Source organism: Phaseolus vulgaris, chromosome 2, assembly GCF_000499845.2.
Source record: "Phaseolus vulgaris cultivar G19833 chromosome 2, P. vulgaris v2.0, whole genome shotgun sequence".
NCBI classification, from domain to species: Eukaryota; Viridiplantae; Streptophyta; class Magnoliopsida; order Fabales; family Fabaceae; genus Phaseolus; species Phaseolus vulgaris.
Genome location: NC_023758.2, coordinates 22,228,602 through 22,333,025, shown reverse-complemented (window position 1 = coordinate 22,333,025; position 104,424 = coordinate 22,228,602). Strand labels below are relative to the sequence as shown.

General features: G+C 37.2%; 9 protein-coding genes across 9 annotated transcripts; 5 read left to right on the top strand and 4 right to left on the bottom strand.

The window, feature by feature from the left end:
• Positions 1–5,269: 5,269 nt before the first annotated feature.
• On the bottom strand, positions 5,270–7,068 carry LOC137809199 (uncharacterized). The gene is made up of 4 exons (XM_068610337.1): positions 6,271–7,068; positions 5,980–6,144; positions 5,548–5,826; positions 5,270–5,416 (listed from the first exon to the last, which is right to left on the bottom strand). The coding sequence occupies exons 1-4, from the start codon at positions 7,066–7,068 to the stop codon at positions 5,270–5,272; spliced, it is 1,389 nt and encodes a 462-aa protein (XP_068466438.1).
• A 21,006-nt stretch (positions 7,069–28,074) lies between these two features.
• On the bottom strand, positions 28,075–31,565 carry LOC137810925 (probable prolyl 4-hydroxylase 10). Its single transcript, XM_068612424.1, has 8 exons — positions 30,936–31,565; positions 30,766–30,850; positions 29,963–30,060; positions 29,750–29,847; positions 29,301–29,430; positions 29,020–29,207; positions 28,826–28,915; positions 28,075–28,368 (listed from the first exon to the last, which is right to left on the bottom strand). The coding sequence occupies exons 1-7, from the start codon at positions 31,133–31,135 to the stop codon at positions 28,842–28,844; spliced, it is 873 nt and encodes a 290-aa protein (XP_068468525.1). The 5' UTR covers positions 31,136–31,565; the 3' UTR covers positions 28,075–28,368; positions 28,826–28,841.
• Positions 31,566–34,077: 2,512 nt separating this feature from the next.
• Positions 34,078–36,461, bottom strand: LOC137810927 (uncharacterized). The gene is made up of 4 exons (XM_068612426.1): positions 36,117–36,461; positions 35,737–36,032; positions 35,453–35,586; positions 34,078–34,499 (listed from the first exon to the last, which is right to left on the bottom strand). The coding sequence occupies exons 2-4, from the start codon at positions 35,977–35,979 to the stop codon at positions 34,355–34,357; spliced, it is 522 nt and encodes a 173-aa protein (XP_068468527.1). The 5' UTR covers positions 35,980–36,032; positions 36,117–36,461; the 3' UTR covers positions 34,078–34,354.
• An 8,036-nt stretch (positions 36,462–44,497) lies between these two features.
• On the top strand, positions 44,498–47,563 carry LOC137810923 (probable L-ascorbate peroxidase 3, peroxisomal). Its single transcript, XM_068612422.1, has 9 exons — positions 44,498–44,719; positions 44,924–45,021; positions 45,110–45,165; positions 45,287–45,352; positions 45,696–45,747; positions 46,422–46,537; positions 46,650–46,747; positions 46,850–46,949; positions 47,242–47,563. Exons 1-9 carry the CDS (start codon positions 44,613–44,615, stop codon positions 47,449–47,451), a joined length of 903 nt encoding a protein of 300 aa, XP_068468523.1. The 5' UTR covers positions 44,498–44,612; the 3' UTR covers positions 47,452–47,563.
• A 1,467-nt stretch (positions 47,564–49,030) lies between these two features.
• On the bottom strand, positions 49,031–49,664 carry LOC137810924 (uncharacterized). Its single transcript, XM_068612423.1, has one exon. It carries the CDS (start codon positions 49,566–49,568, stop codon positions 49,191–49,193), a length of 378 nt encoding a protein of 125 aa, XP_068468524.1. The 5' UTR covers positions 49,569–49,664; the 3' UTR covers positions 49,031–49,190.
• A 2,691-nt stretch (positions 49,665–52,355) lies between these two features.
• LOC137810926 (DNA-directed RNA polymerase II subunit RPB1) lies at positions 52,356–60,774 on the top strand. Its single transcript, XM_068612425.1, has 15 exons — positions 52,356–52,668; positions 52,802–53,065; positions 53,308–53,607; positions 53,703–53,861; positions 54,012–54,173; positions 54,284–54,504; positions 54,590–54,731; positions 54,815–55,150; positions 55,257–55,543; positions 55,919–56,177; positions 56,265–59,326; positions 59,497–59,568; positions 59,719–59,772; positions 59,873–59,976; positions 60,475–60,774. The coding sequence occupies exons 1-14, from the start codon at positions 52,585–52,587 to the stop codon at positions 59,973–59,975; spliced, it is 5,505 nt and encodes a 1,834-aa protein (XP_068468526.1). The 5' UTR covers positions 52,356–52,584; the 3' UTR covers position 59,976; positions 60,475–60,774.
• Positions 60,775–62,026: 1,252 nt separating this feature from the next.
• LOC137809198 (uncharacterized) lies at positions 62,027–62,473 on the top strand. Its single transcript, XM_068610336.1, has one exon. It carries the CDS (start codon positions 62,027–62,029, stop codon positions 62,471–62,473), a length of 447 nt encoding a protein of 148 aa, XP_068466437.1.
• A 3,787-nt stretch (positions 62,474–66,260) lies between these two features.
• Positions 66,261–66,671, top strand: LOC137809197 (uncharacterized). The gene has a single exon (XM_068610334.1). It carries the CDS (start codon positions 66,261–66,263, stop codon positions 66,669–66,671), a length of 411 nt encoding a protein of 136 aa, XP_068466435.1.
• A 23,096-nt stretch (positions 66,672–89,767) lies between these two features.
• LOC137810922 (phospholipase D delta) lies at positions 89,768–97,650 on the top strand. The gene is made up of 10 exons (XM_068612420.1): positions 89,768–91,016; positions 91,116–91,232; positions 91,953–92,147; positions 93,293–93,595; positions 93,699–93,767; positions 93,934–94,081; positions 94,597–94,745; positions 95,554–95,706; positions 96,567–96,767; positions 97,168–97,650. Exons 1-10 carry the CDS (start codon positions 90,069–90,071, stop codon positions 97,462–97,464), a joined length of 2,580 nt encoding a protein of 859 aa, XP_068468521.1. The 5' UTR covers positions 89,768–90,068; the 3' UTR covers positions 97,465–97,650.
• Positions 97,651–104,424: the final 6,774 nt, after the last annotated feature.

Here is a 104,424-nt window from a genome sequence, read left to right as displayed (position 1 = left end):
TGTGGTTGAGTCTTTTTTATTTTTGAATCCATACAAGTTTTGTCAAAGTCATGTTCATCCTACAATGTCATAAATTCCTAGTGGTGCCTTTTATTGTTGATTTGGTTGCTTGATTTTGATTTTGAGTGCAGTTTATATTTCTGTTTTTGAAGCTTTGGTGCCTTTTATATTTTCATATTTGAGTTCATACTTGTGTGTTAGTTCCATACAAGTTCTTTTCCAATAATTTCCATTGTGTTTTTGAAGTTTCCTTGTTTTTTAATTCCAGTTTATGATTTCTCTGTTTTCACTGTTACTGTGCTGGCTGGAATCTTTCCCAGAAATTAATTCTGTGGGTGAAAAATTCTGAAATTTTGGATTTGAATAGTTTTATTCTGAAATTTTGGATTTGAATAGTTTTATGTGTTGAGAAAAAGTGAAAAAAAGAAGTACATCAAAATTCAAAATAAAAAAAAAATGAAAAATTAAATACGAACAGAGTGCAAAAATTCTGACTCTGGAAAAACGGTGATGTGGCAGTGATCTTGAAAAAATATTAAAATTATTTGGCTCACTGTTTTGGTGAAATTCCAACGCCTATTTTGAGCTAAGACATTGAAGTTTCTGTGGTTAAAATTTCAAGCTCAATTTTGAAGTATTCTGTCTAGCATAAATTTGGGAAGTTGTGAAAAATTTACACAAAAATATTTTGTAGTGTTGTTTTGGTTTTATTCATCTATTCTAGTTCCATTCACTAGGATTCCACTTTGTGTGCTACCTTTTCTTGTGTGCCTTAATTTTTTGTTTGTCAATTTTATTGAATACTCTTTCAAGTCATGTTAAATATCAATTCCCTTTGTTGTAGTCCTAATTTTTAAATTAAGTTTTGTTGATTTAAACTTGCTTGACCTCTCTTTGATGGAAGTGACCTAAAAGGTGCTTTGGTGAGTAGTAGAGCTAAAATTTTGTTTTGGTGAAAGCTATATCACTAAAAGGGAGCTAGATTAAAGATTCAAGGTTGAATAACCTAAGGAGACAAAGCAAGGGACAACAGCAACCTCACTTGAAAAATACACAAATATACACAAAGAAGCTACAAGTGAAGGAGTGCAAAGAATACGACTTTAATTTTTGTGAATATAAAAAATTGTTGACCTAATTTTATTGTATTTCTTTGAGTTGTAATTCGCAAGAACTTTGATTAATTAGTGGATTAATACGTTTTAGTCGGTGAGTGTATCTTCAAGGTTCCAAAGTGCCAAGAAGCCTCACCTTAGGATTCGACTAGTTTTAAAGCTTTCTAGATAACAATTTTCTTGTGTGATTTATTGCTTTACATTGTTTTCTTGCATAAAACTTTGTTTTCCTCTTTGATTGTGCTCTAAGTGAATTACTTAGAGAAGGGTTTGTGAAAGTATTGTGGAATAGAATCTGGCTAGGAAAGGCTTGGTACTTAAGTGATCCAAGATACCTCCCTTTCCTGGGAATCTAACTACGATACTCCACCTATCTTTCTTTTGGTAAATTGCTTGTAACACATAACTTTCAAACATGGCTTCTCATTCTTCTAGTCCAAGTGAAAGTGATAGAAAGTCTATAAAATCTCTTTTAAAACAATTAGCCAAAGACTTTCAATCACTATCACAAAGACAATTGCAACATGAGGCCCAAATCATAGAAGATAAAAAAGAAAGGGATGCTCATCTTGCTATTTTAGAAGAGGAGTTGAAAATTGTGAAAGAAAAGGATGAATACATTAGAAACTTAAAAAAATCACATGCATCACATGCATCTAGTTCTAGGTCGAGTGACTCACATGTTGAGGGGAGTCTGAGAGTTAATGATTATTATCAACCTCCACCTAGAAGAACTAGAAGAGAGAGCCACAAAGAGACTATGGTAGACCTATCTCATTTTTATGGAAAGGAAAATGTTGAAACATATCTAGATTGGGAAATGAAAGTAGAACAACTTTTTGCTTGCTACCATGTTAGTGAGGAGAGGAAAGTACCCCTAGCTACCTTAAGTTTCCAAGGGAATGCTATGTATTGGTGGACTGCCCTAAAAAGAGAGAGACATCTCCACAGGGATCCTCCCATTACATATTGGAACGACCTTAAGGGAGCCTTGAGATGTCGCCATATTCCCTCATACTATAATAGGAAGTTTATGGAAAAGCTCCAAAGACTTCATCAAAAAAATCTAAGTGTAGAAGAATATTGGCAAAAGATGGTGTTATATATAAAAAGGGTAGGGATTAAAGAAAAAAATAATACCCTAAAAAGAATGCTATGTATTGGTGGACTGCCCTAAAAAGAGAGAGACATCTCCACAAGGATCCTCCCATTACATATTGGAACGACCTTAAGGGAGCCTTGAGATGTCGCCATATTCCCTCATACTACAATAGGAAGTTTATGGACAAGCTCCAAAGACTTCATCAAAAAAATGTAAGTGTAGAAGAATATTGGCAAAAGATGGTGTTATATATAAAAAGGGTAGGGATTAAAGAAAAAAATAATACCGCAATATCAAGGTTCTTAAGTGGTCTTAATCTTGAGATAAGAAACAAAGTTGAACTTTACCTTATAAAGATTTAAATGACTTGATTCAACTTAGCATTAAAGTTGAAAAACAAATTTTGAGAAAACAATGTCAAAAACAAAGTTCATACTCTGTATCTTATGACAAGGATGAGTTCCAAAAAGGGGAAGATAATATAAAAGAAAAATCTCTAGAACCTTCCCAAGACCTATCCAAATATGAGCATATCTCACACACTCGAGCTAGAGAAATTCAGTGTTTTAAATGTCTTGGTAAGGGTCATTTGGCATCTGAATGCCCCAATGAAAGAACAATGATCTTAAGGGACAAAGATGAATATAGTAGCCATGAAGAAGAAACTAGTGAAAGTGAAGAAAATGAGAAAAAAAGAGAAAGAAATATAAAATCAAGAAAAAGCCCTTAGGGAAAAAGTTGAGGCTTGGGAGACAAGTGTTCCTTCCCACAAGGTCATTCAGAAAGAAGAAAAATTTGAAAATAAAATTGAAAAGATACTTCTATCTAAACAACCTTCAGGCCTCCTTCTTTGTAAAGGAACACTTAAATGCACTGCCACACTTGCTGAAGTTTGTGAACTACATCCTCAAGTCAAAATACTCTTAAAATAATTTGGTGATGTATTCCTTAAGGGAGGACCCATTGGACTTCCATCTTTTAGGGGTATAGAACATCAAATAAATTTAGTTTCGGGAGCTAGTCTACCAAATAGACTGGCTTATACAACTAATCCTGAGGAGACTAAGGAGATAGAATCACAAGTTCAAGAATTGTTGGAGAAGGGTTGGGTTCAAAAGAGTCTAAGTCCTAGTGTTGTACCTATTTTGTTGGTGCCTAAGAAAGATGGCAAGTGGAGAATGTGTTGTGATTTTAGAGCCATCAATAACAACACCATCAAATATAGGCATCCAATTCCACGACTTGATGATATGCTTGATGAATTGCATAAGTCCACTATATTTTTCAAGATTGATCTTAAAAGTGGATATCACCAAATAAGAATCAAAGAGGGTGATGAGTGGAAAACTACTTTTAAGACCAAATTTGGACTACGAGTGGTTAGTGATGCCTTTTGGACTCACTAATGCACCCAACACTTTCATGAGGCTTATGAATCATGTACTTAGGGATTTCATAGGTAAATATGTAGTAGTTTATTTTGATGATATATTAGTCTATAGTCAAAGCCTAGATTCCCACCTAAGTCACCTTAGGGAGGTTCTTTTAGTGCTTAGGAAAAATAGTTTGTTTGTTGATATAGATAAGTGTACTTTTGGTGTTGATATAGATAAGTGTACTTTTGGTGTTGATAATGTGTTTTTAGGATTCATAGTCAACAAAAATGGGGTACATGTTGACCCCGAGAAAATCAAAGTCATCCAAGAGTGGCCAACACCACAAAATGTAGGAGATGTTAGGAGTTTTCATGGTCTAGCAAGTTTTTATAGGAGATTTGTTCCTAACTTCTCAAGTCTAGCTTCACCACTCAATGAGTTAGTGAAGAAAGACACTCCATTTTATTGGACGGGGAAGCATGAGCAAGCCTTTCAAAATTTGAAAGCTCAACTCATCAATGCACCCATTCTAGCTTTACCAAACTTTGCAAAAACTTTTGAGCTAGAGTGTGATGCATCAGGAGTAGGAATAGGTGTTGTGTTGTTGCAAGGCGGGCACCCAATCGCATATTTTAGTGAAAAACTTCATGGTGCCACCCTCAGCTACCCCACCTATGACAAAGAGCTTTATTCACTTGTGAGGGCCCTACAAACTTGGGAAGATTATCTAGTCTCAAAAGATTTTGTCATACATAGTGATCATGGGTCTTTGGAAGATTTGAAGGGTCAACACAAGTTGAAAAAAAGACATGCAAAATGGATGGAATTTCTTGAGCAATTTTCATATGTTATCAAATACATTCTTGTATTTGAAAACATGCAAGAGCTTTATAAAGAAAATCCGGATTTTGCACCCACTTTTGCTAAATGCCAATATAGAGCACAAGAAAGTTTTTATGTTTCTGAGGGGTACTTATTCAAAGAAGGAAAACTTTGCATACCCCAAGGAACACATAGAAAACTCCTTGTAAAAAAATCACATGTTATGGATCTAACCCCTTTTGCAGGTAGTGAAGATGAAGAGGTAGAAGCGTGTGATTTGAGGACAAATCCTTTTCAAGAGGGAGGGGATGATGGAAGAGGCCCAAGCTTAGGCCCTAGTTCAAGCCCAACAACTAGGTCCCTGGCAAAGAGGATTCAAGAAGATTGGGACTCTGCTACTGATGGCAGAGAAACATTTCTTTATATGTTCAAAGAGGACCACAAGAAGTAAAGCCAAAGTCATGAGAGCCAATTTCTTTATTTGTTATTTTAGTAGAATAGGGTTCATTTAGCATAATGGGGGGGGGGGGTGTGCTTATCATTGTAGCTTGAGTAAAGCCTTTTAGGGTAAGAAGTTAACCTAACTTCTAGAAGTTTCCTCCTAGAATTGACTTTAGTCAAAACCCTAGCAGCCGCTCTTTTGTGTATTCCCCTTCCTACCCTTGCTCCTTGTTCTCCAAGGCACTTAAACCTATATAATGGGGTGCTTGGCTCATGTTTTCGTCGCATCATGCATCACAATCAAACACAAAAGAAAGCAACAGTGCATCATAAACAACTTTTTTATTAAGTGACCTCGTTAAAAAGGGAAAAAGAGTGTCACCCTTTAGCATCGCATTGTTCAACAACAAGTATTAACTAAAATAAAACTTGAGGTTAACAGCGTTCCATGTTCGAGGAATAGGTCCTCCCTCCAAGGTTTCTAACCTATACGCACCATTTTCGAGCACTTCAACTACGCGAAACGGTTTTGTCCACTTTAGAGACAACTTATTCTCCAACTGGTAAGGATGAGTTTTCCGCATCACCAAGTTGGCAACCTAGAACTACCTAGCTCCGACCTTGATTTTTTTTTTTTCAACTCGACACTTCTTTTCAGCGCCTCAGACTTAACACGTGTTTGCTCACGTACCTCATCTAATAAGTCCAAATTCACCTTCTTCCCCTCATTAGACTCTTCAGCAACGAAATTCTGAAAACGAGGAGAGTTCTCCTGGATTTCTACGAGAATCATGGCATCTATCCTATACATCAAACTGAACGGTGTTTCTTTGGTGGTGGACTGGAGTGTGGTGTGGTAAGCCCACAAAATTTGGATAACCTCCTCCGCCCATGTTCCCTTGGCTTTCTCTAACCTTCTCTTCAAGCCTCTGAATAAAACCCTGTTGGCTGATTCCACTTGGCCATTTGTCTGGGAATCCACAGAGGCAAAATTATGTTTTATTCCGAATTCTGAACATAACTTGCCTAACTGCTGACTGGCAAATTGTGTTCCGTTATCTGACACCAGATATTTGGGAACCCCGAAGCGGCATACTACGTGCTTCCATATGAAATGTTACACCTTGTGGGCAGTGATCTGTGCAACTGGATCAGCTTCAACCCACTTGGTGAAGTATTCGATGGCTACCACAAGGTACTTCATTTGGCGTATTGCCAAAGGGAAAGGACCTAAATTGTCTATTCCCCAGGTATGGAATGGCCATGGACCGTAGATCAACCGCAGCTCCTATGCAGGTGCGTGATGCCAATCAAAGTGTTTCTGACACTGCTCACATTGCTGAGCATACCTCCCACAGTCTTCTTTCGTCGTCGGCCAATCGTATCCAACTCAGATGACTTTCAACGCGAGTACTCGGCCTCCAATATGACTCTTGTAGATGCCTTCGTGCAATTCGGTCATTACACGGACACAATGGTCCCCACTGATGCAAATAAGGGTAGGATGAGCGTATACATAACGAAACAACTTGCCATCATTCAACGTATACTTTCCCGAATTTATCTTTATTGCTTTCGCCTCTGCGGGCTCACTGGGACGCAATCCATTGGCTAAATAGTGCTGGTAAGGAGTGATCCAGGTATCCACCATGCTACCTTGGGAGATAACCATTACTTCCCCTTCCAGCATCTCGCATGCCACTACTCGGGGAACTTTCAGTGTTTCTTGGGTCAACGATCGGTGACTGCTTCCTCTCTGGGCCTTTACCCCCAAGACCTCCTTAGGCGGGTTCTCTTCCGCTGTTCTAAGGGCCTTCAAGGTTTCCTGAATCACCGACCTTTGCTGGTTTCCCTTTCCCAAACTGGTCAGCTTGGCCAAGAGGTCAGCCCGGGAATTTTGTTCTCTCGGCACTTGAACAAGTTGAAACTCAATGAAAGCTTCTTTCAGCAACATGACGTACTTTAACGAGTCGCTCTTCACCAGCAGGTTTTGAGCTCCTAACTCCTGGGATAGCAACATCCCTGCTATCAATGCTTCATACTCGACTTGATTGTTGCTAGCCTTAAATGCAAACTTCAAAGATTGTTCGATCAACAAGCCACTGGGCCCTTCAAGGATAACTCTGGCTCCGTTGTCCTGCTTATTGGAAGAACCATCTACCGACAATATCCACTGAAAATCCCTGAGATCAGGGTGAGGGCCCCCAGACATCAATTCGACAATGAAATCAACATATACCTATCCTTTAATCGGTCCTCTTAGTTCTTAGTGGATATCAAACTCGGACAACTATACTGACCACTGCACGATGCGCCCTACTATGTCAGGCTTCTATAAAACCTTACGGATAGGCAAATCAGTCACCACTATCACAATGAAGCTATGAAAATAGTGTCATAATCTCTTAGTTGTGAACACTACCGCCAACGCAGCTTTCTCAATCGCTTGGTAACGTTCCTCATGCCACTATAACACCTTGTTGATGAAGTAAATTGGCTTCTGAACCTGGTCCTGGTGCACTATCACTGAGCTAATCGCCCAGTCTGTGATGGAAAAATACAGGCGGAGAGGAACACCCGCCATCGGCTTACCGAGAACGGGAGGGCTAGCTAAATACTCCTTCAACTAGACGAAAGCTTCCTCACACTCGGAAGTCCACACAAAACGATTGTTCTTCTTTAAGCACTGAAAATACGAATAACCCATGTCTCCATGGGCTGATAGGAAACGAGAGAGAGCTGTCATCCGTCCAATCAGTTGTTGGACTTCTCTGACGGTGGCAGGGCTCCTCATTTTGATGACGATGGCACACTTGTCAAGGTTAGCTTTTATGCCTCTCTCGGTTAACAGAAACCCAAGGAACATCCCTGCCACCACCCCGAACACGCATTTTTCGAGGTTTAACTTCAAGTTGTACTTGGCTATGCTCGTGAACAGTTCCTCAAGATCTGTCACATGCTTCTCTTTCTCCTTGGAGATAACGACCATGTCGTCCACGAACGCCTACATATTAAGCCCGAGCAAGGGGGTGAAAATCTTGTCCCTCAGTCGGTGGCAAGTAGGGCCAGCGTTTTTGAGGCCAAAGGGACCTTGTAACAATAGCTAGCAAGCTCCGTCATGAAAGCAGTCTAACTCTCATCATTGGGGTGCATCCAAATCTGATTATACCCCGAGAATGCATCCAAGAAACTCAGCAGTCGGCAACCCGAGGCGCTATCGACGAAGGAATCAATGCTCGATACTGGGTAAGAATCTTAAGAGCATGTTTTGTTCAGGTCCGTGAAGTAAACGCACATCCTCCATTTGCCGTTGGCCTTCTTAACCAGCACCACGTTTGCTAACCATTCAGGGTACTGAATCTCCCTTATATGGTCGGCATTCAACAAATTTTGAGTCTCTATTATGATGATTAGGCGTCTTTCTTCATTGAATTTCCTCCTCCTCTGCACCATTGGTCGAGCCCTGCTATCCATAGTGAGCCTGTGGCATAGGAAATCAGGGTCTATCCCAGGCATGTCAGCGGAGGACCATGTGAACGCATCCAGGTGCCTGGGTATCACCCCAGCTATTTGGTCCTGCAACTCCTGACATAGCGAGGCGCCGAGCTTGAACGTCTTTCCTTCAATTTCTCTCTCCTGGACATCCCCAACTGGTCCCGACCGTTGTTTATGGCCTATCTCGACTTTAAAGACTTCGGCCACCTTTCCCTCATGAGAAATAGTGGCAGAGCTGAAACTCCTTCTATTCCTCAGGCTACTCTCAAAGCACTTACGAGTAGTCTTTTGGTTGGACTTTATCGTAATTACCCTTCCCTCGAGGGATGGTAGCTTCATTTTCATGTGCTTCGTAGAAGCCGCCGCTCCTGACCTGTTCAACGAGGGCCTTCCCAACAGCAGGTTATAAGCAGAGGGAGTGTTAACCACAACATACCTGACAACGATAGTTCTGGCTGCTTCCTCATCTGAAAAAGTCGTCCTCAAGTCAATATAGCCCCTAACCTCCACTTGGTCTCTTGCGAAGCCAACTAAGCACCCATAATGCGACCTCAGCTGATCAGGGGATAACAAACATGGACCAAAACAGCACATCCGCCGAGCTCCCCTGGTCAATGAGAACCTGATGCACCTTTCTCCCCACCATAACAATGGATATCACTACCGGGTCATTGTCGTGAGGGACTACACCCACCAAGTCTGCCTTTGTGAAGTAGAGGTCTAACTCTGGCATATCATCGTGATCTCTTACTTCCAACGAAATCACCGCTCTTGTGTACCTTTTGCGCTTGGTAGTCATGTTGCCTCCCCTAGAAAACCCACCCGAGATCGTATTTATCTCGGCGTGCACAGAGACCTCGTGTGCCTCGTCCCTTTGGACGACTTCCCCCTGGGCTCTCCTTAGCCGGCTTTAAGGTATTCTTTCAAGAAATCGTCTTTCAACAGCTCGGCCAATTGGTATCCTAGAGCCATGCACCGCTCAATGTCATGCCCGAACCCTTTGTGGAACTCACACCAAATATCTTTTCTTCCCCCCAAATTTTTATCAGCCTTTTGGGGGAACCTCATCTTTTCGGCCACTGCAGGTATGCTTATCAGCTCCTTGTATAATATGCGGAACTTGGGACGAAACTCCTCTTCTTTGCCTCCTGCCTTGAACTAGCCCTTCCCGTAAGAGACATGTATAACTTCTATCTTCTTCCCGGCCGAGGTCTCATTAACCCTTAAAGGTCGGGAAGCTTTAATAGCCTCCTTTGGCTTAGCCAGCCCAGAATGTGAACCATTGTTTCTATCCATCACAACTTCTTCAGCATTAATGTGGGCGATCACTCTTCGTCTGATTTCGGAGAAGGTCTCTGCTGGATTTTTGATAAGCTGGAAAGACCCCTTGCTCAAAGGCGGACACCATGACGTTCTCATCATGAGTTCGGAGTCTCCCAGTGAGAGCCCAAAATCAGTTCAAATAATCCTTCAACGTCTCCCCTTCCCTCTGGCGTACATTGAAGAGGTCATATAGGAGTGGGGGTTTGACCCGGTTGGCATAAAACTGCTATCGAAACAGTTTAGCGAACTATGCTAAAATAGATAATATGGTCGTCTGGTAGTCCATTGAACCACTCTATCGCCGTATCCGTGAAAGTGCCCATGAACATCTTGCACCTCACTGCATCTGACCCACCCAAGATGATCATTTGGGCATTAAATGCAGTAAGATGACTTTCAGGGTCTTACCGCCGGTTCACCGAAAACGTCTTCGTGCATCTACGACAATCTCACGCCCAAGAATTTGTGTGTTCACTTGTGTTTTCCTTCCGATTGAACACCTAAAAACACAAAGACAAAGGGCGCCCTAGAGGTTGTTTGCACTCCGACGTTCAAATCAATCTTAGGGCTAAGAAACACCAAAACTGTTAAGCGTAAAAGTTTTGTGTCACTATGTGTTTTAAGAGGCGTAAATGAATAGCGTACTTTACTAAGTTTGTTACTTCCCTTTATATAGCCTAGGGTTTTCACTGTTTCCGTTACCCAAAATAGCCTTCCTGAGGGGGTGAGCCCCAGTGCCTCTGTTACCCACTCTTACGATAACCTAGCGCGTGGGGTTCCCTAACTGGAGTGCAACCTCTGATAGGATGACCACCTGGATGCCTCCTCGTGCACCTGATCTCTGGGGTCACCCGTCTTGGGAGCGCCCTAGCTGTTCACGTGCCATGCATGCAACTCATCGCTGGAACGTGACCCTCACAGGTCGTATCCTTTCCAGTGGCTTTATACTTGTGTTACACCTGAACGCGTCATCCACTCCACACGCATGGACTCTGTGGTATCTAGAGTTTAGGTGTGCTCTTGTTTAATTTTGAGTTGTGTTGCACTTTTAATTCAAGAGCTCTATAATTCTTGTTGTTTACATTTCTGTTTTTAGACTTATTTTGAGTTTTATTGTTGTTTTCTTAATTGTGCCTATCATGTGTTTGTGTTTTTTCCTTTTTGAATCCATACAAGTTTTGTCATAGTCATGTTTTTCCAAGAATGTCATCACTTCTTGTAGTACTTTTATTTAATTTTTTGTTTCTTGCTTTGGTGTAATACAGTTTTCTGAGTTTGATACTTGATCCTTTATGCATTTTCTGTTTTAGTATTGAGTTCATACTTGTATTTTAGACCTATACAAGTTCCTATACATCATTTCCATTATGTCTTTGCTAGTTCTTAATTTTGTTTTTCATTCCTGTTAGGATTCCTCTGTTTTTTTTTTCTGAAAACGTGCTTACTGTTTCGATTTATTGCAATTGATTTAATCATTGAAATTTATGAAATTCTGGATTTGTGTTCTTCAAAGTGTTATAAAACAGTAGAAAAAAGAAGTACTTCAAAATTCAAAGTACAAAAAAAAATGATAAATCAAAAACAAAAAGTGTGCAATTCTGTCGAAAAAAATGCGGTAAACTGGCAGCGATTTTGAAAAATTTATCTCAATTAATTGGCTTACTGTTTTTTAGTAATTCCAGTGCCATTGTTGAGCTAAGATCTTGAACTTTCTGTGGTTAAAATTTCATAATCCAGTTCGCTTTATATCGTTCCAGTTAAATCAGTGAACATCAAGCACAGTTTGCATAAAAAATATTTTCCAGTAGCTCTGTTTTTTGTTTTCTTCATCTACTCTAGTGCTTTTCTTTAGGTATCTTTTGTGTGCCTTCTTTTTCACTGAGTACCTTATTTTGTTGTTTGTCTTTTATTCATTACTCTTTGAGTTTGTCATATATCTTGTATTCCTTTTGTGATAGCCTTTTATTGCTTATACCTTTTCTTGCTTGTCTTTCATTATTCATTGGTTTTGTGGTGAAGTGCTTTGAAGATTGTGTGCTCTTGCTTTAACATATTTCATTTGAGGTTACTCAAGGCCTCAAGATCAGCTTGGTCAAGGGAGTATTCTTTCTTTGAGAGTGATTTTCAGTGCCACTTCACTTCGGCAGTTGGTTCCAAATTCTTTTGACTAACTTTGTTTTCTTAACTTTGTTTGCTGTTTTCTTTTCCAAATGGCTTCATATTACAGTGATGAGTGTTACAACCAGCATTCTCCTAGCAAAGCTTCTGTCCTTGGTGAATTAAAGGAGGCCAAGCAAGCTCTTACACAAAAGGATGAAGCTATTAGACGGTTGGAGGAAAGATTGCAACACCTTGAAATGAAGCAAGCTAGGTCCTCTCTTTTTATTCATGGAGAGCATCATCATCATAGACCTTCATCAAGAGGCTCTTCCAATGATCATGGCCGTGAAGAAGAACATAGAAGAAGGAGGCCTCAACCCAACTTTCATGGATATAGACCACCTCATGCTCATGAAGATAAACATGAAGATGGCTACTACCGTGATGCAAAGGCCAAGCTACCTTCGGTCAAAGTTCCTAGTTTCAATGGGGATAGTGATCCTACTGTGTATCTAGATTGGGAGGCTAAATGTGAACATATTTTTGACCTCCATGAGATCCTAGATGAGCACAAATATAAGCTAGCCACATTAGAATTTAGTGATTATGCCAAAGAATGGTGGCATAAAATTGTAATGGACATTATATATCGCAAGAAACCTCCCGTGGTTTCTTGGAATATTTTGAAAGAGTGTATGTGTGCGAGGTTTGTTCCTCCTTCTAGGAAGGAACACTTGTTGAAGTTCCGAAGGCTTCCTCAAGGACATAGGATGGTAGATGAATACTTTAAAGATTTTGAAACAACTTTGACTAAAATGAATATGCATGCTAATGAAGAGTCAAAGATAAAATGGTTTGTACGTGGTTTGAGAAGAGATATTAGAGAATTTGTAGAATTAAATGAGTACTCTTCTTTAAAGAAAGTGTTTCGCAAAGCCATCAAGGTGGAATCCTATCTTTTGAAAACAACTTTCAAAAATACTCATGATGATGATTTCTACAACTCTTCTAGGAAGGATGCCAACAAAATTTCTACTCAAAATTCTCCTTCCAATTTTTCCAAACAAACCATGTTTCCAAAAAAAGTTTCTACTACAAATCCTTCTACTCCTAAGTCACCTACCAAAACTTCAAATATCAAATGTTTTAAATGTTTAGGTTTTGGGCACATAGCTCTTCATTATCCACAAAAGCAAATCTTAAAGATAAACAAGGTAAAACAAGACTTAATTCACTCACCTACCACAAGTAAAAATGAAAAAGACAAAGAAGGCCAAATTGACATGGGTCTTATCCTTCCACATCCAAGGTGTTTTCCTTCCTTATCTTTTTCATTACCAAAGGTTCTTATTTCAACACCATCTTGGTTAAAGAATGTTAGGGATGATTTCATACCTCCTAATGGTTTTCACCATTTAAGACGTCTTTTTCCAAAACATATTATCATTCCCAAACAAATTTTTCCAACTTGGTCGATTTCTAGAACCTCCTTTTCTGAAATCCCTTTGTTTACAAATGCTAAGTCATGTTTACCTTTTTCTTCCACTTTTAATTATAAAAATAAACTGACTTTGTTATATGCAGGGATTCAGAATTCGTGGACGAATTCTCTCCAACTCGAGGAGTATGATGAGAATCAAATAAAGGAGGCTTTTATTAATGGAGGAAGAGGACATTCACCTTCACATTTGAAGTTCTTCCTTCTAGTCTTCTCAAAATTAAAAGAAGACATAAAATAAAGAGAGGATCAAGCCTAATGCCAAAGAAGTCTACAAGCTTTCAAGAATGGGCTTCAATTAAATATCTCTCTTTATAGTTTCTTTTAATATGTAAATAATATAGAATAGTGTTTAGAAAGGTGCTTAGAGGGAAACATTAGACACCTCTTTTGTAAAAGCATCTTTAGGCTTTAGTTTAGAAAATTCTAGAAGCTTGGGGAGTGAGCTTAGTAAGGGGGGCGTGATCTTAGGAGCATTTTGGGTAGCTTAGGGAATAAGCTATGACCAGCCCTTGCTCCTATAAAAGGAGGGCTTAGGTCCTTCACAATTCAGATTAGAAATTGGTAATAGAGAAACTCTACTCAATTTGAGAGAGAATTGTGAGAACTTGTCTTCTCCTTCACCTTGTCTTATCTTCAGTGCATTTGGTTCTCTCAAGTGGCGGCACTAGCTCACTTATCTTGGAGCCTTCACCATCCAAGTGGCGTGATCATAAAACCAAGTCCTTCATCTCCATAAGTTCTTCTTTCTTTCATCTCCTAGCTCATTTGAATCTAAAACATGTCTTAGTTTACTTTTCTAGCATTTTCATTCGGTATTTTAGTTTGTTTCTGAATTTGCTTCGGTTCATCTTCTCCTTGGCTATTTCCATTTGTTTCTTCTTCATTTCTAGTTGTTTTGTTCGGTTCAATTCTGTTCTTGAGCTTTTTAAACGGTGCTTTTGCTTTTATACACATTTTAATCGGTTCAATTGGCAATAGATGGATCTTCCATATGAGTTTGGTGTTTGGTGCAAGTTTTGGTGAGTTCTTGAAACATAGAACATTGATCCAATTCTATTAAAAGTGCCTAAGCTATCTCCAACTCAAGTTAATTCCATAGAATGTCAAAGAATCATCTCTATTTGGCTAGTGGATTCATATCAACTCTCGTGAACTAGACTTCTCCCTTTCTGATAACTGGTATGTGGTCTGGGATCCACCTCTCGTGGCCCAGCTCTGTTGTTCAGGTCCCTGATGTCCGACCTCTCCACACTGCCAGTGGCACGTCGGTACATCCTGGTGACTGATGTCTGACCACTCTTCGGTTCCTTAGCGCACGTTCCTTGCGAGACACTGACCCACGCTGCTCGTGGGACCCCGCTTACATGGCCCCAACAATACTAGTGATCAACGACGCCCGAGGACTGGTCGGTACACAAACCCCCAATCTCGAGTTGTAACTTGTTCAACGAAGAGACTAAGTTCTCGCCCTTGGTGACCTACGTGGCTCTGTATGACAGGACATGAATAGCACGTCGAAGTGACGCCTCTCTGAGCCTGTTTTAACTGCGCACATGTCTTTTGATCAACGGTCAGGGCTTAACGTCGCTTGCGCTTCTTAGTTTACGTTAAATATTCGAAAACGCGCGCTTCCAATCACTATTCCATCATTCTCTGAAACACCCTTGATTGCTTCGTCTTCTTCCTCGAGCGCTCTCGTGTTTCCCTCTACAAATTCTAGAACTTTCATCCTACTTGATCAAAAGGTACGAACTTTACCCATTGATCGCCCTTATTTATCAATTTCGATGCTTGATAATTGTGCAGGGAGAGTTCTCCTCACGTTGTTCCAACAATCTTATAAGGGCTTCAAAGGGAAGTTTTTCAGAGTGTGTTGCACTGACCATGACCGCACCCTCCTAGATGGCTTCCCACTCTACTGGGTGAGGAAGTTAGGGTTCAAGAAACCTAGGACTCTTGATGATGTGATTCCACTAGCCATGTAGAGAAAGGTTCTTGACCTTCTTAGGAATCACCTTGAGTTGGACATTATAGAGGCACTTTTCTTAGAGTTGGATCATTGTTCTAAGACAAGAACTCACCAAAAACTAGTACCAAATCCCAAACTCATTTGGATGAACCAATTATAGTCAAATTGAACCAAACAAAAGAGGTAGAATTAAGAAGTACCGAACAGAATTGCATAAGAACACATTTCAACCGAACAAAATGAAATTAAAAGGCAAAGAACAAAACATAGGTGCTGGAAAATTAAGAACAGCCGAACCAAAAACAAGACAACAAGCTTAGAACAAAGAATTAACAAAGAAGAAAGGAAGGAGAGAAGAAATGCTCATGAAGATGGAAGGAGGATGGATGATCTCGCCACTAGAAGTGTGGAATGCTCCTAGATGAGAGTGATGCCGCCACTTGAGGACTCCATTGATCCATCAAGATAAGACTAGAGAAGAAGGCTCAAAGCTCTCCAAAGTTCACTCAAAATTTGAGTAGAGTTTTCTTAGATTAATTCCAATTTGAATTTTACAAAGGAAGCACCTCTATTTATAGCCTAAGGTGCTGAAAAATAGGTGGGAAATTTCAAATAAACTCATTTGAAATTCCCACCAAAAACAAGTCACATGGGAGGTGTGACCTTTTTCTACTATGATACCTCCCAAAAACTACACCTACACCACTCTCCTAAGTCACATGGGTAATGTGACTTTATTTTACATTTTCACACTCCTTTATTTAATAACCACACCTCCTAAAACTATACAAGAGTATTTCAAAGCTTGGCCTTGCCCCTCATGGGATGGACTTGGGCTCTTTGGGCTTTGGCCTTCTTGGGCTTGGGCTTGGGCTTTGGGCTTGGGCCTCATCTTTATTTTATGTCTTCTTTTAATTTTGAGAAGACTAGAAGGAAGAACTTCAAATGTGAGGGTGGATGTCCTCTTCCTCCATTAATAAAAGCCTCCTTTATTTGATTCTCATCACTTGAGGAACTAACTCCTCATGATCGCGAATTTTGTCAGGACCTTGCTAGCCTGGGAGTGGTGTTCAACACTGTCCAACTGATCAAGCATGAGTATGATGCTGAGGCCCTCAAGGGCTACATTGGTATCGTCTTCACCCTGTCTTGCTTGGTTGTGTCTGTTATCGTACTATTATGCTTGTACATTCTGCCTCTTTATATTCGTATGTTTACCCCCGTGTTCTGGATTCCTAACATCTTGTATTCTGAAATTTGTACATAGGGATGGTGCTAAATGAGGAGAAATGGGCCAAGCTGCCTGACGCCCGTACTCGCCGTCAAGGGGTGTCTTGGGTTATGGGTACCTCTGCTCCTCATGCCCTTGTCTCTGCCACTGTTGCGCCCTCCCCTATTCCTTTCACTCCTATTGTTGCGGTCCCTCTTGCCGCCGCCCAAGCATCACCTACTCCACCTCCCTGTGAGAGAAGGGTAGTGGAGATCGAATCTGATGAGGACTCCGCTAAGGGGCCGGTCTTCAAGAGGCTTAAGCCTACGACGCCGACGGCCTCCCACTCCTCCACTGCTGGTCACCCGACATCGCTCCGAGACCAAACGCCAAACACTTCCTCGCCCCCTGACCTCTTCGCGCTTGAAGATGGCAGTGAGAGCGCCCCTACAGCCCCATCCGCCCTCGAACTGTCCGCTGTCCTACATGTCCTCAAAGGCTTCTAACTAGCGGTGACGGAGGACTCGGATGAGACCGCGGCGAGGGAAAGGCTAGGTCTCAACTTTGGCGATCTCCTTGCTCAATCCAACGCCTTCATAACTAGGACTGAGGTGAGGGTGGCACTGGTAGAGGCCAAAGCTAAGGAGGAAACGACCCTGCTGGCCCATGCGTTCGCTACCCGCGAGACTGCCCTGAAGCAGGAGTTGACTAGCCTCCACCAAGCTGAAAAGGACCTCTCCATACGACTTCATGACAAGAGCCAAGAGGTTCTCAAGCTGGAGGAAAAAATCCTACCCCTGCGAACCCGGGCCATCGAGTTGGAAGAGGCGGCTAAGCCATCTAAAGCCAAGATGGTGAGGCTTGAAGATAGGTCCACCAATCAAGAAGTGCAACTGGGTCGTGTAAAGGCCGAGCTCCTTCAACAAGTCGAGAGGTTCAAAAAAGCTGAGGCTGAGCTGACCGAGGATGTTGTTGATGCTTATGTCGCGGGGTTCGAGGACGCCCTTGCTTAGGTTGCCTGCACGCACCCCGAGATGGACGCCTCACCCTTCGCAGCGTCAAACTGTGTTGTAGACGGGCAGATCGTTCCAAGGGCTCCACCCTCTTAGCTTGTACTTGGTTACCAAACGAACAGTTTCTATTATTCGCTTGTAACTTACTTGCTCGGATGCTTTGCTGCTTTAACTTCCTTGATCTTGATTTGACTAAAAATTGCTTTTTTATCTTACTCAATTGTTAACTTGTGGTGCCTGGCACCGCGATGCTTCTACTAGCGCCTTTGGTACCCTGCCCTTGCTGTATAAAACTAAAAGGGGGTTTAACTGTGAATTAGGTCGTTCAGCCTTGACGTTCTCACTCAAGGGAGGGAGGTGTTCTCTACAAACCTGCCTTTCCCCTCACGAGACTTCTAACGCAAGGGAAACAATTCCTTAATTTACCTCAACTTCGCTCAAAGGCGAGGAGGATTTATCTGGTGAACTATTTCGTTCAACCTTGGCGTTCTCACTCGAGGGGGGAGGCGTTCTCTACGAACCTACCCTTCCACTCACGAGACCTCTAACGCAAGGGAAACAAGTTCTTAACTGACCTCAGCTTCACTCAAGGGCCAGGAGGATTTATCTAGTGAACTAATTCGTTCAACCTTGGCGTTCTCACTTGAGGGGGGAGGCGTTCTCTACGAACCTACCCTTCCACTCACGAGATCTCTAATGCAAGAGAAACAATTGCTTAACTGACCTCAGCTTCGCTCAAGGGCGAGGAGGATTTATCTGGTGAACTATTTCGTTCAATCTTGGCGTTCTGACTCGATGGGGGAGGCGTTCTCTACGAACCTACCCTTCCACTCACGAGACCTCTAACGCAAGGGAAACAAGTTCTAAACTGACCTCAGTTTCGCTCAAGGACGAGGAGGATTTATCAGGTGAACTATTTCGTTCAAGCTTGGCCTTCTCACTCGAGGGGGGAGGCGTTCTCTACGCACCTACCCTTCCACTCACGAGACCTCTAACGCAAGGGAAACTAGTTCTTAACTGCATTGTACAAAACTCGAGAAAATATTTCAATCAAAATTTATTGGATGAGCATATATTTATTCACACTCACTAGCCTTATTCATAGATTATTGGACTATAATAATAAATAAATCCATTGTTTTAATTAATATTCTTATAATTGGATTTATTTGGGCCTTAACTATTATTATTGTTAATTTTGTGTTTTTAGAGTAAATTATCCGGAGAAAGCATCTACCTTTGTGAACGGGCCAAATATGCAAAAGTCCAAGTTGCTTCTTGAACCAAAACAAGAAACAAATTCTGAGGAGAAGAAAGAGAAAATAAAATCTACAATATCTCAGAAACAGAATTGGAAGCAAATCTTCTGCAAAATATAAGAATTTTGGAAAGATGGAAACTTGGAAACGGTTAACAAAATATAAACTACAATATTTTCCCAAGATCCTTAGAGCAGAAAAGCCTATAAAAGGACACAAGCATCAAGGAAAAATGGGGGAGCTTCATAGGGTTTTCTTAGTTTATTTTCTTCTTTGTAATTCTTTTCTTTTGCCTCTGCATGGAAGGCTAAACCTTTTTGGTTGATTCTTTTGTAATTCCCTATTGAGTTCTGAGGTTTTGTTCAATAAAAGTTTCATTTTTCAATTCTTTATAGTAGTTGTTTTTATTGTCTAATCTCCTGCAAAACTGGTTTTTATGAGAGGTTGTACTTGAACACATGATTGAGAGTCTTCCTTATCTTAAATTTTAGTTTCTTAGTTAGTTCGCATTGTTCTAATTAACTTCTTGGGCGCATGATTCAAGAGAGAGGAGATAAGCATTCACGTAGAGTATACGCATGGAACAAAGTGGGTATTGAATAAACTAGTAAACGCATGTTTTACTGGTGAGTTTCAGTTGAATTAGATCGACGCATGTTCAATCTGGTTTAGCTCTGTTGGAGGATTGAGAAAGGATTAATCTTTAGAGAACCTGTGAAGAATTCAATGGTGGAAGAACTTGGGGATCAACCAGTTTTTATTTTCTATTTCAATCTCTTTTATATTTTCTGCATAACTATCTAAACCCCTTTTTATTATTATTGTTATTGCTAACTTGTATTGCTTGCAGATAGATTCTAAACACTGATCTACTAATTTTACTATTGGATTCGTTGGGAGACGACTTGGGGTCATTTGGCCACAATTATACTATCATCTCTCTAGTGTTAGACAAGTCTACGCTAGATTCATATTAATTTGACAGCAAAACGACAGCTATCAATTGGGTGACCTCATTAAAAAACCCTTATAAGGGAAAAAGAGCGTCCCCTAATACAATGTACAGTGTTATTGCTTAACTGAAATAAAACTTGAAGTTGACCGCATTCCATGTGCGAGGAATCGCGCCTCCTTCCAACGTCTCAAGTCTGTATGCTTTGTCCCCAAGGACCTCTGTCACTCCGAAAGAACCATTCCACATGGGGGAGAGCTGACGTGGGACAACCAGGACCACCCTCTCCAGTACCTGGTATCTTTCCTCAGGCCCTTGTCATACTTTACTCACAAAGCATGTGAGTTTCTGAAACTAGTCTTGTTCTTGAACAAGGACTAAACTGATCACATGGCCGGTCACCACTAAATACAGGCTAAGTGGTGTGCTTGGCTGCAGTTTGCACAGGACTGGAGGGCTGGCTAAGCACTCCTTCAGCCTGATAAACGCCTCTTTACACTCTTGGTAAGGGAGGCCCATGTCTCCTCCGGCTGACACAAATCCAGACGGGAAAGCCATGCGCCTCGTCAGTGCGCACCTTTCTGGGTTCGCTTCCATACCACGCTCGGTGAGCGAGAAACCCAGAAACTTCCATGCTTCTATTTCGAACACACGCTTCCCGGGGTCCAGTTTCAGCCTGTACTTAGCTATCGTGGTAAATAGCTCTTCTAAGTCAGCTAGGTGTCGTTCCTTTGCCCTCTGGTGGACAGGTCGAACCTTGGCACTCCAATCCTGCACCGTTAGGTCGAGGGTGCTGCCAAGCTTGGAGACCTTCCTCCAATCTATCTTTCCCCTGCATCGCCAACCGACTCAGGTCGGCTCTCCCGGGCGATCCTTACGCGGGTGATCTTTGCTTCGGCCCGGACAATTTCGGTGTGATTGATCTCGGGTTGGGCGACCTCCTCTGAGTGTGGTGGGCGCGTAGTGACCATGAATACCCCTCTCTTAGTTTTGAAGTTGTTCTCATAACACCTCTTGGCCTCCTTCTGGTCTGACTTGATGATAATCACTTTTCCCGCAATGTCAGGAAGCTTTATCTTCATGTGCCTCGTCGACGACACCGCCCCCAGCCTATTCAGCGTAGGTCTACCCAGCAGCATGTTATAAGCGGAAGGGGCATTGACAACGAGATATCTGATGTTCTCCGTACGGGACGCGTTACCATCCGTGAAGGTAGTTCTCAGATCTAAGTGCCCACGCACCTCCACCTGGTCTCTCGCGAAACCGTACAGGCAGCCAGTGTAGGGCCTTAGCATGTCAGGAGACAACTGAAGCTTGTTGAAAGTCGTCCAGAACATTACGTCTGCCGAGCTTCCTTGATCCACTAGTACACGGTGCACCTTCCTCCCAGCGGTTACTATTGAGATTACAACCGTGTCGTTGTCATGGGGAACAACGTCTTGGAGGTCGGCCTTGGTGAAGACAAGGACAACATCAAAAGCATTGTCGACCCTCTGTGCTTCTACCGACATCACCGCCTGTGCGTACCTCTTCCGCTGAGAAGCGGTGCAACCTCCTCCTGAAAAACCTTCAAAAATGGTGTGAATCTCACCATGCACGGGGACTTCATGCCCTTGGTCACCCCCTGTCACCGCTACATCCTTGGCGCCCTGCTTTCCCTGCAAGTAATCCTTCGGGAAATTGTTCTTCACCAACTCATCTAGCTGGTGCCCCAACGCCAAACAGTTGCGTATGAGGTGGTTGAACGCTTGGTGGAACTCACACCAAGCGTTCTTGTTGGGTCTGAGCTTCTTGTCCCTCTTGGGGGGGATCTTCAGCCTCTCCGCTATGTCGGGGATAGCAATGTGGTCCTTCAACTCTACCACGAAGTCGTGCCTTGGTGGCACGTTCTCCCTTTCACGCCCCCTGGTTTGAGGCTTTCTTGGTTGATAGGGTTGGTGCTTCGCGAGGGCCTTCTTCTTTGTCGTTTCCTCATGCACCCTTATGGTTTGAGGTTGACCTGATGCACGCAGACGCGTGGGAACCACACACGTGCGCTTCTCGTTAACCCCCCTTCCACCGCAATATGTGCCACCGCGCGGCGCCTTATCTCGATGAAAGTCTTGGGGCGGTTTCTGATGAGCGATTCGCTGAAGGCCCCAGCACAATGCCCTTTCTGAACGCGTGCACCATCATTGTTTCGTCCTTGGTGTTCAACCTCACCACATGTGCTTCGAAACAGTGAAGGAACTCCTTCAGGGACTCTCCCTGATATTGTCTTATGTCAAAGAGATCATAAGAGATGGGTGGGGGGCCCGATTCGCGATGTACTATGCTCTGAACAACTTAGTGATTTGTGGGAACGTGTCACGTGGCCATCAGGGAGGCTGATGAACCAATCCATCGTTGTTCCCACCAGGGTGCTCATGAACAGCTTGCATCTCACCGCATCGGAGCCTCCAACCAGCATCCTGTGTGTATGGAAAGCCTTGAGATGGGCCTCTGGGTCTTCCATACTAGTGAAGGTAACTTTGGACCCTACAAACGTGGCTGGTATCACGGCATCCATGATTTCTTACGAGTACGGCATCGAAAACTCTCTGGGCAGCGTCGTAGGTTCTTGATCTTCCTCCTCACGTTTGCCTGCCTGATTTTGCAGATCCCATCTCAATTCCTCATTCGATCGTCGCAGTTCTTCGTTTGTTGCACGCGATGCAGCTAAATCAGTCTGGATGTGTTCTTGGTTTGCTCTCGACGCAGCCACTTCTTCTTAAAGGGTCTGCATCGTTTCCATAACCTGTTGCAGGGGAGGCTTTCGCCCCCATTTGGTGCAACAAATCTCTGCCTCGTATTTCTCATTTTCTCGATCTTTCTGGTTCTTGTTGGTGGGACAATGTTTTGGATCGTGCCCCACGGTGGGCGCCAAATGTTCCTGCCAGTTGACCAAAAACGTCTTCGTGCGTCTACGACAATCTCACGTCCAAGAATCCCTGCGTTCACTCGTGCTTTCCTTCCGATTGAACACCTGAAAACACAAAGACAAAGGGCACCCTAGAGGTCGTTTGCACTCCAACGCTCAAGTCAATCTTAGAGCGAGGAAACACCAAAATTGTTAAGCGTAAAAGCTTTGTGTCACTGTGTGTGTTAAGCGGCATAAATGAATAGCATACCTTACTAAGTTTGTTACTTCCATTTATATAGCCTAAGGTTTCCACTATTTTCGTTACCCAAAAATAGGCTTCTTGAGGGGGTGGGCCCCAGCGCCTCTGTTACCCACTCTTAGGATAACTTAGCGCGTGGGATTCCCTAACTGAAGTGCAACCTCTGACAGGATGACCACCTGGATGCCTCCTCGTGCACTTGATCTCTGGGTCACCCGTCTTGGGAGCTGGAACGTGACCCTCACAGGTCGTATCCTTTCCAGTGGCTCTATACTTCTGTTACGCCTGAACACGTCATCCACTCCACACGCATGGACTCTCGTGACCTAGGCTTCTCCCTTACTGATAACTGGTATGTGGTATGGGATCCACCTCTCGTGGCCTAGCTCTGTTGTTCGAGTCCCTGGTGTCCAAGCTCTCCACACTGCCCAGTGGCATGTCGGTACATCCTGGTGACCGATGTCTGACCACTCTTTGGTTCCTTGACGCACGTGCCTCGCGAGACACTGACCCACGTTGCTCGTGGGACCCCGCTTACGTGGCCCCAACATTACTAGTGGTCAACGACGCCCGAGGACTGGTCGGTACAGTGCCCATGAACATCTTGCACCTCACTGCATCTGACCCACCCAAGATGATCATTTGGGCATTAAATGCAGTAAGATGACTTTCAGGGTCTTCTACTCCTGTGAAAGTGATCTTAGGTGCCACATAATGCGTGGGTACTGGCTCATCCATGATAGCCCGTGAGAAAGGCTCAGGGCAGTCTCTCATAGGCGGGTTTGAATCTTGCTCTCTCGGGATACGTCGATCTCCCTAATGTTGGTCTCTACGCAAATCCTCATTGGTTTTGCGTAACTCTTCTTGTACTCTTTCTTGCTCGTGTCTGGACTGTTCTTTGGCCTCTTGGAGATTCCTAATGATCTTCATAAGCTGTTGTAGTGTGGGAGCCTCACCTCCTTCTTGTCCCGATGACACTTGCCTCGTATTCCTCATTATCGTCTGTAGACTCAAACCAAAATGTGGATGGGGGATCAAGTTTTAGCGGGCCCCATAGTGGGCGCCAAATGTTCTCGTCGGTTGACTATGTCGCCGGTTGCCCTCGGGTTGAATGCCTCCTCCTGGAAAACCTCTTCTAGAACCAAATCCACGTCTCCTTGTTGCGTTAGAATAAGGTTCCGTTGAGATAGAGGGTGCCCTACTTGTTGATTACACTCCGACGATCAAGTCAGCTAGGACTCACCAAAAGCAACAGTTTAGAAAAGTGCATAAAAAGAAACGTACCTTTACCTGGAGACTTACTCTCCTTTCATCACCGCACATGCAACATGCAACAACTCTCCCTGGAGATAAGCAAATCTTAACTGAAAATAATCATATTAAACTTTTATCTCTAACAGAAAATCACCTGCCACGAGCACCAATGATCTTCAAGTGCTATCCGCATACCCACTTTCTGTTACCAATGCATCTCCCTATCTACTTAGGGTTAATAGCAACTAGCCACGTGCAACAAACATGCAACAAAAAAATATTGTCATGTAATAATAACAAATATACACAATAATAACAAATATTATATTCATCCCTCAAACATGTCTATAAACACGTGTATATAAAATTATTTCACGTAACGTCCCTTCTTTGCGTTTTGGGCCCATTCCTGGAAGAGGACCATTTGCACAAATCTCACTCAAGCCCAACAACCGAGTTATCCCCACTCTACCCAAGAGTCGAGTCATCACAAAATTACTACCGAGAACCGAACTCTGATAAGTACAATGATATTTATTTATTTATTCTTCTAAAATTGAAAATTTGAGAATAAATCACTCTCAACTATAATCAAATTGAATTGACACTTTTTTTTTTAAAAAGTACACGATTACTACATTACCCATTTCTGACCCTAAATCCAAATATTTTTATCTGGAAAAATCCGTACCTAAATTTGGTCTATTCCATGTTTCTCCCAACAAACTTGAGACAGGTCCAAGTTAATCCTGCAAGTGTAGGATTGATTATCATCCCTGTCGTGATTAGATTAAAAGAAAACATGTAAGAAAAATAATTTCTAATTTAAATTGAAGAGAAAATTGAAAGAATAATTGATTTTTTTATTTTACTTTCAAACTAGTTTTTTCTCTTTTTTTCAAGCTCTTAATTTGAGTGTGAGAAATAGGATAATTCTCAAAAGAAAAAGAAAACGAGGAGGGAGGGTAAAATATATCCTGAATTGGTTCTTGAAAGTTTTTCCTTGACTGAATTTAGGCTTCAAGAAAAAAAAATTAAAACACGTCTTAAAATTAGTGGAATCACTTTAAAGAATTTTTTTTTATTAAATAACCTCTTAAAAATAGTGGAATCTCCTCAAGAAAAAAAATATAGCAAGTAACCTCTTCGTATTAATTTAGGGTATTTATGGATGGATTGATTGGATTCTTTAAAATTCAAATCTAATTTAAATTAAAATAAAAATTCATATTCATTTTAACTAGATCAATTTATTTAGATTTTTTCAAATGCATTAAATTTAGATTAAATTTACATGGTAATTAGATTAAATTTACTTTCTAAATTATATTAAATTTATTTTAATTTGAACACAGGTTAATCTGACTCGATCTGGGCCTAAATCGACATGATCTAGACCTGGACTGACACCCAAGCCTACTCAGTTAGACATGGACTCGGGTGGACTCTGCTAGACTTGGACCTAGGCCGAATTGGGTTGATCTATGCTCGACTCGACTCAAAGCAACATGGGCTCGGACCGACTCGACTCGACATCGACCTGAACTCTCTCGTCTCGACATCGGCCTGAACTCTCTCAGCCCTAGACATCGACCCGGGCCAATTCGGCTCATCATCGGCCCGGGTCGACTCAGCTCGACATAGACTCAAGTTGACTCGGTTCGACACAGGCTCAAGTTGACTCGGCTCGGCACGAGCCTGGTCTCGGCTCGACACAAGCCAGGGCTGGTTCGACATCGTCCCGGGCTGACTCGACTCAACACAGGGCCAGGCCGACTCGGCTTGACATAGGTCCGAGATGACTCGACCCGACTTCGGCTCGAACCGACTCGACTCGACCATCGGATCAGGTCGACTTGACTTGACACGAGCCTGAACAGACTCGACTCGACATAGCCATGGACCGACTCGACATTGGCCCGGATCGATTCGCCTCGACATCGGTTCAGACTGACTCGCCTCGACATCGGCCGGATTGACTCGGCTTGAGATCAGCACAGGCCGACTCGTTTCGACTTTTGCCTAGGCTGACTCTGCTCGACTTTTGCCTAGGCTAACTCTGCTCGACTTTTTCCTAGGCCGAATCGGATCGAGTTTGGCCCGAATCGACTCGACTCGACTTTGGCCTGAACCGAATCAGCTTGACTTTGACTCGGGCCGACTCGGCTCAATATAGACTCAAACTGACTTTGCTCGATTTGAATCCAGATTGACTCGACTCAGGATCAAGTCAAAATATAACCCAAAATTCATTTTAAATAATCAAAAATTATATCCAATTTATATCTAATCCATATCCAATTGAATGGATTGGATTTAAAATCCAAAAATATAGATTTGAATTTAAGCTAAATCCATTTAACTTTTAAATGAGTTAAAGGTAACATCAATTTATATAAATATAAATTAAATTTCACAATTAATTTGTATTTTTTTCTAACCCTTAATATAAATAAGAGTTAAAGTATTTCTTTACCGCAAAGTGTTTCGTATAAAACTCGTTTTTAACCGTAATTTAAAAAGAAGTAGATACGGGAATTAGGAGAAGCGCATTCTCTATCTTCTCTCACTCCCTAGTTACTATTACTATAGTAAGTAAGGTTTTATGATAATTAAATCTAGAGAAAATAAAAAAAAAAAGTGACAATGAAGGTTTTTTTTTTAAACTGATATTTTAAAAAATGAGATTAACCATTATTTGTTGACAGTGTAAAATAATGTAACGCTAATACTCAATTACAAATTAGTATTGATATAACTTCTTAAGGACATTTCTATAACAAGTCAACAAATTACTACATAGATTACATGATAATGTAAAAATGTTTTACTGATTCGAATATAGTTTTTTTTTCCTTTGAAAATTCTGCATTTTCTTTTTTCTAAGTCTTAAAATTAAATAATATATGGCTCATCATCTACAGCACTTAATAATTGTTTATTAAGTTCTTTAGGTAAATTTTTAATGAATCTTATATATCAAATCATGCTTAGGAGTTTTTACCTTTTTTCTCTAACACGTCCTGTAATTATTTATTGATAAGAAATTATTGAACAAAGTTGTTTTAATAAGTAATTTTACCAAAATATACAACGTCAACTCACTTATTTTATTACTAAAACCAATTAATCGGTTATTTAACCCTAAGAAAGTGAGATAAGCATTCCAGTTAGTTGCTTCTAGTTAAAAAAAACCTAGATTGAGCTTATAATAGGTATATTTAATTACGATTAAGACTATAATTAAAAGGGTGTGCTTTTTGTACTTGGTAAAAGATTAATTAATAGATAAACAAATATAGAACAATCATTCCATTGATGGAAGTTTTGCATACAAGTTACAGTATACTATTCTGCATAACTTACTAATATAAAATTAATACAGAGATAGGTTACTGAAAAGAAATTAAATTCTAATAATAGTTACAAATGATTAAAAAATTCTTCATAAAAGAAATACTGGACATTTTAACTTAGTAACAACGAAGTTTTCTTTCTACGAGTTTTCTTTTCTTAACGATCAACTTTCCAACCAAAAATAAAAGAAAAACAATCTAGTCAAAGATGCGGTTACATGCAAACACACATCTCTTAGAGAATAGCACTGGGAAATTTACCCATTTTTGTAAAAACGGGAAAAAATTACACCAGATTTTGTAAATTTCCCAATATCATTGCACATACAAATACAAATAATATTTTTATCTTCTAATGGTTTTCCTCAACCAAACTTTGCTATTACTACTAAAACTTTCGGTGATCCAACAAGTTCTTAATTAAAATGGAACATGAGTTTCCTTGCTACATGGATTTTCTTTCCACGTGCGAGTACAAACACCATCCTATTGGGTTACCTACTAATAGCCATTTACTGTCATTGCGTTAATTTATTGAGTATAGCAACACTAATTTTCTTCGGAAAATTTATAGCTGATATTAAAGGAGAGGTATAGGGGTATAAGGATAACAACACGAGCAACGATTACAACAAAGGTAAAGGAGTTCCGAGGAAAAAAAGCTGGTATACTTGCTCCGTCTATTGGTTTCATACATTTTCTTGAACATCCCTATTGTAAATTAAGCAGTACATAATCTTTTTTTATTATATTTTCGAATGTCATAAATGAAAAGGGTAGGGGGAAAAATGAGTTAGCTTACAACTGAACATCCAAAACTACAGAGTGCCACGTCATGCTGTAATATTTCCTTCCAGCTCTGAAGCATTATCACGCAAAGCTTTAGCTGAGATTCTAATTGTACACCATTGGCGTGACAAATTCAGAAAAAACCTGATAACTAAACAGATCAACAGGAAAGATGATTAGCAACGACTAGCATATTAAATTTTATCAAACTAAAAGCAACTTGGAATAATCCCAAGCAAGACACCATCGAGCTGTGAATACAACTCTATAATGAGTGAAAAATGTGAAGCATACATATCTCGGTTTTCCCATTTTAGCAGTCAGTTTGCAGAAGATTGAGTTACCTTCACACAAAAAGATATTTTGGGACTAAATCTATCATCTGACTATCTTAACATCAATTAAATCCAAAAACTTGAGAACAAGATAGTGCAACACAAATCAACACTAACGCTCGCATTTATATAAAGTTGTATTCAGTGCAAGCAATCTATTGGCCAAGTCTCAGACAGTTAACATAAATGTAAAACATGGACAGATAAGCATGGATGTCTTTCCCCAACTGTTAGTGTAAATAATACATTTCGATAGTATGGAGAGAGAACTACCTGTAGTAATGTATATTCAAGCTTTGTATTCGTTGACACGCAACCATTTGGTACTTGACCACTTATTACCCTTAATCACTGGACAACCACCTGAAAAATAATCAAGAAAACAGTTTTGTTAATTTATCTCCTCTAGTCACTACTAAAACTTGTTACGTAGCCGCACCGATATAATAAGAATTAGAGAAACTAACCATGTAAACTTGATGAATCTAAAGTTGCATCTGGCTTCATGCTCCAAAAAAGTAAAGCATCGCCCCTCCTCGGCTTAATTGAAAGTCCTTTTTTTCCACAATCAGAAAGCTCATTCCACCATGGCACAGAACTAAAATTCCCTTTGGCAGCTGGAAACACTGTCTCACCCCCTTCTTCAACATCAGTACTGCATCATCAAAAAAGCAACAGAGTATGAGCACCGTCCTCATATACAAGAACATTTGAAGTTGACAACTAAGAAAACACATGATGCACTTACAGATACATCAGCACTGTTGCTATTCGCTGACCCCCATTCTTAGTGTTAAAATCATCAAGAAAGTAGTCATAGTGAGGCTCATACTTTTGTCCAACTTCATAGTGCAGAACTTGAAGTCCTTCGCCGTGCTCTGTATATTGTGAGACACAGCTTATGTAATGCTTTGTGAAGTATATAATGAAAAATAGTCTACTATCTTAGATCATAGACCAGAAAACAGATGCCAAAGGCGACTTAAAATATTTCATTGAAGGCACATGCACAACATCTACGACTACACAAACCATCTCAATCATAGACAAAATGTTCACCAGATTAAAGCAATTAGATATTACCATCAACTTAAACATGTAGGTGAACCAGAAAAAAATAAGAAGAACCAGCAATAAATCTGTTATGGTAATATTTTAAAGTTACTATAAACAAGATAAAAAGTGCAAAATACTTACCAACAGGAATGAAACTAAAGTCAGCAATTTTTTTCTCAATATTCCTGACAATCTTATCACGACCTCTGGGCAGAAAAGTTCCAGAGCTTGTACGTACTCTACATGTTAAAGGAAAACATACAGGTAAAATTTACGATTTTGGCAGTTTTAATAACGCAAAAGAAATCCTTGTTAATACCAAAGGACTTGAGACAAAATGGGAAATAGTCCAACCTGCTGTCTTTACTCTTTCCTGTTTCACTGTCTACAACCGTTGACTTTTGCATACTTGGCTTTGCTATGTCAATTAGATAATCGCATTCCTCCTTCGTCTACCAGATCATTCAGAATAAGCATTAGTATTTGGAAGGTAGAGACGTTATAAATTATAATGCATCATATTAAATCGTTGATGCTCCAAATGAGCAAGAACCTTAACCAAAACACAATGTCATTCAATCATGCTAAAATCACATCCAAACATTGAAATACATACACCATTCGAACTTTATGCCAAGCATAATTCAGCCAACAAAAACTCCAAAAATTGCAACGATATCATACCCTTCCAATTACAAAGGCAGTGAAACAAAGTGACACTCCTAATCGAGAACTATAAGGAGCTAAAACACCATGAACTTCTGCGTCAAGATGAAATCTTAGCACTAAACCCTATATCCATTCCTCTCCAGCACAATCTTCGTAAATCTAACCCTAATTGCACTGGATCATTAACGTAAGATCCACGATATTAACATTAAACCTATTTTCTCAGAATTTTTTAACAAGCCAACAATATTCCACATGAGCATACGTTTCCTTTTAATTTTCCAACATTTTCACAAGCCACGACCTTTGAAAAGAGAAACCACGACAGAAATTGGGAACGGAAGTCACACAAGCACGCAAAAGCAAGGCAAAATGTGGTGAAAAGGCGAATGACAACAAGAAACAACTTCGATTAAAATCCACTACAAAAGTCAGCGCACAGCGAATTTGCAAGCGCGTGGAAGCAATTGGCATAGCGCGAAACCTACCAGAAAATTGTGGTAAACAAAAGCTCTCGGCTCCCACGACACTACTTCAACCCACTGCTCTCCCCTCTCCTCGTCATCGTCGGAACTGAATCACAAATAAAAAACAGAAAATAATAAATAATAAATAATAGATTAATAGTAGAGACAATGAGGAAGGTGAGGTAACATACGTTTGGATTGTGTTGCGAGCAATGGAAGTGAGATCGTTGGGTTTGGGCAAATCGTTGCGCGAGGAGGATGGAATGGAGAGGATGCCGAGCGCGAGGAGAATGAGGATGAGGAAGGTGAAGACGAGTAAGAGAGTGAGGATGAGCGTTGACGAAGACGATGATTTGCGAGGTTGAAGACGCGAGTACCTGGGTTTCGCCATTGTTAGTTACGCTTGAGCTCTGATCCACGAGATCTGAAACTCGATCAAACTGAACACGTGGATTGGATTTGAACAGAGTGCGCTATTTTGTTGCTGTGTCAATAATCGTGCGTGTGTGTATGTATGTATTGTGTTGTTGTCTTTGGACCAGCGAAGGTGGAAGGAAGAAAAGGGGGGAAGAGGGCTTGTCTCTTTCTCCTCTTCCTATTATTATTACTACACTGCACTCATCATCACACCAGTTTTCTAAACTTCTTAATTCATGCCATTTACTTTTTTTTATTTAATGCAATTTTCAAATTCTTTTTTCAATAGTTTTTTTATTAAATTCGAAAATTTACTCAAACGAAACCCAATTTCAACTGTAACAACATGGTGTATAAAACGTACCTTATTATCCTAATCTAAATTTAATAGCCTCCACTCTTTCTCACGTTCAGAATAATTTAAGAATTTATAAGTTGACGTACTGCAGTCTCTCACTCTTTTTTTTCTTCCAACTAAGCGTAAAATTAGCTGGCAAAGATCGTGAGGTAGAAAAGAAAAGAAAAGAAAAAGTGTGACTAATTATGCATCTGTGTAGAAAATATTGTTAAACTAATGCCTGTTGAATATTTTCATATTAAAAAAATGGTATGCGAATTCCACGAATCAAACAAATTGGCTGCATCCAGCTATACTTTACGACTTCTGCGAAATCAAACAGTTATATGTTACATGAAACCGAATATTTATCTCACTCTGTACAAATCTTTCAAACTATTCGGTGTTTGATAATGTCTTTCAAACTATTACAGGGGAGTTAATTTCGAATGAGTCTTAGTTATTTGAGTTTAACTGTTTTTATTTCCCAACAGTTGTAATTTTGAGTTGGTATGTTCTGGATATGGTGGCCTTTTTCAGTACTTCAACTCATTTCTATGTTCTGGATAGATATGCGCTTTTTGAATAGATAAACTAATTTCTATTTTATTTATGTTAAGATTAAATTTTATAAAGTCAATTTCTCCTTCCAACTCCATACATTTTTCTGTATTTCTATATTAATTCTAAAATGTGAGTTTTAATATTTAAAATAAATTTAAATAACTTAAATAAAGTATAACCTCGTATTTCTAAATAACTTAAGTTGTATTTTTATACTTTTTATTCTAAATTTATTTCTATTTAATGTTTTTGTTTTAGTAAGGATATTGTTGAAATTTTAAAAAAATATATATAAAAATAGAAAAGAAAGTACGAAAATACAGGAGAATTTGCCTTTTATGATTGTCTAACATCATATTCAATTAACTTGTATCAGAAAATATTTTGTATAAATGATTTTAAAATATTGATTTCTTTGATTGATAATCTTGCTGTAGAAATGATAATGGGATATGTGAGATAGACTTTATATCATCTAAGTCTTTTTTTTATCTAACACATTTATTGCTATGCTTTTAAATATTTTATTTGTTTTAAAAAATCATGTTGCAACAATTTTTTAAATAGATTTAGAAATTTATCTTTAAATAAATTTTTTAAAAAAAAGTTATAAAGTATATATTTTTAAAATTATATAATTAAAATTAGGTATATTACTTCTTGCTATGAAAGACAGATTCCAACAAACAAATGATAATACTAATAACTCTACATGAGATTTAATTTATTTAGTCTAAAGAGTATGGTTTTTAATTAAATGGGGAATGAAAATATTTTCAAAAATATTTATAAGTAGATTAAATAAAATTCCATTCTTTATTTATTCTATGATTTTATCTCTCTAAACTAATATATAATTTTTATTTTTTTTCTCAAATTCAATATTAATTGTTTGTTTATCATTTTCACGATTAGATTTTACTTTTAAGGTAAAAACAAGTAGATTAAGATAGACCAATCAAAATCTTAATATAGATAAATGTTTTGTCTTTTATAATGAATTCTATCTTCTTCTTTTTTCTTTTCCTTGAAGTTTTACATTACATATGTTTAAATCAATTGGGAATTAGAAATAAGCTAATGATCTTTGAAAATGTTGTATATGTTGAAATTATGGATAAGTATTAGGTTTTTTGTTTTTTGTTTTTTTTGAAATTATCTCCATGTAAGGAAAAATTAAATTTATGAAATGATTTTAATGTTGATGATATTCATATTTGTATATGAATGAGAATTTGTTCAGGTATAGCTTGGAAAGTTGTATCTTTATTTTGATTAAGTTGGAGAATTGGATATTGTAGTTCTTGATCACCATTTTAAGTTTTGTATCATCAAGTTGAGAATGAATAATTATTTTAATTATGTTACATTTAATATTGAGTTATTATTCAACAGACACTCAACATTTATTATATACATACACATTGTATTATTCAATAGTAAAACATTTCATCGATGAATAAAACCTTTCACCTAGTCTATAACTTGATATTTGAAAAAGAAAAATGTAAAAAAAAAAAAAAAAAAAACCCTTATCTTCTTTGAAATTCTTATTGTTCAAGTGGTGAGTAGATGGAGAGTTTAAGTTTTGTGAAAGAAGTTGAAGTTGGTGTCTTGTTACACCAAGTCATGTCGCTTGGGTGCTGATATAATTAATGTTAATTTTCTATTAGTTCGACACTCAAACATTTATAACATTTATATACTTTAAGTAAAAAACAAATTAATAAGTTTTTTTTTTTAAGTGTTGTTATTGATCAAACGTCTTTTCTCAAACAACACCGAGAATATATAATTTAAATACGAATATTTTGATGTGAAAACATATCGCTCAAAGAAAAGTGTCTCACTCAACATTTATAAATATTAATGTCGTATTTATGGAAATGTACAAAAGATGACATAATAAAAATTTAAAATTATAATTATTAGATATTTTTGCTTACTATTATTTTGACTCGTTGGTTAACATGCAGTTCACGAGGCATTGATTTGTAAACTATAAAGCTGAGTAATAAACATGTAAAAAGAGATTTATACTCGTTCAGTAATCGATCACTGACACATAATTAGCCAGAAAACGGGAAACAGAACAGTGGAATGATACATAGAAATTACAAAACAGTGGCACGTTATGTAGAATGTCCAGCAGTAGATAAAAGGACACGGACACACATTTGAATGACAAAAGAAACACTGAACAAGGTTGCCCACAAAAAAATTGACGAATGAAACAAGGACACCTGGAATTTCAGATTAACAAACTGCATGCAGTGGAATGCATCATGTGGCTTAAAACACACCAATTGCAGAAGGGTACAAAGGCTTGGGCTGGTAAGAGAGAAAATTGGGAACATAGGTAGACCTTCGTTTCTTAGGAAGATCCATGGAATCTATTGCTGGTTGATTCAAATACGCATATTTGCTTTTTGTCCACCTGCACCCCTCACAATAAATTATTTAAATATTCTAAATTTCTGTAATCAAATTATTTATAAATCCAAAATAGGAAGAAAAAAAAAATAGTAATTATCATGAATTTAAACTATGATTTTGTTTAGAGGTAGGAGTAAGCTCTTAATTTTTTTTATTGTGGGATCCTACCAATGGAAATCCAAAGTGTGAAGCAATATTTATAGTCTAGATACATTAAGTATTCGTCCCATCTCTCAATTCCCGATTATGTACATTATTTTGTCCAGTCAGTCATATATATCCTAAAATCAACGTTACTTTCATCCAACTCTAATTGAATTTCAATTATTAGTGCTTCATATTTAAGTTTTGTAAGAAAAATCATTAAGATAATAAAAGTATAAATATTTCGTATTTATAATAATAAGATGCCTAAAATTCAACCAAATTGATAAATTATGACAGTGTTTTAATACTTCTTTTTGTGATCTTAACCCCACAATCCCCCGTCAACCATTGAACAGAAACTGCAACTTGCTGCATCTATCTAGAATAGCAGCAGGGCCAATAACCTTGTAGAATTAAAATCTTCTACAATGGAGTGAACTCAAATCTTTCTTCCATTTTTTCCAACAACTCTTTGTCGAATCATTGATTTTCTATTAATTACTTTTGATAAAAAAAAAAACCTGAAATAATCATAGTGATGATCTATGCAGAATAACTAATCCAAGCACTTTCGTAATAAAGTCTGGTTGATGGTCAAATAAGAGTTTCTCTCTTAATCAAGATTTTCAAATACTTCAATTATAATAATTAAACATATATAAAACTTTAAATAACCTTCATATAAAATAGAGTGAAATATTTATAAAATTTCATTAAAATAGTATCATATTATTAAATTGATCTTTAGTATTAAAAATGTTAAATATACTTAAATAAAGTTTTTTTCTGAAAAGGTAATATACTGACCAATCCTTGATTCCAACACGCACTTCTTGGTCCTTGGAAACTCCCCCTACGTTCAATTTCACAGTCTCTTTCTTGGTTTCATCGCAGTTATTATCGGTCTCCAGGGACAACTCGAACCTCTGATACTCTTGCTCCTGTGAGACATTAATTACAGAACAAAATTATGAACAGTTTTCTTTCTGTGGAACAAACAATTGTTTAGGACATGCTTGATTTCATATTGGATGTAGTTTTCTGCATGCAAATACTGTATTTACGAAACATAACTGATAATTAATAATTACCGTGAGATTGCGTGCACGGAGTCTAGCAGCAGCTTTGATAGCAGCAAGGAGGTGGTCCTCTTCTTGGATCCTCTTTTGCCTCCAAAACTTGGCAATTTCTCGGTTTGTGACACTCTCTTCTGCTTTTGGTTTTGAGAAAAAATTGGGAAGTGGAGGTGGTGGTGGTGGAACTAGTGACCTAGGAACAACCTCTGCCATTGATTCAAAAACATCACCTTCTGATTCTTCCTTTCTCTGCTTCATTCCGAATCACTAAGACACCAATTCAGTTGCGAACCTTTGTTGCAGAGCTTGATCTGTTATATGATCAAAAGAAGGAGTTGAGATGAAAGAAAGTGACAATTTATTTCACGAGCTAGCTAACTCACTATCAAACCTACCTTTCCTCTCCCTTATAGAAGAATTGATGGTTTAATTTCTGAGTCAGCAAGAATATTCAAGATGCAGTGTTCCCACTATATTGTTGCGTGTTGAAAGTGAGAAACGATAAAAGGAGATTGGAATGGTGGTTGCTTCTATCTTATTTTATTCACTCACTTAACCGTCTTCACTCTTAACTCTTAAGAATATATAATAATTACTTACCCTATTCTCTCCTTCATGCTCTCAACAATTTCCCTCATCTTTCTATTCATTTTCAGATTGCCTTCATTTAGTTCAATATAAATAAATCTCTTTCCTCTTTACCCAACATCATTCTACTTTCCCATCTCTATCAAGAATATTCAATATGTAATGGTGGTGGCCTCTTATTTAACATGTTGAGTATTTTATAAATTTATAATTTTCTTTTCTTTTCTACTAAATTATTTAACATAGTCATGTTATTAACTATGCACTAAATTATAATTGAAAAGATAAATATTTTTTTTAAATGGAATAACTTGTAAATTGTATTAATAAGATAACAATTATATATTGGTGTCTTTCAATGTACAAATTAATATTTTTCAATGTACAAAATTATAAAATTATAGTTGTTCAAGTTTAGCTTAAGAGTGAGATTGCATATGTTGTTGAATATAGGGTTATAAACTTGGAAACATGTCTCTCTAGAGTTTTTAAGTTGAAGGAAAAAAAAAGATGGTGACATTTAAAAATTTGCACATTCAAGCAAGTAAAAGTAGAGTTAAAATGATTTAGGTTAAACAGAAAAAAGATATTATCTGTTAGTAATTATGCTGCTTCACTACTACAAGAAAATCATGAAATATAAACTAATTTTAGATAAAAAAAATAATAATTAATTATTATAGTGACTAAATAAGAGATAATTTTATAAACTAAAATAACTTTTAATTTCTAAACTAGTTTCTATTATTGTAAAATGATTTCTAAATTGGTATCTAATTAGCTGCCAAAGTTTTTGCTACCAAAATTAGAATCTAAATAATTGGTAGTTAAAACATTGGTAGCTAATTAGATATCAATTTATAAACTATTTAAAAATAATAGAAACTAATTTAGAAATAAATAAAAAATTTAGTCTCTAAAATAATCTTTAATTTAGTCCCTATAACAACTAATTATTTTTTTTCTCTAAATTTGATTTCTATTTCGTGATTTTCTTGTAGTGGTACATGTCTACTATGAATTTAAAGTTATTATTTTTCAATATATCTTAGCTATTATCATTTGGTTAAAAACATATTGTATTATAATTTAATACAATTTTAGAATATAATTAATATGAAATTTTCCAAAAAAAATGGGGTTAACTTAAAATATCAATTTTTGTTATAAATTAATGAATAAAAATGGCATGAATCTGCTAATCAATATTTAAAATCTTGGATAAAAATAAAAATAAAAATATGTTTTGTATTGATTTTTGGTTAATCAATCTATTTCCTTTTCGCTTTTTTTTTAATGTTTTTTTTATCTGCTTGTTGTTTATTTTACGTTCTGAATTCTGATATGGTGAACTGGCAAATTTGGAAGTAAAATAAATTATTTTTACATGTTAAAAAGATTATTTTTTTTATTAAAACATAAAATAAATAAAAAATATTTGAAAATAAAGCATACTGAGTGATAATGAAATTGACTTGTATCAATGGAATCATCGTCACTTTACCATGGCAAGTCTTTCTTTAATCTACTTCATTTCTTCCTCCAATACTTACATATTTTTTACTATAAGTATTAATTTGTGTACACTAAAAGAAAAATATTAAATAAAATTTAATTTTAAAAATATAAAATAGTTAATTATTTTACTAGATATTATTTTACAGACTAAATTAATTATTGACAACTAAAATGATTTATATTATTAATAAATATTTTTTAAATTATTATTTAATTAGTTATAAAAAAATTATTAATTAATTAGTTATAATATTATTTTTTTAGATAACAAACAAATTTACACTAAATATATATATATTATAATATAGTTGTTGAAAATTTGTTTATTATAGAAGAAAAATATATTTAAGTTTAAAATTATATAGTCTTGTGCACCTAAAAGGGATTTATATTGTTTTTCCAACCAAAAGAAATAATAAAGTTATTTAAATATTGTTTCCTTATTTTTGTTTAGGATAACCTTCGCTGTGTCCGTGGTTAACGGAATATTGAGCCATGACGTACACAGTGTTATTTAAACTTCTAATTCTTTTAATAGGTGATAATGATCCCTTAATAAAAAAAAAAGTACTATAGTCTCAGTTGTTTGTTCCAATCTTATATCCTTTGACAAAACCAAAAAAAAGTTGTTTGTACCAATCTTATTTCCTTTGACAAAACAAAAAAAAAGGTTGTTTGTACCATCCACTGCACCATTTGCTCTTGGCCCTTCCCCCAAATCAAAAGGATGAAAACTAGTATTGTCAAATATTTTAAAGACAATACAAGTTGTTGCAGTTATTACTAATCTAAGAAGATTAGGTATCTTTCATATTTCAAAGAATAAATAAATGTTTGTTTAACAACTGTAATTGTAAATGAATCTTCTTCTCATTTGTTTTTCCTATAAAGAAGATTCTGAATTCGATCATGATGATAATATTATTATTATTATGATTAGAAGAAAATATCTCATTAAAAACTATTTAATGAAAATTAATTATCATACTATTAAATTTAATTGTGTTTATACATGTGAAATAGTTTATCAAGTTTCTCAATAAAAATTATTCACTAAAAAAACAGTATTATCTACGAATTTTTACCTACGAATCTGAGTTCGTAGGTAAATTCAGCATTATCTACGGATATTACCTATGAATAACATTACCTACGAACATTACCCACAGATTCTGAATCTGTAGGTAAATTCAACATTACCTACCAACTATTACCCACGGATCTTATTACCTACCAGTTTTTACCTACGGATCTCTATTACCTATCAACTATTATCCACGTGCTGATAAAAAAAAAATCAACTATTACCCACGAATCTCTATTACCTACGAATTATCACCCACATATCTCTATTACCTACCAACTATTATCATAATAATTATATACATAATATTAAAAATATTAATATAATATGAAGAATTATAAAATCATAATTCATAATATTAATAACATTAATAATATTAATAACATTTAATAATATTAATAACATTTAATAATATTAATAACATTTAATAATATTAATAACATTTAATAATATTAATAATATTTAATAAATTTAATAATATATTAAATACTAATAATATTTAATAATATTAATAATATTTAATAATATTTAATAATATTTAATAATATTTAATAATATTTAATAATATTACTAATATTAATAAAATTTAATAATATTAATAATAATAATAACATTTATAATATTAATAATATTAATAATATTTAATAATATTAATAATATTTAATAATATTAATAATATTTAATAATATTTAATAATATTAATAATATTTAATAATATGAATAATATTTAATAATATTAATGATATTTAATACTATTTAATAATATTAATAATATTTTATAATATTAATAATATTTAATATTTAATAATGTATAATAATAATATTAGTAGTATTTAATAATATTAATAATATTTTATAATATTAATAATATTTAATATTTAATAATATTAATTATAATAATATTTAATAATATTAAGAATTTTAATAATATTAAGAATATTTAATAATATTAAGAATTTTTAATAATATTAAGAATATTTAACAATATTAATAATATTTAACAATATTAATAATAATAATAATAATAATATTAAATATATGAAGAATGTTATTAATTTTTATTTTATTAATTATATTAATATTGATAATTATACTCATAAGTATAATAATAATCATAACATGACAACAAAAATTTGACTGGTGTAATGATTAAAGCTTCTATGGATATTCTTCAAGGAACTTGGTTTCAAGTTCCATCTGATGCAGTTTAGTTCTAACATTAATTATTTCTTTTTCGTGGGTAAATTACCGACGCCCACATTACATACGGATTTTTTTCGTGGGTAATCCGTAGGTAATGTTGATTTACCTACGGATTTTGGCTGTTACCTATGGATTTCTTCCGTAGATAAATTGGATTTTTCTTGTAGTGATTTTGAATAATGAGAAAGTCTGGTTAAGAAGAGAAACCTTAACATATTTTTCACTGTGAGAAAAAAGATTTACTCATTTTTAAAAGATTGATTCTATTTAATTTTTGTTATAACTCCTTTTTATCTTCATTTTTCATGGATACATTACTTTGACCAGAACACATGTCGTAAAGTTGAAGGTTTTTGAGCAACTATCTTAAAATTAATGTTATGTTTGGATTTGGTCATCTTCTATTCACACGAAAAGAAGAACGCGATTTATGGTTGTTTGGATTTGTGGTTATGTAGGCGAGTGTGAGGATGTTATATCGAGGAAGACAAGTTTAAGTTATTTTCTCATGAGCAAAGAAATGAAAGCAAAGGACAACAAAGTCACATATACCCTTTACTCAAATACCCTTTGTTACATAGTGCGTTTTAGTTCAAAATCGATTTACAAGCATTACATACCGAGTTCATAATCAATTGTGTATTTTATTTAAGTTCAAAATTGATTTTCAAACATTAAATACTGAGCTGAAAATCGATTGTGTATGTTGCTTAAATTAATTATTTATAATAAATATTTATGTTCTTGTATATCAGGTAGAGACAATAAGGTAATCGGTTGAACAAATGATTCCTCCTCTTCGGTTGTCTTTTGCTTATTACTTCCTTCACTTCTAACTCTCTTGCTTTGGCTATCAATCATGAGTGTACATGCAAAAGATACTTTGATGCTCAAGTAAGTGCTCGGTATTTGATGTGTAATGAGTGTTATATTAATTGTGTACCTTTTATTTTGTCTGATGTGTTTAATTATACCTGATTTTTTTGCATATTTCTTTTTACCTTAAGGCTTTTATCCTTGGTCGGTCGGGCGACTTTTGATACTAGTTATTACAGGTGGTTCAGTCCTGCCTATTACAATTTAAATTTACATAATAATAATAATATAACAATTTTATTTTATAAATATATTTATTTATTAAATTAATATAATTATTTATTAATAACTTTTTATGTTGCGACAAAATTCTTGTATTTTTTTTCAAAGTTAATCTACACAATACTGAAAATAATGTGTTTAATTACAAATAACTAAAATGCATAAATAAATAAAATATTTTTTTAAGTTAATTTAAATATTTATATATACTTTAGATAATATTATTTTGATGACTCTTTTGACAATGTTAACTAACTCATATTTTTAAAAAAAAAATATTTATTCAACGGTATTCAAAAATAATTTATAAAATTTAATTAACTCAAATCAACATAAAAATATCTTATATTTCATTATTCAAATATTCTTAAAGATAATGATAAATTTGTAATCTTACATTTTACATTTTAAAAAAATCAAAATTTCCTCACAAATATTGCATCACACATAAACTTTAATAAACTTTTTACACACATCTACCCTAAGATACTTCAATCCAAACACATTTACTTTCTTTACACTTTTGTCTCAAATCCTCATACATGCACTTCCTCAAATTTCTACTCATCTTCTCTTCAATTCAAACACAACTTAAATGTCAAACAATGACAACTTCAGGTATATTTTTTTTTATTATTTTTTTTTACATAGTTTCAATTTAAAGTTTATTAATATTAAACACAATTATATTGAACTCATTGAAAAACATATGATTAAATTATTTATATTTATTTTAGTTTAAAGATTAAAATATTTATTGAATGAATTATTGAAAATTACTGTTAGGACATTTACTAGGTGAAGACTATTTTAGTATAAAATCTTGTTAATATTTTTAAATCTTCTCACTTTATAAATTGTCTCATAATTCAATATCATCTTATAATTGAAAATTGTATGGTGATTCAAGATAATCTCTATTGACTAATTCATTTGTTTTTATTAATGCTCCTATCTTTTTCATTAAATCTTAAATTTCTTTTTCTTTTATCATAGAGTTCATCTAAATGACACTTCAAACTCACTAGTGAAAGCACTACACATGTCTTATTCACTAGTTTAGATTTAAAAGTGACTTACAAAAATCAGTTAAAACAATTATATCTATATAATTGTAATATTTGTTTGATTGCAAATTTAATTGTCATGTAGATTGAAGTTATTTAACGTTTAAATTGAACTACATTAATATTTTATATGCTTTTTCTTCCTTTTTTTAAGCTCTTTATTTGTTATGTTTTTTCTTTCTTATTCTAGCTCTTCATAGATGTTCTTTTTTGGAATTTTTGTTTTAACTATTCTTACTATATTTAAGTAAGTTAGTGATAATATAAAATTATTTTTACACAATCAAACATAAAATATTTTATATAAGTCTTGGTCTTTTTTCTTAAAATTCAGAGTTCTTAAATCAAAATATCAATTTAGAATGGTTTATAAATCCTCCTATATTTGGTATGAGATTAAACAGTTTTATGACACTATTCTTGAACATACTTCTTGGACTGTTGGTACAAGTACTTTTATTAATTTTTGGAATGATAAATGGTGTTTCACTCCTTCTTTATCAATCATTGCAGGGGTACCTAATGGTTCTAGAATCTTAGAAATAGTTTCTCAATTCTTGACTAGTAGAGATTGGAGTATTTCCTTGTCATTACATTATATGCCTCATTTTTTTGAACATATATCATGATTAGGCAGGCACAAGATATTCCTAATTGGATTCTGGAAGATTCTGGGCGTTTCACTCTTATGTTGGCTATGACTTTTTTCTTGGATCTGGGAATTCCATGTGGCTAGGGTAAACTCATTTGGTCTTCATATATGCCTCCTTCCAAAACTCTAGTTCTCTAGAAAGTTTTTCATGGGTGACTACCTACAAATCAACACATTCCGCATAGAGGTTTGCATATATGTTCTATGTGTACGCTTTGTGAAAAGCAGGAGGAATCTATTCATTTATTTTTTGAATGTCTTAATGTTATGCATATTTGGAGTTGGGTTCGACAAATTTTCCTTACTTCTCATTTCTCCAATGTGGGTGATCTCCTTTTTTTTTTATTGGGAGTGATGGTACCTTTAATTAATTTGATTAAAATTGCTATGATAACTTTTTCTATTTGGATGACATGATGTATGATGAACTATGCTAGATTTCAGGTTAAAATTGATGTTTCTATGATCATTTTGGTCATTAAAGATTTCACTTGTTTAGTGGATAATTAGTCTAGAAGTCCTATGTGAAATGATATGTTTGATTTCAGTGTGCTTAAGTTTTTTTTTGTATTAATACTCGTAGTGGTAAAGTTCTATCTCATCTTCCTGTTAGATGAGAGTTTCCTTCTCTCATCTTGCTGCTTAAATAAGCATTGATGATGTTGCTAGGGGTCTCCAGATCTTGATGCTTGGGGTGTATTTTCCATGGGAGTATGAGAGAGTTTATTGGTAGTTTCTCTGCTTTTCTTAATGTTCAGACTGCTTTGATTGGTGAGTTTTATGAAGTTATGCATGTTATTGAACAAACTCAAAAGATGAGTCTTATTAGTTTATAGAATGTGATTTTGTCTTGGTTTATGCCACATTTACTATTATGACTAATGTTCCTTATATGTTTGTAATAGGTGGAACACTTGTCTTAATTACGGTAGAAAAATCAAGTTTAGGGTTTTTCAGATTTTTTGTGGAGGGAATGCATGTGCTGATAAGCTTGCTAACTTATGTTTTATTCATATATAGTATTTTCATTGGTATAATATGCTTTTATCTAGTCTTTTCTTAGAGTTCTTTATTAAGAGGTATAGATCACATACATATCATTTTTGATAATATATGGATTTTGGTATAGTCTCCCATATTTTTTTTGTATTTTCTCTTTTTTTTCTTTTAATAATATTTATTTTCATGTGATGGCATATGATTGTTGTTAATTGAGGCGTCAACGTATCTGAGATGTCAAGTTTCATAATAATGGCTAACACGAGAGCTTTTAGAGAAAAAAAAAATCAAACATAAACTATTTATTTTTATTTTTTTAGCTTTGAGAATAAATTTAACAACAAAGTTTTTTTTTCTTCATTTTTAAAACAGTTTTTAAAATAGAATTACTAAAAATAGTTTTAATAAACTTAAAATAAAATAGTTTTAAAACGTGTTACACGTTTGAAGTGAATCTCGTTGGTGCTTGGGTTGGGATGGAAACACACGGCAACAAATTCCTTTCTCCTTTCTTCTCCTTTCTTCTCCTTTCTTCTCCATATAAACAATTCCTTTTCCTCTGGCTTTACCTAAGCGCTGAAATTAATCCTTTACTTGCAATTAGCATCAGCACCATTATCTTCTCTCTCCATCGTTTATATATACGTTGCACTGCATCATCAAACTATAACTTGGATGCAAAATGGGTGAAGTTGACGAGGAGTATCTCAGTGAAATTGAGATGGCTCGACGCCAACTTCGTTCTTTCATCACCAATAACAAATGCGCCCCTCTCATGCTTCAACTAGCGTACGTCACTCACTACTAACTTCACGCTTTAATTTCTTCAATGTAGCTCGATTACCTAAATCTCAACATAAACAAGCACTAACTCATCTCATCTCTGTTCATTTTCATAGTTTTAACGTGTTTGGATGATAGTTAATGTATGAAGGTAGTTTTAAAAATCTAGCTTAAAATGAAACGAGACTGTGATTACTTAATGCTGCACAGGTGGAACGATGCTGCAACCGGAGGCCCCAATGCTTCTATTAGATTCATTACTAAACACGAAGCATTCAAGGATTTGGAAAAAGCAGTTGAATACTGTGGTCAGTTTAACTTGTTCTTATTTCCTTAGTTTCATTCAAATCGACACTTTTTTTCTGCCTGCTCATTTGTAATTTATTCCCCAAACAGAAATAGTGAAGGCCAAACTTAAGCTTAAGAAAGTTTCATACGCAGACCTTTACCAGGTTATTTAGTTTTCAATCCGCAACTAACTATATATATATTATCATAATTATACTACAGTGGATTCAATCAACTACAGTTTTATTGTATTAACTTGTATAATTGGATGAATTTGCATCTCAGCTTGCTGGTGTTGTTGCAATCGAGGTCACTCAGGGTCCAACTATTGACTTTGTTCCCGGCAGAAAGGTATATTCAAATTCATGTATATATATTTCTGGTTCATGAAAAATTAAGATATGTGAAGACACACTATTGAAAAACTAAGCAAGATTATGAATTTCTATATAAAAAGTTTAGTATACTGCTTACCGGGGGTATTTAGTGAAATAGATTGATTCAGCACTTAAAAAGGTGTGAGTAGTTAACAGTGAATGAAAACTTTATAATAAGACAATTGAATATCTTTTTTAATCAAGTATAACGAGGGTGGCATTTTGATCTAAAAATTACTAATTGATAATTCTTAATTCATGACTCCATTTTGATATATTACTAATTTTTTTGTATAATGTATATATTTCTTTGTTAGGATTTAAATGAATCTCCACGAGTTCAAATACGCTTTCTAAATGGTGAAGAAGGTAATAAATCATGTTGGTTGTTAAGTCTCTAATTTTCTACTACCATTTATGAATGTATCTTCCTTTGGGTTTTCTTCCTAGTTAAAACTAAAATTAGAGTTTATTAACAACGATTAAAAAATATTAAATAAACATTACCAAATTAAAAATACACGTATTACTTTTTATATTTTTATATATAATGAAATTTTCTCTACAACTGTTTATTCTTATATTATTAATCAATAACCAGTGGTTAAAAAGTCAATTTAGTTTTCTGGTGCTAACTAGTTATAGTTTGTCGATCATTTCATTACCTTAAACTTTGTTAAAGAATAGTTATGTGTCTACAGCATACAATAAGGTGAACAAACCCAATAGATTGTGAATTATGTGATTGTAGAATTTCCTTAATTTCTACCATAAAGTTTAACGGTCTTTTGTAGAAATTGTTGTTCATGTGTCCTATATGAGATTTGACCTTCATTTCATAACTAATCAACTTTTTCATAGAAATTGTTGCTATGTATATTGCCCATACACTGTCTGCTAAAATTGTTTGATTTTGTCTCTCTGATTATATTAAAACATTTTTAAAAAACGTAGTTTTCTATATAATCATTGCACTTTTACTCTGTTAATGATATCCAAGGTATTTGTAATCTTGACTCGCTATTATTATGAAATTTTTTCAGATGCAAGGAGTTTAAGGAGAAAATTTTCTCGCATGGGACTAAGTGAAGACAAAGACATTGTAGTTCTATGTGGAGGCCACACTTTGACAAGAAGTATGTATCCAAAAGTACCAATGGTAAGAATGGCATATTCATTATCCTTAAAAAAACTGAGTGATATGTCGAGGAGTTGCTACTTATAGTTTTGAGGATGCATCTACTTTTTTTTTATTAACTTCTCTTGACAAGAGAGAGACACCTGAGGGTGAGACGCATAAAGATAGCTCTAAGTTTGACGAAAGGAAATGGACAAAGGACCCTTTGAAGTTTGATAACTCCTATTTTAAGTAAGATATATATTTTACACGATGATAACTATTTGTTCATTTTAAAATTGAAATTCCCAGCAACACTTAACACAACTATTTGTTTTTGAATCGGCCAAACAGGGAACTATTGAGCAAGGGTGCATCTTTTTCGAGGCTTCCCATCGACAATGCTTTAGTAGAGGATCAAATATTTCGTCACTATGTTGAACGGTACGCAAAGGTAATGACCAAAGTTCTTTTTTTTTTCTTTTTATCAAATGCTATCAGATACTTTTTTTCCCTTTAGGACAAATAGAAATTTAACGCAGTTATAAATTTGGGACAATTAGTAAATTACATCTATCGGATAAAATCGAACAGTTCAAATTTCAATCTCACAAGATCAGATTTAAAACTTGAATTCGAATTCTGAGTCTTTGAGTTTTATTCGGTTATTATCATTCCTTAACCGCGTCAACTGTGCGAACCTTTTTACTGTATTGATATATTAATCTTAATTTTTAATTTAATAGGATGAGGATATTTTTTTCAAAGAATATGCAATTTCACATAAGAAACTCTCTGAGCTGGGCTTCGATCCCAAGAAGCTAAATCAGGACAAGGGACTATGTCAGAAGCTAAATCAGCACAAGGGACTTGTAGGAATTGGTATGATATCAGTTGTGCTGACCGCAATATTAGGTTACTTACATAAGAAGAAGAAAAATCAATTGAAAAATTGATCCGAAATTGGAATTTGAGCTTATTTTCTTCGTCTTCTTCTAAAAAATGTTGCTTACAATCTGTGAATTTCAGAACTCAAATACTCCTCGAATATAATGTACTTCTATTTAACTCCTGCCACGTTCTTTCATCCTCAAAGCAGCTGTGGTAACTTAGAGAAGATTGGTTTAATTTTTGTGTTCAATTGTAATAGCCCACAGTTCAATAATCAGAGGAAAAGAATAAGGTAGAAACAACAGGAATTTATTCTCTGTTTTAGTGTGGCACATAGCTGACTGAACGAAAACAAATTTCAATGGGGGCATCAAGATGGCTCGGTTTTATGGAAAGTTTACTGATATGCTCTTATTGTAATACTAATAATTTTTCTACTTTTATGTACATGGAGTACTATAATCCGCCAAGTACTCTTACCACAAAACTGGTGAACGCAAAGCTGGACATCAAAGAGTTCCAAGCCTTCAGTCAGAACACCACAAAGCACTACAGCAAATTGATCCACTCTCCAAAACTAAATAAGATTATTTCGTCTTTAGTTTAAACTTTAGATAATCCGATTTAGTTTAAATTTTAGATCATCTGGTTCTTATGCAAATTATTATAATGAATTATCTTGTATATAAAATGATTGTTAGTCTTTTTTAAAAATTCTTAGTTTTTTCAAGATTTTTTGTTATTTTGATTGCATACACACTATAACTATTTCATGAAATAAAACTTTAAATTAAATCAATTTCACGTACAGAATAACATATTCCAATTATTTTCATATGGTTAACAACCGGATAGTCTAAACTTTGATTTTTCGTATAATAGTATAGAGACTAAAAATATATTTAACCCAGATAAATATAAAATACAACTTTCATAGTCAGTTAATTGTAACACAACACCAATTTGTTAGAGCAAACCATTTTAAAAGTACCATCAAAATGAAAGGGTCTGGCAAGAAATAAAAATAAAATTGTTACAAGAGGACACGGATCAGGAAAGTAATAGATTTTAGTTCACATCTTCCAAACAAAACACTCAGAAAACTTCATCAGGTTTGAAGGAACTGTTTTTTCTCAAGAGCAGAGAATTTTACCTGCAGATCCCTCAACCTAGGAGGAGCAGAACTTCTTTTGTAATTACAATGTTAGCTGAAGAGTATAATTATAATAATTAATAGAAAATTTAATTTTAGTCTCGAAAGATTAGATTCTTAAGCTCTTAAAGTTCTCTCTCTCCCTTGATAAATGAAATGCCATGAAGTCTATATTACACACTGAAGTGGTTTCCCCTATTTTGTAATTATCATATCAGAAATAAATTCATTTTCCAGTTTTCTTCTTTCAAATCTCACTAGTTTCTAGTTAGTATAGTGTATCCAAAATCTATTATTAGGTCCCCCTGCAATGGCACACTTTAATGATTGTTGAAAAGCACCTTTGGTTCATTTTGTGCTAGTTACCAAACCAAAAACTCATCTTACCCACGTTGATCTTATAGCCATTCTTTCTAAAGACCTAAAATACCTACTACATCCAATTCACAATTCAATCTGTAATCGAAGTATAAACAACCAGTGCTCTACTATGATTATAAACACAAAATATCAATTAAAAAGGCAAATTACATATAGTAACAGAAAAACTTCACACACACACACAAACAAATTCAAAGAGAATCGTAAAGTATTACAGAAGCTATAAGCTATGATGATGACAAGCTGTACAATGAAAGAGAAGAGTTGAAATTAAGTAGAAGCGATTGTGAGGGATTTGGTCTTAAACCTATATCTTGGTGCTCGGGGGATGACTTGGCTGGGTCCCATGTGAAACTGACCGGGAGAATCGGTAAGTGGTGGACCGTCGTCGTAGACATGGCCAAGGAGAGAGGCGCAGGTGTTGCATTTGATCTTGGTCCTCTTCCTCTGAATTCCCCAGTAGTTGAGGGTTTCGAAGAAGGGGCGGATCTTGTCCTCCTTCTCGAACTTGAAATTGGCTGCGTCTACGGCGGAGAAGGAGAGGGAGTCCTTGTTTCCGGCCTCAAAGTAGAAGTCCGGGGGGAAGGCGTAGGCGGAGTTGAGATTGAGGTTGGAGCCGCAAACCTTGCAGGTGTACGCAGAGGCCATGATTGGTGTGAATGGTGTGAAGAGAGGGGTTCTGAAGGTGGTGAACTACAACTACAAGATCTTCAGACAAAGTCCTAAACGCGTAGCCGTGGAACATGACTTTTCATTGCTAAGCTCAATTTATTTTTAAATTTTAAATCATTTTTCTGTATTATTTTTATTTCTTATAACTAACTTTAATACCTCCTACACCACGTTAAGCTGTAACAAAATTAAATAAAAAAAATGTTTAACCAATGATAATGGAAAGTAATAAAGAGAATCACTGGAAAAATAATTACACACTGTACTTTAATAAAAATATAGATAAATTAAAATTAATATGAATATTGAGAGTTCTCTTTCCAAAGTGTAAAATATCTCATTAAACTGAATTAATTAATCATGACCATAGAAAACTAAGAATTCAAACATATTTTTTGAAACTAAAATAATATAAAGTGATAAAATTTAAATACAAAAGCAACACTAATGTTTTTTTGGTATAAAAAATAACAACACCCATAATATAAATCTCTTTGAATATAAAAAAAATAAAATGGGTTAACATTTTTTTTATATCTATTTTTTCCTCTGCAATTTCTAGGGTTTATTAAACCCTGAAACCACTATGCAAAAAATAAACAAAAACAACCACACTAGTTCTAATATTCTTAAGTCACGTTAGATCTCTCCTTTCATATAGGACTTTTATGATTAATCACCAAATCATAATTTATATATATTAATTATAAAGATCTAAAAGATTATATATGCCCATCTACCCACATTAAAATTAATATTTTTAATAATAGATCTTAACAAAAATAACTTTCAATTTTTGAATGAAGATAAAAAAACCTTGGTATCTTGCATAAATTTAGCTGAATGTAGAAGCTTCAAAAGGGTCATTGGTACTATTATCATCTTTTGTTGGTAAACTTATATATCTAGCTTAAAGTCTGAATCAGAGAGGATTGGTTGTGTTAGATAATCAAAAGTAACAAAAAGTTGTGTTATCTCTATGACATTGATTAAATCTCTATGACATTGATCCCTCAACCTAAGCAAGATAAGTCATGACTAATTGTATTGTTGTTACCTTAACTGATGAATTGTTAATTTCTGCTCAATGTCTCTTCCAAATCCTGTGTTTCATGCAACTTTGTTTCAGTTATTACATATTTTTATTTGTCTTGCTGCTTAATTTTGGTAATTTATTTTATGTTGATTTTGGATTGCATTTTCTCTGGTTGTTTGTTCAGGATGGTTTAACTCCACTTGACCTTTAATCTGGACAAAGATTCAGAACATAGAGCTAATCAAGTTGTTTAAGCAGCCTCAAAGATGAGCTAAACATGTATCTAAACAACAGATGAAGCCCATAAACAACACAACTTTTGACCAACAAAGAAAATTGGTTGCTGACAAGTTTTGCACCTCTTCCAGCATATGGAAATTTTAGGACAAGTACAATATTGCACTATATTAAAAAAATGTATTTAAATTATAGGAAGATAGGAACATTCTCATGAGACAGAAAAGAAAAATGACACCAAACATATCTAATATCTGGTTTCAATCTTAAGCAACATGTGTGAGATTTATATTGAAATAAAGTTTTTATTTATAAACAACTCCTAGGGATACTATAATCTGTCTTATTTGGAAACTCTAGGCAAGGGTGATTTTTCTCTATGTGCTATGTTCTCAAAGAACCACATCTAATGTGTTTGGCTACAAACATGGATTGCAATAATTAAATTCCATGTTATAAAACTTTGACTAAACACATTGCATATATGTCTGTCTTTATGAAGAAAAAAAAATCTCATAAGAAATTTAAATTTTTAAATGAATACACTAGTAATTAGCTTTTGGTCAAAGGATTACCAACAACTTGGACCTGAGTTGTGGCTAGTGAAGTAATTGGTTAAGCCATATGAAAATAAAAATAAAAATGGCTGTCATGGTTTCTTCAATGTGATTCAAAAAATTTGAGATTTAAATGTAGAAAAGAAAAGACATACCAAATATGTCCAATGAAATTGTGTCTTTTATTGGAACTTTAGGTGTGCTAATTCTCTTTTTGAGTCTAGTATAACTTTCCATGAAACTGCATTTATTGGTTTGGGCTAAAAATGTGTGACATAGATAAAAACTTCCATCATCTAAAAAAATCAAGTGGCATTAGATTATCCTTTTAAGACTGAAAAATAGAGTATAAGGTATATAATATTTTATATTTTATCTTTAATTATATTTTAAAATTAAAAATAATTAAATATAAATACTCATAAGTAAATAGACACACTTTATTAGCACAATACATTGCAAATTAATTATATTTTAATAATATAACAATTAATTTTTATGTAACTACTAACATTATTTTTTTAAAATAGATAAGTTTTCTTTTTTACTAATATTTTTAAAAAAATACATAAAATATTAAACCACATGGTTAATTGGGTATGTGATTGTTTACCTTGTCTTAAGATTAAAATATAAAGCTTAGGACTTGGGCGACCACTAATCAATTCAATAAAGAAATTGTTTACTATACATATTTTCTTACATCTTTTATATTTTAAATATATATTATTGTTTTTTAATCTTCTTAAATACAATTAGTTTTACCATGAGCGATAAATCTTATTTTTATAACTTTTTATAATATTTAGTAATATTTTTTTATCTATCACATTATAGTAATAATATGTATTTTTTGATGGTAAAAGAAGAGTGGACAAGCGCATAGTGACTTGTGTTTCCCTGGTATATAAGAAAACCAATGAACAAATGAACACATTCTCTTACTTTGTTCCAAGTTTTAGGGCTTGCGAGACCCCTAACTACTTCAGAAGACGAACGAAAAAAAAAAAAATTACATAATCCCTTACTTCCTTCTAAGATTGAAAAATAGAGACTAGGGTTTGCAGAAATCCTATCAAATAGCAGAAATCCACTCCTCTAACTCGAGAGCTATTGCGTTAATCTTTGCGGCGAGCAGAAATCCTTTCCTCTAACCCCTGTCATGGATATTCGATTTCCGTTCTCTCCGGCGGAGGTCGCCAAAGTCCGCATGGTTCAGTTTGGAATACTCAGTCCCGATGAGATCGTAATTTTCCCTAAGCTCCTATCTAATGTTTTCACTCTGTGTCGAATTTTCTCGAATAAAAAAGGATTCGAGTGTTTCTTTCCAATTTTTTGGTGCTATGAAGTTGTTGATTGTTTTTGTGCGTGTTTTTCAGAGGCAAATGTCTGTGGTGCAAATTGAGCATGGTGAGACGACGGAGAGAGGGAAGCCCAAGGTTGCAGGATTGAGTGACCCTCGACTTGGAACTATTGACAGAAAACTCAAGTGTGAGACTTGCACGGCGAGTATGGCTGAATGTCCTGGCCATTTTGGTCACTTGGAGCTTGCCAAGCCAATGTTTCACATTGGGTTTTTGAAGACAGTGTTGACTATAATGCGTTGTGTTTGCTTCAACTGCTCTAAAATTCTAGCTGACGAGGTATTTTTGCAAGTGGACTTTGCATAGTGCTGACTTGATTAGCTATTTAGGTCGGGGGGAAATGAGAAAATTGGAGAGTCGGAGTTCCATTGGTTGTGATTTGTGGTCAATTGGAGTTTGTGTCGGTTAAGTAGAAGGAAGGAGAGTGGGATTTGTTGTCTCTATTCTTGTTTAATCTTCTATGTTGTAAGTGTAGGAGAGTGAAATGAAATGTTTTTTTAAGTTGATTGCCTTTTATGCAGAATGATCACAAATTTAAGCAAGCTTTAAGAATCAGGAATCCCAAGAACAGGCTGAAAAAGATTCTGGATGCTTGCAAAAACAAAAGCAAGTGTGAAGGGGGAGATGAGATTGATATTCCTGGACAAGATACTGATGAGCCAGTTAAAAAGAGTCGTGGTGGCTGTGGTGCTCAGCAACCGAAGATTACGATTGAAGGGATGAAAATTATTGCAGAGTACAAAGCTCAAAGAAAGAAAAGTGATGACCAAGAACAGCTTCCTGAACCTGTAGAGAGGAAACAAACTCTTTCTGCAGAAAGGGTAAATGTTCTTAATTCTGGATATTTAGCATGAGCACTTTTACGATCACTGCTACAGGATTTGATGTAGTTGGTGACTTGTTATATCTGTTGAAGGTTCTTGGTGTTCTGAAAAGGATAAGCGACGAGGACTGTCAGTTGCTGGGCTTGAATCCTAAGTATGCCCGCCCTGATTGGATGATTTTACAAGTTCTTCCAATTCCTCCTCCACCTGTGAGACCTTCTGTAATGATGGACACATCCTCCAGGAGTGAGGCAAGTGTTTTATGTGTTCTTGGTTATTACAATTTTTTCAAGCGTATCTTGTTTAATTATAATTTTCTCTGATCAATTGGACTGATATCATTTGGGTAGAACTTTTAATCCTGTTACATGCTGACTTTTTTGGGTCTACCTTATTTGTAGGATGATTTGACTCATCAGCTGGCCATGATCATCAGGCACAATGAGAATCTTAAGAGACAGGAGAGGAACGGGTCTCCTGCACATATTATTTCTGAGTTTGCTCAGCTATTGCAGTTCCACATAGCAACATATTTTGATAATGAGTTGCCTGGACTGCCAAGGGTATTATATGAATTTAGCATTTAATATGGATATATAATTTACTTCATTTAACCTTCATTGATTTTTTATTTTTTTGATAAAGTATTGAGTAATTACTATATATTTTGCAGGCTACTCAAAGATCCGGAAGGCCTATCAAATCAATATGTAGCAGGCTCAAGGCAAAAGAAGGACGGATTAGAGGTAACTTGATGGGTAAAAGAGTCGATTTTTCTGCTCGAACAGTCATTACACCTGATCCAACAATCAACATTGATCAATTGGGAGTACCATGGAGTATTGCGTTGAATCTAACATACCCAGAGACCGTGACTCCATACAACATTGAAAGGTTGTATTTCGATGTGTATTTCCTGTTGAAATTGGTGCATTCTCTTCCATTTTTAACAGAAAACATTTGAAATTAAAAAAATCAGGTTGAAGGAACTTGTTGAGTACGGACCTCATCCTCCACCTGGAAAAACTGGTGCCAAGTACATCATTCGTGATGATGGGCAAAGGCTTGATCTCAGATATTTAAAGAAAAGTAGTGATCACCATTTGGAGCTTGGCTACAAGGTACTGCTTTTGAACAGTGATGATATTATTCTTTTTGGTTTTCTCTTACTGCCTTCTAATAGTTCTTAATGTTGTGGTTTTAGGTTGAGCGTCATTTGAATGATGGAGACTTTGTTCTCTTCAATCGTCAGCCTAGTCTTCATAAAATGTCCATCATGGGGCATAGAATCAAAATCATGCCATATTCTACATTCCGGCTTAACTTGTCTGTAACTTCACCATATAATGCTGATTTTGATGGGGATGAAATGAATATGCATGTTCCTCAGTCTTTTGAAACTAGAGCTGAGGTTTTGGAGCTGATGATGGTGCCTAAATGCATTGTGTCACCACAGTCAAACAGGCCAGTGATGGGAATTGTCCAAGATACACTTTTAGGATGCAGAAAAATCACCAAGAGAGATACTTTTATCTCAAAGGTTATACGAAGTGAATTTTTCTGCTGTTGCAGTTTATTTCAGCCTTATGGTTGTTGTACAGGCTCTATATATAATCTGATCAGAACTTTCTTTTTTCTTTAACTAGGATGTTTTTATGAACACACTGATGTGGTGGGAAGATTTTGATGGGAAAGTTCCTACTCCTACAATATTGAAGCCAGAACCATTGTGGACAGGGAAACAAGTTTTCAATCTCATCATTCCTAAGCCTATAAATCTAATTAGATACTCTAGTTGGCACAGTGAGAGTGAAAGGGGATCCATAACCCCTGGGGATACCATGGTGAGAATTGAAAAAGGTGAACTACTTACTGGAACACTTTGCAAAAAGACACTTGGAACATCTACCGGAAGTCTCATCCACGTCATTTGGTATGCAGCTTAGCATGAGAACTTTATAAATATTATTAAATTTGTTTTCAAATTATGCTTTTTTTTAATATATTTGTCATTTGTTATTAGTGTGCATGTGTATAATTTGTCTACATGATGCCATAGGCTGCCGCGCCAACTGTAAAATTTATATGGCAGATTTTTGGCTCACCACCATAGCCATTTTCCACTGTTGATAACATTGCTTACTAGATAAATTGGGTTATGTAATGATCAATCTACCTTTACAGCTTCAGGAGAGAGGTTCTTTGTATTGATCTAAACTCCAACTCTAAGTGACTTTATTGCTCTGGAAACTGCTTCAATAGGTTCTTTTTTTCTATGTTTACATCACTGAATGTCTACTTGAAACAGGGAAGAGGTTGGCCCTGATGCAGCTCGGAAATTTCTTGGTCATACTCAGTGGCTTGTAAACTACTGGCTTTTGCAAAATGCTTTTAGCATTGGAATTGGTGATACAATTGCTGATGCTTCCACTATGGAAACCATAAATCAGACTATATCAGCAGCTAAGGAGAAAGTGAAACAACTTATCAGGGATGCTCAAGAGAAAAAGTTGGAGGCTGAGCCTGGTCGGACAATGATGGATTCATTTGAAAACAGAGTGAATCAGGTACTTAATTTGGACTGTTTTTTATGTTATAATATTAAAATTTTCTTTTGGGTAAATATGACAAACTTCCATATTTGGTAATTTCAGACTCTAAATAGAGCTCGTGATGATGCTGGAAATAGTGCTCAGAAAAGTTTATCTGAGAGCAACAATCTGAAAGCAATGGTGACGGCTGGATCCAAAGGAAGTTTTATCAACATATCTCAAATGACTGCTTGTGTGGGCCAACAGAACGTTGAGGGTAAACGAATTCCATATGGGTTCATCGACAGGACATTGCCTCACTTCACAAAAGATGATTATGGGCCTGAAAGTCGTGGCTTTGTGGAAAACTCATATCTGCGTGGACTGACACCTCAAGAATTCTTTTTTCATGCCATGGGTGGTAGGGAAGGTCTTATTGATACTGCCGTGAAGACCTCTGAAACTGGGTACATCCAAAGGCGACTGGTGAAGGCTATGGAAGACATCATGGTTAAATATGATGGGACAGTTAGAAATTCTTTGGGAGACGTCATACAGTTTCTTTATGGGGAAGATGGTATGGACGCCGTTTGGATTGAAACACAGAAGCTAGATTCCCTTAAAATGAAAAAGACAGAATTTGATAGGGTGTTTAGGTATGAATTTGATGATGAAAACTGGAAGCCTACCTACATGCTTGAAGAGCCGGTAGAAGACTTAAAAACCATCAGAGAATTTCGAAATGTGTTTGAAGCTGAGGTCCAGAAACTTGAAGCTGATAGATATCAACTTGCAACTGAGATAGCCACTACTGGTGATAGTTCTCTCCCACTACCTGTTAACTTGAAGAGGCTTATATGGAATGCTCAGAAGACATTTAAGGTTGATTTCCGAAGGCCTTCTGATATGCATCCAATGGAAATTGTGGAAGCCATTGATAAGCTGCAGGAGCGGCTTAGGGTTGTTCCTGGTGAAGATCTTTTGAGTCAAGAAGCTCAAAAGAATGCTACTCTCCTGTTTAACATTCTTCTCCGCAGCACTTTCGCTAGTAAAAGGGTCTTGGAGGAATATAGGCTTTCTCGTGAGGCATTTGAGTGGGTAGTGGGAGAAATAGAATCAAGGTTCTTGCAGTCACTTGTAGCCTCTGGAGAAATGATTGGTTGTGTGGCAGCCCAATCAATTGGTGAACCTGCTACTCAGATGACTCTCAATACTTTCCATTATGCTGGTGTCAGTGCAAAGAATGTTACCCTTGGTGTTCCTAGGTTAAGGGAAATCATTAATGTGGCAAAAAGAATTAAAACACCTTCTTTGTCTGTGTACTTAAATCCTGATGTTGGTAAAACTAAAGAGAGAGCCAAGAGTGTGCAGTGTGCTTTAGAATATACCACTCTAAGGAGTGTGACTCAAGCTACAGAGGTGTGGTATGATCCGGAACCGATGAGTACAATAATTGACGAGGATGTTGATTTTGTGAAGTCCTACTATGAAATGCCAGATGAAGAAGTTGCCCTTGAAAAGATCTCACCTTGGTTGCTTCGCATAGAGTTGAATCGCGAAATGATGGTGGATAAGAAGTTGAGTATGGCTGACATTGCAGAGAAGATTAACCTTGAATTTGATGATGATTTGACTTGTATATTTAATGATGATAATGCTGAAAAACTTATACTTCGTATCCGTATTATGAATGATGAAGCACCCAAGGGTGAGATTCAGGACGAATCTGCTGAAGATGATGTTTTCTTAAAGAAAATAGAAAGCAACATGCTGACTGAAATGACCTTACGTGGTATCCCAGACATCAACAAGGTTTTTATAAAGAATACTAAAGTTCAGAAGTTTGATGAGAGTGAAGGTTTTAAGCCTAATGAGGAATGGATGCTTGATACAGAAGGTGTCAACCTTCTAGCTGTGATGTGCCATGAAGATGTTGATGCAACCAGGACCACAAGCAACCACTTAATTGAAGTTATTGAAGTTCTTGGTATTGAGGCAGTTCGGCGAGCTCTTTTGGATGAATTGCGAGTTGTCATTTCTTTTGATGGTTCTTATGTCAATTACAGGCATTTGGCTATTCTTTGTGATACCATGACTTATCGGGGGCATTTGATGGCCATTACACGTCATGGTATCAACCGAAATGATACTGGGCCAATGATGAGATGCTCATTTGAAGAGACAGTTGATATTCTGCTTGATGCTGCAGTATATGCTGAGACTGATCACTTAAGGGGTGTCACTGAAAACATTATGTTAGGTCAGCTTGCCCCCATCGGCACAGGTGAATGCGCATTGTATCTTAATGATGAGATGCTGAAGAATGCCATTGAGCTCCAACTGCCTAGTTATATGGATGGTCTTGATTTTGGCATGACTCCTGCTCGCTCCCCAATATCTGGAACTCCATATCATGAAGGCTTGATGTCTCCTAGTTATTTGTTGAGTCCAAATTTGCGTCTGTCTCCCACATCGGATGCCCAATTTTCACCTTATGTTGGTGGGATGGCATTTTCTCCCACCTCATCTCCTGGGTACAGTCCATCATCCCCAGGCTATAGTCCATCATCGCCTGGGTACAGCCCCACATCACCTGGGTACAGTCCCACATCTCCGGGCTACAGCCCTACATCACCAGGTTACAGTCCGACCTCTCCGACATATAGCCCTAGTTCTCCAGGATATAGTCCTACAAGTCCGGCTTATTCGCCTACCAGTCCATCCTACTCTCCCACATCACCCAGCTATAGCCCCACGTCACCCAGCTACAGCCCCACATCACCCAGTTATAGCCCCACATCTCCCAGCTACAGCCCCACTTCACCTGCATACAGCCCCACTTCACCTGCCTATAGCCCCACTTCACCTGCTTATAGTCCGACTTCACCTTCCTACAGTCCTACATCACCTTCATATAGTCCTACTTCACCTTCCTACAGCCCCACATCACCCTCTTACAGCCCGACCTCCCCATCATATAGCCCTACATCCCCTGCCTACAGCCCCACGTCACCTGGATACAGCCCTACGTCACCCTCATATAGCCCAACATCCCCAACGTATAGTCCTACTTCCCCAAGTTACAATCTACAGTCAGCAAAGTATAGTCCTTCGTTAGCATATTCTCCAAGCAGTCCAAGATTGTCTCCATCAAGTCCATATAGTCCCACATCCCCAAACTACAGGTGAGTAATCCTCTGAACTTCTTAAATATTTATTTTTTATATTGAATACAGAACCTTAAAAGTTCAAACAGAGTCCCCCTGTGTTTTTAGTCAAAAACTTGAGTTTGGCTGCACATTTAGTTTTTGTTAATTTTTTACTCCAAGCATATGTCTAATGTTTCATTTTCCAGCCCCACGTCCCCTTCATATTCTCCGACATCTCCATCTTATTCTCCAACAAGCCCAACATACAGTCCCAGCAGGTAAGTTAAGTTCATTTATTGTCCTGTAAAGCGTTTAAACAGTTTATCACTTGTCCGTGATAGGAACAGTGGCAGCATTCGAGATTTTGTTTATATCATTGGACTTTAGAGGCCTATTTATGTGACTTGCTCATTCTTTCTTTTTTCTAGCCCATATAATTCTGGTGTGAGCCCAGACTATAGCCCAAGTTCACCCCCATTTAGGTATGCATATGTACACAGATAATTCTTTAACTAAATTGTACGTAAGCCATATTCCTGAGCACGGTCTGCTTTTTTTATTTTTCCGTTTGATCATTTGCAGTCCCAGTACGGGTTACTCACCAAGTCAACCTGGTTACTCACCATCGTCAACCAGCCAGTACACTCCGCAAACTAGTGACAAGGATGATAGAGCCACTCGCTGAGGTAAACTAACAGCTTTGCTGAAGCCGAGACATATTGGCTTAAATTTTTTTTATCTTATTGGATGGAGAATCTACAATATAAATAGTCCAGAAATTCTTCAACTAGAGGCGTGAACTGTAAAAATTCTTGTTTTTTCAATTTCCTGTTCTTTTGGTTCAAAATATTGAAAACGGGATTTGGCAAAGAGTCAGGAAGATTTGCAATTGATGTCCGTCAATTGGAAAGGTGAACAAAAGGTTTTTAATAATCATATTTCTAGAAATCCCCTAACTAAAGGAAACAATTGTTGTTAATTTTGGAGTGGGGAAAGATGATTTAGATTTTAGACTATATAGATAACTAGATTTTAGACTATATAGATAACTAGGGATGCTGTAAAGAAGCGATATGTATTTGACATTTTTCATCGAAGTGTTGTGCATATGTGAAAACATATTCTCTTCGAAGTTTGAATCGAAGCCTTGCTGAAAAAATACCTATGTCCGGTAAAATGTTCAGGACAACTTGAGGCTGGACAGAGGAGGACTTGAGTTCTGCAGGGATCAGACATTGAGATGTTCGAGGTCTATTTGTTTGCATTGTGTTAATCCTCTATACCATGAGTCGCTGTTGACAATAACTTTGGAACAGTGCATCGAAGTGTCGAACTATGAATTCAAATTCTGCTTTAATAGTTTTGAACATTCTTTGAGGAATGGGTTGTGAACTGTGATTGTTCATCCTCTATATGCATTTATTCAACACGTGCACGAAAAGTTGAGGATGATATAGAAGCTGTAAAATATTTATTTGTAAAAAGTGTATGGTATATCGGAACGAATGTTGAAACAAAGGATATTCAGATCTACTTTTTTAAAATAATGATACATTTTGGTTTATCTTAAAAAAAATTTAGATATGCCATGCTTCTATTAAGGTTATTTCATTTGTGTTTGGATTCGGGTATGACTGTAGGTTATTTTAAGGTTATAGTATAATTTTATAAATTTTTGTATTGAAAATACGAATATATCTCCGTCTTATCTTATATTTTTAAAATCTTTTTCTTGCTATGAAAATGTTTTCTCATTATGTAAATTGAACATTTTAATAATTTTATAAAAAAAAAACTAGAACTACAATCTACAAGATATTTTTTTAATTGTTTTGTTAAACTTAATATCAAAGGAATTCATCCAATTAATTTTCTTAGTAATCTGGAATAAACCTCATTAAATTTAGTGCATGGTTATAAAAAAAGAGTTGGAAAACATTGATTCTGCATCAGGAAGCTGCTTGCAGAAGAGGTACACGTTTGTCATATTCTCCAGATAACATAATATTCTTATTCAACGATTTGTTGTTTTCATTTATCCTCCTTGAATAATGGAATCTTTGAAACTTGCTTTATATGTTTAATTCGTTGAAACTTAATTTATTCATCATTAAAGAGTCGAAAACCGGCTAAGGAATAGTTAATTGCGGCATAGCGTCAAACCTAACTCTTAACTTTCTCCTTACTCTACTGTTTACTCTTATATTTCATTGTGACGATCTTAAAATATTTGGTCCAATTACATATTTCCATAGATACTAGTCTTGCGCATTCTCTTTAAACGGATTACCTTACATTGTAACATGATGGTGTGTAAAATGCTGTGACTTTCAGATAGAGAGGATTAGTAATTGATATGACTTTCATCAGTAACTAAAATTAGTTCTGAGCTTACTCCAACACATGTATTCTTACATCAGAACCGAACTATACAGACTTCTGAAAAGACAAGAAAGCAAGAACAGAAGCAACAAATAATGATACTCAATCGTCAGTGTCAGAATGACGCACCAATCTAAGAAACCACGACCAAATCCAATCTTCATATAATTTTATAATGTGCCGGCAACTTAAGCATATCGCAACAAAACTTTTCTCCCACACCAAAAGCAACCCAAACCACACCACGCACCATATCAATGTCAACCAAAATACTTTTCTAATCGCCCCTATTATAACCGTAATCCCCCCTTACACACGTCCTCTCTGTATGTGTGTGTGTAGCATATGATCATGATGGAGAAACTGTCTCAAATGAGAAGCAATTTGGTAAAGTTTCTGAGAAAACAACCTGCAACTTTAGTAGTAGCGTTTCAGAACCCAACTCCTAGTCCTTGTCGATCACCTGCAAGAATGGTTTCATTAATTCCCAGGGAAGTCCGCAGGAAGCGCAGAGGCGAGAGCTTTAGCGCCAGAGAGCCCACTTCTCCTAAAGTCTCCTGCATGGGCCAAGTTCAGGGGAAAAAGAAGAGGAAGGCCCGGAAACAGAAGAAGGCCCAGGCCCAGTCCCATGCCCAGAAGGATCCAACAAAAATCATTGACTCTGTTGGTGAGTGGAAGAAAATTGTGCATAAGGTTTTGGAAGAGAAGACGGTGGAAGCTCCGTCGTTGAATGCAATGAAGAAGTTTAGCAGTGGGAGAGGATCCTTCTATGATTTTGATGTTACAATTGCAGAAAGGTGAACTTCTCACTTTCATTTACTCTTCACCATAAATCATAATAAATGTTCAATGTTCTTCTCTTTATCACTCACTTTTCCCTTCATCTTAATCTCTTCATATGTTACTTTACTTTTAGTCTAATGTTTAAATTTTAAAATTGGAACAAAAATAATTTAGTCTATAAATCAAGTTTAGATTCTCTTATGTATGAAGGTCGGAGCATTTCGGTGGAAAAAAAAATCAAATAAAAAGTTTAAAAGATATATATCGTCAATGGGCTTCATACCAAAAACTCTAAAGAACAAAACTAACCTAACGCTGATAAAAATTAAATTTAACCGAAAATTTTAAAACCGAATAGAATCTTTTATAACACTTTATATTCATTAGATTCTAATGAAGAACAAAATGATTTGAAAAATTGTGCTAGCCGTAATCCTTATTTGAAGAAGAAGGATAATTGTTATAACTTACAGGTAGCTTTCATCTTGAATGAAGTATAACTATTTTTTATTTTTTTTCAATTCTCCTTGGGTCATCCTTTAGTTATATCACGACTCATCATAATTTGAAATATTTTTTTTTATCAACTTGGATGAATAATTTTATACAATGATAAAATTAGATATAAAATGTTTTAATTTGGATATAAAATAAAATATACTATAAGGTAATAAATTGTATTGACTTAAACATCTACATTTTATTTATTAAGGGATAACTTATATATATTAAAAAGGTAAATTATTATTATTATTATAACTAGCAAAAACACAGACGCAACCACTGTTCACATTTTCCTTTTTTACTCAACTCTTACGATAATAAAAATTTAACATACATACAGAAACCATTCTGGATAAGTTAAAATTGAAAAACAAAAAATGGAGTGCAAAATGAAGATTATTTTATTTGATATGTGAGATTTGGTGTGGAAATGTGTGAAAGTATGCTCTCACTTTCTTCCGATTGTTGCCTTAAAATAAGGAATTAAGGGAAGAATGAGAATCATATAAAAATTGTACATTAATATTAATTTTAAAAATATGATTTTATTTTTTTAGGTAATTCATATGAAATGATAAAATACTTCACTAATGAGATATATTAAATAAGGATAAAATCGAAAAAAAATTATGTAACAAAAAACGGTTATAATGGAAAATTCCTTTATATATAGGTATAAATTATATATATATATATATATATAACTCTAGAAAGAAGTTATTATTCAAATATTTATTTTATGAAATAAATAATCTAAATATTATACACTTTTTTTAAAAAAAAAAATATTATTATTATTATTACTAGTGGAAACACTGGTGCGGTTGCACCTTTGTATCTACCTTTTTTTCTTTTACTCAATTTTCCCAATGATATAAATGTAACATACATACATAAATAATTTTGGCTTAGTCGAAATTGAAAAACAAAAAAAGAAGTGTAGAGTGATTGAAAGTGAATGTTATTTTATGTTCTATGTGAAATTTGGTGTGAAAATATGCTTTCTCTTTTTTCCTGTTATTGTCTTAAAATAAAGAACTAAGGGAATTGGTCTACTTATTGATCCTGAAAATTTCTACAATAAGATTATGTAGGTCACTCGCATAGTTCCCTATCCAAGGTCGCAACCCCCCTTTTTAATTTATGGAGAAGTCATATAAAAATTGTACATTAATATTAATTTAAAAAATTAAAAATAATTTTATTTTTATGTAATTAATATAAAATGACAAAATACTTCATTGTATTAATAAAATGAGATATATTAAATAAGGGTAGAATCGAAAAACACCCAAAAAATAATTATAATGGGAATCCCCTTTATACATAGGTATAGATTATATAATAACTATTCAAATAAAAATATATTATTAAATTATAAAAATATTTTTACTGAAAGTAATCATAAAATGAATAATTTTTTTTTAATTTTATTGTAGGTATTTCTTTTTATTGTAATTAGTTATTTAAAGAGTAAAAATATAAGAATTTGTGTACACAATAGTTAGTGTATGTGGTTATAGTGTTTTTAGTATTTTTTAACTTATTTATATTTCTGTTTTTATTTCTGTTGGATATGAAAATTTGCATCTCATTTCCTGGTATATATCGTATCCATAGATGCAATGTCTCATATAATATATATATATATATATATATATATATATATATATATATATATTAATATATATTAATTTAATATTTTCTATTAAAACTAAAAGATACCGGAAAATAGTATATTATCAAGATTTTATTGTAAAAGAAGACGTCTCTTATTATTTATTTTCTTTCGTATCAAAACTCAATAAATCAATAAATAAATTATAATTACATAAACATTAAAATAGAGTATATTGGGTATTTAAATAAATTTGGTGTTAAATAAGTTGAACCCAATATCATTGAGAGAATGAAAAATTGTGTAATGAAAACTTTTTTTTAAATAAAAAAATATGAGAAAATAAGTTTTTTTAATTATATAAAAAATTAAAGATTTAATATTTTAAATATAAAAATATAAAAAAAATGTAACACAATTTAATTTAATAAAATTGATATTTATATTTCTTAAAATAAACACAAATAAAAATGTATGATTGAGATTGTATTAAAGGAAAAATATATTGAAGATGAAAGTAAACTTACTAGATATTGAATTAATCAACTAGAGATAATGAAAAGTTGTATAAGAAAAAAAAAATCTTCAAATAAAATGAAATAAATAATGAAAAAATAGTAAAAATAAATTTATTAGGTTAAGTGATAAACTAAAATTATTTTAATAATTAAAACAAAAGTATTATGAAAGTATATATATATATATATATCATTTTTTTATATTTTATTTAAAATTTTAGATATTAAATATATGTCATCGTTATATTTAATTTAAAAAATTAAATATTATTCGTATGAGTAAGACAATCAATTTTTTTATTAAAATATGACAATATATTGGAACGACCGAGTCAACTATAACGAGCCAGTCAGGAACTTCATCATTCAACCATTCAACCACAATAAAAAGGTCACGCGACGACACGTAACCGACCGATTCATGACGACGAGCCATGGGTTGACCTAGTTAGTAAGGTTAATATATAATTAAGGGATGTCTAACACAATCTTAAACAGGAACCAACCTCGTAATCTGGTCCACCAACAAAGCCCATTAAGGTAATATAAATAGCACGAATTCCAAGGACTAGGTACATCATTATCTACAGTACTCTGACATCCTAGTGTCGACACCCTAACTGACTTGAGCGTTGGAGTGCCTTATGTAGGTACCATCCCAGCCTGTGAAACCAGACGACCGAGAGGAGGAAGGTGAAGTAGGAAGTTAGCAGTGGTAGCGACCGACTGAAGGGAGCGGAAGAGCAATCGTTCTCTAGATCCCAACATCCGTTTGAGAACAATTGGCGCCCACCGTGGGGCCGAGAGGATAGCGTGAGTAAGCAACAGTAAATGGTATCAACCTGTAGCATGGCGAGTGAAAGGATGTTAGAGGCGGATCAGGCGACGATGCTCATGACTCTTCAGAAAGAACTGATTGAGATGAGGAAGGCACATGAAGAAACCACCAAGAAGAATGGAGAGGAAATCAAGAACCTCTGAAAGGAGAACCAAGAGATGAAGAAGTTGGTAGAGGGAGGACCCTCCCTAGGTCCAACCAACCAGATCGGGAGGTCCTTCGCCACCGCTACCAGTCCTTAGACCGAGAGAGAGCTGAAGAACAAGAATCTCACCTTGGAGATGGATGGTGAGTCTCACCCCAATAAATCCTTTTACTGACTTCGTCATGGGGGCCCCTTTGCCGGATAAGTGGAAGGGGTTCAACAGGGGTTGCTATGATGAGACGACCGACCCTGATGAACACATGGACGCGTACACAACTCACATGAGTTTGTACTCCACGGATGATGTGGTCCTATGTCGGGTCTTCCTCACCTCTCTAAAGGGAGGCGCTTTGAGCTGGTTCACGAAGCTCCTTCCCAACTCCATTGACAGTGTTGAGACGTTGGTAGCCAAGTTCGACGTCCAGTTCGCTACCAGTCGACCTCATCACCTAACGTCCATTGCCCTGATCAACATCCGCCAAGAGAAAGGGGAGTCGTTGAGGAAGTTCATCGACCGGTTTGGGAAGGTCGCCACGAGCATCAGAAATCTGAGTCCTGATGTGGCGATGCACCACATGCTCACAACCCTCTGACCGGGTCCCTTCACAGATAGCTTATATATGCAGCCCGCTGCAAGCTTGGACGAGTTGAGGCGCTGAGTTGCCAAGTTCATGCAACTGGAGGAGTTGCGTGAGTTCATAAACCAAGCTCGAGCAGAGACAAGCGGTGAGAAGAAGGATGACAAGGAAAGGCAGGGAAAGCCTGGGTCTGGACGAGGAGACACCAAGCGGGATAACTGTGGCCCCCGGTTTTCCTAGTACACACCCCTCAACGTCGATCGAGGGAAAATCTTACAAGAAGCTCTTAGCGCGGAGCTGCTGCCACCTCCAGGAGGGCTCTAAGTCCCGACAATGCCGACCGTAGCAAGAAATGTCAATATCACCAGAACACCAGTCATTTGACTGAGGAATGCCAGACCTTGAAGGACAAGATTGAAGAACTGATACAGGTCGGGCATTTGTGCCGCTTCGTACAGGGTGAACGTGCCACAAGGCGTTCCCTAAGACGCGAAAAGACATTAAAGCAAGACCATACGCCTCCAAGGGCAAGAGAAAACGATTGACGACAAGAACGCCGCACACAGAGGGACGACCCTCCAAAGGATGACCGAAGAAGGGGCCGCGAGGTCATAAACACCATTGCCGGTGGGTTTGCAGGGGGAGGCAGTTCCAATAGCGTCAAGAAGAAACATCTTTGGGCGGTCCACCAGGTCAACTCTATGGCCATCCGCCCGAGGATGCCACTTATCACGTTTACAAATGATGACTTCAAAGGGGTAGACCCCTCCCAAGACGATCTGATGGTGATATTGGTCGACGTAGACAATTTCACCATCATGAAGACCCTAGTGGATCAGGGAAGCTCAGTCGACATCCTTTACTGGAAAACTTTCAAAGCGATGAGGATTTCAATGAGAGATGACGCCCTATGACGACCATGTGGTCGGCTTCTCGGGGGAGTGTGTAGGTACGAAGAGGTACATCAAGTTGTACACCACCTTCGGCCTCGATAAAGCTAGCAAGACTTTGAAGATCAAATATTTGGTCATTGACACCAATACCTCGTATAACATCCTGCTCGGACGGTCGTCTCTCAACAAGCTGGGGGCGATCGTTTCTACCCCACACCTCGCAATGAAATTCCCCTCTCTATCAGGTGATATCTTAACCATCCATGTGGATCAAAAGATAGCACGAGAATGCTACGCAGAGAGCCTGCGAGTGGAGCCCACTCGGCAGAAGGTCGTTGATAGTCACTCGCCTAGGCGAAAGATGACTGGACGAGGTAGATCTCCTCGAAGGCATGTGCGACTGACCGAACACGCAGTCGCCATGATCGACCTCAACCCGCCAGAGATCGATCTATAATGAGACAAGCCACTGAAGTGCCAGGGGTTAACCCTGAGGTCATAACCCATAGACTCTCGGTCTACAATGAGGCGCGCCCAGTCACACAGAAGAAAATGAATCATGGTGAAGAGAAAAGGCTCGCGACCAGGACAAAGGCCGATAAGCTCCTGAAGGCCGGGTTCATTCGGTAGGCCCGGTATACAACTTGGTTGGTCAAAGTGGTAATGGTCACCAAGTCCAACGGCAAATGACGAATGTGCGTGGACTACAAGGACTTAAACAAGGCATGCTCGAAGGATTCCTACCCCCTGCCCAACATTGATCGACTCGTCGATGGGGCGGTCGGGCACAAAATATTAAGCTTCTTGGGTGCTTACTCTGGCTACAACCAGATAAGCATGCATCCCAAGAATAAGGAGAAAACGACCTTCATGACCGACGGGACAAACTACTTCTACGAGGTAATGTCATTCGGCCCGAAGAATGCGGGGGCAACCTACCAGCGGTTGATGGATAAAATCTTCAAGGGGATGATCGGTCGGAGTGTAGAAGTCTACGTGGACGACATTGTGGTCAAATCTGACTCGTGCGGCCAACACATCATAGACCTGCAAGAAGTCTTTGATGCCCTCGAGAAGACCAACATGCGCCTCAACCCCGAGAAGTGTGCGTTCGGGGTTGAGGAGGGCAAATTCCTTGGTTTCATGCTGACCCACAGGGGAATTGAGGCCAACCTCGACAAATACAAAGTCATCACCGAGATGAGAAGCCCAAAAAATATGAAGGAGGTGCAACAACTGCTTAGTCGGTTGACAACATTGTTTAGGTTCATCCCTCGGTTAGCCGAACGAATCAGATCCATGGCACAAATGCTTCGAAAGGCTGCAAAATTCAGCGGAAATGAGACATGTAAAGGCATTTTCAACCAACTCAAAGAATTCATGTTATCATCGGTCGTCATTTAGAAGCTCAGGTAGGACCTACCAATCATAGTATACCTGGCGGTCTCAGAAGAGGCGGTCGATGCCGTCTTGGTACAGGATATCGGCAAAGAAGAACGCCCAGTGTACTTGGTCAGTTGCACGCTCCATGCGGTCAAGACAAGGTACCAGATGATAGAAAAGGTAGCACTGGCCTTAGTACTGACCGCGAGGACGATGCGACCATACTTCCAAAATCACGCCATAACGGTAAAAACCAACTACCCCATATATAAAATATTGTTTAAACCCGATCTTGTAGGGCGGATGATAGGGTGGTCGGTCGAATTGTCAGAATTCGACATCAAGTACGAGTCGAGAGGTGTCATCAAATCCCAATGCTTGGCGAACTTCTCGGTAGAGCTAACACCGCAAGATGATGTCTCGACCGAGTGGATGCTATATGTCAACAAATAATCCAATAAAACCTCCTGCAAAGCAGGAATCGTCTTGGAAGGATCGGGCAACCAGATGATCGAACAGACGCTACAATTCGCCTTTAAGGCAACAAATAATCAGGTCGAATACGAAGCCATCCTGGTCAGCCTCAACCTCATCCATGATGTCGCTACACGCGACGTTGTGTGCAAGAGTGACTCCTAGTTGGTGGTCGGCCATATCAAAGGTGAAGAGCCCTTACTCCAATGATACTATCACACGGTCGCTAACTCAATAGCCAAGTTCGATAAGGTCACTATCGAACACATACCCCAACAAGACAACGAACGGGCAGCCACCCTGTCTCGCCTCGCATCCACCAAAAGCCAAAGGCATCACCGTTCGGTCGTGTAGGTCCATCTAAAGCAACCAAGCGAGGGAGAGGCCGAATGCATGACTATCATTGAAACCGATACCTGGATGAGTCCAATCGTCCAATATGTGGAGCATGGAACCTGCAAGCTGGGCGATGAGAAAGCAATCAGACTGCAATGCGCCCGAGACACCATGATCGACCATGACTTATACTAATGGAAGAAGTACCTTCATGTGTGACGAAACTTGAATGATGGTGGCGGAAGCATATGAAAGAGGTGTGCAAGGATCTCTTAAGAGGTGTGGTGTCCTTGAAGGTGCATGAGATGTATGGTGAGTGATAGGTGAGGCCTAATCACTTGGAGGGTGAAGAATGAAGATCAAACGTCTATCCTATGGGGAGTAGGAGACTAGAGTGTAATTGGCACAAATTTGGCAGCAATTCACTCATATGATTAATCTTGCTATTACATGAGCCAAGCCCTCCTATTTATAGTGTTTAGAGGGCTGGAAATTCAAAAGAAAGTGGAGGGAAATTCAAAGGAATTCCCTCCCAAAAGTAGCGCGTAAATGAGCACATGGGGAGGGGTGTGTCTAGTTTGTATGCTCACCCCCTCTAAGGGCTTTCTAGATCGGCCTTGGTAAATTTAGAGGTTTTTGGAAACTCTAAGTTTACCTAGGTTGGTGTTTTAGGTACCAAAATTAATTCTAAGAAAATTACAAATAAAGTTCATATGCTAATTTTGACAAGAAATTAAAGTCTACTCTACACTAGAGTTTATGGCATCTTAAACATGTATAAGAATGTTTCTTTGCCGCCAGTAGCAACATTCCAGTCTTCTTGGATCTTCTTGGCCATAACCTTAGTGGTTGGCCCAAATATACTCTTTGGTGGGCTTGCATTTGGGCTTGTGCTTGGGTCTTTTCCATCATCCCCTCCCTTTTGAAAAGGATTTGTCCTCAAATCCAATGCTTCTTCTTCATATTCTTCATTAGTACCTACAAAAGGAGTTAAACCAATGACATTAAATGTATCATGTACTCCATACTCCGCAGTAAATCAAGTTTATAAGCATTGTTATTTATTCTCTTGAGGATTTGAATAGGTCCATCACCTCGGGGACTAAGTTTGGACTTTCTCTTAGTTGGAAATCTATATTTTCTAAGATGAAGCCAAACTAGGTCTCCTTTCTAAAAAATGACTTCTCTTTTCCCCTAATTGCTATGTTTCATATATTTTTCTATTTGTTGTTGTATTTGTGCATTAACCCTTTCATGCATTTTCTTAACAAAATTCAGCTTTTGTAGCTCCTTCCTTATGCACAAATGTGTGTGGATTAGGAAGTGGCAACAAATCTAAATGAGTAAGAGGATTAAACCCAAATACAACTTCAAATGGAGAAATATTAGTAGTCTTATGAACTACCCTATTGTAAGCAAACTCAATATGGGGAAGGTACTCATCCCAAGATCTATGGCTACCCTTCATGACCGCCCTAAGCATAGTAGAAGAGATCTATTGACTACCTTCGTTTGACCATCCGTTTGAGGATGACTTATAAACTTTGGATCTCTATCCAAAACTATGCTTCTAGGTAACCCATGAAGTCTTACCACTTCTCTAAAGAAGAGTTTAGAAACATTTTGAGCATCATCCACCTTGTGGCATGGAATAAAATGTGCCATTTTACTAAAACGATCCACTACCACAAAAATGGAATCAAAACCTCTTGTGGTCCTAGGAAGTCCTAGAATAAAATTCATGCTAATGTCTTCCCATGGAACACTTGCAAAAGGTAGAGGAGTATAAAGTCCATGAAGCATTGTTTTAGACTTAGCTTTTAAACATGATATGCATCTAAAACAATTTCTTTGGACGTCTCTTCTCATGTGTGGCCAAAAGAATTTTCCTTTTAAAAGCTCAAGAGCTTTATCAACTCCAAAATGGCCCATGAGACCTCCTTCATGAGATTTTTTTACAAGGAGTTTTCTATGGGTTCCTTGGGGTATACAAAGTTTTCCTTCTTTAAAAAGATACCCCTCAAACACATAAAATCCTCCTTGTGCTTTATGTTCACACTTAGCAAAGATGGATGCAAAATCATGATCTTCTTTGTAAAGTTCAATTATGTTGTCAAATCCAAGAATTTGGGCTCCCAATTTCGAAAAGAGGGCATGTCTCCTTGAGAGAGCATCAACCACAATGTTTGGACTACCCTTCTTGTATTTGATAACATAAGGAAATTGTTCAAGGAATTCCATCCATTTTGCATGGTGTTTGTTCAACTTAAGTTGACCTTTTCAAATATTTTAAAGACTCATGATCACTATGAATGACAAATTCTTTAAAAACTAGATACTACTCCCAAGTCTTTAAGGCCCTCATAAGTGTGTATAGCTCTTTATCATAGGTGGGATAGTTGAGGGTGGCTCAATGAAGTTTTTCACTAAAGTAAGCAATTGGATGTCCACCTTGCAACAATACAACACCTATGCCCACTCCCGATGCATCACACTCTAGCTCAAAAGTTTTTGCAAAATTTGGTAAAGCTAGAATGAGTGGTGAGTTGAGCTTTTAGCCTCTTGAAGGCTTGATCTTGCTTCTCGGTCCAACAAAATGGAGCGTCCTTCTTCACTAACTCATTGAGTGGTGAAGCTAGACTTGAGAAGTTAGGCATAAATCTTCTATAAAAGCTTGCTAGACCATGAAAACTCCTAACATCTCCTACATTTTGTAGTGTTGGCCATTCTTGGATGGCTTTGATTTTTTCGGGGTCAACATGTACCCCATTTTTGTTAACTATAAAACCCAAAAACACTACACTATCAACACAAAAGGTACATTTATCACTATTAGCAAACAAACTATTAACTTTAAGCACTAAGAGAACTTCCCTAAGGTGTCTTAGGTGGTCTTCTAGGCTTTTACTATAGACTAAGATATCATCAAAATAAACTACTACGTATTTACCTATACAATCCCTTAAGACATGATTCATGAGCCTCATGAAAGTGCTAGGTGCATTAGTGAGACCAAAAGGCATCACTAACCATTCATATAGTCCAAATTTCGTTTTAAAAGCGGTTTTCCACTCATCACCCTCTTTAATTCGAATTTGGTGATATCCACTTTTAAGATCAATTTTAGAAAATATGATGGACCCATGCAATTCATCAAGATGTCATCTAGTCTTAGAATTGGATGCCTATACTTGATGGTGATGTTGTTAATGGCTCTACAATCACAACATATTCTCCACTTGCCATCTTTTTTTGGCACCAACAAGACAGGTACAACACATGGGCTTAAGCTCTTTTGAACCCAACCCTTCTCCAACAAATTTTGTACTTGTGATTCTATCTCCTTAGTTTCCTCAGGATTAGTTCTATAAGTTGTTCTATTGGGTAGACTAGCTCCCGGAACTAAATCGATTTTATGTTCTTATCCCGACCAGTCCTCGGTTATTGACTCACAGGCTGACCTCAGACATCGCGCTCCGGTACTTGGCAATAGAAGGGGGCCACGCAAAGTGGGACCCATACGCATATCCGGAAGTTGGTCAGTCTTTGAGATTGATACCCCAAGCCTGATGTCGGAGATCGATATTGGACCTCTCCAACAGAGGGAGAAGATCGGACATTGGCCGTCAGGGTAAAGCCTGAGGCATGGGGAATCCATGCATGTGGAATGTATGACGCATGAAGGCGCAGCATCATGGGTAATCCTATGAGGTATAAGGGCCCAATAGAATTAAGGTTTCCAGAGAAGTTGCATGCATGGCACGTGGATACTTAGGGCACCCGTGAAACGGATGGCGCTGGAGATTAGGTGTACCAAATTGGAACCTAGGCGGCCACTCTGATGATTCGTTACACTCCAGTTAAAGGAAGTTTATGCACCTACTAAGTAATAAAGCTCTCACCAAAGAGGTTATCTCCAAACTTACAAATGCACCTTTTTAGAATTTTTTTACCACCAATCAAAGAGGTCAACAAGACTTAAAGAAATGAAACAAATCAATTTGGAATTGGACAACAACAAAGGGAGTAATTATATGACACAACTTGAAATAATATTGAATGAAATTGACAACCAAACAAATAAGGCACTTAACAAAAGGTGGCACACAAATTGAACTTTAAGAATGACACTAGAATTGATTAATAAAACCAAAACAGTACTACTGGAATTTTGAGGCACAAAAAGCGTAACTTAAAAAATTTATGCTGAGCTGTATATTTTGAATTTGAATTTGAAATTTATATCACAAATAGTTCAAGATCTTAGAAAATTTTTGGCGTTGGAATCACACCAATTAATTGTGATAAAATTTTCAAATCTGTTGCCAAATCACCGTTTCTGTTCGCGCCAGAATGCACACTTTTTGAATTTGATTTATCATTTTTTTATATTTTGAATTTTGATTCTTTTTTTTAACACTTCAAACTATTCAAATCCAGAATTTCATAACTTTTCTCCAACGAATTTTTAATTTCATAAGCTAAAATAGTCAGCACATAATAAAAAACATAATAAAAAACAGAGGAAGCCTAATTTTGGAATTAAAAATTGTTTTAAGAAACTTCATAACATAATGGAAGTGATATATAAGAACTTGTGTGGATCTATCACTCAAGAATGAACTCAAATCTAAAAGAAAAATGCACCAAATGATCAACAATTCAGATTATAAACTGGACTCAAATCAAATCAAGAAACCAAATCAATCAAGAAAAGTACTACTATGATTTGATGAGAATTCTTGGAAACACATGACTTGACAAAACACAATTGGATTCCAAAATTAAAATGACTCAAATCAACACCTTATGAACCAATTAAAATTGCAATAAAGACTCAAACAAAGCAAAAATAGAACAACACCACAATTAGGAACCTAAAAACAGTTTGTAAATGGAAACACAAGAACAATTTGAACCAAATGCACCGATTAAAATTGTTCAAACATCAACATGAACCAAAAACGAAATTAAAACAGCAAGACATGTAAGGAATATGATAAACAACTCGGAATTAAGAAGAACACAAAAATAAAAATCAAGATAAGGCACTTATCTCTTGAAGACCATAGCTCATGATACCAAATGATGGATGAAGTGCCTTCATGTGTGACGAAACTTGAATGATGGTGGCAGAAACATATGAAAGAGGTGTGCAAGGATCTCCTAAGAGGTGTGGTATCCTTGAAGGTGCATGAGATGTATGGTGAGTGATAGGTGAGGCCTAATCACTTGGAGGGTGAAGAATGAAGATCAAACGTCTATCCTAGGGAGAGTAGGAGACAAGAGTGTAATTGGCACAAATTTGGCAGTAATTCACTCATATGATTAATCTTGCTATTACATGAGTCAAACTCTTCTATTTATAGTGTTTAGAGAGTTGGAAATTCAAAAGATAGTGGAGGGAAATTCAAAGGAATTCTCTCCCAAAAGTAGCACCTAAATGAGCACATGGGGAGGGGTGTGTCTAGTTTGTATGCTCACCCCCTCCATGGGCTTTCTAGACCGACCTTGGTAAATTTAGAGGCTTTTTAAAAACTCTAAGTTTACCTAGGTTGGTGTATTAGGTGTCAAAATTAATTCTAAGAAAATTACAAATAAAGTTCATATGCTAATTTTGACAAGAAATTAAAGTCTACTCTACACTAGAGTTTATGGCACCTTGATCATGTATAAATAGGTTTCTCTGCCGCCAGTAGCAACATTCTAGTCTTCTTGGATCTTCTTGGCCATAGCCCTAGTGGTTGGCCGAAATCTACTCTTTGGTGGGCTTGCATTTGGGCTTGTGTTTTGGCTTCTTCCATCATATACCGAAGGGGATACTCCACGCCACTCCTAAAGTGTCTTACCAAGGAACAAGCGCGGTATGTGCTGCAAGAGATCCATGATGGGGCGTGTGGTAATCATTCTGGGGCGAGGACCATGGCGACCAAGTTCATCCGAGCAAGGTACTATAGGCCGACCGTTCAGGGCAATTGTGGAGAATACGTGGAAAAATGTTTGAAATGCCAAGAGTTCGGCTCATTGCACCACTCAAAACTAGAAGAGCTCCACAACATGACATCACCCTAGTTGTTTGCCATATGGGGAATGGACATCATCAACTCTTTCTCACCTAGCAAAGGTCAGACGAAGCACCTGCTGGTTGCAGTGGACTACTTCACAAAGTGGATAGAGGCTGAACCCCTAGCGTCCATATCGACCGTAAATTGTGTAGGTTTGGGCTGCCAAACATGATCGTGTCAGATAATGAACGGCAGTTCATTGACCAAGGGCTCCAGACCTTCTATGAGGACCTTGGCATCAAGTCCATGACTAGCTCGGTCGAACACCCTTAGACAAATGGTCAAGCCGAGGCGGCCAACAAAGTCTTCTTGAACGAGTTAAAGAAGAGACTTGGCGCGGCAAAGGGAAGATGGGCAGAAGAACTACTTGAGGTCCTGTGGGCACATCAGTGCACGCGTTAGTCGACTACACAAAAGACGCCATACAACCTCACCTACGACACCGAGGCCATGATCCTGGTGGAAGTGGGTGAGCCGTCCATCAGACGACAGTTGTTTGACCTATCCCTCAATCACGAAAGCCTGGCGGTCAGACTCGACCTCATTAATGAACTTCGTGATAAGAGCAAGATCCGCGAAGCCGCATGCAAGGTTCGGGCAACAAAGAGATATAACACGAAGTTTCGGCCAAGAAGCTTCCATAAAGGTGACCTCGTCTGGAGGATGCGAAGCGACGCTAGGAAGTCGGACAACAAGTTCTCCTCAAACTGGAAGGACCATTTCGAGTTCGAGAAGTAGGAGAAGGGGGAGCATACCACTTAGAATGGTTATCAGGCAAAATTGTACCAAGGACGTGGAATGCCACGCACCTCAAATTTTATTTCAGTTGAACGATGAATAAAATTCACGCCCTCTTTCCTCGCCTGGTAGCGGTCGGAGAGGTTTTAACGAGGCGTTTTCTTCAAATAACATGCAAGCTATAAAAATCAACCTAAGAAGCATGGCTCGACCAGGATGAAACCCTAACCAGCATATCCTCTCGAGACCCAACGCACCATCCGACCAGGATGAAGCCTTAACCGGCATACCCTTTCGAGACCCAAACGCAAGCGTCAGCCAGGATGAAGCCTTAACCGGCATACCCTTCTGACACTTTGCACACACGGTTCGGCCAAGATGAAGCCTTAATCGGCATACGCTCCCGAGACCCAAACGCAAGTGTCGGTCAGGATGAAGCCTTAACCGGCATACCCTCCCGAGACCCAAACGCGAGCGTTGGCCAGGACGAAGCCTTAAACGAAATACCCTCCCAACACTTCATCCACGGTTCGGCAGGATGTAGCCTTAACCAACATTCCCTCTCGACACCCATTTGAGTGTATCGGTCCATCCCGATATCGCTAATCACGACCGAATGAAACATCAACCTAACGAGTAATTTAACTTGTTCAAATAAATGTTTGTTATCTTGTTATGCTTCTAAAGTTGACTGTCATCCCAATCCAATTCGTTAAATGGTTTACTTTTTAAACAACCAAGGGGATTAACTTACACCAGTTGGGTTAATTAGATCGGTTGTTTTTAACTCACACTCACACCGACCGAAAGTAATAACTTGTACAAATGTTGAAGGAAGAAAAGGCCGATTATATTCATAGCAAGCAAAGGACGAGGCCACACCCCGACCTCAAGGGAACAAAACAAAGCAAGGAAGCATCCTCGCTCGGCACTGGTTGGTCGATGTTTTGCAAAGCTTGAACCTCGTCCGTGGGGACGAGGCAGTCGTTCAACACCTCCATCTCCCGGTCAAATTGACCCAAAGGAGGAGGGCCTCCATAAAGCACCCTAGCCTGCCGGACGGCCAGGTCGAAGCTTTGAGTGATTAAAACCATGGTATCCTCCATGGTCTTCACAACCTCGACCTCCGCGCCTCTTTTCCTTGCTTCAAAGAAGCAACCTCTGCTTTAAGGGATGCCTCCCTACGGCAAGCCTCCTCCATGGCCTTCTTCATCTGCTCATTCTCAGCAGCGGTGTCGACCTGCATCCACTCCAACTCGACTAACCGAGTGGCATCGAGCTCCCGCTCGGCAGCTTGGTCATACAACTTTTTCTCATAAGCTGTGTTGATGGCCATAACCTGTTTTAGGTTGCTCGAAGCCTCGTGAAGCTCGTGCTCCAGCCGAGAGAGCTCCTGCACGCGTCGAGCGCGCTGCCGCTCCATGGCGGGTCAGAATGAGGCCGCAACACATCATCTCGATGTCGCCCTCAAGTAGTGATGTGATTCCAATAACATGATATGGATATAGAATGAATGGGTAACTCTAAAACAGCAAGTAAACCCCAAGAACTACTCAAGAAAAGTTCAGGAATCACAAGAACAATGCCAAGAACAACAAGTTAACGCAACATACAAGGATCTACTGAATGAAATGAGCTAAACAACAAAACCCATGGAAAGGAATTTGAAAACAACAAGATTATCACATGTAATTGGATACCGAAAAGAGACGAACCAAGAACAGCAAGGAAACAACCAAACTGCACTGATTAAAGGAGAAATAAAGTGCAGAAAAATGAAAGGGAAAACAACAAATAACAGATCGCACCGAATGGAATAGGAAACACAATCAAGAAACACAAAAATGGAAGAAAATGGAAGATGGAAAGAGTGACTTATGTGGTTGTAGACCAAGGGAGGATCTTCACGCCACTTGGAGGGTGGTTTGCTCCAAGATGAGTGGTGATGTCGCCACTTGAGACTCCCAAGAGCTTACAAGATGAGACTAAAGAGAGAAGAAGAGTCAAGGCTCACAACTTTCTCTAAAATTCACTAGCATTTCATTAATCTCAATTTTCAACTTGTTTTACAATGAGGTAAGGCTCTCCTTTTATAAGGTGGGAGATGACTGGCCCTCTAGGTAAGGAAGGAAGGAAAGACCCTTCTAGTTCCTTCTATGAACAAAAGGCGTCTAACTAGGCCAAAAGGTGACCTTCCTAGCCATTTCTAAGTAACTAGTGACTAAAAGTGCCTTTACATGCATAGTTTCTTTTGTTTTCCTTTTTAGGCACTTCCCTAAGGCTATCCTATCCTATTTACAATTTAATACAAGAGATATTACAAAGAGAGATTTCATTTGGCAATCTCTTCCCAATGATCTAGCCATGCTCCTAGTGATTCTTTGATTGGAGTGGGCTTGGGCTTGGGCTTCTCCATGATTTTGGTCTTCTTCTTCTTGAATGTTGGCCTCCTTTTCATCTTGATTTGCATCAAGCAGGTCGTCTTCAGGGACCGCTCGGATCAAATCTTCGATGCTGGGGGGCAGATTGAAGTTCACCACCCTAGAAAAACGCAAGTCACCCCCCAACATCGATAGGGGTGACTCTTGGACAGCCGCCACCGACATAGCAACCGCGGTGGGGATAGGCCGGTTGAAATCATTGGTTGCTGGGGAGTCCAGGTTGATGGGCACCCGGCTTGGAGGAGGAACCAGCATCTCCCCGGGTGAGCGGTAGGTTAGGGTGGTGTTACTACCCTTCCTCGCCTCGCCCTCTTCTTTGGGTTTCTGGAGGACGACCCTGCACGAGGCTCGGTTTGGGGGGCATCAGCACCCGCGCCCTCCTTTTTCTCCTTCAAACGATCCTTAAACGCCTTTATCATAACGACCGCTTGTGGTACTTCTCTTTTTGCGATTGTTGCAACAAAAACAATGTGTTAGCCTACAATCCAATATAAAACGACTGAAGGTATAAAGGTGTCAAACATACCCTTAAAGGCTGCCTCACGACCGAACTATGTGTACAAAGACATCAATGACCGAGAGGGGAGTTTTCTAGAGAGGCTATCAAACAAGGAAATAATCTCCCGCTCGACATCGCTTGGGTTGACCGGACGTGGCCAATCCTTTATCTTGGTTGGGTTCCTTGTCCAAAACAAAGGAAACCTCGGTTGGCCGACTGCGTCGAAGAAATGTGACGTGCCCGCTGGCTCTACAAACACTTTAAAGAATCTCTCCTTAAAGTTCTTGTAAGACACCATGAAGGCTTTGAACAAAACGTTGTTTGCCCGACTGACCAAGGAATGCTAGCCAACCAGGTCGGACGAGTGAGAGGTGTAGAAATGAAGGAAATAGGTCGAAAGGGGACGCACCCCGAACGTCCAGCATACCACGTGAAATGCTTGCATGGATGCCCACGTGTTCGGGTGCAACTAACTCGGCACCACGTTGATCGCTTTAAGGACACACACCGTGAACATGACGATAGTAAGGAATCCTCGGCTGAAGCCTTTAGGACAGGGACTTGTTTAAAAAATCTGCAACAGAGGCATTCGTATGAAAGACAGACGTTATCCCAAACACCTTGGGATCCACCCAGTCAGGGCCCTCATGAGGGCGCGATCGCTCGGATGAGCTAGACTTGTCTGATGCGTTGCCCGCATCATCGCCCCTCACTTCCTCTACCTCTGGGCAATGGTTTGAATTGCCCCGACCGAGAGGATCTTGATGGAGGAGGAAGTGGAAGAAGAAGACGAAGTGATGGAGGAGTGCCTTCATCCGTAGCTTTTCTTTGGTGGAATTGGTGGAAGCATTCATGGAAGAGGATAAGCAAGGAACTCACGTAGAGTTGTGGACTCCTTGAAGGTGCATGCTAGGTGTGGAGAGTGAGTGGTGAGGTCATCTCACTTGGCAAAGGTGAAGAATGAAGATTAAAATGTCTATCCTAGAGAGGTAGAAGACAAGGAGCAAAATTGGCACAATTTTGGCAGCAATTTGCTCTAGAATAATCTTGCTAACTCATGACCCAAGCACCTCCTTTTATAGCAATGGAGGGCTGGAATTTGAAAAGCCAAATACAAATGAAATGAAAGCTAAACTAAATGTGTTGCATTTGGCACCTAATTTGAGACTTAGCACATGGAGCATGTGATGGGAAGCTTTTAAGCACATGGAACATGTGCTCTCTTCTCCAAGGCTTAGTCATAACCGGCTTTGGTTAATTTAGGCATTCAAAGAACCCTAATTTAACCAAGGTTGGTTTTTAGGTACCAAATTTCACCTAAAAAGAATTACAAGTAAAATTTCTAATTCTACTTTAACAAAATTAAATCATACTTCTACAATAGAGTTTATGGCATTTTAAACATGTACAAGAAGGTTTCTCTGCCATTAGTAGCAGTATTCCAATCTTCTTGATCCTTCTTGGCCATGGCTCTAGTGGTAGGCCCGGATCTTCTCTTTGTTGGGCTTGCACTTGGACTTGTCCTTGGGCCTCTTCCATCATCCCCTCCCTATTGAAAAGGATTTGTCCTCAAATCCAATGCTTCCTCTTTTTCATTATTAGGGGGATGTATGTGGCTGGATGGTTTCCATCATCCCCTTCCTCTTGAGAGGTTCTGTCCTCAGATCTACAGGGTTGATCTCGAACAATTGCCTTATTCTTGTTTTGACAAGTATGCTCGTCCTCCTGGATCAAATGTCCATCTATAGGAGTCATCAAACAAATCAAATGAGTTAGTTTCAGCAATTGTATAAAAATCAGTTTTATTAAGTTACCATTTCTTTTGTTATCTTTTGTTTTTTGCAACTTTTCACAAGATTTCTTTAGAGAGGAGTACATAATTTTCTTTTCTAAGTTTTTCCTCTCTTGTAAGGTGTTCCCTTACTAGTCAGGAGGCTTATGGGTTGTTCAGAAAGAAGTATCTTTTCAACTTTGTTTTTAAATTTTTCTTCTTTCTGAATGACCTTGTGGGAATGAACACTCTTTTCCCACGCCTATTTTTCCTTAATACCGTTTTCTTGGATTTCTATTTTTATTAATTTTTCTTCCTCTTTTTTTTTCTCATTTGCTCTTGGTCCTTTACCACTTGGGAGGGTGGTAAGGGATAGAGTATAAATTTTTTTTTCTTTATGAGTGAAAGTAATCTCATTGGTAAAGAACCACTATCCACAATGAGAGAACACTCATTTTCAAAAACTTTACACCTTATGTGAAAAATGTTCTCCCTTTGTGTCTCTTGGTTCATACTAGGTTGATTGTTGAGGGTTCTACGGATCATCATTAACTCACCCTCACATGGATAAGCCCCTTCACTATTTTCTTTTTCTTCTTCCCCACTAGCTTCATCACTTTGGCTACTATATACATCCTTGCCCCTTAAGAATATAATTCTCCTATTTGGGCATTGGGCAGCTATATGACCTCTTCCAAAGCATTTAAAACATTTTTTATCTCTGCTACGGGGTTGTGGGGTTATCACTTCTTTATCTATATTTTGAGGAGTTTCTTTTGGTTTTTCCTCTATGGTTTCCTCCCCTTTATACTCTCTCTTGGGATAGGAGTTAGAGTATGAACCTTCCCTACAACTTGAAGTTTTCCTTAAATTTTGTTGTTCAACTTTGATACAGAGTTGAATTAAATCATTCAAGTCTCTATAGGGTAAAAGTTCAACTCTATCTCTAATCTAAAGATTGAGTCCACTCAAAAACCTTGCTATGGTAGTGGTTTCAGACTCCCTAATTGAGGCTCTCATCATGTATAATTCCATTTTCTGCCTATATTCCTCTATGCTCATAGTCTTTTGTTGGAGTCTTTGGAGCTTGTCCATTAACTCCCTATTATAATAGAAGGGAATATGGCAGCATCTTAAGGCTCCCCTAAGATCCTTCCAATACTCTATGGGAGGGTTCTTATGAAGGCGTCTATCTTGCTCAAGGGCAGTCCACCAATACATAGCATTACCTTGAAAGCTTAGGGTGGTTAGGGGTACCTTTCGTTCCTCACTCACTCTATGGCAAACAAACAATTGTTCTACCTTCATTTCCCAATCTAAGTAAGTTTCTACGTTTTCTTTTCCATGGAAATAAGGTAGATCTACCCTAACCTCCTTAGTACTTTCTTGTCTTTCTCTTCTAGCTCTCCTAAGGGGTGGTTGATAATAGCACATGGAGCATGTGATGGAAAACTTTTAAGCACATGGAACATGTGCTCTCTTCTCCAAGGCTTAATCATAACCGACTTTGGTTAATTTAGGTGTTCAAAGAACCCTAATTTAACCAAGGTTGGTTTTTAAGTACCAAATTTCACCTAAAAAGAATTACAAGTAAAAATTCCTATTCTACTTTAACAAAATTAAATCCTACTTCTACACTAGAGTTTATGGCATTTTAAACATGTACAAGAAGGTTTCTCTGCCATCAGTAGCAATATTCCAATCTTCGTGATCCTTCTTGGCCATGGCTCTAGTGGTAGGCCCGATCTTCTCTTTGTTGGGCTTGCACTTGGACTTGTCCTTAGGCCTCTTCCATCACGAAGAAGACGAGGAGGACGAACAAGAAGGGGGTTTGGGAAGACGAGACCGAGCGGGAGAAGAAGAATACGTAGGACGTGAATAAGAAGACATAACTAAACTTAGACGAACGAAGAGCGCATCACGGATCGATCATAGCCGTTCGGGTATCGGAGCTCAATAAGTATCAGAACGCATGAGAAGTCACTGTTCCCAGCCTCTTTCGAAAGCCCGAAGACGTCTCGGAATCCCAAACGTCACAAAATCTCATTTGTTGGATCTGCTTGATCCAACAGTCCACGTCATTTGGCGCCCAAAAACCCTCTCATAAATGCACGTCACATCATCCGCTCAAGTGTCGCCTCCAGTCACTTCACCCATCATCACCCGACCGTCCACTCAGACTCTTCGGCTGCACTCGCTCTCGAGCCTGGGGGAAAGTGTATTGGGACGACCGAGTCAACCACAATGAGCCGGTCAGGAATTTCACCATTCAACCACATTAAGAAGGTCACACGACGACACGTGACCGACCGACCCATGATGACGAGTCATGGGTTGATCAAGTCAGCAGGGTTAATCTCTAATTAAGGGTTGTCTAACACAACCCTAAACAGGAACCAACCTCGTAATCCGATCCACCAACAAAAGCCCATTAAGGTAATATAAATAGCACGAATTTCAAGGACCAGGTATATCATTATCTACAGTACTCTGACACCCGAGTGTCGATATCCTAACTGACTTGAACGTTGGAATGCCTTCTGCAGGTACCATCCGTGAAACCAGACGACCGAGAGGAGGAAGGTGAAGTAGGAGTGAAGTAGGAAGTTAGCAGTGGTAGCAACCGACCAAAGGGAGTGGAAGAGCAATCGTTCTCTAGGCCCGTTCGAGAACAGATAATAATTTTATTACTATCATAATATTATTATTATTATGATTATTATTATTCTGATTAATATTATTATAATGATTATTATTATTATTAAATGTTGATACCTTGGAAATTATTATTTTGTATTATTATGTTAAAAGAATGACTAAAGGGGAAGCTTGAAGGCGAGGAATGTGGTTTTGGTATGTTTTGATAATGGGAAGATGAAAGTTTTGATGTTCCATTCAAATCTCAACCTCATCCCCATCTCAATCTCAAAACAACATTCCATTCAAAATCAAGTGTTCTCATCTAACAAGTCACTTACAATACCTACTCTTAAATAAATAAAATTAATATATGTAATTGTGATACTTGAAATTAATTAAAAAAATTTAAATTTTAAATCTATAACAATTAATAAAGGGAATGTTTTCATGTACACAAATTCTTATCGCTTTATCTTTTGAGTAACTATTTTTTCAAAATTTAAATAATAGTTATAAAAGAAATTACCTACAAAATAAGAAAATAATTATCTAAAAAATTATAAAAATTATCTATATTTATTTTTAATTAAAAAAAATTACTCTTTAATAGATAATTTTTTTTATTTAATAAAATAAATAATTAAATACTTCTCTTTATTTTAATATAATAACTATTTTTTTAAATAACGGCTATATAATTTTTCAATACTGTTTTTAAAAATTTATATATATATATATATATATATTAAATTATATTATTTTTTAAGTAATAAAAAAATAAAAAAATAAAAAAGATAAAATTACATATATTTTATTTTAATGAGGATTAAATAATATTAATTAAAATTCATATATACTTCTCATTATAAACAAACTCGTTAAATTCTAAATAATCTAACTAAAAATTCTTAAGAATGAAAACGAAGTACATTTGTCTAAAATACTTTCTAATTAACTATAACTCAAACCAAGTTACAATTCATGGTGGTGGACACCAACGGGACCCACCATTTGCAATTATATCACTCTTTTTTGTGGCTATAATTGTACAAACCGTTGTCTTGTTTCTTAATTCTCTGTTCTTCACTCTATCAAAACTATTGGATACAACGACAACAAAAAAACTAACAGGATAATTTACCCATTAAACAACTTTAACAAAAACTTAAAATGAATAATTTTTTCTCTTTAATCCCATCCAGAAAAAGAAAAGCACTTTTTTTTTCTTTACTCTAGTAGACTATTCCCATCCAAAAAAATATTATTATTTTTTTTTTACTTTTTAATCTCATAAAAAAAATGCAAAAAGGTTTAAAGTAAGAAATGATTAAGCTTACTATTTGTGGTAGGGACAGGATCTGAATGGAATCGAAACACAAGGTGGGCCCTGGTGAGTAGTTGAATGTGGTCCAGTGACGCGGCACCGTGACCTAATCCAGAGGCCCACAAACAGCGCAGAGAAAAACGATTTGTGATATACTTTGAATCTTTGATGATCCCACCGTCCAGCAGAACATCGTGCAAAGATATGATCGAGGATCAAGAATTTATTACGTTGATTTGATTAATTAAAATATCAACAACGTTGAAAAATATACATAATTAAACAGCGATTCCAAGTTGGGTGTGGTCATGCACTCTCCATCTGCAGCGCGTCCATTGCTGTTACCATTCAGATCATACTTAGTCACGGGATTTGTTACTAGTACCATCTTATAGACAGTATAACTATTAATTATTTATGAATTATTATTAATATATTAATAAATTAATAGATTATTTTAATTTTGGTCAGGTAAATAATTGTTGGATTTTTGTTTAACAAACACGCATGAATTTTTTTTAATATCACGTGTAGAAGCTTGTGCTGTTAAAAAAATTGTAGAAAAATAAGTTCCCTCGAAAACCAAACATTTGTTAGAAAATAAAAATATATTACTCATAAATATTAGTCATAATTGTCTACATAATAAAGTTAAATAAAATTAAAAAAATTGTTTGTTTTAATCAAAGCTTAAATATTGTACTGATTTCGAAATCTATTAAGATAGACATTCATTAATATTATTTTTTGTGATGATGACCTAATGTGTTGAGATAGTTGGTGAATCTGTCTTAAAAATAAGTTGATCGTTGTTCCTAAAGTGGTTGCAAAATTCTTTTCATCCACTTCCAAATTTTACACAACTTTTAGGAAGATCTCGGATAAGAAATTTGGATTTAACTTGTTCGTTTGAACAAATAACATTCTAGAACTTACCTCTTCAAATATAAACCGCCAAGGGAAGAGGCAAATCCTACACAACAATAAAATTAAATATAATGCATGTGTGGCAAAAAAAATAACATTTAAACTAAATATAACTAAAGCACAAGTCTTTTATAAGAAATTACCAAATGATTTGCGGTGTAAATTGAAGTAAAGAGGGTTACTGTAAAATGCACCATGGGATTATAGGTTAGTGGGTTCCGACCTTCAATGTTCCTAAAGAACTCTATCACAGTATCATCGTACAATGAACACTTAAATACTGTTATATGAAAATAGTTATCTCCACATAACGGAATAGGATGTCATGAAATCCTTTCAAGACATATAACTTATGTAGTTCATCCTAATTATCAACAATCTTCGGATAGTGCATGTCCATATTGTAAAATACCTTGAGTAAATTTCCTCTATGGTCATCAAGAGTCCATACATGACCTAGTTCTCCATCAAATATTATTGCAAACCCACAGTCCACAAGATCTTCAAACTTGTACACTGAATGATTAAAAGGTTAAAAGTATTAGGATTCAGTAAAATATTAAAAGTTATGCATAATATAAAGGAAGTGAAAAATAAAACATACATGAATGCGTTCTATGACTGTCTTGAACATACCCACTATATTTTGGCTTACAATGTCAGCTAGGTCTGAGTTCTTCATTTTGTTAGTTTACAACTTAAGGAAGGATTAAAGTAAACTGTCCCGACCAGTACTCGGTCATCAGTTTCAGAGACTGACCTTAGACACCGCACACCGGTGCTTGACAGTGGAAGGGGGCCATGTAAGGGGGGGCCCAGACGCACCTATCAGGAGATTGGTCAGTCTTCGGACATCGATACCATAGACCCCGGTGTTGGAGATCGACATCAGACCTCGTCAATAGGGAGAGAGATCGGACATTGACAGTTTGAACGTTATAGTGGGCCATGTAAGGTGGACCCTAGTATTATACTAAGTTATCAGTTAAAACATCATATAAGGGAAAAGCCTAAGTCACGAGGGATCCATGCACGTGGTGTGTATAGCACATACAGGCGCGACACGTGAGAAGGCTCCTAGGAGGCGCTAAGGACCATTAGGATTAGGGTTTCCAAGGAAAATTGCATGCATGACACGTGAATACTTAGGGCACCCGCAAAAACAAATGACGCCAGAGATTAGGTGCACAAGTTGGTACCCAGGCGGCCACTTTGTTAGTCGTTGCACTCCAGTTAAGGGTTTATGTGCCAGATACACTAAGATTATGTAAATAGCGGCGCAAGAACGTTCCCCAAGGAACCCTAGACAAGGGTAACAACACAAAGGTAAACCCTAGTTTCAACCTATATAAAGGGTGCCAAAACCCTAGCAAGGTACAAAGTTTCTAAGACTGAAACTAATTTATACACTTGGTGTTTCTTTGCCCTTATACTGACTTGAACGTCGAGTGCAAACGGCTGTCAAGACGCCCTTTTGTCTTTGCAGGTGAGAGATTCTTTGATCAAGAAAGTACGATTCTCAAGCGGAGATAGAGAGGTCGAAGGCTGCCGTCAGAGTCAACCGGCAGGAACATAAACAAAGGTTTACAACATTGAACATAACTCACCATAATATAGTCTTCACACCGACTTGTTATCTAAATTGGTGAAGAAAAAAAGTCACCAACAAAAGATTGTGGCATCAAATATAGATTAGGTCAAATGTTTCTTGAAATCACGAGGTGAAACGGGATGACCTTCATACAACATTTCTTAGGAGAGGACACATATATTGAAGATAATAACAAATTAATGAGATAAAAGTGTTTTCGGTATATATATGCTTATCGATCATAACCTGTTTAGAATGAATTGTTATCAATATTTGTTGAAAGGTGTGACAAAGGTTAAGTTCGAGATACTACACCACATTATTTTTGTGTGATCTTTTGTAGTGTGGGAAATAAACATCATATGGTTCTTTCCTCCCAAAAAAGGGACAATGTAAGTTCTTGTTGGTAGGAATTGACTATTCGATTGAGGCATAACCTCTAACTTCTATCTCGGTAATAAAACATCTGGAAATTTATATGGAAGAATATTGTGTGTCAATATGTCATACCTCATTCAATGATCATAGATACAAATGATAGTTTGTTGACTAAGGCCTAATTGATTTTTACGAAGGTCTCAAAATTCATCACATCACCAACTCGGTAGAGCCCACCAATACCAACGGTCAAGTTGAGACTAATAAGAAAGTGATTTTGAACAAGTTGAAAATTTATGAGACATATCAACTTGAGCATCTCTCAAACAAAATATTTTTTAAAACATGGAATGTGACAATATCAAGGTTTATTTCAATTAAGTTCAATGCTTTAAGTGCATTCTTTCCTCACTTGATTTTTTGTCCACAGTGAAAGTTTTGGTTGAAAAGATTTTGAGAAGACACAAAATAAAATTATTTTTCTTGTTTAAATATTCAAGTTTTGTAGTTAGATTCAACCAAAAAAGTTTCATCACGACATATATGTCAACTTATGTTAGGCAAATACTTCCTACACCCAATCATTTTTAACCTGCACCAAACATATTTTTTTAATTTCTAAAAATGCCCTTAATTTTGAAAATAAAAATCCGGAATTGAAAATAATATATTTTGGAAAAATAAATCCAGAAGTGGTTATTGAGTTTCGAAAATAAAAATTTGGAAACAAAAATTAAAATTCTATTTCGGACAAAAAAATCTAGAATTAAAAATAATACATTCTGAAAAAAAAAATCTGAAAAAGAGATTATTGTGTTTCGAAAATAAAAATTCGGAAACAAGAATGAAAAACCCATTCCAGATAAAAAAATCTATAATATAAAATTCCGTTCCGAATAAAAAAATCCGAAACACATATTTTGAAATTTCTTTTAAAGACAGTTTCCTCTTTTCCACTGAAATTTATGATGCAGGAAGCAATTGCCCTTATGTTAAAAAATCGCCCAAGTAAATTTTTGGATTAGTTCCTCTTGATTACCTTATCATAAGTATTAAAGAATTTAGTTAAAGAAGTTTCGCAAATAGTGATCCTTCCAAATATCTTAAGAAATAAAAATAATTTATGTTTCTCAAATGAGTTAATCCTCTTCGCCACCTTAAATTGATTGAAATACACAAAACGAAACTATAAAAAATCATTGACACATTTAATAAAAACAAATACAAAGTTATTCGAATAAAATAAAAATTGGCATTAATGGATCGGTTTCGGTAGTCACTTACAACATAAAGCATTCACTTACAAATGTATAAAAAATTAAAATAAAAAATCTAATATATTATATATAGTTGAGACTCTTAGTATCCAACACCATTGACCTGATCCATATCGTTTGACTAACGGCATCTCGACAAATAATAAAAAAAAACAATAAATGATATCGAAAAACTTTCCCAAACACATGTAAACAATTTAAAACAACAAATAAATAAAAATAATTAAAATCCATTAAAATATGATAATTAATCCGTATTATCATATTAAACAAAAATAATCTTAAAAATAATGTTATTCTAAACCATTAAATAAAATTTACATTTTTTACATATTAAATACTCAAGCAACGTATACTAAAAAAAAGAAGAAGAAAAAGATAGAGAGAGAAAGGGCCATTTCCCATTGAAGAAGAAAAGATGGTGATAAACTAAGAATGACATGGAATAGTGTGATGAGCCAGCACAGAAAGACACACTGTCCCTCGCGCCACGCAACACAAATCCAAAACCAGAAGCTAACAAAAACGCACTCTAATTCAAACCAAACCACCACGTGACTTCACTCCCTTGGTTCCACGCTATTCCAAAATCTTTTCTAGTTTCGGCTTTTACACTAAAAACCCTCGTTCGCTCCCGGGTGTAAATTCAAAACTATACACTCGGCGCACGGGAACATGGCGGACACTGCCGGCGACGACAAAGGCGTTACCTATCTTCACGGCGACCTCGATTTGAAAATCATCGAGGCGCGTCACTTGCCGAACATGGACATCTTCTCGGAGCGTCTTCGCCGCTGTGTAACCGCCTGCGACACTATCAAATTCCACTCCGACGACCCGGCCGACGGTGGAAGCCAGCGGTCGCGGCAGCACCACCACCGGAGGATCATCACGAGCGACCCGTATGTGGCGGTTTCGGTGCCGCAGGCCACCGTGGCGCGCACGCGCGTGCTGAAGAACTCGTCGAACCCTGTGTGGAACGAGCGGTTCCACATCCCGCTCGCGCATCCGGTCGTGGATTTGGAGTTCCGTGTGAAGGACGACGACGTTTTCGGCGCGCAGACCATTGGAACCGTGAAGATTCCGGCGCAGCAGATTGCCACCGGCCAGTTGATTTCCGGCTGGTTCTCTGTAGTCGGACCGTCTGGGAAGCCGGTGAAGGCGAACACGGCGCTGCACGTGGATATGAAATTCACGCCGGTGGAGAAGAATTTGCTTTACCAGCGAGGCATTGCGGCGGATCCGGAGCATCGCGGAGTGAGGAACACGTATTTTCCAGTGAGAAAGGGGAGTTCGGTGAGGTTGTATCAGGATGCGCATTGTCCAGATTCTGGCGGAGGGAAGTTACCGGAGGTGAAGCTTGATAATGGAGAGGTTTATAGGCACGGGAAGTGTTGGGAGGATATTTGTTATGCCATATCTGAGGCTCATCACATGGTGTATTTGGTGGGTTGGTCGATTTACCATAAGATAAAGCTTGTTAGAGAGCCTACAAGGCCATTGCCACGAGGTGGCGATTTGACGCTTGGCGAATTGCTGAAGTATAAGTCTGAAGAAGGGGTGAGAGTGCTGTTGCTGGTTTGGGATGATAAAACTTCGCACGATAAGGTTTTCCTCAAGACGGTTAGTCTTTTTCTCTAATTGGCATTTCACTTCATTTCGTTTTTGTAATCAGCGAGAATGCTTGATTAGTTGCTGATTGCTCTGATTCTTTTTGTTCAGACTGGTGTGATGCAGACTCATGATGAAGAAACCAGGAAGTTTTTTAAACATTCTTCAGTAATGTGTGTTCTGTCGCCTCGGTATGCCAGCAGCAAGATGAGCTTCTTGAAGCAACAGGTAAGTGTTTGGATCATTCAGGGTTTGATCCACTTTTCACTCTAGAACAATTCCACAGTACCCAGGGATCAATTTCTCATATAAAATCTATTAAGTTCTGAAAATTGTTTCCGAAACAAGTGTTTTAAAAACCAAAATCAGGAACAGAGACCGAGACAAACTCTTATAAAACAGAAATGTACACTGTGAAAATGTAGTCAGGGAACTTACTCTTTCAAATGTACTAACTAAGGGAACAATCAAACGTTAGAGAACAAAAAACTCTTTCTAAAAATAGTAAACCGACTAGGCCTCAGTAATGTCATACAAGTTTTGACTTTGGCAACCTGCCAATGATGATTTGATGGTTGCTGTGTTAAATGATAATAATGTAGTCAATTCTTGTTGTCTTATGGATTTTGTATATTGCCTCTTGTCGTTTGTATTTTGTTGTCTCATAGACTTGATACGTCCCTCCTGTATGTTGTCAGGAGATAGGATTCTTTGTGAGCTAGTTTTCAGTGGAGTCAAATTGAAATGCCCTGTGTTTTGTGGCCTAAGCTCTAAACTGTGGGTATGTATTTTGTAGATGCAAATTTTAGCATGGGAAATATACTTTCACATGTTTATTTAACTGTTTGAAGTTACAAGATACCTTTCCGCCTGTAACTTTAGTCATAGTTAAGTTTTCTTGTCTTCTGAGATAGTTTCATGGAGTTGTTTTTATATGCTATTATACAGGTTGTTGGAACGGTCTTCACACACCACCAAAAATGTGTGATCGTGGACACCCAGGCTATGGGGAATAATAGGAAGATAACTGCTTTTATTGGAGGTCTTGATCTATGTGACGGTCGCTATGACACACCCGAGCATCGTCTGTTTCGTAATCTTGACACTGTATTTTCTGGTGATTTCCACAATCCTACATTTCCTGTAAGTTTCAGCCCAATTGGGCATATGAATTTGCTGACTGTTTCACTTGTTCTTTGATTTATTAGGAATAGGACAGTTATGTTTTTCACTATTTTCAGTATAACTTTTTTTGGTTATATTATTCACTGTGTCTTGATTGAACCCATGGAGGGAATAAAAATTGTTGTGTGGACACTCTATTAATCCTGATTTTCCGCCAAATACGCAGTAGCTTCTGACTGGAAATTGTATTATGTAATATCATTGATAGTGCCTTAGGGGAACCCCATAGTTACAGGGTTGAATTAGGTACACCATTAGATTCTGTGAGTTCCTGTTTAAATACTCTGATGTGGCTTTTTGGTCACCAAGTATATTGAAATTTCACCACAGAATTTGTATTTTGTAATATTGCCCATAAGCACCTATAGTGTGGGATTAGAAGAGCTACACCATTTCAATTGTTGGGGTTTATTACCAGAACTTAAAATCCCTTTCCAAATGCCCACCTACCCACAACCATTGATTGCAAATTTGCACTACCCAGAAAAGAAAAGATTATTTTGCGGCAATGATAGTATAGTATCTGTGGTGTGTGGGCTGTTGAGGGATGTTAGTCCACCAGGACTGAGTCTAGGTTATTGAATCGGCTTATAGGTTATGCATTAATGCCATAACTACAAGTATTTTATTGCCTTTCTTGAGTGACAAAGTCTCAGTTGTGATATTTGCTTCCATATGACTTTCTAGAACAATCTTAGATATCAAATTTACCGGACTCAATCTGATAATCAAATTCTAAGGAGCCAATTGTAATTGTTAGGTCCAAACCTCTAATTCCTTTTGATATGCTGCCCGGTGGCCTTGTTTGTAGGAACAAGTTAAAGATTGGTAATAACTATGTTTTATGTAGTATTTCGTCCTAATCATAGAATAGGTTAATTCTTTGTTGTAGATTGCATATCTATGAATTATTGAGTGTGGAAGTCAATTATCATTTGCTATTTTTACATTGTAGGAAGTATTGTTTTATGTTTTATTACAATGTGGTAATACTTGCCTTTTCTTTTTCTCTCATGTTTTTTCCAACAACAAAAAGTGGAATCATTATCTGATTTGTTGTTTGTTACTTCTCAGCTCTCACCCCTCTTATATATTGTGTATAGGCTGCATTAAGGGCTCCTAGACAACCGTGGCATGATTTGCACTGCAGAATAGATGGACCTGCTGCATATGATGTTCTTATTAATTTTGAGCAGCGATGGAAAAAGGCAACTAAGTGGAGAGAGTTTGCAATCCTTTTCAAAAAATCCTCTCAATGGCATGATGATGCTTTGATAAGAATAGAACGCATCTCATGGATATTAAGTCCTTCTGTTTCCACAAAGGAAAATTATACAGTTGTTCCAGAGGATGACCCTTTAGTATGGGTTTCTAGTGAAGATGATCCTGAAAACTGGCATGTTCAGGTTGGAGAATGCAAGCTTAGTTCTGAGTAACTTTACATGACTGCCATTCTTTCTTGACTTTGGATGTAATTCGTGTCATTACATTGTTTTCCAACTCTTACAGATCTTCCGCTCCATTGACTCAGGGTCCCTCAAAGGATTTCCCAAACATGTTGATGTTGCTCTGGCCCAGGTTTATATACTTTCTTGTTCATCCTATTTTATGAAAACTCTTGATATATTAACTGAAACTCTATACAACATGTTTAGACCTGAATATATATTGAGTTTAGAATCTTATATATGGAATTGATTAGACCTGTATCCCACACTTTCTAATTAATAAAATTTGTATGCAGAATCTTATTTGTGCTAAAGATTTGGTCATAGACAAAAGCATTCAAACAGCGTACATTGAAGCAATCAGATCTGCTCAACACTTTATTTATATTGAAAACCAATACTTCATTGGATCATCGTATGCATGGCCTTCCTATAAAGATGCAGGTTAGGCTTAAAATTTCTTGGTTCTTAAAAGCAGGATAATTTTCTGTATTTTATGAGTTGGTTTACTCTGTCTGCCGAGAAAGGACATCCTGTAAAATTTGATTCATTGATCTTGAAGGGAAAAGAAAAACAAAGTTGTAGGCATTGATTTTGAAATTTATATTTCTTTCAGAAGTTGATTAGATAGAGGAAATAATTGTTGGTTTGACGTGACTTGAGGCCAAATCTGAATAAATGATGATAATAATGTCACTATATTATTTTAATTTAGTCTGGAAGAACTCTTCCTCCTAAGTCTTTCCAATCTTCTTCTCTGTCTTAAGAAAACTTCTTTTATTAGGTTTCTTAATTAATTAATGGTATTATTTTATTTGCTTTGGTAACTATTTGACTTGTTTCTACCCTTGTTCATAAGATATACTTTCAAAATCATTGGTTTGTTTCGTTTGCCTGCAAAAGAAAAAGAAGAAAGCAATTAAAGATGATAAGATGTCTCATGTGTCTTCTGATGTCAGGGGCTGATAATCTCATTCCAATGGAGTTGGCACTGAAAATTACTAGTAAAATCAGAGCTAAGGAAAGGTTTGCTGTCTATGTTGTTTTACCAATGTGGCCGGAAGGTGATCCAAAAACTGGGGCTATGCAAGAAATCCTCTTTTGGCAGGTATCAGACTGTGTGTATTGTTTTGAAGTTTATTTTCCAATGATGAAAATTTAGAATTTATGAATATTAAGGATTCTGCTTTTCTAAGTACACTTTATAGAGTACAGTGTACTTGTTGATCAGCAAATCAAGGGAGTGGGTTCTCACAAATTCTGATTGGAACCAGAATAGGAATGGTAAAACAAAAGTAATATTAATAATGAATTAGAACTATATCAGAGGTATGAGCCTTTGTTACAATGCTGCGTGCTGGGAAATATGAAAATGGAATTGGGGTGATGGCTGGAGAATAGTTCCATACAAGATGAACAAAAGAAAATAATCATAACAGAAATTGGGAACCCCTTTCCTAAGGAAAAAACTTCTTCTATACTCAGCTAGCCAATATTGAAATACCAATTTCCTCATTTCATTCCTAATTACGGTAAGGAAGAGACATTTTATTAGATAATATCTTTTTACTCCATTTTGATTCAAATTTCCTTGTTAGCATTCCAATAGTAGATGTTATTCTTACCCTTCATCAAAACACTTTGTTCTGAATTCTTGATACATTTCTTTGTACACATGTTTCTTTTCCATTTCCTCTGCACCCTCACTAATGAGCCTACCAAATACTTTTTGTTTTTTTTTCTGTGGTTGTATCTTATCAAAATCAACCATTTATTTTCATCAATGATTACCAAATTTTTACTCTCTAATGAGCTCCCACTGTTAAAGGATCTTTCTAAAGCTTAGTGCTCAAAAGATTATAAATGTAACAAAAAATGAAAATATTTATTCTCAATTCTATGTTTTTGGTATACAGGGCCAAACGATGCAAGCAATGTATGACACAATTGCTAGAGAATTGAAAGCAATGCAAATTTCTGACGTGTACCCACAAGATTACCTCAATTTTTATTGCCTTGGAAATCGGGAAGACTTGAATGAAGAAAATTCAAGCACAAATGGTGCACAGGTGATTTTCTAAAATAATATTATATCCATCTTGTTTATATCTTCAGTACACCATAATTATTTTCTTTTAAGCTTTTTTAAAATGTAGTTGATTTACATAGTAGACCATACAAGGTTGTTTTATATCCTAGATCGTTATCTGCCACAGTCCATGATGAAATTTTCTGTACGACAATAATAGTAATCTCTTGTCAGTAATATCACTTTACTCACAAAATTTTAAATTATTGTGTCTTTGCCCTAAGCTCATAGTAAAAATCATTGGTTACTTTATTTCATCCATCAGGACTCATAAAGGCAGCATCTTCTAAATCAGTGTTGAATTTTATTTGTCCATTGTAATATGCAACATTTTGGTACAAGGCTTTGGCCATTTTTGGAGTGAACATAACACTATAATCTTCTAGTTTATCCCTTTACTTTATACTGGGACTCCAAATGAAAATAGCAAGCGATATGCAATTGTGTGTGGATGTTCACCCAGGCTTCATTTGCAGTCCTTCACTTAAATCTGCTCATAGTTAAAAAGCCATTAGCTTTTGCTTTCACTATGCTTATATGATATGATAGCCTTGACATATGAATTAATATGTCAGTCTTGTAATGAGCTTGGCTACTAATATACTTATATTCTATGATCAAATAGTGCAAAAGTTGTTGTTGGAATCCCTCTTTTCCCAGTTGTACACTGGTCTAATTAGATGATATCTTTTTATTCCATTTTGATAGTAGAGATTGTGGATACATTTTTTCATTGTTATATATCTCCAATATCTCAACTTCTGGAGTACTTATCATGTTCTCTTACGTATTAGACAGTGAACAAAAATGGGTTATGTATGAGTATATTTTTCTTGTCAGGTCTCGGGAGCATATAAACACCGCAGATTTATGATTTATGTGCATGCTAAGGGAATGATAGTTGATGATGAGTATGTAATAATTGGATCTGCTAATATAAACCAAAGATCTATGGCTGGTACTAAAGATACTGAGATAGCAATGGGTGCATATCAACCCCATTACACATGGTCAGCTAAGCAAAGACATCCACGTGGTCAGGTTTGTATTTCTCCCTAAGCTTTTATTCTTGAAGCAAATTTTCTAATTGTAAATCTTTCCATCCAGCCACAGATGTCATGTATTATTTTATCTAAATCGATTAAAAATCAAATATATCAAATTACTGGATGATTTCTAGGCATATATAGACCTGAAAATCATCCTTATCTTCTACTGAATGTGAACCTCCCAAATTATTGAATCACTAAATGGTGTCATGGATAGGTAACCAAATAAAAAACATTGGTAGTTGATGTTCTACCTATGCATCTCTAGTACCTTGTCTGTTTGGAGAAAATTGACTGATGCCTTAATGGTTTGAACCTCTTAGCTTTTGTGTGCCAATATGCTATGTGATATTATATTATATTTATTACATTCAATGGTTTTGTTCATGCAGATTTATGGTTATCGAATGTCACTTTGGGGAGAGCATCTTGACATGTTAGATGAAACTTTTGAGGAGCCGGAGAGTTTGGAGTGTGTGCGTAAAGTGAATGCAATTGCTGAAGATAATTGGAAATTATTCACTTCTGAAGATTTCTCACTTCTGCAAGGACATCTTCTTAAGTATCCTATACTGGTAGATTCTGATGGAAAGATTAAATCCCTATCCGACTGTGAGAATTTTCCCGATGCAGGCGGTAAGATATTGGGTGCTCACTCCACAGCAATCCCAGATATTCTAACAACTTAAACTCCTGAATTCATGTTGTGAAGATTTGTGACGTGTTGTTGCCTGTCCCTTCCTGAGAAAGATGACAGAAAAAAAGTTGGGTGAGGTTATGTAGCTTTCTGTACTTAAATTTATTGTTCATTTCATTTGTAAATCTTTCGCACCGAATTGATTCATATTTTGAAAAGGATCACCTGTTTATAGATAGTCTGTGTCCGTTATCCTGTCATTTGTTTAGTTATATTTTTATGCATCTAAGCTGTGCATTGCATCCCCCAATGAAATACACTTTTTTTTAAGTAGCAAAATCTCCAGGTGGGTAATAAGGTTGTGGGATATAGTGGAAGATGGTAATATTCAAACTCCATTATCTAAAAATCCAATGGTAGCATAACTTAGAAGTTATACTAACGAAATAGTAAAGGAAAAACACTTGTCATTACAAGTACATGATGATATTCTCATAAAGATTGTTTCTCTGGAAACTGCCAAGAAAACTTAGAATAATTTAAAGGAGTTTAAAGGGAAAGATAGGACAAAGGAGTTTCAAGGGAATGATAGGACAAAGAGGATGCTTGTTTTAAATCTGAGATGAGAATTTGAACCTATTAGAATGAAGGATAATGAATCTATTAAATAGTTCATCGTGATCCAAGTGTATTGGAGAAAATTTTGATCTGTTTTACTAAGAACTTTGAATCAAATATGTCCCCCCTAGAAGAGAAGTAACCACATTTAATAATTCCAAACTCTAAATGGAGCTAGTGATGATAAAAGTTTATCCAAGAGCAACAATCTGAAACAATGGTGACAGCTGGTTCCAAAGGAAGTTTTATCAACACTTCTCAAATTATTGACTGTGTGGGTTCATCTATAGTACACTGCTTCACTTCACAAAAGATGATTATGTGGTCCAAAGTGGTGCCTTTGTAAATGGCATCTACGTGGACTAACTCCTCTAGAGTTCTTCTAAAATCTAATAAGATTTATTATTTTCTATCCATTGAACTCTATCTATTTAGAAAGATTGCTTGATAAAATCAAATATGTGGACGTTTGCCCTATTTAAGATGACAATAATGGAGAAATTTAATTTTGAATAATTTTTTTCTTCTCAATCTGTATAAGTAGAAGTGAGTCTCAAACTCATGTATTTTATAATTAAATTTTCAAACAAAAGATCGAAAGTATATTTATTTAATAAAAACCATTTTTCTTTATTATATAATAATAAATATATGAAATTGGGAAAAAAATTATGTAATTAATTATTAATTTGATGTAGTAGGCAAAGCTGAAGTTATTATCACCGGGAAATTTTTAGTGTTAACATGTCATCATAAAATAGAGATATTACTTTCTTTTTTATTGTTTTGTAGTTGACTGAATGTAAACAAAAATTTAATAATATAAATGAATATCTAATATGTTTATTGAAAGAGAGTAAGAATAAATTGAAAAGAAAAAAAAAACCCTAAGAGTTCATACTCGTCTGTTTAAGTTATTTTGCTATAAACATTTTTTTTATAATTTTTCTTGTATTTTTAATCTTTTAAACTCAATTAATCTTCCTTTATTTAATTTTATTATCAATTAATGAAAACATATGCACTTTTGCATATTTACATTCGTTCTCGAACGGGGTTGGGGTCTAAAAAACGATTGAAACTGCTCCTCTGCTTTTTTAGTCGGTTGTTAGTTTGTACTTACGTTTCTCTCCAAGCAAGCTCCTTCCTCCCCTCTATTCGCTCCACTCCTCGACCTTCACGTAGTCTCAACTTGGATGGTACCTGCAGAAGGCACTTTGACGTTCAAGTCAAATTTAGTATTTGACACTCGATATTCTGAGTACTGTGTAATGATGTACCTGGTTCTTGGAATTTGTGTTATTTATATTATTTTGGTGAACCTTTCTTATTGGCCGGCTTAGAGAGCTGGATAACGTTTAAGAATACATTACCTAGCTCTTAACTGTTGATTAACTTCACTAATTCTGCTTAAGCGTAATTGGTTGTGAGGTGTCGGTCGGCGTAAGGACCAAGTTCCAAGCCATGGTGTCGGTCGTGCGGATCCTACCTGTACACTTGCCCCCAGGCTTGAGGGTAGTTGCTCCGAAGAGTCTTTGTCTGAGATCTATGCGACGATTGGGCTTCCCGAGGTTTGACGTGACGTTGGGCGGCGCATGGACGCGTGATGTGATGTGCATTAATGTGGGGATTTTTGGTGCCATTTGACGAGAACTGTTGGATCGAGGGATCAAACGGTTGAGATGGATGTGACGCTTTGTCTCTCAGGTCTCTCCGAGGCTATAAATAGTGGTCCCCTACAATGCTGAGACACTGCTCTTGCTCACTCAGACATCCAAAATCTTCACTCATTCTGGTGTGTTGCTTATCGTACGACCTGAAAGGTTAGTCATGTCTTCCTCCCCCTCCTCCTCCTCTTCTTCTTCTCTTTCATCTTCGTCTTCTTCTTCTCTCAATTCCTTTGTGACCGAGCCCTTATCGGTCGGGGCAATTCAGACATTGCCCCCTTTTGAGGATGTTGTCCGGGGGGACAATCTGGAAGGTGCTACCGACCGGTCGGATTCCCACGAGTAGTCGTTTCCTGTCTTGGAGCTTGACTGGGTAGACTCCAAGGTGGTTGGGTTTACTTCTACCTTTTTGAACGAGTCCTTCGTTTCTTCTCTTTTGGGGAGGGTCCCGATTTTGAAGTTAGATGCCGACGATGGTATTTTGACCGTTAAACCTTGTCGACCGACCGATACAATATGTATAAGTCAGTCTCCTTCCAAGTGTCATTTTTTTTTCTTTTTGTACTCTTGTTTGTTTTTTGATTTACACGTTTTCCTTTCGTTTGATGATTTCACGATGGACGTCCTTTCGGCGCTCAACGTGGCTCCTTCCTAACTCCACCCGAATACCTGGACGTCTTTACAGACCTTTCGTTTGATATGTGATGTCTACTGTTTGTCTCCCATTCCTGCCACCTTTCTCAGCTATTATACCACCCACTTGGCCGAACCTGTTATTTGGCATTCGCTTGTCAATCGGTCGGGTAACGTTCTTTTTAAAGTCTTCACTACCTTTTCAGGGGTAAATTCTTCAAGGTTCTTATTCAACCCGTGGGCACAAAATACTTTTTTTGACGAAGTCGGTTGGTCCAAGTTTCCTATGTTTTGAATAAAGAATCTTGTCAAGTTTAAAGAGTGGACCCGTCCGGCCTTGAGTGCCGAGGAGCGAGATATGTACTCTCTTTTTGATAAGCTCCCGAGAAGGCTCCCTACACGGAAGCTGTTAACCATGTACAAGTCGTCTCACCGTTGGACAGCCTTCCAAGGTATGTTTGGGTTGTCTTTTATCTCGGTCGTTCTTGTGGTATTTGACTTATGCGTTCTTTTTCTTGATGCAGAAACCATGCATAACGAGGTCCCCCAAGCAGACGACCTGTGAATGCCTTCCGTGCAAGGGCTCTACAATGGGGCCGAGGTCGGGGCAACATTGAGACCGTGGCTGCTGACAACCCCTCATTCCTCGGTGTCGGCCCCTCGGCTTCATCTTGAAAAGGCAAGAAGAGTGCGATGAAGGGGGGGTAACATAACCACCACCACACGTTCTTTGGGCACCATGCCGACCCCTTCTCCTCATCCTCCTCCGATTAACCTTGACTCTCCCCACCAAATGATGATTTTGACCGTCCATTTGCTGTCATTGGGCCTGCACCCGAGGCTTCGAAGTCACCCCTATCTTTACTAGGGGGTGACTTACAACTTTCTAAGGGAGTCAGGGTCGACCTAACCCCCATCGCGCAAGAGTTATTCCGTGTTATTCCCGAGGAGGACTTGCTTCAGGGCAACATCGAGTTGTTCTGTCGGGGTGTCGTCATGGTTCGCCTGGGTATTGATGTCCGAGGCAGGCGAGTCAAGGAGATGTCCCACCTCGAGCATGAGCTAGCCGAGGCTTCAAGCTCTTTGAAGCAATCCCTGGAGGCGAACTCGACCTACAAAGGAAAAATGATCCGAGCGGCTGCTGACTTAGAGATTACCGAGACCAGGGCGGCTTAGGTGGCCAAGTTGAAGAAGGCCTTGAAGGAGGCTGAAAATAAGATCTCGGTGCTGGAGGCCAAGAACTCGAAGTTGTGGGACGAGAAGGCGGCGGTTGAGGCCGATCTGGACAAGACCATCGACGACACGTTGGTGATGTTGGGCCAGAGTTTCGATTAGGCCGCCCGCTAGGCTCCTCTACTCTACAACGAGCCACCACCGTCTGGTGACTTTGACGTCAATATGGACGTCTTCGAAAGTCGGATGGTGCCTTGTGGAGAGGTGCATGCCTTGAAGAACGTTGCCCGATAGGCCATTGCTAAGGATGCTGAAGACGAAGACTATTAGGTTTTTAGGGTTTAGCTTTTTGTTTCCCTCGGCTGGGATGTACATTTTCTGTTTATTAATCTATCTATGGATCGATTGTATTTCTTTCATGCTTTTTCTTCTTAATGCATAAGTTAAAATGAGACGTTATTGTTGACTGGTCGATATAACTTTAAATGATAACGATTTTGTTAAGTGTTTGATGTCGGCCTGTATGGTCAATGATTGGGTTTATTTGAACCAGGTGTTTAAGGTGTCGGCAGAGTATGTCGGTTAAGGTTATTTCCTTAATCAAATCAAGTCTTTATTGTTGGTATGATATGCCGATTAAGGTGCGTCCTTGACCAACTTATATCTTTTAGGTGTTGGTAGGGTATGTCGGTTAAGACTACGTCCTTAACCGAACCATGTCTTCTCGGGGTCAGTAGGGTATGCCAATTTAAGGCTACGTCCTTGACTGAGCCATATCTTCTCGGTGTCGGTAGGGTATGTCGGTTTAAGGCTACATCCTTGACCAAACCATGTTTTCTCGATGTCGGTAGGGTATACCGGTTTAAGGCTACGTCCTTGACCGAACCATGTCCTCTAGGTGTTGGTAGGGTATGCCGGTTGAGACTACGTCCTTGACCGAACCATGTCTTCTTGGTCGGTAAGGTATGCCGATTTAAGGCTACGTCCTTGACCGAACCATGTCTTCTTGGTGTCGGTAGGGTATGTCGGTTTAAGGCTATGTCCTTGATCGAACCATGTCCTCTAGGTGTCGGTAGGGTATGCCGGTTGAGGCTACGTCCTTGACCGACCCGAGTGTTCGAGAGATGCGTAAATCTAACTTGTTTAAATACGCAAAATTGAAGAGAAACGCTTCATTAAAAGCTGCCCGGCTGAAAACCCTCATTAGGGAAAAAACGGTCAGACGAGGAAAGAGTTCATAAATTTTATTTAAGGTTTAACTCTAATAAAATTTGAGGTGCGTGGCATTCCACTTTCTCGGTACAACTTTTCCTAATAGCCACTCTAGGTGGTATGCTCCCCCAGCTGCTACTTCTCGGATCCAGAAAGGGCCTTCCCAGTTGGACGATAATTTGTCGTCTTCCTTCCTTGATTCGCTTCTCATTCTCCAAACGAGATCTCCTTTCTGGAAGCTTCTCGGTCGGACCTTCGTGTTGTATCACCTGGCTGCTCAGAGTTTGCACGTTATTTCATGGATCTTACTATTGTCTTGGAGTTCATTTAGCAAGTTGAGCCCGATCGATAAGCTCTCTTGATTTAAGGATAAATCAAAAGTTGTCTTCTGAGAGAAGGTTCGCCCACGACCGGTATCATGGCCTCGGTGTCGTAGGTTAGGTTGTAGGGTGTCCCCTGTGTCAATGTCTGGGTTGTGCATCGGTATGCTCAATGGGCTTCAAGTGGCTCCTCGGTCCATCTATCTTTTGTTGTATCGAGTCATTTCTTCAACTCGTTCAAGATGACTTTATTTGCGGCCTTGACCTGCCCATAGGACGAGAGCGAGTGCCACCTTCTCGATCATTTGGTATCTCGTCTCGACCGCATGGAGCGTCTGACTGACAAAATATACATGACGTTCTTCTTTTTCTATCTCTAGTACGAGGGTTGCGTTGATTGCCTCATCCGAGACCGAGAAGTTGACAACTATCGATTGGTCAGGTCTTAACTTCTGAATTATGGTCGGTAAGGACAAAAACTCCTTCAGCTGTTGGAATTTTTCTTCACACTTGTCATCCTAGCTGAATTTGGATGCTTTACGAAGCAGTTGTACAATCGGTCGTGTCCGCTCGACCAACCGAGGAACAAGTCTGGAGAGGGCGGTGAGACACCCTAAGAGTTGTTGCACCTCCTTCACATTCTGAGGGCTTCACATCTTGGTTATCGCCCGACATTTATCCGAGTTGGCTTCAATCCCCTGGTGGGTTAGCATGAAACGCAAAAACTTGTCGCCTTCTACGCTGAACGTGCACTTCTCAGGATTGAACCTTAACGCCTCGAAGACTTCCTCTAGATCTTTGATGTGTTGGTCGCATGAGTTCGGCTTCACCATTATGTCATCTACATAGACCTCCATGTCCCGACCGATGAGTCCTTGGAAGACTTTGTACATAAGTCGTTGGTAGGTTGCTCTAGCATTCTTCAAGTCGAACGACATTACCTCATAGTAGTAATTGATACTGTCTGTGATGGAAGAGGCCCCGACACCAATCCATTGAAAGACCTCCAAAATGTCAAATTGAGACAACCACTACAATTATAGTCAAAGAGGGATCAAGAGGACGCATTCTACATGTCATAAACTCTAGTGTAGATTAGATTTTAATTTCTTGTCAAAATTAGCATATGAACTTTATTTTTAATTTTTCTTAGAATTAATTTTGGCACCTAAAACACCAACCTAGGTAAACTTAGAGTTTCTAAAAACCTCTAAAATTACCTAGGCCGGTCTAGGAAGCCCATGGAGGGGGTGAACATACAAACTAGACACACCCCTCCCCATGTGCTCATTTAGGCTCCACTTTTGGGAGGGAATTCATGTGAGTTTTCCTCCACTTTCTTTTGAATTTCCAGCCCTCTAAACACTATAAATAAGAGGGCTTGGCTCA

What these genes read in the sequence shown, in the direction of transcription:
- LOC137810926 (XM_068612425.1), top strand. Translation starts at nt 52,585, where the DNA reads ATGGATATTCGATTTCCGTTCTCTCCGGCGGAGGTCGCCAAAGTCCGC. An exon ending in AAACTCTTTCTGCAGAAAGG is followed by an intron (nt 53,608 to 53,702) that starts GTAAATGTTCTT and finishes TATCTGTTGAAG; the next exon opens with GTTCTTGGTGTTCTGAAAAG. An exon ending in ATTTGGAGCTTGGCTACAAG is followed by an intron (nt 54,732 to 54,814) that starts GTACTGCTTTTG and finishes TTGTGGTTTTAG; the next exon opens with GTTGAGCGTCATTTGAATGA.
- LOC137810925 (XM_068612424.1), bottom strand. Translation starts at nt 31,135, where the DNA reads ATGGCGAAACCCAGGTACTCGCGTCTTCAACCTCGCAAATCATCGTCT. An exon ending in GGAAAGAGTAAAGACAGCAG is followed by an intron (nt 29,848 to 29,962) that starts GTTGGACTATTT and finishes TTTAACATGTAG; the next exon opens with AGTACGTACAAGCTCTGGAA. An exon ending in CTTTAGTTTCATTCCTGTTG is followed by an intron (nt 29,431 to 29,749) that starts GTAAGTATTTTG and finishes CACAATATACAG; the next exon opens with AGCACGGCGAAGGACTTCAA.
- LOC137810924 (XM_068612423.1), bottom strand. Translation starts at nt 49,568, where the DNA reads ATGGCCTCTGCGTACACCTGCAAGGTTTGCGGCTCCAACCTCAATCTC.
- LOC137809197 (XM_068610334.1), top strand. Translation starts at nt 66,261, where the DNA reads ATGGGGGCCCCTTTGCCGGATAAGTGGAAGGGGTTCAACAGGGGTTGC.
- LOC137809198 (XM_068610336.1), top strand. Translation starts at nt 62,027, where the DNA reads ATGGAGAAACTGTCTCAAATGAGAAGCAATTTGGTAAAGTTTCTGAGA.
- LOC137810927 (XM_068612426.1), bottom strand. Translation starts at nt 35,979, where the DNA reads ATGAAGCAGAGAAAGGAAGAATCAGAAGGTGATGTTTTTGAATCAATG. An exon ending in TCCGTGCACGCAATCTCACG is followed by an intron (nt 35,587 to 35,736) that starts GTAATTATTAAT and finishes AATGTCTCACAG; the next exon opens with GAGCAAGAGTATCAGAGGTT. An exon ending in CGTGTTGGAATCAAGGATTG is followed by an intron (nt 34,500 to 35,452) that starts GTCAGTATATTA and finishes TGAGGGGTGCAG; the next exon opens with GTGGACAAAAAGCAAATATG.
- LOC137810922 (XM_068612420.1), top strand. Translation starts at nt 90,069, where the DNA reads ATGGCGGACACTGCCGGCGACGACAAAGGCGTTACCTATCTTCACGGC. An exon ending in CTGAAAACTGGCATGTTCAG is followed by an intron (nt 93,596 to 93,698) that starts GTTGGAGAATGC and finishes CAACTCTTACAG; the next exon opens with ATCTTCCGCTCCATTGACTC. An exon ending in AAGAAATCCTCTTTTGGCAG is followed by an intron (nt 94,746 to 95,553) that starts GTATCAGACTGT and finishes TTTGGTATACAG; the next exon opens with GGCCAAACGATGCAAGCAAT.
- LOC137809199 (XM_068610337.1), bottom strand. Translation starts at nt 7,068, where the DNA reads ATGTCTGGGGGCCCTCACCCTGATCTCAGGGATTTTCAGTGGATATTG. An exon ending in AGAGTCATATTGGAGGCCGA is followed by an intron (nt 6,145 to 6,270) that starts GTACTCGCGTTG and finishes GCACCTGCATAG; the next exon opens with GAGCTGCGGTTGATCTACGG. An exon ending in CACAGATCACTGCCCACAAG is followed by an intron (nt 5,827 to 5,979) that starts GTGTAACATTTC and finishes GTGGATTCCCAG; the next exon opens with ACAAATGGCCAAGTGGAATC.
- LOC137810923 (XM_068612422.1), top strand. Translation starts at nt 44,613, where the DNA reads ATGGGTGAAGTTGACGAGGAGTATCTCAGTGAAATTGAGATGGCTCGA. An exon ending in TGTATCCAAAAGTACCAATG is followed by an intron (nt 46,538 to 46,649) that starts GTAAGAATGGCA and finishes TCTCTTGACAAG; the next exon opens with AGAGAGACACCTGAGGGTGA. An exon ending in ATGTTGAACGGTACGCAAAG is followed by an intron (nt 46,950 to 47,241) that starts GTAATGACCAAA and finishes TTAATTTAATAG; the next exon opens with GATGAGGATATTTTTTTCAA.